The 142,825-nt window shown below is 34.1% G+C and overlaps 14 protein-coding genes and 2 pseudogenes across 27 annotated transcripts in view; 5 read left to right on the top strand and 11 right to left on the bottom strand.

The window, feature by feature from the left end:
• The window catches only part of LOC130945905 (uncharacterized), a 1,122-nt gene extending 869 nt beyond the window's left edge, over window positions 1–253 (top strand). Inside the window, exon 2 of the mRNA XM_057874596.1 lies at window positions 1–253. This exon is cut by the window's left edge and continues 155 nt beyond it. Within this exon, the coding sequence (XP_057730579.1) occupies window positions 1–253 (253 nt within the window).
• Window positions 254–6,585: 6,332 nt separating this feature from the next.
• On the top strand, window positions 6,586–7,293 carry LOC130945904 (protein C2-DOMAIN ABA-RELATED 7-like). Its single transcript, XM_057874595.1, has 3 exons — window positions 6,586–6,696; window positions 6,798–6,893; window positions 6,985–7,293. The coding sequence occupies exons 1-3, from the start codon at window positions 6,586–6,588 to the stop codon at window positions 7,291–7,293; spliced, it is 516 nt and encodes a 171-aa protein (XP_057730578.1).
• Window positions 7,294–16,135: 8,842 nt separating this feature from the next.
• Window positions 16,136–17,698, bottom strand: LOC130944861 (cyanidin 3-O-galactoside 2''-O-xylosyltransferase FGGT1-like). Its single transcript, XM_057873433.1, has one exon. The coding sequence runs from the start codon at window positions 17,582–17,584 to the stop codon at window positions 16,211–16,213; it is 1,374 nt and encodes a 457-aa protein (XP_057729416.1). The 5' UTR covers window positions 17,585–17,698; the 3' UTR covers window positions 16,136–16,210.
• A 5,683-nt stretch (window positions 17,699–23,381) lies between these two features.
• LOC130944967 (cyanidin 3-O-galactoside 2''-O-xylosyltransferase FGGT1-like) lies at window positions 23,382–24,933 on the bottom strand. The gene has a single exon (XM_057873585.1). The coding sequence runs from the start codon at window positions 24,873–24,875 to the stop codon at window positions 23,469–23,471; it is 1,407 nt and encodes a 468-aa protein (XP_057729568.1). The 5' UTR covers window positions 24,876–24,933; the 3' UTR covers window positions 23,382–23,468.
• A 2,914-nt stretch (window positions 24,934–27,847) lies between these two features.
• On the bottom strand, window positions 27,848–29,422 carry LOC130943752 (cyanidin 3-O-galactoside 2''-O-xylosyltransferase FGGT1-like). Its single transcript, XM_057871762.1, has one exon. The coding sequence runs from the start codon at window positions 29,378–29,380 to the stop codon at window positions 27,959–27,961; it is 1,422 nt and encodes a 473-aa protein (XP_057727745.1). The 5' UTR covers window positions 29,381–29,422; the 3' UTR covers window positions 27,848–27,958.
• Window positions 29,423–34,770: 5,348 nt separating this feature from the next.
• LOC130944388 (disease resistance protein RUN1-like) lies at window positions 34,771–41,285 on the bottom strand (annotated as a pseudogene).
• A 3,456-nt stretch (window positions 41,286–44,741) lies between these two features.
• LOC130944267 (disease resistance protein RPV1-like) lies at window positions 44,742–51,934 on the bottom strand. 2 transcript variants are annotated; one of them, XM_057872518.1, is made up of 6 exons: window positions 51,384–51,934; window positions 49,944–51,048; window positions 49,212–49,499; window positions 47,034–47,951; window positions 46,209–46,942; window positions 44,742–46,088 (listed from the first exon to the last, which is right to left on the bottom strand). In XM_057872518.1, the coding sequence occupies exons 1-5, from the start codon at window positions 51,884–51,886 to the stop codon at window positions 46,250–46,252; spliced, it is 3,507 nt and encodes a 1,168-aa protein (XP_057728501.1). In that variant the 5' UTR covers window positions 51,887–51,934; the 3' UTR covers window positions 44,742–46,088; window positions 46,209–46,249. The 2 variants fall into 2 exon arrangements, with proteins under 2 accessions (XP_057728501.1, XP_057728500.1); XM_057872517.1 differs by having other exon boundaries at window positions 44,743–46,099.
• Window positions 51,935–52,506: 572 nt separating this feature from the next.
• On the bottom strand, window positions 52,507–58,642 carry LOC130944607 (disease resistance protein RPV1-like). Of its 5 annotated transcripts, none has more exons than XM_057873000.1 (5): window positions 57,955–58,640; window positions 56,518–57,622; window positions 55,593–55,874; window positions 53,436–55,086; window positions 52,507–53,039 (listed from the first exon to the last, which is right to left on the bottom strand). In XM_057873000.1, exons 1-4 carry the CDS (start codon window positions 58,563–58,565, stop codon window positions 53,482–53,484), a joined length of 3,603 nt encoding a protein of 1,200 aa, XP_057728983.1. In that variant the 5' UTR covers window positions 58,566–58,640; the 3' UTR covers window positions 52,507–53,039; window positions 53,436–53,481. The 5 variants fall into 5 exon arrangements, with proteins under 5 accessions (XP_057728983.1, XP_057728984.1, XP_057728985.1 ...); XM_057873001.1 differs by having other exon boundaries at window positions 52,507–53,029; XM_057873002.1 differs by lacking the exon at window positions 52,507–53,039 and having other exon boundaries at window positions 53,183–54,141; window positions 54,217–55,086.
• Window positions 58,643–72,425: 13,783 nt separating this feature from the next.
• Window positions 72,426–79,688, bottom strand: LOC130946485 (disease resistance protein Roq1-like; annotated as a pseudogene).
• A 1,947-nt stretch (window positions 79,689–81,635) lies between these two features.
• On the bottom strand, window positions 81,636–85,934 carry LOC130943978 (disease resistance protein Roq1-like). Of its 5 annotated transcripts, none has more exons than XM_057872088.1 (5): window positions 85,181–85,934; window positions 83,976–85,101; window positions 83,564–83,833; window positions 82,330–83,233; window positions 81,636–82,056 (listed from the first exon to the last, which is right to left on the bottom strand). In XM_057872088.1, exons 1-4 carry the CDS (start codon window positions 85,810–85,812, stop codon window positions 82,418–82,420), a joined length of 2,844 nt encoding a protein of 947 aa, XP_057728071.1. In that variant the 5' UTR covers window positions 85,813–85,934; the 3' UTR covers window positions 81,636–82,056; window positions 82,330–82,417. The 5 variants fall into 5 exon arrangements, with proteins under 5 accessions (XP_057728071.1, XP_057728072.1, XP_057728073.1 ...); XM_057872089.1 differs by having other exon boundaries at window positions 81,636–82,048; XM_057872090.1 differs by having other exon boundaries at window positions 81,636–82,027.
• Window positions 85,935–86,277: 343 nt separating this feature from the next.
• On the top strand, window positions 86,278–91,308 carry LOC130946349 (disease resistance protein Roq1-like). Its single transcript, XM_057875061.1, has 5 exons — window positions 86,278–87,224; window positions 87,320–87,898; window positions 88,157–89,237; window positions 89,383–89,664; window positions 90,868–91,308. The coding sequence occupies exons 1-5, from the start codon at window positions 86,449–86,451 to the stop codon at window positions 91,306–91,308; spliced, it is 3,159 nt and encodes a 1,052-aa protein (XP_057731044.1). The 5' UTR covers window positions 86,278–86,448.
• A 1,961-nt stretch (window positions 91,309–93,269) lies between these two features.
• On the bottom strand, window positions 93,270–97,181 carry LOC130946350 (disease resistance protein RPV1-like). Of its 2 annotated transcripts, none has more exons than XM_057875062.1 (4): window positions 96,109–97,181; window positions 94,881–96,006; window positions 94,524–94,796; window positions 93,270–94,109 (listed from the first exon to the last, which is right to left on the bottom strand). In XM_057875062.1, the coding sequence occupies exons 1-4, from the start codon at window positions 96,954–96,956 to the stop codon at window positions 93,270–93,272; spliced, it is 3,087 nt and encodes a 1,028-aa protein (XP_057731045.1). In that variant the 5' UTR covers window positions 96,957–97,181. The 2 variants fall into 2 exon arrangements, with proteins under 2 accessions (XP_057731045.1, XP_057731047.1); XM_057875064.1 differs by having other exon boundaries at window positions 93,270–94,091.
• Window positions 97,182–117,885: 20,704 nt separating this feature from the next.
• LOC130944147 (disease resistance protein Roq1-like) lies at window positions 117,886–123,491 on the top strand. Of its 4 annotated transcripts, none has more exons than XR_009071976.1 (6): window positions 117,886–119,206; window positions 119,303–119,881; window positions 120,079–121,168; window positions 121,302–121,583; window positions 122,006–122,649; window positions 123,081–123,491. XR_009071976.1 is itself a non-coding variant. In XM_057872328.1 (6 exons), exons 2-6 carry the CDS (start codon window positions 118,395–118,397, stop codon window positions 122,447–122,449), a joined length of 3,207 nt encoding a protein of 1,068 aa, XP_057728311.1. In that variant the 5' UTR covers window positions 117,886–118,190; window positions 118,369–118,394; the 3' UTR covers window positions 122,450–123,491. The 4 variants fall into 4 exon arrangements, 3 of the variants coding, with proteins under 3 accessions (XP_057728311.1, XP_057728310.1, XP_057728309.1); XM_057872328.1 differs by having other exon boundaries at window positions 117,886–118,190; window positions 118,369–119,206; window positions 122,006–123,491; XM_057872327.1 differs by having other exon boundaries at window positions 117,886–118,190; window positions 118,365–119,206; window positions 122,006–123,491.
• Window positions 123,492–123,911: 420 nt separating this feature from the next.
• LOC130946887 (disease resistance protein RUN1-like) lies at window positions 123,912–128,819 on the bottom strand. The gene is made up of 5 exons (XM_057875780.1): window positions 127,984–128,819; window positions 126,712–127,813; window positions 126,333–126,614; window positions 125,299–126,171; window positions 123,912–125,205 (listed from the first exon to the last, which is right to left on the bottom strand). The coding sequence occupies exons 1-5, from the start codon at window positions 128,628–128,630 to the stop codon at window positions 124,348–124,350; spliced, it is 3,762 nt and encodes a 1,253-aa protein (XP_057731763.1). The 5' UTR covers window positions 128,631–128,819; the 3' UTR covers window positions 123,912–124,347.
• A 3,336-nt stretch (window positions 128,820–132,155) lies between these two features.
• LOC130944902 (ras-related protein Rab11D) lies at window positions 132,156–134,730 on the top strand. The gene is made up of 2 exons (XM_057873488.1): window positions 132,156–132,645; window positions 134,059–134,730. The coding sequence occupies exons 1-2, from the start codon at window positions 132,425–132,427 to the stop codon at window positions 134,492–134,494; spliced, it is 657 nt and encodes a 218-aa protein (XP_057729471.1). The 5' UTR covers window positions 132,156–132,424; the 3' UTR covers window positions 134,495–134,730.
• A 497-nt stretch (window positions 134,731–135,227) lies between these two features.
• Window positions 135,228–138,346, bottom strand: LOC130944900 (probable WRKY transcription factor 69). Its single transcript, XM_057873487.1, has 3 exons — window positions 137,937–138,346; window positions 137,673–137,816; window positions 135,228–136,089 (listed from the first exon to the last, which is right to left on the bottom strand). Exons 1-3 carry the CDS (start codon window positions 138,080–138,082, stop codon window positions 135,546–135,548), a joined length of 834 nt encoding a protein of 277 aa, XP_057729470.1. The 5' UTR covers window positions 138,083–138,346; the 3' UTR covers window positions 135,228–135,545.
• Between the last annotated feature and the right edge of the window lie 4,479 nt (window positions 138,347–142,825).

The raw sequence follows: 142,825 nt of genomic DNA, 5'->3' as shown, positions 1-142,825 counted from the left end.
TCATATTGGAGCACAAGACAAGTACTTGGAGCTCCCTTCAGTAATCAATAGATCAAAACGAGCCACCTTTAGTGCCATTAAAGACAGGGTATTCAAGAAGGTGCAAGGCTGGAAAAAAAGTTTACTGTCAAGTGGAGGCCGTCAGATTTTGATTCGGGCAGTAGGGGAAGCAGTACCCATCTATACCTTATCTTGTTTTAGGCTCCCAGATACTTTGCTGAAGGACATTCATAGTATCTTGACTCAATTTTAGTGGGGACAGCACGGAGAGGAAAGACGCATGGTCTGGATTAGCTGGGATAAGATGACAAGGCCGAAGAGCGAGGGAGGTCTGGGAGTAAAAGACCTGCAAGCACATAATCTAGCTTTGCTAGGCAAGCAATGTTGGAGACTCTTAACCCATCCTAATTCTCTCCTAGCTAGAATTTTAAAGGGCAGGTATTACAGGTATGGGGATTTACTAAGTGCAGATAAAAGAGTATTACCTTCCTGGGAATGGCAGAGTCTTCTCCACGGACGGAGTGTGGCAGAAAAAGGCACAATCTAAAAAGTGGGGGATGGCGAGTCCATTCGGATCTTTAGAGACCCCTGGCTTCCTTTAACCTTCCCATATAGAATTTTCTGCGACATTAATTCCAGCCAAACATCAAATCCAATGATGCTAGTCAAAGACCTTTTCTCTGAAAATAAACAATGGAACCAAAGGCTTGTCTCCGAGGTCTTTCCCACGGAGGTAGCACAGCAAATTCTAACAATATCCCCAGGAGAAGGACCAGACAAAGTTTTGTGGCTATTTAATAACTCCAAATGCTATGACGTTGCATCCGGATACCGAATTTCTTACATGTTCTTTCATGAACCAATTGATCTATGCCCATCTTATATGCAACAAAGAGAAATTTGGTCCCAGCTATGGAACCTGCTCACACCCCCAGAAGATTACAATTTTTCTTTGGAAATGTCTCCATGGAAGAATCCCAGTCATGCAACTCATCCATCAGAGATTCTCTAGTACGCCTCCAACATGTCCACTGTGTCAAGAAGATAGTGAAACAATAACTCACTGCCTATTTCTATGTCAAAATGCAAAATTAACATGGAAGAAGATAGAAATGGAAGCATGTGTACATTTCTCTACTTCAACCACCTTCTTCGATTGGTGGAGTTCAACAACGAGCCTCCTGGATAAGCAACCAAATGGGAGTAGCAAGGTTCTTCTTGTAGCAATTTTATTGTGGCATATATGGAAAGACCGAAACCGAAGAGTGTTTGAGCAAGGTGACGTTAGGATTTTTGCTAGTAAAGAATTTTATAAAAATAGTCGCGTTGTAGATATAGATTCTAAACCAACAGAAATCCCTTCGTACAAACGTTTTGGTTGTCACAAGTAACAAACCCCTTTTAAAATTGATAACCGAGTATTTAAACCTCGGGTCGTCTTCTCAAGGAATTGCAGGGAGGTATGTTCTTATTATTGGCTATGAAAAAGGTAAAATTTGGGTTTTGAGAATGAGGAATAAATATGGCAAATAATTTAAATGACAATTAAAATAAATAAATACTGTAAAGCAAACTTTTAGTAAGGTATGAGAAATTGGAAGTCCAGACTTTGTTATTCTTAGCAATAATAATGAAAGTTGAATCTTAATTCCACTTAGTCAACCTTTGCTAAAGCAAAGGAAAGTCAAGGGACTAATTAGTTGACCTTCGAATCCTATTTATTTCCTAAGAAAAGGTTGGGATTATTGAAGTTCAGTTCAATTAGCAAAGATAACAGTTATCAATTATGTTGAGCTAAGATAACTCCTGAGTTACTGATTTCTTAACCAAGACCAAAAGGAAGGAAATTAAATTTAATGGAATAACAATATCTTCGGATTGGGGATAATAAAAAGGGACAATCATAAACTGAAATACCTCAAATATCATTAAATAATAAAATGTCAATTCTAACATGGACAATATCAACAGCCAATTGGGCAACATCAATCAAACACAATAAAAGCTTCAGAGTAAATAAAAATAGAAGAGAAATTAAATAGTAAAAGTAATATTGAACCTGGGATTGAGAGTCACTCCTAAAACTAAGAGAAGTCCTAAATCCTAAATCATAATCCTAAAGAGAGAGAGGAGAGAACCTCTCTCAAAACTAAATCTAAATCATGGAAAGTGAATTATGAAAAGCATGATTATGAATGGATGGATTCTCCCACTTTATAGTCTCTAATCTGTGTTCTCTGGGTCAGAAATAGTCCAGAAGTCACTTCCAGCGCTTTCTGGTCCGTACAGGTCGCGACCAAGTGACGCGGAGGCGTCGCCCACGCGGCCGCGCGGATTCAAGTTCGCAGATGCGACGCATCCGCGTGGATCACACGTTCGCGTCGGCTAGCGTCAGGGAAACTATGGCATATTATCTATCAAATCAAAGCCCCGGACGTTAGCTTTCCAACGCAACTGGAACCGCGTCATTTGGATCTCTGTAGCTAAAGTTATAGCCGTTTGAGTGCGAAGAGGTCAGGCTGGACAGCTTAGTAGTTTCTCCAACTTCTTGTATTCCTTCCACTTTTGCATGCTTCCTTTCCATCCTCCAAGCCATTCCTGCACTATAATATCTGAAAACACTTAACACACATATCAAGGCATCTAATGGTAATAAGAGAGGATTAATAATAAGCAAATATAAGATCAAAGAAGCATGTTTTCAATCATAGCACAAAATCAGGAAGGAAGATGTAAAACATGCGAATTGTATGAATAAGTGAGTAAAAAGTTGATAAAAACTACTTAATTGAGCACAAGATAAACCATAAAATAATGGTTTATCACAAGGTGCTGGTGTTACCCCTCTGGAAGAGATTGCCACTAGCGTTATTAGAGCTCACCAAGAAATTTTTGTCCGCCCCCTGCGCCCCTCAAGAATAGATTAGTTTTTTCCCTTTTCCTTTTCCATTTAATGGCTTAGTGTTTGTTTACTCACCTACGTGTGAAGTGAAACTATTGAAAGAACCCTTTTCTTTTGCTTTTACGGTTATGTCCTTCAATTGAGATAATATCTTCCTTTTCTTTTTATTGGTGAATAAAAGTAAATGACTGCCTTTGAAGAAAAAAAAAAAAACATATCCTGAAGTCGGAGGATAAAATCATCAAGACAAGAAGACTCAAAATTGTGAGCTAACAAGAGGTTCCTAACTTTGGTATGATTATCTATAATTTCTCTTCGAGCATCATTCCCATCATCCATTACAATCTTAACAGCCTTGCACACACTCTCTTTGCTAAACAACCCATCTTCTTTGCCTTTTTCCACTTCCACCCCAATCTTCAATTTCCTTCCCAGAATTCTTGCATTTATCACATGGTCGCTGTACGGCGCCGACAACAACACAATCTGGCACTCATTCACAAGTGCCTCTGTCACATAACCCGCTCCAAAAATGGGAATACAAAAAATGTTCCAAGCAACAAATATAATGGAATTAAATAGACAATACCAAAGATGTTTCAAGTAGTAAATACAATGGTAGAAATTAAATAGTCAGATACCAGAATTTTAACGTGGAAAAACCTCTAAAAGAAGGAAAAAAATCCATGGGACCTAGTCCAAAAAATCTTTCACTATCAAAATAATGAGTACACAATTAGTCTTCCTAGTAGCACTAGGATATCTCAACAATCAATAAAATACATCATCAAAATTGATGGAATCAACATAAACCCTCCACAAAATAGGTATTTCAAATCAGACAAAAAAAAAAAGCAATACAACTAATAAGTTATATCCTAATGTTCATCTCTACACCAGAAATAACATACTAAAATTTCATAAGAAATGAAACAAATTTACCTGTTTAATTAGATAAAAAATAACTTACCTTTTTTCCCCAAAATTTTCTTTTTCTCCCGTCAACAATCTCTCACTCTTTTTCTGTTTTGTTTTTGTTTAAAAATAAAAGACTTATTTCTCATTCACTCTCTCTCTCTCTCCATGACTATTTGGCCACTTCTTTTTTTTTTTTTTTTAAGTTGTGTGAACTCGACTTAATATTGGAGACTTACACAATTTAAAAGAGTTAAATATTGTTTTTGTTCCTAAGGTTTGGGGTAAAAATCAAATTCGTCCCCAATTTTTTTTTTTTGTTATTAAAATCATCCCTAACATTATAAAATGTTATAAAATCGTCCTTTTGTCTATAAATAAAATTTTTCAGACAATTTTACCCTTAAACAAAAATAAAAAAAATCCTCCCCATTATCATCACTATCCCATACACCATCAATCATTACTACTACCACCACCACACCATTCTTCATCCATCCATTAACCCTAAACCCATCACAACACCAACAATAACAATAGCATCTCAATTTTAAAGTGAAAAAAGAGAAAAAAATTTGGCAGCAACAACTCAATTCTTGATCCACTTCCTCGTGAACTTCCACCTTCACGGCCACCAACCTGGCTATGGCGCTTCGACAGAAGTGACAAACTGGCGGCGTAAGGGCAGCCGTGGCAGGGTTTGGTTTGTTGTGGCAACATAGGGCTAATGTGCATAGTGCATACATCTAGTGCCTACAGTTCTGGACTTCAATTGTACATTCTTGCTCAAAGCAAATGCAGCATAATGCTGATTCGCTAACCTGAAACAAATAATATCTTGTTAAATCCAATTTGAGAGATAGATGCAGAGTGGGTGGAATTGAGTTGAATTGACTTTTTGATTAAATTCGTTGATGAACTTCAATGGAGAGGGCCGCACAAGGGGCTCTGCAGACGAGGGATTCAGCAGTGATGCACATGCCCCATGCTTGTGCTTCATAGCTACCACATACGGTATTTTCCTGCATGCATAAACAATCAACATAAATTCATGAATATGTCAATGGTTCATTATTCTGAAATAGAACAAGAGAATACCCAAATGTGTCGCGCTGAAGACGATCAACGCTCCAAGCTAATTTTTTTTATCATACCGAATAAGTTTTTTTAATTGAAGGGAATGGGGAATTGTAAGGAAAAAAATTGAAGGAGATGGGGTGAGAGGGGATACGAGGAAGGGGATGGGATGGGGGTGGAGGGAGGAGGGGTTACGAGAAAGGGGTGTGGGGGCTATTTTGTTTTTATTTTTTAATATTGTTTTTATTATTTATATTAATTATTAAGGATAATTTAGTAAAAAATGACGATTTTATAACGTTTTATAATATTAAAGATGATTTTAATAATAGAAAAAGGTCGAAGATGAATTTAATTTTCATCCCAAATCTTAGAACGATTTTAGTACTTAACCCCAACTTAAAAAGTTAAACTAAGAGTAGCAAACCAAGCACCTGCTTCAATCGTAAAAGGCTCTATCTGATTTGCACATAAGACTGGGATAATTGCTTGTAAATCTAGGAGGTTGATTGTTGAATCATGTACACAGATTCAGTTAATTGGTCATTCAAAAACACACTATTAAAGTTGAATTGGCGAAGAGGCCAAGTCTTATATATATTTATTATGTCTATTTTAAATGGTATTTCTAAGAGATAATAAAATAGGTATGTTTTTTAGAATTTTTTTTAATAGATTTATACGTCTATAAATAAATAAAGAGGAGTGTTAGGGGGTCAGCAGATTTTGTGAGTTATAGTCATCAATTAGCCATCAATAGTGTATTTAATAGTATGAGATTTCATCTAATGATGAAAAATTACTCATTTTTATTTTGCTGGCTAAATGCTGGCTAGATTTTAACAAATCTGCTGGCTCCTAGATTTTCCCATAAATAAAAAATAAAAAATACCGAATACATTTTTTTTGGCTATATATAATTAACGAAGACCATGGCTATAATTATATTATGCTAACAAATTTAGCTAACACCCTAATAAAAAAAACAAAATTTTTGGCGCAATATTTAATGAACTTAAAGTGCAAGCATCCCTATTGGATAACAAATTAACAATAAGCCAATAACAAGTGTACATTTGGTTGAGGTAAAAAATGCTTACCCTTGGTAGATAAAATTATTTTAATGAAATATATTTCAAGGTTATTAACTTATGAAAAAATGTTTCACAAATTAAATGAATAGCCAAAATATACATTACAAATACCAAACAACAATAAAGCCCATTTTTGCATAAGCTAACAAGGACCAGTATTCCATTGTGGGAAAGCCACGACCAGAAAAATAACCATTTGTGGAACGACGGACCCATTTTGGCTCACCTCTATAACGGAACTTTTAAAGTTAATGTTTTACATCGTTAAAAATCGAACAACCAACAACATTGTATGCACATTATGTTACACATTCTTTTAGTTAGGTTCAGTTGTTGAACTGGTGGTAATTCTGTTTAATAGATTGTAATTTATAACCGTACAACATATTCTTGTTTAGTTTTAGGTTATCACTTTCTTCTTGATTTTAATTAATAATGTTAATATATATTAGAGATAGATATACGTCAAATTCTCAAATTCAAATCATCTCTTGGTAGATAACAAGAGGAACACCATCAACATCATCATCAAGATCTTAATTATTGTCCCTCTGGTGATTTTAAGTGTCGGTGTCTACAACAACAAGGAGTATTTCAATGGAAGATATACTTGGTCTTATCAAACTTAGGATTAAAAGAGGCATTAATCTCGCAAAACGCGATACTTTTTCTAGTGACCCTTATGTTGTTGTCAAAATGGAAGAACAGGTCAAAATCTAATTATTTTTTTATCATTAAATATACATTCTTAAATAATACAATATTATTGCAATGCAATAAATTGATTATTTAATTTGATACATATGCAGAAGTTGAAAACTGCGTTCATACGTAAAAATATTAATCCAGAATGGAATGAAGAATTGACTCTTTATGTTAAGGATGTTGCAACTCCAATAACTGTGGTATGTGTTACATTCAAGAAAATTATATATATATATGATGAGACTAGTATAATGATGAATGATCCCTGTTTATATATGTTTGGCTTTGCAGCAAGTTTATGACAAAGACACATTCACTGCAGACGATGAAATGGGAGATGCATTTATAGACTTAAGGCCGTATATTGGGTGCTATTATTTGATGGGGTTAGAGAGATTGCCAGATGGATGTGTGGTAAAGAAAATTCAACCAAATAAGACTAACTGTCTTGCTGAAGAGAGCACATGCTTTTGGCGCAATGGCTGTATAGTCCAAAATATGATACTAAGATTGAAAAATGTTGAGTGCGGCGAAATAGAGTGTGAGATTGAGTGGCGTGATATTCCTGGTTGTAAAGGTTTATCTGGACTAAGATCTTGAATCAGCTCATTATTATAAAAGATTGTATTGTATATACAAAACAATTATGTTAGGTATACACCAAAATTAATAACTAAAATTAATCAGTAATATAAAATATATATTAAAAATAAATTAAATTATATATATTTATATATAAATATATAATAATTAATTTTGGTATAGTTATTTTGGTGTATAAATAGTATTTTAATATGCAATCAAGATTTACAATAGTAGTGATGTTTGTCTATTTGAATAAATATAATGTTACCAGTCCACTTTTTTATTTGGACAAAAGTATTCTTCATATTTGTTTTTTAATAAAGTTTTTGATATGTCTACCGAAGAGAATAAAGAATTTTTTTATAAATAATTAGATAATTATTTAATAATAAAATATGTTATTTAATTTTTATTAATTTTTTAAATAAATTATTATACATTTTTTTCATGTTATACGGAAATGTTTTTTCATTATAAAATTAACTACAAAACAAATAATAAGACTGGTGTGTCATGAAATCACTCATCCCAAAAGTAAGAATTTCTCTTTTGAGTTTATTGCTTGATTTCTTATTTTTTTTTTCAACTTTTGGGGTTGAATTCTTGACCTTTTAAAAATAAAATTTTGATATCATATCATAAAATTATGTATCTCAAAAACTTAAGCTGATAAAAGAAAATAATACTAATAGTTATATATATGTCTAACACGGTGAATTTTGAGAAAATTTTCGATCTATAAATCTATAAAAAATAAAAAATACAAAATAACTTTTTGAGAAAATTTTACAGTTGATTTATATGTTTCCACAAGAAGGAAAGAAAATATTAAAGAAGACCTTGAACAATTGTAGTGATAGATTTTTAGGTCCCTGACAAAATAGCGAATTACAATTTTTCAAGAATCCACAAATCCAACATTTCAATTTTCCATAAACTTATTTGATGCTTTCATCATTTTTCTCATTGACCTATAGATTTATCTTAAAATTTTTGTGAGCTTACTTATTTTATTAATAAAAAAATAAAGTATTATTTTAGTCTAAACGTTCGAATTAAATACTAATATAATTTTTTAACATTTTAAATATTTTATTTTAGTGTTAAAAAATTTTAAATAAATTTATTGTTGTTTTGCTTTTAAATTTGACACGAACAATTAGAATATTAAAGAATTAATAATATTTAATTTCTATACAGAAGTAAAATTATTTCACTAACAATCTCTAATATAAAAAGTTTTCTTTAATTCTGGAAGGTTGATGATTGATAGCTAAAATTTGAAATTTTGTGCATAGAAAAAATAAAAAAAATATTATAAAAATTTTTTGGTTGTTTTCTTTTATATAAAGAAATAAGAAAAATTGACTTAATTAATACTATTGTTAAATAAGAAGAAATTTTTTGTTGTTGTTAATGTTGTCTACGCCATTCAATTTGTTAGCTATATATTCATATTAAATTTAATGGAAAGACAAAATTAAATCCTTTTAAAATATTTTAAAATTTAAATAAAATGTTAAAGATGTTAAAAATAAAATTAAAATTGAATCCAAATGATAAGACCAAAATAATACCTTATTAAAAAAATCTTAATCAACATTGAATTTTTTCTTTAATTTTTGGTATTTAAATTAACCAAAAGACCAATTGAATATGTATTTAAGCATCTCATCCTTAATTTGTTTTAATTAATTTTTTTGGTTGTTCACGGTATTTTTTAGTCTAAAATGTTAAGAATTAATTCATCGCAAATTTAAATTTTAGAGTAAAAGACAAATAGGTCCCTGATCTTTTAAAACGGGACATTTTCGTCCCTCAAGATTGGAAAATAAATTTCGATCCCCCATATTCTAAAACGGCCGACAATTAAACCCCTCCATCCGTTTTGGGCCAAAAAGGGCAACGGAGCCAGCTGACATGTAGGGGCAGTGAATGACGTGGCTGTTACACTTGCTGAGGTGGATTGGGAGGAAATCTTAGTGGACAAATTCGTCCCTTAAGTGACAAACGACGCCGTTTTCACCAGTGAGCCCTATTTCATCCAAATGCAAGGGGGAAGTCATGGCCGCTGCTTGTGCGATCGTCCATGATAAGTGAGGGGGGGTTCTTCATGCACAAGAGTTGGACGGGGATCTTCAGGCGATGTTGCAGGAGGTTGTGATCGAGATGGGGTTGCGCCGAAGTGCTTCTGCGGCGTTTATGCCATTCTTTACAAGTCAAGAACAGCATCTAATCCCAAAAGAATATTTTTCGGGTGTCCATTCTTCAAGGTGAGCGATTATTTTGATAGTAGTTGGATGAGAGTGTTCTGTGTCTAATTATGGCGTTATTTGAAAAATTGCTCTAGGTTAAAGAACGGTGTTGCCGATACTTTGTCTGACTTGATGAACACCTGAAAAAAATTAGGGCCATGGAATATGAAGCATTGGGTGTTATGGATGATGTTGGAGGTGTAGACGTTGAAGATCATGTGGTGCGAAGTCAGGAATTGGAAAAAAAATTTAACTGGTGCGATGTCAGAAACTGGAGAAAAAAATGAAAGAGTTGGAGAAGAAATTGTTATGTATGGAGAAGGAGAAAAAAATGAGTATGTGGCATATTGCTTTGATTAGTGTAGTTTTTGTTGTTGCTGTATGTTTCTTAAAGTGGTGAGGATGATGAATTGATGTACAATATTAACGATGTAATGAAAATTGTCATTGTTGGCTATTCAATGAAAATTGCCATTGTTGAACAAGAAAAAAATTTACTGTGAATCAGCTATTATATAAGCTAGTAATTCTGCATAGATTATGACCAAAATATAAACAACAATGTATCTGTCTTAATCCAAAACATAACAGCATAGGTTTGCCACAAAATAACAAAATATGTGGTTGGCATATAAACAAGTTTGCTAAACTACGATAAGTAGACAGTGTTGTTTAATTCATACTAAAGACTAGGACAAAAAACATAAATTCATTCAGTAGTGTTCAGTTTTTCTGATTGTTGGATCCAGGAGTTGGGATTAAATTCATTCCTATGGCCTCACTGCCAGCGGCTTTCAAGGTCTCCTCTGATGTAGCGACACTGGCACTGGTGTTTTGAGTTTGGGTTGTATCTGGGGGTGGAGTTGGTGGTAGATTTGAAGGTGGATTTGCACTTGCTCGGGGCCTTCTGATTGTCTGCTTGGGTCTGAATGTAGAGGCAGCAGCTGGGGTTTTGGGTTGCATTCACTAATATGCAATAACTTCAATTGCAGACACATATATACAGTATTCAAAATTTCATTCACTACTATGCAGTAATATCCATTGCAAATACATATATGCACTAAATTCCATTTCAAACACATACATGCAGTGGTTTAATATGCTACACTAATATGCAGAAATTTAATTTTTAACACATACATGCATTATATTAATATCCTACACTAATATGCAGTAACTTAACATGCTAAACTAATATGCAGTAATTTAGAAGTCTAACCTTTTGTTGGTCGGACATAAAGTTCCAACCAAATTGATGTGCATCACTCAGATCTTCCTGAAGCAAGGTGAGGAACCATTTCCATGATTCCTTCATCTCTGATCTTGCAACTCCATATGCCACTACGTAGAATTGGTTATTCGCATCCTGTGCCACTGCTGATAGTAGTTGGCCTCTATGGTATGTCTTCAAAAACGCTCCATCTTGATGTATGAAAGGCCTACACCCAGCCTTAAAAGCCTTACTTACAACCCTCAAAGCAGATATATATTTTGTCAAAGAAGGTAGGGATTGAGGGATTGGTATCACATCTACTCTTGCAGTCGAGCCCGGATTACTCTTAATGATCTCCATGCCATAGTCCCTAAGCTTTCCATACTGTTCCTTTTCATTTCCCATAATCCTCTCTTGGGCCTCTTTCACTGCCCTGTAAACCATCTTCGGATGCAACACTAGATTGAACTCTTCTCTAAGAAAGTCAATTGCCTCATTAGTTGTCATATGAGGTTGACTTGTCATCCTTTTCTCCACTTTCTTGCTGACCCAGTGTTGATAAGCAGCATTACTGCCCAGGTCTCTAGCACATGTATGCTCTGCCTTGTATGTCTTTACTTGATAACATAACAATGTTTTGTTGTAGGATAGATGTGCTAGCCATGGACAGTCTTCACCCCTGCAGCCAACCCTCACCTTTTCTTTATCATTTTTTTATCCACATCAGTTTCCTCCCTTCAGAAATGAACATATCTTTTACCACTTCTTTGAACCCATCAATTGTTGCAAATTTGGTTCCAATCTCGAACCTACCCTCCCCGAACCCATACTCTTCATTAAAAACTGGAAACTCATGCTTCTCTCCCTCATCCTCTGAAGACACTGGTGTGTGAAGTTCCTCTGATGCATACTCATAAATCGGATCATCATCATCTGAAATTTCCTCACTCACATAGAGTCCAATTAGAGGCATATCCCTGAGTTGCACAGTAGGCACAGCTTCTTCAGCATGTGCAGTAGGCCTACTTCTTTGTTGATTTGCATTAGGCCCATTCCTTTTGGGCTTCGCAGCAGGCCTGGTCTTTTTGGGCTTTTCTCTTGGCCCAGTTTTTTTGGACATGACAGTTCCTCTGGTCCTCACAGTAGGCCCATCACCTTTGGCAGCACTACCACTTGCACTCCTTACTCCACCTCTGTTTTTAACTCCACTTGACTCTGCCCCTGTCCCTTCTTTCACACTGCTATTTTTCTTTGGCAGAACCTTGTCATTTCCTTTCAGGCTTCTTTTTTTCCTCATCCTTTCATCTTTTTCATCAACACTGGAACAGTCTTCATCTAAAACAGTCTCCGAGTCAGTCGTAGGAGGTTTATACATTTCATCCTCCTCACTTTCTTGCCCATCGACTTCTTTGGATGGTGATGATTGGAGCTTTCTCATGATACTGTCCACATCAATAGGGTCATCAAACTCTTCCACCCCTGCTTCTGCCGCAGCCCCTTCTTCCACTATCTGTGACTCATCAACGGGATGGTCAAAGTATATGTAGAGTTCATTCGTGGTTGAATTCTTCATCTTGTTCTCTCGAAGTTCATTGATGCCTGCATCTCCTCTCAAAATGTGCAGTCTAGCCTCAAGATCACTGCTAGTTGGGTCAAACCAATAGACAGCCCTATATGATGCATACCCCAAACCCTTGAACAATGTCACCAAATCCCCAAAATTCACAAAGTCTAAGTCCATCTTCGGAAATTTATCAACTTTTCCACCTATATACTCAAGAGTTTTACTGGATTTTCTACCAAAACAGCCTCCGTGGTGAAAAACGGTACCACAAACATATCATCTATCTGCATTGTGCACAAGTACATAAATCAGAGATTAAACCCTACCTAATCAGAATTTCGAAATCATTTAACTTCACATAGCTTTCCTCATTCTTTTACAAAAAAAAAAGCATGCAGTCACCCCATATCCCAACCCCATGCATTCTCAGTTAAACAACATACATACTATTCATTATCACCCTTACCTCTGTAGATGATGACAGCTTCCTCTCCACGCAAAGCTTGCCGTAACCTTCAACAACAACCACGTTCACTGACCACACCACTCCTTTCAACTGGAAGTCATTCTTTCTTTGGAGGGAAAAGGGCGTTTGTGTTTTGATAAGGTTTTCGGTAATATGTGGAGTCACTCTTGGGTGTTATGGACATTGCGAAGCTTCAAATTTGGGGGATGGTGGAAACGGCGTCGTTTTGCAGTTAAGGGACTAATTTGTCCACAAAAAATCGTCCCAATCCACCTCAACAAGTGTAACAGACATGTCAGATGCTACCCCTACATGTCAGCTGGTTCCGTTGCCCTTTTTGTCCCAAAATGGACGGAAGGGTCTAATTGTCGGCCATTTTAGAACGTGGGGGAGTGAAATGTATTTTTCAATCTTGAGGGACGAAAATGTCCCTGTTTTAAAAGGTCAGGGACCTATTTGTCTTTTACTCTAAATTTTATTTAAAAATTTGTCATTAGTCAATGTGTTATTGTATGCACAAAGCGTTATTCGAACCCTAACACTTATTTTGCGGATACATTATACATATTACAAAAACTCAACAGGGTAACAATCGCAAGCCCAGTCGAGGTAAGAGTTATACAAGATTGGAGTTTATAAAGAGAGAGAAATTTTCGTGAAAAAAAAAAGAAAGTAAGATGACAATGGGTCGAATAGAAGTGAGTTTTTGTATTATCAGATCTTATTATGTTCTATTTTATTTTATTTAGAATCTATTTTGATATTATTTTTAGGTAGTAAAATCTACACCTTAATCATAATTTTAAAAATTTATTGTATAAAATTAAATTTTAAAATCTATAAAATCATAAATAGCATTCAAACATAAATTAAACTAAAACCAAGAGATGAATCACACTACTAAAAAATTATTTTTGATGGTTATTTATTTGTTTGTAATTGGAATAAAAATAGATACTAATATATTTATCAAAAATTAATTATTTTATATTATATCACTCAAAATTTTAGCAAAAATTATATAATTGCAATTATAATATATGATAATAATGATAAATATATAAATGCTGTAAAAATATAAATTAAATAAAATATGTAATAATTTTTATGTTATGATCACTAAAAATATTTTTTATTGTAGTGCCAACAAATCTTCAAATTTTGTTTGAAAGATCTAAAAAAATAAAAAAGAAATTACTAATATATATAAATATATATATATATGAAAATTAATTATTAAATTAATTATTATATATTTATATATAAATATATATTATTTTACTTATTGTATTATGAAACAGATGTATCTAGATAACACCTTAATAAAAGAAATTAAATTTTTTTGGCTCAATATTTAATAATGAACTAAAAGTACAAGCATCCCTATCGGATAACAATAAGTCAATAACAATAAATTTGCACTTGGTTGACCTAAAAAAGATAATATTACAGAGGTAATATCTAAATTTATTTGATATAATATAATATTTATAATTTAATATAATTTTATATATTTAATATTTGTAATTATATTTTTATTATACTTATTATATAATTTAAGATCATTTTAAATTGATCGAACTAATTATCTGAATAAGTAATATTACACGACAAAAAAATATTATATTTTTGGTCAACATTCATATTTTTAAATGTTTTACATATAAAAAATATATAATTTATATTTATATTTATTAAAATTTTATACACATAAATTAATATAGAATTATTCTTCATATTCAAGCATTTTTTTTACAAGTCTTTATAAGTTATTTATATTCACGTGTTTCGTGCTATTACGTACGTTCTTCTTCTTTTTTTTTTCTTTTTCATTATCGTTATGGTTGTTATTATCTACACCACCTCTTCCTCCTCCTCTTCTTCCTTTTTTTTTTTTTTATTGGAATTTATTATTCTTCCTTTATTGTTTTGAATCCAATCAAGTGGTTAAAGTGTGGTTCAATTTAGAAGAAAAAATGTAGCATTAAAGGAAATATTTTTCTATATTTGTAGTAAATTTAGGTGTAACACGGAGATATTTGGGTGTAACACGAAGATATTTGGGTGTATTTTAATAATTTTGGGTGTATTTTTATTCTGATAAGCTCTGCATAATTCAAAACTTTTCCTCTTCCTCCTCCTCATCTTCTACTGCTTCTTTTTTTATCATCATCACCATCTTCTTCTTTTTTTTTTCTTATTCATCTTTTATTTTTTATTTTACCTTCTCAAGTTTTCTCTTATTTTACTCTCTTAATAAGAATAAAAACAAAAAAATCAAACAAAGAAGAAGAAAAAACACCTAATGCTGCAAAATTACTTGGAAAAGGATAAACTTACATTCATTTAACTAAAAGAAATAAAGAAATAAGGAAAAAAGAAGAAGAAAAAAAATGCAACATTAGAGAAAATATTTTTCTGTATTTGCAACAAATTTGGGTGTAACACAAAGATATTTAAGTGTATTTTTATTCTGATAAATTCTGCATAATTCAAAATTATTCCTCTTTCTCGCCTCCTCCTCATTTTTTACTGCTTCTTTATTTTTCTTTATCATCATCACCATCTTCTTTTTTTTTCTTATTCATATTTTTTTTTGTTTTATCTTCTCAAGTTTCTTTTTATTTTACTCTTTTAACAAGAATAAAAACTAAAAAATCAAACAAAGAAGAAGAAGAAATACATAATGATGTAAAATTATTTGGAAGAGGATGAATTTACATTCATTTAACTAAAAGAAAGAAAGAAATAAGGAAAAAAAGAAGAAGAAAAATACAGTGTTAGAGAAAATATTTTTCTATATTTGCAGCAAATTTAGGTGTAAAACGAAGATATTTAGATGTATTATTATTCTAATAAGTTTTGTATAATTCAAAACTCTTTCTCTTCCTTCTTCTCATTTTCTACTGCTTCTTCTTCCTCATCTTCTTATTTTATTTTTTTATAATTTTTTTTGGGAAGAAAGTCAAACAAAAAAAGAAAAAATATATAATATTGCAAAATCAATAGAAAGAAGAGGAGGAAAAAAATGTAGCAACAATAACAACAATAAGAAGAAGAAAGAGCAAGAAGAAGAATGTAGAATATAAATGTTGAAGAAGGCTCGTTTTTCATTCTGCGCTATTCAAAATTGAAGAAGCGCGTATTTACACGCTCTTTAAATTGAGAATTATTTTTATTGAGTTTAAACTGACTTGTATAAATTTGTATACTAAAAAAATTTGTATGTATAACAAATTTCATTAATATAATTTATATATATTTTTTAAAATTTATATATAAATTAATAAAATCATAATTTAATATTTATGTTAATCAAATAATAACTAAAAATACTAAAAATGATTTGTGCTGAGAGTTCTTTATCTAAACATTATTGACGTAAAAAGTTGCTTACATCTTTATGGACAAGCATACTTCCTTACATAATTTTAAAGCATATCATGAAGCCGAAGGATGAAATCATCAACACAAGAAGATTCAAAATGTGGAGCTAACAAGAGATTCCTAATTTTGCTATGATTTTCTCTCACATCTCTTCCAACTTGATTCTCATCGTCCATGACAGTTTTAACAGCTTTGCATACACTTTCTTTGCTAAAGAAGCCATCTTCTTGGCCTTTTTCGACTTCAACCCCAACCCTCAACTTCCTTCCCAGAATTCTTGCATTTATCACATGATCTCCGTACGGCCCTGGCAACAACACAAGCTGGCACTTATTCACAAGTGCCTCCGTCACAGAACCCGCCCCGCAGTGTGTTATGAAGCATCCAACATTAGAGTGCCCCAATATCAATTGTTGCGGCACCCATCCTCCGTATACAACACTTCTTTCCTTTGTCCTTTCTTTGAATCCTTCTGGTAACACTTCTTCAATGGAATCATATCCCATAGGGGGTTTAATTACCGCAAGAAACGGAAAACCTGTTAGTTCAAGTCCAAGTAACAATTCTTGCACTTGGTTTTTCTCCATAGGGCTTTCAGTTCCAAGTGCACAGTAAATAACTGAACCGGATTTGAATTTACTAAGCCATGATTCCCATTTTTCATCCAAGGCAGTGTTTGGTTGTTCAGGTAAAAGAGGACCCGATAGAATAACGGGTTTTTTGTATTGCGATTTAAGATAATCCACGTAAGGACCTTCAATTTCTCTGCAACATTTGAACGCAACCGCATCTGATAAAGCCGAACCAGTGCCGAGCCTATCGTAAAAGAGAACGCCGCTTCCGAATTCCAGTTTTCTAAATGCAGCCGATCTTCGAAGTTCGTGAGCACGAAGCTCGATTGAAGAAGTATCAGGGAAATCTGGAGATGGCGGTTTCTTGAGATCTGATTCGGTTCCTTGGCCCAATCTTGCTGGGGATGCAAAGTAAGCTACAGTAGCTGGGTTAACTATGATGTATTGGATACACTTGATGCCATGGTTTCTTGCAATGCTTGGAAGCCAGTGTTGGAAATCAAAGAGAACGATTTGTGGTTTTAGATCCTTGAGGAGAAGGTCTATGTCATTGTGTGTGAGGTCCATGGCGGTGGCCAAGTGTGTGATTGAGGAGGGGGGAACATCTGCAGTGGTTTCAGCTTCATGTGGAAGGCCATGGACGTGAGGAACAGTGATAGGGATGAAGGTGATGAGGTGTGGGTGGAGGTTTAGGTGTTGAAGCTTTGAGATCGTTCTTTTTGGAATGAAGAAAGAGATTGTGTGTCCTCTGTTTGCAAGCTTGTTGGAGAGGTGAAGAAATGGGGTGAGGTGCCCCATGGCAAGCCATGGACACATTGCTATGTGCAGGAAAGAAGCTTCAGCCATGGCAGACGAGAAGTTAAGCAATAACGCTGCCTGATTATTTGTTTCAGTTTGAAGTCTTACACTCTCTCAGATTTGAGCGAGCGAGCGAAGTCTTACACTCTCTGTATAAAAAAGAATTTTAAATGTATAAAAATGGTTTCTAATATTCACGCGGGACTGATGTTAATTATAAAAAGAATTTTTGAAAACAAAAAAGTTTTTTTTTATCTGGTTTTAAAAAACGAAGAATGTGACTTTATTATATAGTATTACATTAGACATCGAGCCCCTCCCTAATCCTTATCAAGTAGCAACCAATAACCTCCATATTTGCGGGCTCTTTCCCCACCAAACACTAAACATGAACAAAACTCCTGCCCGTTGAATAAAGAAGAATTATTATTAGAAAAAAGTATAGATAGATAATAAAAATATTAAATAATGTGAATAATAGATATATTGGATGTTCATTTATTAGGTGTACGAATGATTATTTTAATATTAAAATTTAAATAATTAATTTAAAAATATAATGTATTTTTATTTAATTAGTGGTTATTTATGTTGTTTAAGATAATCATTATTTATCTAATATTTTTTTATTATTATTGTTGTTATTATTATTTTCGTTGTCGTTATTGTTTCTTATTCTTTAAGCAACAAGGTGAAAAAACAAAAAGGAAAAGGTATTGAACAATAATAATGAAAAATAATTGAAAATTTAATTTATTCTACTAATTATTTTTTTAATTTTTAAATATAATTTATAAAATTTTTTATTTTTAAATATTTTTAAAAAATAATATATATTTACACTTTTATTTAAATATTAAAAATAATTAAAAGAATAAATTAGAATTTCCAATCTTTACAAAAAAATTGTTATAGAAGTGGCAAAGTCATCGGATTATGGATATCGTTCTTGATGTAATGATGTTAACAAATCTTCTAACCTCCAAATAACTCGCCTCTTTTTTTTCTTCCCCGTATTATTATAAGCATAAATGCAAAACGTCTGAAGGATATTAAAAAGAACAATGCTAGGGCCAATAATTTTTATGATTGTTAGCCATCAATTAGCTATTAATAATGATTTGATAGTGTGAGAATGGTGTAAGATTTCATTCAATAACTCACATTTTTCTGCTGATTATATGTTGATCAAAATTCAATAAAATTACTGGCCCTAGATTTTTTCTATTAAAAATAATTTATTTTTCAGAAAGGAAGGTTATACCTACTTTTACATTTTTATTTGTCTATACATATAAATAAGAGAAAATTTAGGAGTTAGTATTTTTATTACAATTTAATTAATACTTAATCAATAAAAAAATAAATAATTTTATATTATTAAATATAATTTTATTTTATTAAAAATATTAATAATACTTAATTAATATCTACAAATTATAAAATCTGCTTGTCTAACACTCTTCTATAAATAAACTATTAAATGAATAGGTGTCTGATTATTTTATTTTATATTTTCTTTTATCTTATGTTAGCCATCCCATCTAGTGAGAGTGTGAGTCAGACATTATTGTTGTTATTGTATAATTTCTTATTTTAAAAGTAATGCTTTTGTCATAAGTACTGTACGTGTTTATTATACTAAACTTAGTTGTTTACCTACTTTATAAATTATTTTATAAATTCTCTTTTGGTCAGTAATTACTCTCTTTTTTCTGTCATTGGTCAGGATTTTTTTTTTGAAGAAATACTTTTTTTTTTCCCGACAATAAGCGCAGACAATAAGCAACAATAATGCAACACGGTAGTACACTAACAATATCTAACGAAGAAAACCAATTTAGATTGGCATATTGGTTAGAGAAAGTATGGAAAACGAACGAGGGAGGTAAACAATGTAAATGATGGAATAAAAAAAATGGAATAAATTTTTTTATTAATTAATTATTAATTATTTTAGATTTTTAAATTTAAAAAATAAAAATTTTAAATTAAACTAAATCAGTTATATTCATTATCACGCTAATTTTTTTTTATTCGTAAATTCTGGTATACAGAGTAATCTAATCGTTGTTTTACTTTTTTTTATTTCCGGTCAGATACCGTTCAGATTCTAGCCGACGCTGCCCAGCCCTCAGCCGACGCCGCCCAACCTCTTTACGAATGTCTGATCGCTCCATACAAGCCCCGGACATCCTTCTTCGTGCTGTCCAACCGCCACTGGCCGTGCATCCTCCCTCGTAGTCCACTGCCGCCTAGACACCAGCCGTAGCTGCCCATCCTTCAGCCGACAGTGTCACTTTCTGCGACAAATTTGAACAACATATGTTGTCATACACGGCTGCATTTTGGTACGTTCATCACCCCTTACGTGGAGTAAAGGAAACTTGATCCTGGTTGCTGGTTTTGTTCATTCATCTCTTTCTTCTTTTACTTCAATTGCGAGTTTAAGATGGTCATTTTAGTAGGTATGTGGATAGTTATTTTAATTCTTATGTGGATAATTATTTTGATTGGATTGGGTTTAGTTATCTATAATTAAAATATGTTGGATGCTCATTAGGTATGCGGATGATTATTTTTATCCTTAAATGGATGGTTATTTTTACTATGGGTGTGGAGCGCCAGTAGTGGCATATGGCAAGCCAAGCAGTGATAGTTAAGTGGGATGATTATTGATGAAGATGGAGGTGGCAGTCGGTTGGAAAAAAAAGAGGATATTGGAATGAAATGTTTTGGTAAATTAAGGTTTGGGATGGTTATTTTTTTTAGAATAACTAATTGGATTTGTTTATTTTAGGTAATTTGTAGAGTATTTTTTATTTTTTACATGTATTGTATTAAATCTGCAGCCTATTATTTACATTGTTTAAATTTCTTATTGTCTCTTAGCGGAATTTAGTGGTTAATTTACTAATCTATTTAAATAAATGTTAAGAATTTAAATTTCGTTTTGAATATATAGCAACCCACTAGTCAATAATAAATTTTTAAATAAAATTTTAATTTACAATAAATTAATCTTTAACCCAACAAATAACTGAAACAAAAAAAAAAATATCTAATGGAGTAAAATCCACTTTAGCCCTTATTAATATTAACTAGTGTTTTCTAATAAAAAAAAATATTTTTCAACTTTTGTCTATTTACTATTCTGGTAGACAACTAAGATCCTCTATGAGAATCACCATCAACTCTTATACGTGCAGGATTGTGTTATTAAGTGTTGAAAGTAATTCTTAGTTCTTACTGAAAGTCTTAATTATCTAATGGAATGAATATATAAACGTCAGAGAATCATTTTATGTTCATTTGAAAACGCTAAGTTCTTTAGACACATAATTAGAAACTGGGATGGAGTTTTTCTCATATATCTAATGCATTCTCTAGCTCTTGTCAAGCATGCACAATGCATTGGAGAGCCACATCCCCAATTTCACGTCCAGAGCTCTACAGGGAATAAACCACCGTTTTCAAAAAAAGTGGGAGTGTAGTTAAAATTAAAGAGCAGTTATTGAGATTGGAATTATATGGATACAGATGATGACTGCATTGAGTGTGTTGTTGATGTATTACTGGTTAGTCCTAATGTTGGAATAGAAGCTACAGAAAAATCCAAATTGGAAGCTAAGTGGCTCTTTTTTAAATAATAAAAAAAAAAGGTTAGGGAGAAATTTGGTTAAAAATTATTTGTACATCTAGCATTTCTAATAAATTAAAATCACATTAAGTTCATGCTTACAACATAAATTAGTTATCTTATTTTATATAATTCCTAAAATACTTAGAATCTAAGATGACAAAAACTTCAGTGTGTTAATAAAAAGTAAAAAAGAGTGTAAATTTTTCTTTTTTACTATTTTGCACGGCTTTTTTAGCGAATAATTATGTCCATGAAGCAAATATTTATGGCACGGTAGAGAAATTGTTAGTCTCTTAGAAAGTTGCATAGAAGGTGAAAATAGATGGTGGACATTTTTCAGGAATGTTTAAATTGATTATTAACTATTTTTATTTAGAATTAATTAGCAAAAGTTCTACCAAGTGGCAAGTGTTCTTATTTTTTAAAAATATGAAAAGTAATACGTTTTAATATATGTAAAATGTATTTAAAGTACAACAAAAAAAAAGTAAATTTTGAATAATAATTTTTTTAACAAATATTATTTTTTTTGTGTTTCTGAAACTTATCCAGGGAGATTCAATTTTTTATTCAATGGGAAAAGTTTTGCATTCATGCAAACTGGAAATGTGTGCCAACCCGGAATTATGCCACGTTGAAAAACAACTTAATGTACCTTTTGACTTCAACATTTGGGTTGGGGCTATAAGTCCACAATATTGTTGTCAAAAACTGCAATGATAATAACTTTATTTGTTTACAAAATGATTTTAGTCCAAATATTATTCAGTATACTACCTACCTTTGGTGACTTGGTGCCTTGCCCCTTCATATTTTCAAATGGAATAAAGTATGGTTTTTGTTGTTAAGATTTGGAATAAGTTTTATTGTGTTTTTAATATTTAAATTATTTTATTTATATTTTTAATGTTTAAAAAAAGTGATTTAATATTATTTTATTATTAAATATATTAATAAATTAGATTGTATTTTTTAATTTATTTGATGTATTTATTTTTAATTAGTCTCATTTGAATGTGTTTGATTTTAATATTATACTTATTATTTGTGTTTAGTTTCAATTATTTTTCAGAATAAATCATTAATTTTGTCTCAAAAATTTGTATCCTAACTTTAAAAAAAGATTTTTAAAACTTAAACTAAAGTTCATGATATTTAATTGATGGTAGAATAATATTGAACCACTTTTATAAATATTAGAGATACAAATAAGATAATTTAAATGTTAGAGACACAAATAAAATCTATCCCAAACATTAAGTACCAAAACGATACTTTACTTTTTTAAATATTATTTTAACTAATCTACAGTTAATATATAACGTAACTTTTCTTTCACTCCTTTCCTTCATTAAAAAAAAAATAGAAACTACAAATTGTATGCTTTTTTTTTTTATCAAGGTCAAATTAGGAGATCAATACAAGGGTAAAAATATAATTTTTCAATAATGTAAGAAAATTAACTTAAATAGAGAATTGGAATAAACAGATAAGAAAAAAAGGGTGGGGTTATATTAATAGTGCTCTCAACATTTTTTCCATGACCACCGAAGCTGTTTTCAAGATTTGCTCCCAGGTGATTGTTCTGTTTTCGAAAATCTTCAAGTTGCACGCTTTCTAGATCTGGGAGAGGACTATGGCTACATAGATGACATCGGAGGCGGAGTCTGCCTCTCATATCCAAAGGGACGATGGCTCCCTAAATTTTAATTTTTTTTAGTAAATTAAAAATAAATTTTGGTTTAGCTTTTTAAATATTTTATTTTAATTTTCTTATATTAGAAAATTAAATTTTAAACTCTCTCAAAATTTTATGTTAGCTTCACTCCTGGTCCTGGGTGACATCCGATAAAAACTGGAAAATATATGCTTGTGTTAGTTAGATTTTTATTTGTTTATATTAATCATATAAACTGCATTTATTTATAAACACAAAACATATAAAAACATAAAATTGTATTTGATAAATAAAATATAAATAATAATATTATATTTAAAAATATTAAATTAATATATTTTATATTTATTTTAACAAAAAAAATTATTTTTATTTTTTTATATTTTATTTTTAATGTATTATCTTATTTTATTGTTAGAAACAAACGCAATCATAATTACTATAAAATTATTGATAGGTAATATAACTTTTTTTATCCACCAAAAGAAATTAAAAAAAATTATAATTTTATTGTTTGTTGTCTTTTTATTTTTTTTTCCATTTTCACTCCTTTTTTTTTCATTTCTTTTACACTCAACTTATTGCTCCCACTAGAAGAAAAACACAGAAAATCACAAAAGATCTTGAAGCTTGCGACAGAAACTATCAAGGCAAGAAGTCTCAAAATCTTTGCTTAATAAGAAATTCTTAAGCTTGCTATGATTTTCTCTCAACTCTCTTCCAACTTCACTCTCATCATCCATCACAATCTTAACAGCTTTGAACACACTCTCTTTTGTAAACAACCCATCTTCCTCACCTTTCTCAACTTCAATTCCAACCTTCAACTTCATGCTCATCATTCTTGCATTCATAACATGATCAGCTCCCAAACGTGGCAGCAGCACAATCTGACACGTGTTCACAAGAGCCTCCGTTATGGAAGCTGAACCACAGTGTGTTATGAAGCACCCAACAGAAGGGTGCTCCAAAACCAACTGTTGCTGCACCCATCCACCGTACACAACTCCTCTTTCCTCAACTCTTTCTTTAAATCCTTCTGGTAACGCTTCTTCAATGGAATCAAACCCAACCGGTGGCTTAGATGCTGCAAGAAACGGAAAACCGGTTAGTTCAAGACCAAGCAACAGTTCTTGAAACTGGTCTTGTTGCAACGGGTTTTCGCTTCCAAAAGCACAATAAACCACTGAACCGGGTTTGAATCGATCAAGCCATGATTTCCATTTCTCTTCTAAAGCAATGTTTGACGGCTCTGGCAAGAGAGGCCCGGAAAGTAAGCATGGCTTCTTGTAAAAATTCTCGAAGAAATCAGTGTACCGACCATCAATTTCTCTGCAACCTTTGAACCCAATTGCATCTGCTAACTCTCTTCCAATTCTGAACCGATCATATATCGGAACACCGCTTCCGAATTCCCATTTCATTGTGGAAGCTACGAAGCGAAGCTCGTGTGCGTGAAGCTTCACCGATGAATCGGGAAACCCTGGTGGAGGTTTCATGAGATCAGATTCCGTTAAATCATTCCCTTGACTCTGTCTCTGTCTTGGTCCTTTATCAAAGTAGGCCAATGAAAACGGATAGACGATCCAGTATTGCATGGATTTGATGCCGAGTTTTCGAGTTATGTTGGGTAGCCAGTGTTGGAAATCGAAGAACACGATCTGCGGGTTTAGCTCTTGAAGGAGAAGCTCGATGTCGTTCTCTGTTTGATCCATGGCTGTGGCGATCAGAGGAAAAAGAGAGAAGGGAACGTCAGAAGTGGTTTCAGCATCACGGGGAAGGCCATGGACGTGAGGAACAGTGATGGGGATGAAGGTGATGAGGTGTGTGTGAAGGTTTAGGTGTTGAAGCTTTGAGATTGTTGTTCTCGGGACGAAGAAGGAGATTCTGTGGCCTCTCTTTGCAAGTTTGTTTGAGAAGTGAAGAAATGGGGTGTAGTGTCCCATGGCAAACCATGGAAATATGGCTATGTGTATTGGAGGAGGAGGAGGAGGAGATGCTTGTTCCATGGCTGCCATTGACGTGTGTGTGGACTGCAGAGAAGTATATAAAACAAAATTTGGTTTTTGAGTTTCGAGGTGCTTCAACTTTCTCCAAAAATATTTAAAAGTTGAGTAAAATGATAAAATATTAAAATCCCACACCAACCCCCAACAATGGCTCAAAATAATAATCTATCTTTTATTAATTGAAAAATGATATTGTAACTTTTAATGATTAATTTTAGAGTAATTCTTCGCATACAAGCGATTAAGGCTTGTAAGCCTTACAAGTTCAATTAAAACTAACGTTCAAGATACGCTTCCAACCATTCTTCTTCCTCTTCGTCTTCTCCTTCTTCTTTTCTTTCGTTTCTTGCCTTCTCTTTCTCCTTTTTCTTTTTCTTCTTGCTGCACGTTCTTCTTCCTCTTACTCTTCTTCTCATTTTCTTTCGTTTCTGCACGTTCTTCTTCTTCATTTACGTTCTTTTCTCTCTGTTTTATCTTTTTTTTTTTCGATTTGGTGAAATCATTTTTGAAGAAGAAGAAGCAGTAAAAGATGAGGAGGAGAAAGAGAAAGAGTTATGAATTTATGCATAAGATGTATTTTAACGAATTTTGGGTGTATTTCTTTAAATCTTTTGGGTGTATTTTCTGTAATCCTTTGGGTGTATTTTCTATAATCGTTTGGGTGAATTCCTGTAACCGTTTGGGTGTATTTCTGTAATCCTTTGGGTGTATTTCTGTAATCATTTTGGGTGTACTTCGGTAATCGTTTGTGTGTATTTTTGAAGTTTCATTATCTTCAAAAGGATTACGAAAAATACACCCAAAGTATTTAAGAAATACACCCAAAATTCGTTGCATAATTCAGAACTCTTTCTCTTTCTCCTCATCTTCTGCTGCTTCTTCTTCTTCAAAACGATTTCAAAGCTTAATTTCAGAAACCATGAAAATCGAAAAAAAACGAAGAAGATGAAGAGGAAGAGGAAGAGGAAGAGAAAGAGGAAGAACCGTTTTGAGTGTAGCGCTTTGAAAACACGAAACGTTGAATAACGCATTAAAAGGCATAGTAATTTGTAAGACTTGTAAGTCAAAAAGACTTGTTTGTGTAGCACTCCTCTTAATTTTATTAAATATTTTATTCTATTTCATTTTAAAAAAAACATTGAATATTATTGAATTTATTATCATAATTAATATTTGATGTTAGCGATAGATTTATCAACAAATTTATTGATAAATATAGCAATAAATTCATTGAGTAAAAAAATTATTATTAGATTAAATTTTTTAACAATAAATCTACCGATAATATTTAAAAAAAATTAGCGCAGACATTATATACATGTATATTTTGTAAAAACATCAACAAAGCTAATAAAATATCGGTAATATTAAAAAAAACCAGTCAAAATTTATTTTATCTAACATTTATTAATTATCGCAACAATTAATAAACGCTAAATAAAATATGTTACCATTATTTTTGGCTAATTTATTGAAATTTACATGCTGATCACAATTGTATATAGCTTCGGAATTACGAGAATTAAATTTAGATTTGCAATGATTTAAAGAATGAGTACTAGAGTCAGATTCTAAACATGATGGAGTAATATGATTGTATTTAGAAATAGCAGAATCAGAATTAAGACACAATGGGTGCTTATCAGTTAAATTCACAAATTGAACACAATTATAAATACGTTTGGAATTTAGAGAATTCAAGTTAGATTTGCAAGAAATTAAAGAAATAGTGTTCTTGTCAGAATTGCTATTATTGCATTTCACAATTTGGTCTTTATTACAAGAGGCTGCTAAAATAGTTTATTGTCATTTTGTTGTGCACAAGTACTTTAATTCACAAAAGAAAATGAAGAATTACAATTATTAAAATTTACAGAAAACAACAAACATTTCTTTATCATCATTTTTATAGAAACAGATTTTGGTATAGTAAGCTAATCAAAGACATAAATTTCATTGTTAGATTTGCCTTGTAGGAGAATGTCCCTGGAATCTTGATCACGAACAATATAGTGTTTAGGCCAAAACTCAAAAGACAGGATTATCTTCGGCAAATCTTGAAACGCTTAAAAGATTTTGAATTATTTCAGACACATGTAGAAGATTCAACAATTTAAAAGAAACAAGATTATTTTTGTCAACTAAAATAGAAAAGCCTTGATTTTGAATAGAGATATCTTTACCATTACATACAAATTACTTTATCTGAATCCGAGTTGCTTTGTAAGGAGAATAGCAAATTTGAGGCATCATTAGTAAAATGGAAAGATTCTGCTTCACCAACCGAAAAAGTACCCATTCAAAACATAACAAATCTGATATAACCAGTTAACCACTGTAATTTTCAGGCAATTCATCAATAATTGTTTAAATATGATCATTTAATTTTTATATAACTCATAACCAATTGCAAAAAGTGAGTCAACTAGATTTCTAAGTTTTACCAAATAATGGGTAATAGTACTATACTACTATTCATACCCTTAATAAAATCATTGGCTTAGATTGTTACCAACCCTCTTGCATTACTTCACACATGGCACTTACTACTGTTCATTTCTCTTATGTTTGCTAATTCCATCATTCATTTCTATATATACTCATTTATAAATAATATTTTTCAATTAAGAATTAGCGAAACAAAGTTAAGAATTTAAATTATTATTACAGAGAGAAAAAGAAACTACAATCATCTCACTTTTTAAAGTATATATTATTTTTACTTCATTAAATCTTTATGATAAAAATACTTTGTTATTAAAAAGAAAAGCCTAGAGGCCAGCAATTTTATTGCATTTTGGCCAGCATATAACCAGCAGAAAAAAGTGAGTCATTGGATGAAATCTCACACCAATCTCACACCATCAAATCATTATTAATGGCTAGTTGATAGCTATCAATCACAAATATTGCTGACTTCCTAGCATTGCTCTTATTAAAATGTAATCATTTTATTCTCTTAAGTTCTTAACAAAAGTCTACATATTTTTTTATTATAAAACAAAAAAGAACTACATCACAATAGAATTAGAATTAAGTATGAAGACAATAGAATTCACAAACTAAAATTATTTAAGTTAATTTGTGAGATCTTAAAGTAAATCTCTAAGCCTGTGACAGAAACTATCAACACAAGAGGACTCTAAATTTTCACTTAGTAAAAAGTTTCTAACTTTGGTATGATTTTCCCTTACCCTTCTTCCAACTTCACTCTCATCATCCATCACTGTCTTAACAGCTTTGTACACACTCTCTCGGCTAAAAAACCCATCATCTTCACCTTTTTCCACTTCAACCCCAACCTTTAATTTTCCACTCATCATCCTTGCATTCATAATATGATCAGATCCCAAACGTGGCAACAGCACAATCTGACACGTGTTCACAAGAGCCTCCGCTATGGAAGCTGAACCACAGTGTGTTATGAAGCATCCAACAGAAGGGTGCTCCAAAACCAATTGTTGCTGAACCCATCCACCGTACACAACTCCTCTTTCTTCCACTCTTTCTTTAAACCCTTCTGGTAACGCTTCTTCAATGGAATCAAACCCAACCGGTGGCTTAAGTGCTGCAAGAAACGGCAAACCGGTTTGTTCAAGACCAAGTAACAGTTCTTGAAACTGGTTTTGTTGCAACGGGGCTTCACTTCCGTAAGCGCAATAAACAACGGAACCAGGTTTGAATCCATTAAGCCATGATTCCCATTTTTTGTCCAAATCTATGTCAGATGGCTCTGGCAAAAGAGGCCCTGAGAGCAAACATGGCTTCCCAAAAACAGTTTCAATGTAATCAGCATAAAGCCCATCGATTTGTCTGCAACCTTTGAATCCTACTGCATCCGCCAGCTTTGTACCGATGTAGAACCGATCGTATAAACGAACACCGCTTCCAAACTCGATGTTTTTCCTTGATTCAACTAAGAACCGGAGTTCATGTGTATAAAACTTGAAGGAATAATCATCATCATAAGGAAACCCTGGTGGCGGTTTCTTGAGATCTTCCTCCGTTAATTCTAATCTCTTTCTTGGTCCTTCTCCGAGGTAAGCAGTCGAAATTGGATGAATTATCATGTATTGGACACTCTTGATGCCTAAGCTTCGAGCCAAATTTGGTAGCCAATGCTGGAAATCAAAGAGAATGATTTGTGGGTTTAGTTCCTTGAGGAGAAGCTCTGTGTCCTTCTCAGTGAGGTCCATGGCGGTGGCGATATGCGTGAATAGAGCAAAGGGAACGTCTGATGTGGTTTCTGCATTAAGAGGAAGGCCGTGAACGTGAGGAACGTTGATGGGGATGAAGGTGATGAGGTGTGGGTGAAGGTTTAGGTGTTGAAGCTTTGAGATTGTTCTTCTTGGGATGAAGAAGGAGATTCTGTGGCCTCTCTTTGCTAGCTTGTTGGAGAGGTTGAGACATGGAGTGAGGTGTCCCATGGCGAACCATGGATACATGGCTATGTGCAAAGATGGCGGTGAAGGAGAAGAAGGAGGACGCGAGGTGCATCCATGGCTTTCCTTCATTTTTTTTTTTTTGGTGTTTGTAATCACAATTCACAAGGGTTCTTGTTCTGTACTTCTTTGTTTAAGTCAACAAGTTTTTTTATTTTTAAAATTAATATTGAAATTATTCGCATAACGAAAAATGATGGTTCTGTTTTTCTACCTATATCATTTTCATTTCTTAATATGAGTTATTTTTCAGACTCTTCCAGAAATTAAATGGTTGACTATGATACAAATATTTCAGCCACATGTAATTGATGTGTCTCTTTATATTTGTACTTATTTATACTAAAACTTAATTAGGATAAGATAGACTAGCTACTAATTGAATTACAAGTTTACAATGCTAAATAAGTGTGTCTTAAACTTATTTTAGAACATTGACTCCCTATACTTTTCTTATTTCCCTATACTTTTCTTATTGAGTATTAGGATATCACCTACTTACGGAAAATATTATATGTTTAGTTGAGTAGAGAAGCTTTATACAAACTAACATTATCAAATTGGAAGAGAGGATATTCCTTTTCAGATATAAAGAATAGTTTCAAGGCAAATTCTCTGGTATGGATATTGAGAAACATCTATACCTATGGATTCTGATGTGTATGGAGAAGAGAGTGACGCGTAGAACAAATGCTCCTGCACTTCTGCTCTGTACGAGGGCCCGCATTCCGAAAAGCCTGGCAGCACAATGACCCAAACAGAAAAGATTACGTGTTGTCGGAGGTTTATGTTAAAGATCAATGTTTGGTTAATGTGAATTTGGTGATTAAGATTTGAGAATGATTTTTGATAAATGGGCTGAAGTTATTTGGGCTCATTTAGGGTTGTTTATTTTTTATGCTGCATACTAATTGGACGAAAGAAAAAAACTATATTGTATGAAGACATAAGCCATTACAAAATAAAGGAGAAGGAAATGATACACTGACACAGTATTGTAACTAAGAAGTTACAGTCTCCTCCACCATAAGGACTAAAATGTTTCATTAATTTATATTGTAATAATATTTTTTATTTTTAAATTGATGACAGTTATTTTATTGTTCTAAAAAAAGAAATAATAATTAACACGGTACAAAAAAATGTAATTTTTTATTTAGCATATATTATGTGATTAGTAAAAAATATAAAAAATAATTAAAATTTAAGATATTAATAAAAAAATATTTGATGTTACTAATAATATTATTATAATAATAAAAATAATAATAAAATGAGGTGTATGTATTATTATAATATATTTAAGTTACTTTATTTGTTATGGAAACATGAGGAATGTTAAATTTTTTACTAAATACTTTTGGAGAAATTTAAATTTTTTTGTATTATGTAAGTTTAATCATCGTAATATATTTATAGCTAACGTAACCAATTTTATTTATGAATAATTTGACTATATTAATAATAAATACATATTTTATGTTATGTAACTTTAATCATTGTAATATATTTATTGTTAACATAATAAATTTTATTTAGTAATAATTTGACTATATTAATAAATATATGTTTTATATTATTGTTACTAACATACATAAAGATAACAATGATCGTGATATATTTTTTTAATTAAATAGATTAAAGTATATGTTATTTAATTACTGTTTTTCTTGTGGTGGGGATTTATTAGAATAAGAATTTAGGAAACTTTAATTTTTTGGTGTAATTTAAGAAGCTTTTTGAATATGCATACTAGGTTTTTGAACACCACTAAGCTCACTCTCCCACCAGCCCATTACAACAAAGAAAAAACACAAAATGTCACATTTTTCACCCAAAAATTACAATAAGAGCAGTTGGCCCTATAAACCCATTCAACAAAAAAATTAGAACAAATACATTTCATAAGCTCAACACGGTTAGCATTATCACACATTTCATAGAATTTGGATTTTCTAAATTTTAAATTTGTATTTTAGAGGGATAATAAAGTGTGATTTTTTATTTTTGAATGATTTTTCTCTCATATTTATTTTTAGTCCTACCTATAAATTAAATAGAAAAAAATTATATTTTATTTTCTAAAATAAAATTCAAACTTTAGAGAATCCAAATTTTATTTTATAAGTCCATTTCATACTTAATAAAGTAACTTAAATATATTATAATAATATATACACCTCATATTATTATTATTTTTACTATTATAATAATATTATTAGTAACATCAAATATTTTTTTATTAATATCTTAAATTTTAATTATTATTTATATTTTTTACTAATCATATAATATATGCTAAATAAAAAATTACATATTTTTGTATCATGTTAATTATTATTTCTTTTTTAGAATAATAAAATAACTGTCACCGATTCAAAAATAAAAAATATTATTACAATATAAATTAGTGAAACATTTTAGTCCTTATGGTGGAGGAGTAACTTCTTAGTTACAATACTGTATTAGTGTGTCATTTCTTTTTTTTTTTTTTTTGGTCGGTGTGTGTCATTTCCTTCTCCTTTATTTTGTAATGGCTTATGTCTTCATACAATATTATTTTTTTCTTTCGTCCAATTAGTATGCAGCATAAAAAATAAACAACCCTAAATGAGCCCAAATAACTTCAGTCCATTTATCAAAAATCATTCTCAAATCTTAATCACCAAATTCACATTAACCAAACATTGATCTTTAACATAAACCTCCGACAACACGTGATCTTTTCTGTTTGGGTCACTGTGCTGTCAGGTTTTTTGGAATGCGGGCCCTCGTACAGAGCAGAAGTGCAGGAGCATTTATTCTACGCGTCACTCTCTTCTCCATACACATCAGAATTCATAGGTATAGATGTTTCTCAATATTCATACCAGAGAATTTGCCTAGTTTCAATAGGTATGCACTGAAGTATGTAGAATAATGCTACGAATTCAAATTTTTTTTGCTAACTAATTTTATTAAATTGGTTTAATATTAACAAAAATTATTTATCGATAGCATTATTTTAAGTTTTATTGTTTAATTTAGTTAAATTTAGTTCATAAAAAAATTTAAACGTGTAATATTATTCATTAATTTATACAAAAATATTTAATAAAAAAATTAATAAAAAACAGATATAATTTACTTTAATTTATTTAGAAATATTAATTTTGACTTTTTTTATTTTTCTAATATTATCGTAATTTATGTACTGAACTAAGAGGTAGATTATTCATCACCTAAATGTTCTCCAAATCTTTATACATGTTTTGATATAAAGTAAGAGTGGTACTCACCTAATTAACCTAAATTTTCTCCCATTCTTCATGCATGTTTTGATTAACTTAGGTTGATTATCTGAAAATTTAGGTTAATTATATAATATTTTATTATATAATATATTTTTTATCAAAATATTTATAAAAATAAAATTTATTTAAAAAATTATATATAATACATGAAAATATTTTTTTTAAATTTTTTTGAAAAAACTAAATAAATAATATAATTTATTTTTTCTATTTTTTTTGGACAAATTCATATATATATATGTGTAATTATATATAATAACTGATCTGTATTTTAATTCAGATAGTATAATATATATATATATATATATATTACTTTGGAAAAAGTATAAAAAAACAGTGTATTTATGTGATAATATTTTTGCCTTTATATACAATTTTAATATTTTTAATTGTGTAAGTTTGATTAATTTAAATCTTACTAATAAATAAATATATAATGTGATAAGCATGTATTTAAAATTATATTATTTATTCTATTTTTCTAAAATAAATTAAAAAGATGAAAAAATTAATATTTTCATGTATTATATATATATTTTTAATAAAATAGTTAGTTAATAAATTTTGAATATAATAATCTAATTATTTGTCAATTAATATAAAATAAAATTTTAATTATTTTATATTTTTATTACAATTTAAAATATTATTTTAATATAATTTTTTAATATTATAACATTTTTTTGCATAATAACTAATTTTAATGAATAAAGAATACTCATATTTTTTGTATTTATATATTTTATATTTAATTATTTAAGAATAAAAAATTCTATTACTATTTAAAGTATTGTCATTTAAAATATTTATTTATATACTAAGATATTTTATATTTATTAAAATTTATTTATACTCTTTTTTTATATTAACCTTTAATTTTTATCTAATAAAATTTAATAGTCTGTATAAATATAATATATTCAATAAATACAATTTTTAGACCTACTCTATATGTAACATAATTGATTTCAAATTAGCCGTGCACCCTGAATTATTGATTCTTTTTGGGCAAGGATGTGTGCCGGCCAGGTTTTTACCAGTTATTTTTTCATAAAATAGATTCATTTGGTTGTGATGTATATGCTTTGCTGTATTTTCTCCTCCTTGTTTTGTTTTTTATACATTAAAAGTTCATATCAAACATATACATATAGTAATTATCCAACATTAATATTTAATATATTTATTCCATCGACACACAATCAAATTAATAGTTTAATACACGTTGTAAGTTATACAACGATTTTTTAAAACAAAACATTTTCTTTAATGTAAGTATTCTGGATTTAACTGAAATAGATCCTCTCAATTTTTTTTTAACAATTGAGTAAGTAACGTATGATTTCTCACCATTAATTTTATAAGTAGAACTAAGAATAAATATGAGAGAGAACGCAATGAAGGATTAAAGATACCAACGCCATATCACCTGAGTTTTTAGTAAAAATACCAAAACTCAATTGTTTTTTTTTTTTCCAAAGTTACGTTATTTTATTTCACAAAACGAAAATAAACAAAGTTCAAAGAGAGACAAAAATATAAACAAAAAAGGAGTTCTCCCATAAACAATATATACTATTGCTCTAATGTCTAAACCAAATAAAGAAAAACTAAAGAACTCGTAGGAAAAGGAAAAAACAGCACCGCTGATATCCTAATCAGCTATTCATCTCCATGGTGAGCTTCCTTGCTATATGCTCTGAAATTGATCCTTCCTCCCTTCAAAAATTTCTTTTGTCTCGTGCCCTCCAAAAGCCCAACAAATAGCCGCAAAAAAGCTCAACTTCCAACTATGTATATATGTATATCACTTCACACGTTTTTAATGTGTATTATGCTATATCAGAAATTGATTTAGTGAATAATTTATGCATCTATTTATCGTAGTTTTTTTATTTTATTTTATTTTATTTTTCTTTTTTACTCTTAGCTTATTAGAAACTCTTGTTCACTAGAGCATTGAAGAGATTTTGCAAATTGCAAGGTATCGTCAGCGCCAAAATTCGTAGGTAACGAGTAGCAACTCACAGAACGACAAATCTCCCAATTGGAAGAGAAAGAACTACGGTTAATTTAGAATTTCTTTGCATCTACGCAACACTGTTTGACTGATCTTTCCAATGGCTGGGAAATAATGTAATAGAGTAATTAAAGTTGATGATGCGATGAACTAATGAGATGAAGAAGTTATTGTCGTAAATGGGCCTGTAAACTTATTAACTACTGTATCATTATTTGTAGTTAGAGCATTGAACTTAATGAGGACATTGGTTGCACTGCGGGTACTATTCATTATTCAACAATGTGTGTGCAGTGTATTTGTATATATATATTATCAAAATGTTACAATACATTATAGACCTCTACTGCTTTTGCCAAGGCATTGTTTTTCTGAATATACTTTCAATTCAGTAAAAAGGGCTACAAGATCTTAGCTGCCAAACGTAACACAAATATGAAGAAATGGAAGGACAGAATATCAGCCCAAATCAAACAATACATCAGAAGCCATGTATATACAATAACCACAGGTCATGCAGAAGACAGAGATCTCAACTCCTTGTGATAATTAGGCAGATCAGAAGACGGAAGCAGCAAGCTAAGCAATCTGCAATGGCAGATCCTATTTTATCTCTCCATCTGAGCAAAGCTTTGGTAGAAAAAGAACAAAATTCAAATAATTGAAGGAATAATTACCTTGGGGAAGAAGATGATGTATATTTTTAAGAGTGCCTCTGTGTAGTATCTATATAAGGCCCAAATTAGAGAGATCGTCTTCTTTGGCCTTTGCCTCCATCTTCTCATTTTCTTCTTCGTCGGTAACCAACCAATTATAAGGAAGCATGATCTTGGACTCCGAACTGCTACTTGGGTCTTCATCAACATACTCAGTCTCAATGACCAATCTGGAAGAATCAAAGATAGGACTGTGCTTTTTAATATCCTTACTTTTTAACCTCCTCTTCAGTTCCTCTATATCTTGTTTGAACACCATGCGAAACCCCCATTTCTGCAACTTCAATCCCTTGCAGGCTTTAAATCTTATACGGGCTCCAGTTTTCACAAAATGGCAATGCACCCGAGAGATATAGATTATCCAAGCATGTGTTACCCCAGAATACCAACCGCCTTCGGCTGCAGAAGGCAAATCAAAATATTCTTCCGTGTGCTCACTTTCAAAAGAAAGATACAAATGACGCAGCAGCCGTCCATGTGGATCACAATCATATAGAACATGCTGAGATGTAACACAAAATGAAAAGCCAAGCCAGTTGTCATCTGCATCATCGTAATCCACTACCCTTACAGCTGACCCAGCTTTAAACTGATGATTGAAATACCATCCTAGAATTCTACCACTCTTATTTCCAGGAATAACGATGTCAAACCCACATCGGAAATGACAAGGTTGCTGCTTCCAAATAAAACAGAAGGAAACTTAGATGTGTAAGAGAAAATGCAAACAGGGAGAGTGATATGGAAAGCATGGATGTGAGTACGCACCTCAATAAGTCTTGCAAACCATGAGAACGCAGCCAGCATGCAATCAAAGAATTTCATCCTATAACCGTAGTCCGCTACAATATACAAACCTGACCTATGGTTACGAGATGCAGATACCGTTTGAAAATACCGTCCCCCTGATGGTGCACTATCAAATGGGAGCTCATGTAATCCTTGAAGATAACGGCAACATGCCAAATTCAAGTATGCCAGCCTCGAAAGCTTCTTGATGGTACCAGGTAGACGTGTTAAGGCAGTTCCACCCAAGTGTAATCTTTCTAAACAACTCATATCACCAATAGAATCAGGAATAGTTTCTATTAATTTGCAATAGGCAAGGTCCAGAGATATCAAACATCCTAGATAAGAGGAAGGCATAGAAATCTGTCCAAGGGGAGACATCAGTAGTTTACAATCTCTTAAATCTAGAGTCTGAAGAGATATCATATTGTTCACTTCATTGGGGATATCAACAATATTTGTGCAGCTCCTCAAACTCAAGAACTTCAACATTGCAAGAGCACCAATAGATTCAGGAACTGTGGATAAATTTGTACAATATCCAAGATCGAGGTACTCAAGATTCGAAAGCCCTGTGAAATCTGGGGTCTTCCCAAGTTTCGTGCAGCCAGAAAGGCGTAGAACTCTCAGAGAACTTAAATTACAATCATTGCCAAGATTGAGGTTCAACAAACTGCTACAGTTTTGCAAACTCAAGTATCCAAGCTGCTTAAGAAGTCCAATTGAGGGATGGACATGCGTCAAGTTTGTGCATCCTGTAAAATCTAGTCGCTTAAGGTTTGGGTTCCATTCAAAATTTGGTGTCTCTATGAGGTCCTTTGAGTAGCTCAAGTCCATCTTTTCCAAGTGTGGGATATTCTTAGAAGGATAATATATATCAATATCAATACATGTTTGCTTGCTATAACAACAAGTTTATATAATTTTCACACATGATCATTGTAAACATATTTTACATAAACATATATAAGTAAAATTAATTATTTTCCACACCTACCATGCAAATGATTATTCAAAAGAACAAATATTTGTATTAAATTTTTTGACTTTTTAAAACATTTTAAGCATAATAAGATCTTTTCTAGTATCGATTGATTTGATTTTAATATTTATGTTTCCTATAATAATATCATAAGACTAAAAAAAGATTCTTCTAAATTCCAAAAACTTCAAAAGCAGACCCACATTTTTTAAACATATTCAATAGGGTACTTTACTGCCTTTTCTTTTCTTTTTTTTTTTTTAAACAAAATAAAACTTATAACTAGAGGTTGACTTTTTGCAGGACAATATTTTAGGAGAAAGAATTGGGATCATTAATAATCAAATTGTTTCCTTAAACCAAACACTAAATCAGATGAAAAAGTCATAACTACCTTGTTGCCTTCCCAGAGTCGTTTGACGTTGCTATAAGGTAGGTTCAGTTCAACAAGCCTACTATAAGGTTGAAACGATGGCAAAGAAGCGAAAGGATAGCCATGCCAAGCAAGATACTGTAGATTAGGGGAAAGAAAATCAAGGCTTCCTAAAAAGTTCTTATGGTATAATATAAGCAATTTAAGATCCCTCAATTTTGACAATCCTTCTATCCTCAACTGCCTGGACTCGGGCATCTCCTTTTTCTGATCCAAGACTATGGCTTTAACATTGTTTGTCCCCTGAAAAGATACAAAGGAAAGTATTATGAAGAAAAATATTGTGTTTTAGAAGTACTTAGTTATTTAGATATGACAAATATATACATATTTTTTTATAAATGAAGGGAAAAAAAACATTTAAATAACAGTATTTTTTGAAAAGAGGAGTGCTAGCAGACCAGTAGGTTTTGTAATTTGTCATTTGTAGCCATCAATTAGTCATTATTAGTGTTTTTAATAGTGTGAGATTATATCTAATGGTGTAAGATTACTTACTTTTCTTTTATTGATTAAGTGCTGACTAGATTTTAATAAAAATGCTGATCTTTTAAACTTTCTCTTTTGGAATAAATTTTGAATAGAATATACTAATTATTTATCTTTTTAATGATATTTTCATTTTAATAATATATATAATACGAATGTTTTATATATACACATATAGTGTTTACATACTAGTACATTTTTTTATTTTAAAAGGAAATTAAATTTTTAGATCTAAAAAATAATAACCATGATATAATTTAATCTCATTTTTAGGATAGTGGAATAAAAAAATCCCATAAGGATTCGTATAGTGGTTATGAACTTATGATTTTATATATTAATGACTATATTTGTCTTTTTAAAAATATAAAAAAATAAATTTGTATCTACTTCTGGCTTCCGCTTTTGCTTGGCTGCTTCTTGAAAAACGTTGAAAAACTGCTGCTGTTTTTACTCCTTTTTTTCCCCTAAGAAGCACAAATAAACATATCTAGTGGAAGTATTTGAATTGCTAGACTTGATAGTTAAATATTTAATATTTAAAATACTAAAATTTTGGGTAATATTTCAAGCAGGTCCCAGAAAAATTTTTATTTAACGTTTTAGTCCTGAAAGGTGAGATGAAAACATTACATGGAGTCATGGACTATTAAGTTGACAATATGACAGTTATCCTCCCCCTAGTGTCCTAGACCTCCTCCCTAAACACTTATGGGGCTGTAAAAAATAGAAAAGAGATTTCGAATAGGAGGAGGAAATAACGCTGTTTTTTGTGGTCTGCATAGCAACTGACCCATCCTAAAACATCAGCTTCAGGACGGAGATGAATAAAGAAAGGATTTATTTGTCTCAATAAATGGAGATCTTTGACCTAATAAAAGTTCTTGGCAAACTAAAATATCTTACCAAAACTTCTTTAGAGACCAACACAAGATATTATTATAAAATGCTCTAATTGAAAATAAGAAAAATCACAATATTTAATTTGAGAAGATTACCGTCTCAGCTGACATCAAAGCACTTTCAAAATCGCTATAAAGCCATACTCTGCTCCACAATGCTGGCTCTTCAGGATATCTTTCTCGAACAAGTTTCTTCCCCAATTCTTGAAACATGTCATGCATATGAAACTCTTGGTTCTTAATAGTTATGAGTGATCTCTCCTTTAGAACTTGAATTCCAATGTGAGGGTGTAGTCCACAAACATCTAGAATTCGCTTTACATACTCTTCCCTCTCCCCTATGAAAAAGCAAGCAATGTGCAAAAATATTTCTTTGTCTTCTGTTTGCAGAGTGTCAAAACTTATTTGAAGCACATCAGTAACTTTTTTGTCGGGATGTTTCTTCAATCTTTCTAAATAATCTCACCATTGGTAAGCATTCCGATTGTATAAGAAAGAACCCACTACTTTGATTGCTAATGGAAGACCTTGAGCATATTCCAGTATGCTAGGAGTCAACTCCATACAAGTGCTGCTACTAGGACGGTCACTTTTGAAGGCCTTTCTTAAAAAAAGATCCGATGCATCACGGGAATTCAATAAAGAAACCTTGTGAATTGCATCTACTCCATAACTTTTAAGAATATGTTCATCCCTAGTGGTTATGATCATTCTGCTTCCTCTTCCAAGTAATTTAGGATTAATAGCCAATTGTTCTAATTGTTCCATTTCATCAACATTATCAAGAACTATAAGGACCTCTTTGAAATATAGCCTATATCTGATTATGCCAGCTATTTCAGAAGGACTATATTTTTCCAGATCTTGTTCATCTAGAGTTTGACGAAGAATCTGTCTTTGAACGGCAATAGCACTACCATCTCTATAACTTCTGTTCACATCCTCGATAAAGCAATGTTCATCAAACATATAAGAGATTTTGTCATACAAGACACTGGCAAGAGTTGTCTTTCCTACTCCGCCCATTCCCCATATTCCAAGAACTCTAACATCTTCATCCTTTGGGTTTATCTTTAGAACTTGTTCTAATTCTTTTACACATGGTTGTATCCCTACAAGATCATCAGCAGACCCAGAAAATCTATGATCCAATTTTTTTATTACCTTTTGAATGATTTTATCAATCTCTGTGAATTCTGGCCTGAAAGAGGGGAAAAAAGAAAAAAAAATCCCTAAATCATCAAATGTACTATGGTATGTAATTCATTCAAGATTCAGGACTTCAATTCTTTTATGAGAAATCAGAACAAAATATGTATGATTTTCAAACTAATTCAACTTAAAAAATAAAATATAAAAAATGCTCACTCAAATCAATTCTGAACCACTACCAAAAGGATTCCCAATTAATTTTCAATTCATGATTTAGTCAAATTACTTGTTCTCGGCATGCAGTCAAATTTACCAATTTAGTATCTAAAGCATCTATAATGAATTAAAGCATTACACATACTTATCTCTAACATCCCATCCAGCAGAATTGGCCAAATCCGTCATAGCTCTCTTCCAGCGTTCAACCTTGCCAAGATCTTGTTGAAACCGCTCCGTATGCAAAGCAAAAGCATCCTCATACACCCCACTCTGCTTTCGAACATCGGAAGGATCAACGTCATAGAAAACGGAGAAAACCGTCTGTCCGAACTCTTTCTTGCATTGAGCTATGGTAGCCATTTCATCGAGGCACCATGTGGAGGCAGCATAATCACGTGAGAAGACAATGATAGAAACGCGGGAATCTCTGATGGCTTGCAGAAGCTGAGAAGAGATAGGTTCCCCTTTCTGAAGCCTCTCGTTGTCCTTGAAGGCGAAAACTCCTTTCCTGATGAGATTATGATAGAGATGATCGGTGAAATTGTTGCGGGTGTCGGTGCCCCTGAAACTCAGAAACACATCATGCTTGTATACCCGGCTGTTCCTGTTGGGATCCGTTGACTGATGAGTGGAACTGCATGCTGAATCTTGCGGCGGAGGAGGAGGTGTTGCTGTAGCTGATGAACTTCTTGTTCTTGGGCAACAGAGTAGGGCCTTAAACTTAAACTTGGATCTCCAAACCCGCGCCTTCTCGCTTGGATCGTTTGATCCCATTTCCTTACTCTCTTGCAAGATTGCAAATGTTGTCAGCTCCAGAGAGAAAGAGTTCAGAGCATAAGAGATGACCGATCGAAATTGAAACCCACACTAGTTGACTCATAGGTCAACGATCTTGGTAGGCGCAATAACTTTATAATATTCAAGTAGTATTACTGTATTTGTTTCTTTTAATTTTTGTCTCTAAATTTAACGAAACATAATAATAATAGTATTAATCGTATTAATAGTAGTAATTTTAACAGTATTAGCCGTATGAAAATAATTATAATTATATCTAATTTTTTTAATTTGGTATTATTAGTAATATTTTTATTCTGAGACAGTAATTAATATACAATAGGAGTCTCAGTTTAGCTAAATATAAAACTATTAAAAAATTAAAATTAAAATGAATTTAAAAACGATATTACTTAATTAAAAGGGATTAACAAATTATTTTTTTAACATTTTTATAAATTAAGAATATAAACTGTGTGTAAAAAAGTGACAGGAGCAAATATTTGATACAAAAATGGTACCAAAGAAATCACTTTGCAGCTTCTCTTGAAATGTGGAATCTTCCAGTAACTATGAAATAACGAAAACGGAGCATTAAGATCAAACGGATAAATGAGGTTAATGTTGCTCAATGTTTGATCCAACCAAAATTATATAGAGAGCAGGATGAAAATGACGAGAGTCGTGGTGCACTGGGATAAAAAAATGACTCATCAAATTTACAATTGATTGTGTACTAAAAATATAAATTTTTTTGTATATAATTAATCTTTATAATGACCTATAAATATGATTAAAAAAAAGTTAAGTTTCTTTTAAATGTATTGGACTAAAAGGATGGAATCTAAAAGAACACTTCGAAGAGTTAAATTTCTCTTCGGTGGGAACTATATTGGTGGAAGTGGATTGGTTGGATTTAGAATGTAAAGGTGTCATCTAGTTAAAAGAAAACCAAACTAGATGACCCTTCACTAATGTCACATGTCAGGAGCTTTAGTTTAACGTGCGAGAATCAACTTCCTACCTTTTCAGTTGACAAGACTTGAGATGACACGAATACCTAAAGATATTTTAGAAAAAGTAATAAATAAAATGTCAGATTAAAACTATTGGACAATAGATTTCCTCTTCATCATAGTTTTACACTATAAAAAGGACCTCAAGTCACTTTTGTAAAGCACCTTCAACCAGACTTCACCTTTACTTTCATCATCATCTTCTTCTGCACAGACCTTTTACCTTCTTTTTTCAAAAAGCTTTACCTTTCTTCTTCTAAAACAAAGAAGCTAAAAAATCCATCTTTTCCTCCACCCAAATTTTCTTTCATTATTTTTCATTTTTGTTCTTGCTGAGTTTGGCCGGTGTATAGCTCGTCCGTCGATGAATGTCTTCAAACTTCTCGTCAGGATGAGTTATATGTCGGCAAGGAGAGAACAAGAAGGTGTGTGGAGTATAGATCCGTATGTTAGTCTACTTTCCCATCTCTCACTTTAATTTAGTGGCAATAACGTATGTTGTTAGATTGCTAGATAGATGCTTATGGCATCTATGAAGAAGAGATAAATTATTCGTTATAATTGGTTGAAAGTGGACCAAGGGGAACAAAACAGAATTACGGGTCTATATATGTAACTGCGAAAAGTGTTTTTTATTTTTGTGGATCAAACTTTTTTTCGAATATTTTTCATAAAGAGCTAGATTATATTTTCGAATAATTGCTCATTTATATTTGATTATTGATTCTATCGTCAAGTTGAAGTCTTGTTTTCATAATTCCCATATATATTATTTTATTTTAGCCAATCAAACTTTAATACTCCAGTACTCAGTACTCTGTACATATTTATTCTTATTCTTTGGTGAGAGGAGAATATATGCGGTAATATTTGGAGAGAAAAGAACATTTATTCCTTGCTTAAGCATGCTTGCAAGTTACAGCAACCCTTCTTTAGGAATAACCGAATAAATTTTCACTTGCACAGCAAAAATCCAAAAGATTAATTGAATTGAATATATAGTGTTCTCGTGTACCTCAACTTATTATATGTAACTCTATTGTACTAATTAGACATATCACTTATTTAATAACATTACTTAACAATTTAATTACTGCATATATGTTTTGTGATTTGTATTTCCCGCTAATTGTATTCTAATAATATAATTTTATTGTGTGGAAAATAATAATTATATGTGACTTAAAATATGATAGGAAAAGAAAGAATAAATTTTTTATAAAATATTAAGTTTAAAAGATGAAAATCCAAAAGTATACTTTAGGTTTAGAAAGTTGAGTGTATTGTTTATGATCCGTTACCTTATAACTAAGTCTTTATTATGCATTATGAGTTAACTATTATTTATTCTTTTGCTTGTAACTGACACCTTCATTACTGACTTAATGACCATCATTTCTATCTTAATGACCAAACGGTCATAACATCAATTTTATTCATCAATTCTATGCCTATAAAAGAAATCTTTTATATCTAATCTCAGGGAGTAACATGATAAGTTCTATATCATGTAATACATTCTATATTCATAGAATTATTATAAACACAACATAACACATGATAACTTTCATTTCATGTCTTACATTCTATATTCATAGAATTATTATATACCTCTTAAACACTTACTGAGCGTCGGAGTGTCTTTTGCAGGTACCCACCCCCTTGTTCTCTCCTTGCCGACGTATAACTCATCCTGACGAGAAGCTTGAAGACATTCATCGACGGACGAGCTATACACCGGCCAAACTCAGCAAGAACAATTGGTGCCGTCTGTGGGGACGAGTAAAATCATTCCCACTCTCCTTAGGTTCATAAAACTTGTTTTACATTCAAATTTTTTAACCAATCTCAACAATCTTGTTTAAGATTTTAATACCTCTTATCAAATTTTAATCTATCGTAACTTTTTATAAAGTATATACTTTATACATTCAAATTGCTTCATTTTTACGTATCATAATATTCCACATCTCATAATTGATTAATGAATCAATCCGAGAATAAACTCGGCTTTCAATCAATCCAAAACGAACTCGGTTTTCAATCAATCCGAGCATAAATTCACTTATCAAATTTGCTTATTTTTTTCAAAGTTTTCTATTTACACAAGTAAAATTATATATTTTATTCAACATACTTTTACATTTATATTTTGAGTAACTAATACTTACTGATTTATTAGTTATATTCAAACCTCAATATATGTTCTATACAATAATGACATATAATAACCATGTCAATTGCATTTTTATTTCATTATGTATTATATTTCTATTGCTTAATAATTTCATTTATACAATTAAATGACAATAATGATGAGTTTAAATCTTAAAATTGGATTCTATCAAAAAATTAATTATATATCAATTGTATATAACTGTTACACTATTCACTTTATGCTATTAAATTTTATGTTACTATTTGTTTAATGTAAAAAATTAAACAGGCAATTTATTATTATTGCACGAAGAATATCCCTCGTCATACTGTAACTACTAGAAATATTATACTAAATGTATAATTCAATAACTGTTATCTTATTGTTTTATTATCAAATTAAAGCATGTCCTACAAAACAAAATTCAGATATTCACATTTGGCATGTATGACATTCATATATATCGTCTTCTTCTCTACAATTATCAACTTTCAAGGTATATTTTTTTTTTTTACTTTGAACTATTTTACTTTTACAATATATATTATTCAATATATGTTGCGACTTTATACCTATTCATTTTCTTAATTTATCTTATTCATGTCAAACCTTCACTATAAATTGTAAATATTCAATAACTAATTGCTTTGAGCGAGAAATTTATCAATAAGTTGTTGTGGGCTGGAAAAATTCCCAAGACAACTAACCATTATATCCTCGGATCATACAATCGATTCCGTCAATGGATATCTATCTCTGAACTTTTCAGTTCATATACAATCAAATGCTAAAATTGTTCTTAAGCGGAAAAGTATCCCCACACAACTATCTTGATTGAACGACTCTTATCACTCAATTATTTTTTGAATAAATACCGACATAATAACCCGACTAAGCTTGGGGGCTCACCATATCATTATTCACTCATCTTTTAACCGAGTTATAACTCATTTTATTTTCTAAGCTTAGCCTGGATCATATGATCGGCGGACAAAGCTTGGGGGCTGTGATCCGTCACCTTATAACTCAGTCTTTATTATACATTATGAGTTATAACTCGGCGTTAACTATCATTCATTCTTTTTCTTGTAACTGACACCTTCATTACCGACTTAATGACCATCATTTCTATCTTAATGACCAAACGGTCATAACATCAATTTTATTCATCAATTCTATGCCTATAAAAGAAATCTTCTATATCTAATCTCAGGGAGTAACATGATAAGTTCTATATCATGTAATACATTCTATATTCATAGAATTATTATAAACACAACATAACACATGATAACTTTCATTTCATGTCTTACATTCTATATTCATAGAATTATTATATACCTCTTAAACACTTACTGACTTGAGCGTCGGAGTGTCTTTTGCAGGTACCCACCCCCTTGTTCTCTCCTTGCCGACGTATAACTCATCCCGACGAGAAGCTTGAAGACATTCATCGACGGACGAGCTATACACCGGCCAAACTCAGCAAGAACAATTTCATTCACCACATTCACGAGTATAAACTGGCGTTCTGGTGTTCCACCAAAACACTCAACAACCATTAACCAATCCCTGACCACTTTAAACAAAGCTCATTCATCCTCTTGTGACATTAGTGGAGGTCTCAACACTTGTTTTCCACCTCTATTTCTCATCATTAGATCGTATTGTTTATTTGCTATTAATAGAAGTGTTTTTTCTCACAAGTTTACTTACCTCGAATTTCTCGTCTTAACTATTATTTTTCACTTAATCTATTTTTCACAAAACTCAACCGAATCAACAATAAAACAACAGAGTTTCCATTTTGCCCGCCTTGTTTTGCTTCTTCAACCTTCATATGTGCTTGGAGAGTGGCAAAGCAAAAGAATAAGTGATTGTTGAAGAATCCTCTTTCTGTTAAAGAATAAAAAATAACAAACATATGAAAAATGAGTAAAAGAAGGATAATTACCTCAAGGAAGATGGTCCTGTGGTGTGTGTGGTTGGCCTCACTTAAAGGCCAATATTTGCGAGATTAATTTCTTTGCTTTTGGCTTCCAGACTCTCCTTTTCCTCCTCATCAGTTACATACCAATTGTAAGGAAGCTGGATTTTAGGCCCAATGCTACTGTTGTTGCTTTCAGGCACTTCCTCAATAACCAACCCATGATCTGGAAGTAGGATTTCAGACGAATAGAAAAACACGGAGGTTTCCAGCTGATGTTGTGATTTTCTTTGAATTATTTCTATATCTTGCTTGAATACCATGTGCAGTCCCCATTTCCCCATCTCAATGCCTGGGCAGGCTTTAAATGTGATATTGGCTCCTGTTTTCACAAAATGGCAGTGTGGCCGAGAAATATAGATAATCCAGACATGTTTTCGGGTCTTAGGAGGTTGGGACCGACCTTTGAAGTCTAAACGGCATGGCATACAGAAGGTTTCTTCTGCCTGTTCGCTTTCAAAAGAAAGATAAAATGGATTCGGGAGTGATGTGGACAACCGGTCATGAGAAGAACCAAAAATCGCTGAAGGATCGGTTACACAAAATGCTACACAAAAGGTAAAGCCTATCCAATTGTCATCCATATTATTAGAGTCCACTATCCTTATTGTTGATCCACCCATAAATGAACGATTGAACCACGATGGAATACTACTCCCAGGAATAACAATGTCAAAGCCACACCTGAAATGACAAGGTTGCTGGTACCAAAGAAAACACACAAAGATATATCAGTGAGATAGAGATTGTTTGGAAGTATCGATAGACTTAGCATAGCATATAATTTCGCACCTTAATTAATCTTGTTAGCCAGATAATTGTCCAGTTTTGACGACACCATTTATCAACTTTGGAACAGTAAAGCATATATAGTCCTGAACCCTGATTCCTTGATCCAGATATTGTTTTAAAATATTGTCCTCCTGATGAGTTATTGACAAATGGGAGTGTAGGCAATGAAGAAAGATTAAAGCAATGCCCCAAGTTCAAATATGCTAGGCTGGAAAGACTCTCAATGGTACTGGGTAAACTATTGAATTTGTTACCCTGTAAATTCAGTCTTTCTAACCCTTTTAATACTCCGATATCATCAGGGACTTTTCCTAGGTTGCAAAAGCCAAGATCTAAAAATGTCAAAGCTTTCGAAATCCGAGGAGAAATGATGGACCTGCCAAGAGTTTGGTGAAGTTTGGATCTTTCATATTTGTTCAAAATAAACTGAAGTTTCCAAAGGTTTGAGCACCCTTGAAAATCTAGAGTTTGAAGAGATGTCATCCAACTGATATCATTGGGTCCCTCCTTCAGCCCTAGACAACCCCTCAAACTCAAAGATCTAAGTTTTCCAAGGGCCCAGAGAGATTCATGCACCTTAGCCAAACTTGTACATTGTTCAAGATCAAGATATTCTAGATTTAAGAGCCCTGAAAAATCTTGCGTAGTTTCCAATTTTGTACAGCCTGAAAGATGTAGAACTATGAGAGAACTTAACTTGCATTCATCACTGCCAAAGTAGAGGGTAACCAAACTACTACAATCCCGCAAATTCAAGTAGACAAGTCGTGCAAGAAGGTCAATTGAAGGGTGAACATGTTGTAGGTTTGTGCATCCTGAAAGATCTAATCGCTTAAGACTTGTGCACCATTCAAAATTTGGAGTTTCTATAAGCTTTTTCGAGTTGCTCAAATCTAATATTGTCAGGCGAAAAAATGTCTGTGAAATAGAACAACGATCACCAAGTCAATTTGTTAAATCAAAGCTTTAAAATCTCCACCAGCGAGTCAGTTTTCTACCAAAACTTTTATTTTTCTAAGGGAGAAAGAAAAACTTTCGACCATCAATATATAAATATAAGGCTTAAAATACTATACTATTTTCTTGTCATAATCGCATTAGTTTAAATGAAACTTTGGTGGGTGATTAGAAAAAAATGCTTATAATGTAAAGGAAGTATTTTTTACAAATTAAAATATATTTTGAAAATAAAATTTGGTTACATTTACTCATGTAGGACAATGAAATTTGGTTACATTTACCCATTTAGGACAATGAAATTTGAACTTCTAAAAACATTGTTATTTCATAATTTGAACCATTAATTTTATTAAAAAATATATATATAATTATTTAACGACTAAAATTATTAAAACATTAATATTTTTAGAATACTTGATAACTTTTCTATAAGTTTAAATATTAGGAGAGCGATATTATCAATTTTTTAGAATTCTTTAAATTATTCTTTATATTTATTATTTTATTTTTTATGGTGATAAAAAAAAGTTTATGATGAGAATATCATATGAGTTTATTTGGGTGAATTTCTATGAAAATATTTTTTTTAATTTTTCAAATGATCCTTTTTAAAAAAAGGATTATGGGTGAATTTTATATTTGGATATCTTATGTAAAGGTATCTTTATATCTGATAATTATATTTGGATACAATAATATAAAAATATTTTTTATTTATTTATTATGTTAAAATATTTTTTAAGTAAAAATTATTTTAAAAATAAATATAAATTGTAACTTATAAAAAAATATTTTTTTATTCTTTTAGTATTTTTTTTACTATTAAAATATTGTCAAATATAAAATAAAAAATATTTTTTATAATAATTTAATAGTATTCAAACAAACTCATAATATAGAAGTGACATTATCAATTAGAAAATAACAATATATTTATTTCCTAAATCCTACTAAATTAAATAATTGCCTAATATAAAATTATAAATAATTTGCATTGTACATGTTTAGGGACTGACATATAAAATTGAATTTTTAAAATTCGAAAAATAAATTTTGAATCTACGGTTTATTTTTTTTTTTTCGTTAATTTTTGTGTGACTATTTTCTTTCGTTAATTAATAATACTTTACTTCTGTAATTGTGTCTTATGCAGGAAAAAAAAAAAAAAAAAAGAAAAAGACAAGAAAAGTATTGTAGTAACTAAAAGTCTAATAATACCTTGCGGCCTTCCCATAGGCTTTTGATACTGCTACCAGACAAATTCATTTCAACGAGACATTCTGAAGGGTGAAACACTGATGGCAAAGAAGGAAAAGGGTAACCATGCCATGAAAGATACTTCAGACAACTAGAAAGACATTTGAGTCTACTTTCTGAATGGTAGTTCTTTTGATGTACAATGAGCAGCTTGAGATCCTTCATTTTGGACAACCCTTCAACCATCTCATTGCAATCGCTGATATCCTCTTTTATATCAACAACTATGGCTTTAATCTCATTTGTTCCCTGACAAACATGAATTTTTAGTAAACAAGAATGGAAGTACTTTAAAAATGTTAAATTTTGTAGTTTTGTCAAATTTGCACACAAGTATCTCTGTAATTTAAAATTTGAAATGGCATTTCTATATTTAATAAAAAAATTTAATTTGGTTCCTCTTTACTGTTGGGTTATGAACTTATGATAATAAATATCTTTAGAATATTTCATTTCAGATTCAAAAAATAAATATTCTAAGAATATTAATTTTTTAAACAGTCCGGATATGTAATCAACAAATATTTTTGAACTGCACTCCATACTAATTAATTATTATTAATTAATAATTATTTAAAAATTTCAAAGTAATTAAACATAAAAAAAAAAACGGGATCATCGGCATATATATGTTCAATCACTTAGAAACGTGAAAATTAAAATTTTCCTATGAAACTAAGGGTGACTCATTACCGTTTCTGACATCAAGACATGATGGAAATCCTTGTAACTCCATATCCTACTCCATGATCCAGGTTCTTGAGGATATTTCTCCCGAACAATTTTCTTTCCCAACTCTTGCAGCATTTCGTGCATATGAATTTCTTGGTTTCTAATGGTTATGAGTGATTTCTCCGCAATAACTGAAATTCCAATATGAGGATATAATCCAAGAGAATCTAGTATTCGCTTTACATAGTCCTCCCTCTCCCCTCTGAAAAAACAAGCAATGTGTAGAAATATTTCTTGCTCCTCATATTTTAGCCCGTCATAACTTATCCGAAGCACGTTTGTAATTTCGTCTTCTTGATTATTCCTTAATCTATCCAAGGCATCTCTCCATTGGGCAGCATTGCGGGAACACAAGAAAGAACCCACCACTTTAATTGTTAGTGGATGCCTTTGAGCGTACTTAAGTACCTCAGGAATCAGCTCCTCAAAATTGTTGCTTGAATCCTCTCTCTTGAAGGCTTTTCTACTAAACAACTCTCGGGCTTCTCTATCACTCAACAGGGGAACATTGTGAATGTGAACTTCATCGTCTTCATACACTTTGAAAATATGCTCATCCCTGGTGGTTATGATTATTCTACTCCCTTCACAAAGTAATTTAGGTTTGATAGCCAATTCTTCTAATTGCTTTGAGTGATCAACATTGTCCAACACAACCAGGACCTTTATACTGTGTAGCCTATTTGTTATAATCCCAGATATCTCGGAAGGACTGTATGTATCTAAATTTTGTTCGTCCAGAGCTTGACGAAGAATTTGTTTTTGTATGGCCATAGCACCACCATCATTGTAAATTTTGCTCACGTTCTCAACAAAACAAGAAGCATCAAATTGATAAGAGATTCTATCATATAAGGCAGTAGCATGAGTTGTCTTTCCTATACCGCCCATCCCCCATAATCCTAAAACTCGAAAGCCATCATCCTCTGATCTTAACTTGAGAAGCTTTTCCAATCCTTCCACACGAGGTTGCATCCCAATTAAGTCATCAACAAACCCAGAGAATTTATGATTCAATGTTTTCACTATTTTCTGAACAATTTTTTCAATCTCTCCAAACTCTGGCCTGAAAGAAAGACAAACATATGATACTAAAATGTAAGAACATATCGGAGCTAAACTTTTGTTGACAAAGTAAGGTGCTTTTGGTTTATGTTTTTATTTTCTGTTTTTACTGTTTTCGCTTTTTCCTTCACAAAATTCAGAAAATAAAAAACACTAAAAATAAAAACACTAAATGAAAACGCAAACGCACCTTTAGATTTCTAGCAATCTGTCCTAATCAAATTTTATTGATGGATAATTCCTATGCCCAAGCATGGAAAACACCCGATGTTGATGTGAATATAAATACAAAAACAACGTGAGCGAAGAATTAATAATGGTTAGTGTTGTACGTACTTATTTGTAACATCCCAGCCAACAGAATTGGCCAAAGTGGTCATAGCACTCTTCCAGCGTTGGACCTTTGCTGGGTCTTGTGTGAATTTCTGTGAATGGGAGATAAAAGCTTCCTGGTACACACCGTTCTGTTTGCGCACATGAGAGGGATCCACATCATAGAAAACCGGGAAGACAGCTTGATTGAACTCTCTTTGGCAGTCAACAATAGCAGCCATTTCATCTAAACACCAAGTGGAGGCTGCATAATCTGGTGAGAAGACAACAATGGAAATCCTTGAATCCCTAATTGCTTGCAGGAGCTGAGATGAAATGGGTTGACCTTGCTCCAGCGTCTTGTCATCCTTGAAGGTGAAGATGCCTTTTCGGATGAGGTGATTGTAGAGATGATCAACCAAAGTGTTGCGAGTGTCGGGACCCCTGAAACTGATGAACACGTCGCATTTGCAGATCCGCCGAGGTGCGGTGGCGCTGCTGCTTTCGATGCGGTTGCTGGAATCCATCGGGCGAGAGGTAATGTGAGGTTGACTTGACTTGGCTGGTTGGCTTGGCTTTTTAGTCAATCAATGATGCAGTAAGCAGGCGGATATATACAAATAGAAAAAGTTTCACATGTGAAGTTTATTCAAAAAACGTGAGATGATTTGATAAAAATTTAGTTTAATTTACATAAAAATAACTATATGTGAATTTTCACCTTATTTCATTTATCCACAAACCACAATTATATTAATATACGTTATAAGTTATACACGATTTTTTTTAAAACAAACTTTTTCTTTAATGTAAGGGCTTGTTTGGGTGAATTTTTAAGAAAAGATCTTTTTTCGAGTTATCTTTTTTTAAAAGATCTTATAGAGAAGTAAAAGTAATTTTATGTTTGGATATTTCATGTAAAAAGGTCTTTTTATCTATCAATTATGTTTGGGTATAACAATATAAAAGTACTTTTTTGTTTATTTATTACATGAAAAACATCTTTTTTTTAAGAAAAAAAGATCTTTTAAAAAAAGATGTAAATTACCGCTTCTCAAAAAATATCTTTTTTTTATTTTACTAGTGTTTTTACTTTTACTACTAGAAATTTGCCAAACACGTTAAAAAACTAAAAAAGATCTTTTTTCATTGAAAAAAGATCTTTTTTTAATAAAATAATAGCGTCCAAACATGCACTAAGTAATCTGGATTCAATAAACTAATTAAAGTGGCATGAATAGCAGTCACAAACCCACGCCTTGCCACCTGGATTTTTTTAGTAATAATGTAGGCCCCGATGTTATCTACAGCAATAACTTTGGTGATCTCTCTAGGAGGGTCATTCCAGAATTGTAATCATTGATGAAGAGTTGCGTCCATTTTTGCCATTAAATCAGCACTTCTGTTGGCTTCCTGGTAGATATGTAACACTTCCAGTCTCCAAGACTTTCTTTTCCAGTAATATATCTGCTTGATGGGTGAATTAGAGTGGTTTTTAAACTCGTTTCTTTTTCTAAGGATTGCGAAAACAGCCAGAGAATCACACTCCAGTTAACTTGGAATTCCATAAATACAAGAACCAGATTACATCAGATCAGAGGCATCATGTCCACTCAAGTTAAAATTTCTTTTGGATCGGTAAAATTCGAGACACACGATAAAGATTGTACCTACGCAACACTGTTTAAATGTGATCATTTCCAATGGCTGTAAAATAATGTAAATTGAGTAATAAGGGTTGATGAAGTGATGAACAAATTAAGTAACTGTTGTAAATGGGCCTGACAACATATTTGTTTGCTACTGTAGTTAGAGGGTCGAGCTTAATGAGGACATTGGTTGCATTGGGGGTACTATTTAACAAACAATGTGTATGCACTATGCAGTGTATATATTACATCAAAATGTCACAATACATTATAGACATCTATTACTTTTGCCAATACATTTGGCAGATCAGAAGATGGAAGCAGCAAGCTAAGCAATCGGTAATGTCAGATCCTATTTTATCTCTCCATATGAGCAAAGCTTTGGTATCAAAAGAACAAAATTTGAATGATTGAAGGCATAATTTACCTTGGGGAAGCTGAAGATGTATATTTTTAAGATTGCCTGTGTGTATCTATATAAAGCCCAAATTTGAGAGATTATCTTCTTTGGCCTTTGCCTCCATCTTCTCATTTTCTTCTTCGTCGGTAACTAACCAATTATAAGGAAGCATGATCTTGGACTCCGAGCTGCTATTTCCGCCTTCATCAACACATTCAGTGACGACCAGTCTGGAAGAATCAGAGATAGGACTCTGCTTTTTATTATCCACTCTTTGTAACCTCCTCTTCAGTTTCTCTATATCTTGTTTGAACACCATGCGCAACCCCCATTTGTGCAACTTCATTCCCTTGCAGGATTTAAATCTTATACGGGCTCCTGTTTTCACAAAATGGCAATGCACCCGAGAGATATAGATTATCCAAGCATGTGTTCCATCAATATCCCGATCAGTTTCAACTGAAGAAGGCATATCAAAATATTCTTCCGTGTGCTCACTTTCAAAGGAAAGATAAAAATGACGCAGCAGCTCAGATGAATCACAATCATTTTTAACATGCTCAAATGTAACACAAAATGAAAATCCAAGCCAGTTGTCATCCGCATCAGCATAGTCCGCTACCCTTACAGTTGATCCACCTTGAAACTGATGATTAAAATACCATCCTGGAATGCCACTACTCTCATTTTCAGGAATTATGATGTCAAACCCACATCGGAAATGACAGGATTGCTGCTTCCACATAAAACAAAGGAAATTGAGATATATTAGTGAAAAAGCGAATAGGAAAGCATGGAGAATACTTACCTCAACAAGTCTAGCAAACCATGAAAGCGCAGCCGGCATATAGTTAAAGGTTTTTTTCATAACCTTATTGTAGGTTGTAACATACAATCCCGACCTATGGTTACGAGATGCAGATACTGTTTGAAAATACCTTCCCCCTGACGGTGCACTATCAAATGGGAGCTCAGGCAATCTTTCAAGATATGAGCAATCCGCCAAATTCAAATATGCCAGTCTGGAAAGCTTCTTGATGGTATCAGGTAAATGACTACACTGACATTCCTCCAAGTTTAATCTTTCTAAACAAGTCAACACTCCAATGGAATCAGGAATATTGTCTATAAAATGGCATGTGCCAAGGTCCAGAGATATCAAAGATTCTAGGTAAGATGAATAAATCTGTCCGAGGGGATACCTCAGTCGTAGACAGCGGCTTAAATCTAGGGTTTGAAGAGATATCATATTGTTGACTTCTTTGGGCATAGAAATAATTATACAGCCTCTCAAACTCAAGAACTTTAACATTACAAGAGCACCAATAGATTCATGAACTGTGGATAAACTTGTACAATTTTCAAGATCGAGGTACTCAAGATTTGAAAGCCCTGTGAAATCTGGACTCTTATTAAGGTTTGTGCAGCCAGAAAGGCATAGAACTCTAAGAGAACTTAAATTACAATCATCGCCAAGATTGAGGTTGGACAAACTGCTACAGTTTTGCAAACACAAGTATGCAAGCTGGTTAAGAAGTCCAATTGAGGGATGAATGTGGATCAGGTTTGTGCACCCTGTAAAATCTAGTCGCTTAAGTTTTGCGTTCCATTCAAAATTTGATGTCTCTATGAGATCCACTGAGTAGCTCAAGTCCACCTTTTCCAAGTGTGGGATATTCTGTGAAGGATAATATATCAATAAATGGAGGTTAGCTTGCTATAAAAGAAAAGTTTTGGATATAATTTCTACATCATCGTAAACATGTTTTACATATACATATATAAGTAAAATTAATGCCCACCGCATGAACCATTATTTACAAGAACAAATATTCTACACTATCAACCTATCATTATATCAAATTCTTTTTAAGAGTTTCTTAACATTTTAAGCATAATAAGATCTTTTCTAGTAGATTGATTTGATTTTAATATTTATGTTTCCTATGACATCATAGAGTAAAAAAAAAATCTCTTAAATTATAAAAAATTTCAAAACAGAGCCACATTTTTTAAACATATTTAAGAGGTACCTTTTTTTCTTTTTCTTTTTCTATTTTTTAAGAAAGAAGTTTGATTTCTTGCAGAACAATATTTTCTGAGAAAGAATTGAGATCATTATTAGTTAATCAAAATGTTTCCTTAAACCAAAAACTAAAAATCAGATGAAAAAGTCATAACTACCTTGTTGCCTTCCCATAGTCGTTTAACATTGCTATAAGGCAGGTTCAGTTCAACAAGCCTACTATAAGGCTGAAACGATGGTAAAGAAGGGAAAGGATAGCCATGCCAAGCAAGATACTGCAGATTAGGAGAAAGAAAATCAAGGCTTCCTAAAAAGTTTTTATGGTATAATATAAGCAATTTAAGATCCCTCAATTTTGACAATCCTCTGATCCTCAACTGACTGCACTCGGGCATCTCCTCTCTCTGATCTAAGACTATGGCTTTGACATGATTTGTTCCCTGAAAAATAACAATGGAACTTTCAGTTGATTATTAAGTTGATAATATGATGAATATCCTCCATTAGACCTCCCCTAAACACATATGGGGCGATAAGAAATAGAAAAGAGATTTCGAATAGAAGGAGGAAAGCATGTCGCTTTTGCGGCATGGATAGCAACCGATGGATTGATATTACCTGACCCACTAGACCAGTACCATATTTTTATTCATGTCCTACTTAATAAAAATTAAACACTTGTTAACTAAATTAATAATGAGTAAAATTTAGATAGAGACATGTTTAATTTTTATTGGGGGGACATGAATAAAAACATGGTAGTGGAACAGGTGATCTCAATCCACAACGGACCTATCCTACAACATCACCAACTTAATTAAGAACAGAGATTAAAGGTGCAGATGGACCAGATCCAATCGGTTTGGGTCCAGACGAAATTTAGGATCACTCTTGTGCAACCCTCACGGAGAAGAATAAGAAAAAGAGTCAGTTGTCTTACAAATGTGAGACCTAAAGTCTAACAAAAATTCTATGGAGACTAAAATATCTTAGCAAAAATTCTTTAGAAAAAAATATGGGTATTATTCTAAAATTTCTAACGGAAATGGGAAAAATTCACAATATTAAATTTGAGAACATTACCGCCTCAGCTGACATCAGAGCATTTTCAAAATTGCTACAACGCCATAATCTGCTCCATAATGCTGGCTCTTCTGGATATCTTTCCCGAACAAGTTTCTTCCCCAATTCTTGTAACATGTCATGCATATGAATCTCTTGGTTCTTAATGGTTATGAGTGATCTCTCCTCTAGAACTGGAATTCCAATGTTAGGTTGTAGTCCACAAGTAGCTAGAATTCGCTTTACATAATCTTCCTTGTCTCCTCTAAAAAAGCAAGCAATGTGCAAAAATATTTCTTTATCATCATTTTGCAGGTCTTCAAAACTTACTTGAAGCACATCTGTAAGTTTTTTGTCCGGATATTTCTTCAATCTTTCTAAATAAGCCCTCCATTGGGAAGCATTCCGTTTGTCCAAGAAAGAACCCACTACTTTGATTGCTAATGGAAGACCTTGAGCATATTCCAGTATGATGGGAGTTAGCTCCATACAAGTGCTGCTACTAGGATGATCACTTTTGAAGGCCTTTCTAAAAAAAAGTTCTGAAGCATCTTGAGAATTCAATAAGGAAACGTTGTGAATTGCATCTATTCCATAACTTTCAAGAATATGTTTATCCCTGGACGTTATGATTATTCTGCTTCCTCTTCCAAGTAATTTAGTATTTATAGCCAATTGATCTAATTGTTCTCTTTCATCAACATTATCAAGAACTATAAGGAGCTTTCTGGAAGATAGCCTATTTCTGATTATCCCAGCTATTTCAGAAGGACTATATTTATCTAGATCTTGTTCCTCTAGAGTTCGACGAAGAATTTGTCTTTGAACGGAAATAGCACTGCCCTCTCTATAACTTTTGCTCACATTCTCGATAAAGCAATGTGCGTCAAACATATAAGAGATTTTGTCATACAAGACACTGGCAAGAGTTGTCTTTCCTATTCCACCCATTCCCCAGATTCCAAGAACTCGAACATCTTCGTCCTTTGGGTTTATCTTTAGAACTTGTTCTAATTCTTTTACACATGGTTGTATCCCTACTAGATCATCAGCAAACCCAGAAAATCTATGATCCAATTCTTTTATTACCTTTTGAATGATTTTATCAATCTCTGTGAATTCTGGCCTGAAAGAGAAAAGAAAAATAAAATCCCTAAAGCATCACATGTACTACGGTATGTTATTCATTCAAGAATTAGACTTCAATTCTTTGATTTCAAGCGACTTAATAGTATAAAATCCAATTCTTTCCAGAAAAATCAGAACAAAATATTAATTCTTGACGGACTTCAACTCAAATCAACTATCAACCACTACAACAAAAAGAAATCAAGTCCCAATTAATTTTCAATTCATGATTTGGTCAATTTACTTGTTCTATGCAGTAACTGAGTTCAATTATCTAATTTACCAATGTAGTATTCAAACATCTATAATAAGTTAAAGCATGATACATACTTATCTCTAACATCCCATCCAGCAGAATTGGCCAAATCCGTCATAGCTCTCTTCCAGCGTTTAATCTTGCTAAGATCCTTTTGGAACCTCTTTGTATGTGAAGCAAAAGCATCCCCGTACACCCCACTCTGCTTTCGAACATCAGAAGGATCCACATCATAGAAAACGGAGAAAACCTTCTGTCCGAACTCTTTCTTGCATTGAGCTATGGTAGCCATTTCATCGAGGCACCATGTGGAGGCAGCATAATCACGTGAGAAGACAATGATAGAAACGCGGGAATCTCTGATGGCTTGCAGAAGCTGAGAAGAGATAGATTCCCCTTTCTGAAGCCTCTCGTTGTCCTTGAAGGCAAAAACTCCTTTCCTGATGAGATTATGATAAAGATGATCGATGAAATTGTTGCGGGAGTCGGTGCCTCTGAAACTCAGAAACACATCGTGCTTATATAACCGCGTGTTCCTGTTGGGATCCGTTGACTGATGAGTGGAACTGCAAGCTGAATCTTGCAGCTTGGAATCCATGGGAGAAGGAGATTGCAAGCAACATAGTAGGGCCTTAAACTTGGGTCTCCAAACCCGCGCCTTCTCGCTTGGATCTTTCGACCCCATTCTTTACTGCTCTATTGTAAATTGCAAATGTTGTCAGCTCCAACTTTCCAAAGAAAAACAGTTGACAGCATAAGAGCTCGACTGGAAATTATTTGAAGGTTATGAAAAAATTCTATTTTTTTAAAATTAGAATTTATTTTTATTTGAGATTTAATTCTATAATTTACAATAATTCTATTATATTAATAGAATATAATTTAATTTTTTAATTTAGAATATTTTTATAAGAGTTATTTTTTTATAATTTTGTTCTTTGACAAAATTATTTTATTAAATATTTACTTATTATTAAAATATATAAATAGAAATATTTTTTATATTTGACATATTAAATTTATTTAGTGTGAGAATTAATTTTAAAATCAGATTATTTTTAGTTTGATTTGTAAATGAAAAAAAAAAGTGAGAATTAAAATTTTCAAACGAATTTAAGTTATGTTTTTATTTGTTTCAAAATGAAAAAAAAAATTGAATGAATTTTAATTTGTAGGTTGTCAAATAAGTTCTAAGGGAAGAAGAATCAAATTGAAAACTCACACTAATTGACTCAGTCTTAGACGCAATGACTGTCGGGGAGTTAATATTTGAATTCCAACTCAAATTCCAAATTTTAATTGACCCGAATTTAATTTTTAAATAAGTATATATTTAAATATATTTTTTAAAAAATTTGTGTCAATATTTTAGTCTCAAAAGAAAAGTATTACATTAAAATTTTTAAAAAATAAATTATTTTATTACACTTTTAAAATTTTATTAATCTAAATAAAATTTATAGAATCTTACTAAAGTAGGAATTTATATGTCCTATTTTTATAAAATTTAGAAAATTTTGATACAATAAAATTTTCTTAAAAACAAAAATGTGTGACGCAAAATTTTTTAGAAATGTATTTAAATATATGCTCTTTTTAAATTTATAATCTTAAGTTGCGTTATTGACTTATTTATCAGTTTTTCTCAGTAAAGGATGTGCACATTTACACATTTATTTGTCACATTAGATAAAATAAAATGACCTCTTTTATATTAGAGGTAAATACTAAATCAGTATCTGAAAGATTTTGACACTGATAAAATGGTATTTGATCTTTGTTATTGACAAAATGATCCTTGAAAAATTTTAAAATTTGATAAAAGTGACCAATTGTTAATTGAGTGACCTGGAATTCGGGTCAACTCCAAGTATAAAGGTGAGGTGCCAGTTAAAATTTACCCACTTTTAATTTTTATAATTTAAAAAAGCTCCGATTTTAATTTTAAAAAAAACCCTAATCCTCTTTTTTTTTTCTAAAACTCTGTCTCTTTTACTAAATCATTATCATTTTCTAAAATGCTAATATCTTTTTTTCTTCTTTTTTTTCCTCTCAACAATGTCATTTTTAGAAATTAGCTGGTGGTTAACGAGGTTCTGTGGTTGTAGTTGTGGTGGCGGTGGTGCTAGTGGTAGCGGTAGAGAGAGTGGAATCTGCTGCAAAAGCATCTAATGGAAGACCATTTGTTCTTGAGATAATGGTTCAGTTTGCGATTGGGAAGGATGTGAAGAGGAAAAATAGACTCAACACCACCAAAGAAGCCGCCAGGGCCTATGACAGAGATAGAAGGTCGTAAGATTCACGGAAAGAAAGTTAAAGTGAACTTCTCCAACGAGGATGACAAACACTATATTCAACAATCTCACAACATTATTCCAAACCTTCCTCCTCTTCCCATTTGAAGATTGAGTAATCATCTTCCTCTGTATCAATATGGTGATGCCAACAACAACAACAATATGAACAACCAGGCAAGGACTCTGAACCTCAACTTGGAGTTTGGTTACGATCTGAATCATGGAAGAACCATTGGTGTTGGTGGTACCATCAACGCAGACCCATTTGTGAGTTGTGTTGATGAGAATTTTGAGTATCGGTCTGGTTGCTACGAGGTGGAGAAAAAAATGAGAAATGAAAAAGGGGTGAAGTCTTGAGAAGAAGGGGTTGAGTAAAAGAAGAATTTTATTAGGAAAGAAGAAGAAAATTGGTGGATGATGATGAAAAAGGGGAAGAGATGAGGGTTCAGAAGAAAGGGGATTAGGGTTTTTAAAAAATTGAAATTGAAATGTTTTAAAATTATAAAAATTAAAAGTGAGTAAAATTTGTAATTATTATAATTGTTAACTGACACATCATTTTTAAATTTTGACTCCAGATAACTCTACTTACGGTTGGTCACTTTTGTCAAAATCTTTCGAGTACCAATTTGATATTTATCTCTTTATATTAACACTCAATTTTCAGATAAATGGTGTCATTTTACAGTAATTTAGAATAAAATATACATATTACTTTATTATCATCACTAGTGAAAATGAGATACATTTTAATTACATTTATGTGAAATGACGTCATTTCATTAAGTGCTTGTTTGGGCGCCATTATTTTGATAAAAAAAAATCGTTTTTCAATGAAAAAAGATCTTTTTTATTTTTTAATGTATTTAGCAAATTTTTAGTAGTAAAAGTAAAAGTACTAAAACAATAAAAAATATCTTTATTGAGAAGCTGTAATTTACATATTTTTTAAAAGATTTAAAAAAAAAAAGATGTTTTTCATGTAATAAATAAACAAAAAGTACTTTTATATTATTATACCCAAACATAATTGATAAATAAAAAGATCTTTTTACATGAGATATTTAAACATAAAATTACTTCTATTTTTCCATAAGATCTTTTAAAAAAAGATAACTAAAAAAAATATTTTTCTAAAAACTTACCCAAACAAATCCTAAAAAACAAAGATTAGATGTCAATATAAAATGACTTCATTTTGTTTTATCTAACATAACAAATTAACTTGCCATAAATTTAGGGACTTATTTGAATTACGATTTGTAGGCTGACTTCAAATTTTAGAAGCTAAACTCATCCTAACCTCTTTTTTATATTTTTTAAATTTAAATTGATCCCAAAATTTTGATAGGATATTTTACTTTTTAATAAAATTTTGTTTTCTAAAGTTTTTGAGAATGAATGCTTCTATAGGATATATTGGTTTTATTATTATCTTATACTAAAATTTATTAAAAATTTGGTTTAAAAAAATCAGTTTCTTTATTTTCTGTACGAAGTAAAATGTTTCATTTGAATTTTTTTGAGATCAAAATTAAGTGATTACTACTTTTATAATAGGAGTATTTTTTATTATTCAAGATATCTCTAATTTAATAGGTTAAAAATTAATTTATTATGAATTTAAACTTTATTTAAAAATTTACAATTGGTCTAAATTATTATATACACAAGATATCTATTTAAGTAGATGAGTAAATTAATCAACTTGACCAACTTAAATTAATTTATAGTAATAGTATTTGTTTCTTTCTTTCTTATTTATCAAATATTTAAGCAACAGTATTAGTTCCTATTACTTTTTGTCTCAACATAGAAACATAATAATAATTATTAATCGTATTAATTAAGTTTTCATACGAAAATAATTACAGTTTATCTCTTTATATAATCTTTTATTATTAATATGACTTTTTTTATTATGAGATAGAAATTAATATAAAATAGGAGTATCACTTTTAAAATTTAAAATTAATCTAAAGACAATATTCTTAAATTAAAAACAAAAAATAATAAATAATTTTTTTAACATTTTTGTAAATTAAGAGTATAAATTTGTGTCAAAAAGTGAGAGATGTAATGTGCAAATGAGAAATATTAGTGTTCATACCCTGGCCCAATGATAAGGGCCCAGATCCAACCAAAAGGCCTAATCCAATAGGATAAGCCTTACAAAATACTGACTTTCACATAAGAAGTTGGTGTCAACCACGACTTGGTATAAAGAGGTCGGATGTGAGATTAGCTGGCAGATAAATACTCATTCAAATGAGTAACCGCCCCTAAAATCTCTCTAACCGCCTCATGAAGCCATATCTTAACCTCCCCAAGATAATGGGGACGGTTACCACCCTAAAGATACGGCACTACACCAACGGTGGTTATTGGCTCACCTCTATAAATACACTGACACCCCTCAGGTATCTCTAAGTCCAATACTCTCTAAGACCTGCTTACACTCTTGCTAACTTAGGCATCGGAGTGTCTTTGCAGGTACCACCCCCCATTCTCACGCGAGCACAAGTCGGACGGAGCCCCCCTGAGTTGCGGACCTACCCGGAGTCCTCCTCCCTCATACACTTAGGGCCGCCGAACGCCATCCATTGGACTAATCTCCGGTTACCTACCGTAACATTGGCGCCGTTGCCGGGGACCCGAGAGATCATTCAACGATGGCGGATAGATCCCACGAAGAAGGCCATGTGGAAACAGATTCTGAACAAGAGAATCTGGACATGGGTAATGACAACGAAGACATGGCCCAACAACAAGATAACGACCAACACAGAGAGGGTACCTCTGGAATGAAGAATCCAAAGGTAAACTCCTCAGATGGACGGGAATCAGAAAAGGGCGGACCATCACACGTAACTGAACTGATGGGACTAGTCCATAGCCGCCTGGAGCAATTGGAACAAGAACGGGAGAGGCAAAAGGAAACCGAAAGGTACCTTAAAGAGGAGATGGAACGGCGAAAAGAGTTAGAAAGAAAACTCTTGCAGCTAGAATCCTCCCTCAAGAACTCCCGCGATGAAGGAGAAGATCAACCCCCGGGCGGAGAAGATCCGTTCAGTGAGGACATAATGAGGGCAAAAGTTCCAAGGAACTTCAAAAGCCCCGATATGGACCTCTATGATGGGACCACGGACCCAAAGCACCATCTTAGCAACTTCAAAAGTCGGATGTATCTAGCTGATGCCTCCGACGCTACGAGATGCAAGGCTTTCCCGACCACTTTATCGAAAGCAGCGATGAAGTGGTTCGATAGCCTCCCCCCAAGATCCATCACTAGTTTTGAAGACCTCTCAAGGAAATTCTTGATGAGGTTCTCAATCCAAAAAGACAAAGTAAAACATGCACCGAGCCTCCTGGGAATAAAACAGGAGGTCGGAGAGTCTTTACGAGCCTATATGGAAAGGTTCAATAAGGCATGTTTGGAGATCCAAGACCTGCCCACAGAGGCAGTGATAATGGGGTTAGTCAATGGACTTAGAGAAGGCCCCTTCTCACAGTCCATATCTAAAAGACACCCCGTTTCCCTGAGTGATGTACAAGAAAGGGCCGAGAAGTACATCAACATGGAAGAGAATGCCAAACTAAGGGACCTGAGTTCGCGACCTGGACCTACTTCCTCCTCTAGGGAGAGGGAAAGGGAAGTCAGGAAGAAGGAAGAACCCGGTCTCGAGAGGCCCAGAAAATATCACTCTTATACTCCTCTGAAGACTTCTATAGTGGATGTATACAGAGAGATCTGCAACACTGAAAGGCTGCCACCCCCAAGGCCTATTAAAAATAAAAAAGGGGGAAGCCGCAGCGAGTATTGCGAGTACCATAAAATATATGGTCACTCCACCAACGATTGTTACGACTTCAAAAATGTGATAGAAAAGTTGGCTAGAGAAGGTCGGCTTGACAGATATCTCATGGAGAGGTCGGACAACCATGGAAAGAGAAAGCGAGACGATATGGACAGGAGAGATCCTCCACCACAGACCCCTGAGAGACATATCCATATGATCTCAGGAGGATTTGCGGGAGGTGGAATCACCAAATCTTCTCGCAAAAGACATCTAAAAAGAGTCTATCAGGTCGGGGATGAGACCCCCGACCTCCCCACTATCTCATTCACAAAAGAAGATGGGCAAGGGATAATCCCCGGGCATGATGATCCCGTGGTAATAACCATGATCCTAGCTAACGCCCATCTCCACAGAACCCTAGTAGACCAGGGAAGCTCGGCGGACATCCTTTTCAAGCCCGCCTTCGACAAACTAGGGTTAGATGAAAAAGAGTTGAAAGCCTACCCCGACACCCTATACGGGTTAGGGGATACGCCAATAAAACCACTGGGATTTCTGCCCCTTCACACAACTTTCGGAAAAGGGGAAAAATCGAGGACTTTGAGCATAGATTTCATAGTCATCGATGAAGGGTCAGCCTACAATGCCTTAATTGGCAGGACTACCCTTAATCGACTCGGGGCAGTGGTATCAACCCCTCACCTCTGCATGAAATTCCCAACTCCAGGAGGAATAGCAACGGTGAGAGGAGATCAAAAATTGGCAAGGAAGTGCTATAACGAAAGCCTAAATCTGAGAGGAAAGGGCAAAGAAGTCCACACCATAGAGTTGGGTGGAGCAAGAACCAGAGAAGAGCTACGACCCCAGCCGGGTGGAAAAACCGAGGAGATACAAGTCGGTGAGGAGGAAGGGAAAAACACTTACATAGGAGCCAACCTAGGGGAAACCCTGAAACAAAGGTTGGGTGAACTCCTAAGAGCCAATTCCGACCTCTTCGCCTGGAAGGCTTCCAACATGCCCGGGATCGATCCCGAGCTCATGTCTCACAGGCTCTCGGTTTACCCAGGGTCCCGACCAATACAGCAAAGAAGACGTAAGCTCGGCCCAGAGAGGACCTCCATAGTAGAAGAGCAAGTACAGGCGCACCTAGAAGCCGGCTTCATCAGAGAGGTCAAATACCCAACATGGCTAGCCAATGTAGTGCTAGTCAAAAAACAAAATGGTAAATGGAGGATGTGCGTCGACTATACCGACCTAAATAGGGCCTGTCCTAAGGACCCTTATCCCTTACCAAGTATTGATACCCTGGTGGACTCCAGCTCAGGGTACCGATACCTATCATTCATGGACGCCTACTCGGGATACAACCAAATCCCGATGCATGAACCCGACCAAGAGAAAACATCGTTCATCACGCCAAAAGCCAACTACTGCTACGTGGTCATGCCATTCGGACTGAAGAATGTAGGAGCCACGTACCAAAGGCTGATGAACAAAGTGTTTTCCCCCCATTTAGGGAGCTTAATGGAGGTATACGTCGACGACATGTTAGTAAAAACCAAGCAAGAAGTCGACCTCTTAACCGACCTCTCACAAGTCTTCGACACTATAAGGTCGCATGGGATGAGGCTAAATCCCGCAAAATGCGCCTTTGCAGTAGAAGCAGGGAAATTTCTAGGCTTCATGCTAACACAAAGAGGGATTGAGGCTAATCCCGACAAGTGCAGAGCCATCCTAGAAATGAAGAGCCCGACTTGTTTAAGAGAGGTTCAACAGCTCAATGGCCGACTTGCAGCCCTCTCCAGATTTATGGCAGGATCGGCACTAAAATCCCTTCCATTATTCTCCCTGTTAAGGAAGGGATGCCAGTTTGAATGGACTCCGGAATGTGAGGAGGCGTTCCAAGAGTTCAAAAATTTCTTAAGCCAACCTCCTATCCTGACCCGACCAATACCGGGAAAAGACCTCATCCTGTACCTATCCGTCGCAAACAGGGCTGTCTCATCAGCCCTGATCACAGAAGACGAGGTCGGTCAACACCCGGTCTACTTTACCAGTAAGGTTCTACAAGGCCCTGAGCTAAGGTACCACAAACTAGAGAAGTTTGCCTACTCCTTAGTGATAGCCTCGCGAAGGCTACGGCCTTACCTTCAGGCTCATACAATAAGAGTCCGTACAAACCAACCCATGAAGCAAATCCTCCAAAAGACGGATGTTGCAGGGAGAATGGTTCAATGGGCGATAGAACTCTCCGAGTTCGATTTAAGATACGAAACTCGGATTGCAATTAAAGCCCAATGCCTCGCCGACTTCATTGCGGAATACGCAGGTGAACAAGAGGAAAAGCCGACTACATGGAAACTCTACGTAGACGGATCCTCCAACAAGACAGGGAGCGGCGCAGGCATAATATTGGTAGATGGAAAAGGAACCCAGATAGAGGTCTCCTTAAAATTTGAAAAAGTACTTAGGAAAAACCTTGGAACACCTCGGGCGCTTTGCGGAAACCGAGGTTAAGCACATAACTCGGGACCTAAATAGCAGAGCTGACGCCCTATCCAAGTTAGCAAGCACCAAACCCGGAGGGAACAATAGAAGCCTGATCCAGGAAACCCTCCAAGAGCCCGCGGTATCAAAAACAGAAGATCAACAAAAGGTACTTGAGGTGGTCGGTCTAAACCTCGGATGGATGAACCCCTTAGTCGAATACCTGAAGTTCGACATCCTCCCCAAAGAGGAGAAAGAGGCTAAAAAGATCCGAAGGGAAGCACAACATTATACTTTGGTGAGAAATGTCCTTTATAGAAGAGGGATATCAACGCCATTACTAAAGTGCGTACCGACCTCAAGAACCACCGAGGTGTTAGAGGAAGTACATAGTGGAATCTGCGGAAACCATCTCGGAGCAAGATCATTGGCCAGGAAAGTAATCCGAGCAGGATTCTATTGGCCGACCTTGCAGAAAGATGCTACAGACTTTGTGAAAAAATGCCAGCCATGTCAGATGCATGCAAATTTCCACGTGGCTCCACCAGAAGAGCTCATCAGTATAACTTCCCCCTGGCCTTTTGCAAAATGGGGAATGGATTTGTTAGGTCCTTTTCCCCAAGCACCAGGGCAAGTCAAATACCTGATCGTGGGAATAGATTACTTCACAAAGTGGATAGAAGCAGAACCACTAGCTACTATCACCGCTCAAAGAAGTCGCAGGTTCCTCTACAAAAACATTATCATAAGGTATGGAATACCTTATTCCATCACCACAGATAATGGGACTCAGTTCACCGACGCCTCCTTCAGAAGTTTGGTTGCCAGTATGAAAATCAAACATCAATTCACCTCGGTAGAACACCCACAAGCCAATGGGCAAGCCGAAGCAGCTAACAAAGTCATACTGGCAGGACTGAAGAAGAGATTACAGGAAGCAAAGGGAGCTTGGGCTGACGAACTCCCCCAAGTGCTATGGGCTTATAGGACGACCCCCCAATCCGCCACCGGAGAAACACCCTTCCGACTAGTCTACGGCGTAGAAGCCATGATTCCTATAGAAATCAGTGAGCAAAGCCCAAGGGTAATCCTCCATGATGAGATCGGAAATGTACAGGGGCACAAAGAGGAGCTCGACCTGCTCCCCGAAGTCCGAGAGAACGCCCAGATAAGAGAAGCGGCATTAAAGCAAAGGATGACTACCAGATACAACAAGAAAGTCATTCGAAGAACATTCGCCGTAGATGACCTGGTCCTAATTAGAAACGACATTGGGGTCAACAAATCGGGAGATGGAAAGCTCGCCGCAAATTGGAAAGGGCCATACAAAATCAAAGAAGTATTAGGGAAAGGTTATTATAAAGTAACCGACCTGGATGGCACTGAGTTACCAAGGTCGTGGCATGCTTGTAATATGAAAAGGTACTACAGTTAAAAGCGAACTCTACTCCCTGATGTACTCTTTTCCCAACTTCATGATTTTTTCCCAAAAGGGTTTTTTCTGGAGAAGGGTTTTTAACGAGGCATCACAGTAGAGGCTAGGGGGAAATATACTAACCCTTAGTAGCAAAAAGGTACCTTCCCAATTAATAAAGATCTTTTTCATTACTATGTCTCTATTAAATATCCTCCCTTATTTTTTAAGTCTTTCTACGAAACGCGCCGACTTAAGCTCGACAAAACGTGAAAATCCCATGAACCGACCTAGATGGTCGTCAGGATAAAACGACGAGGTACAAGTCGGTGTAAAGAGGTTATATAAGTCGATCGTAAAAACTCGGGAACCAACCCGACTCATAAGTCGGAAAGTAATCCCGAGTAGGAAAAACTTGGAAAACTTTGATCCACAGATCGGAGTGCAACACCAAGTAGAAGAAAAACGCATCGCAAAAATAACCTAAGTCATAAAAACTCACTAAAGCAAAGTCGAGTATAAAGGATAACAAAAGAGATATGACAACCTGAAAAAACTAAAGCTTGCATGCAAGCCTTTCCACGAAAAAGGCTCGATAAAATAATGCAAACTAGCAGAAGGTTTCTCGAAAAGATCAAACATATTTCAAAATAGAAAAGCATGTGCACGCACAAAGTAACTTAAACCCTTATCCAAAAAAGGGCACCTACTACGATTAGAAAACCCTTATCCAAAAAGGGCATTTATTTTGTTTAAAACCCTTATCCAAAAAAGGGCAACAAACAGAATATTTTGTTTACGGCCTTGAAAGGCCAGAAGCAAATTGTCCACAACTACCAGCAAATAAATAGAAGTTTAAAAAAGGGGGGGACCCACAGGCCGGGCCCCCATATAGCCATAAAATTAAAAAAAAGTTATTTTTTGGAATCACCACCACCATGAGGAACATCACCAGGGCTGGAAAGAGGAGCCAAAGAGGAAGTCGGAGCAGGAGTTGAGGAACTCGGTGCATCTTTAGAATGAGGAGGAGACTCTATAATCCTCTGCCCCCGAGTCTTTAGGTCTGACTCGGAAAGGACCTCGGGAGCAGGAGGATCAACAATGGCGCCATCAATCACCACTTTGTCAGGATGTAATGGAGAAAGATCCAAGTCGGGGGCTATAACCCTGACCTGCTCTAGGAAAATTCTCCAAGACTCCTCGGCGCCATCGGCGATAGAGTCCTCCAAGTCAGCATAAGCATTCCGAGAGTTCAGCAAATCCTTCTTCACCTCCACCATATCTTTAAATAGGCTTTGGTAACTCTCCTGGGCTGCCTTCCTTAAATTTACCTCCATAGTACATTGGGCTCGCAGCTCGCTCTCCTTCTTCCGGAGGTCGTCTCTCTCCTTCCTCAACTTATCCCTCTCCTCCTTTAACTCCTTCTGATGTTTTTCAAACATAAGAAGCCTCTCCTCCAGCTCCCCAACCTTTGGGGAAGTACCCAAGGAGCTGAGGGGAGTCTTCTCAAACATGTCCAAAAGTTTGCCACAAACTCCCGCCGCCCTAAAACTTTCTTCGGCCAGAGTGGCAAGGTGTTTCCGAACAGAAACATCATCCATATTAATAAGTGGATAGATGTTCTTTCGGACGAAGGCAAGAGCCTCCGCCCTAACACCACCTTCCCAAGAAGGGCCAGACTCTGAAGTCTTGCGCTTCTTATTCTCTGGCTCGGAGAACGGTTGGGCAGAAGGGAGTGGTCGAGCCAAACTTGAGGAGGAAGAGATGGTAAGAGGTTGAGAGGGAGTACCCACATTTCTAGGAGGAGGAGGAGGAGGAGGAGGAGAGACGACCGCCTTACCCCCGGACCTAGCCCGGGACTTCGCCTTGGCTTCCTGCACCCGCTGGTAGGACTCTTGAGCATTTTTCTTTGCCATATCTACAAAAGTAACAACCAAGTTACAAGTCGGTAAAATACAAGTCGGCAAAATGCAACTCGGAAACAAGAAATGCATGCACTACCTATGCAAGATTGAACAAAAACCGACGTCCCCTGGAGGACTTTCCTCGTATCCAAGTATGGGGCCCTCCCCCATGCTTCTCGGAAAAACCCCACAATGGCCGCCTCCACCTCGTCTAGGTCATCTAGACCAATTTTTTCACAAGGGGTGGCCGGCAGCCAATAAAGGGGAAAGCGAGGGGAGGAATGCTCGTCTAGGAAAAAGGGGTGGTGACCCTCTACGGCTTGAACCTTGAAGAAGAAATTTTTGAAGTCGTGGAAAGATTCGTCAAAAAGAGTGAAAATCCTCCGACCTTGAATGGCTCGGAAGGATACCCATTGTTGTTTGTTGTTTAGCCCACTAAAGGGCTTAGTCATATGAAAAAGGTAAAAGAAGATTCTCAAGGAAGTCGGGAAGTCAAGAGCGTGGCTTATAAACTGGTAAATCTTCAAAAAACCCCATGAATTGGGGTGGAGTTGAGTAGGGGCAACCTTACAGTGGTGCAAAACGGATATCTCGAAATCAGATAAAGGAAGAAAAACACCCAAACGGGTGATCATACATTCATACATAAAGAAAAAATGAGGGGCCGCCTCATTAGCTCTCCCAAAACAGACCCGGTCTTCAGGACCCGGGATTATCAGTTCATATTTGGGCTCGTTCTCGTCCGAAGTACAGAGCCTATGATGAGTACGAAGGTGGGTGATGAACTCAGCGTCAACCAACGGTTCCTCCCCAAGAACCGTATCGTCAACCCACTGAGAAAGAATGTCTACAGAAGCCATTTTTTATATAAAGAAGAAAGTGGCAGAAAACCTACAAAAAGGAAAAAGAAAAAGAAAATAAAAAAATACGGCCACTAAAGAAGAGAGATTCGAAACTAGAATCTACGGGTCAACCCAGCTACTCGCAAAACATGCAAACATAAAGCATGGCATGAATAAAACAGAACTAACCTTTATCCGAAAATGGAGGTTGGAGAAGAACAGAAGTCTTCGAACGCAAGGATGCGGTACGAACAAGGTAAAGAGAAAGTTTGAAAGATTGCAGAAACGGAAAATGGAAAGAGAGGGAAAGAATTTATAGAAGGCTAAGGGGCATAATGGTAAAAAGCGAGGCAGTCATTAATGAGATTGCACCGTTACCAAAGCCCTCAAATCCCTAAATGATCCCTCAACGGACACGACGCTTGAATTGACGTAACTGTCAGAAATCAAAGGTCGCGAAAATCACGTCGGTTTCCAAGATCCGTATTTTCTCAAACAAGTCGACTACGCACCCGAGTTGAATACTTGAACCCAAACTTTAAAGAAAATTTGGGCTCAAGTAGGGGCACTGTTCATACCCTGACCCAATGATAAGGGCCCAGGTCCAACCAAAAGGCCTAATCCAATAGGATAAGCCTTACAAAATACTAACTTTCACATAAGAAGTCGGTGTCAACCACGACTTGGTATAAAGAGGTCGGATGTGAGATTAGCTGGCAGATAAATACTCATTCAAATGAGTAACCGCCCCTAAAATCTCTCTAACCGCCTCATGAAGCCATATCTTAACCTCCCCAAGATAATGGGGACGGTTACCACCCTAAAGATACGGCACTACACCAACGGTGGTTATTGGCTCACCTCTATAAATACACTGACACCCCTCAGGTATCTCTAAGTCCAATACTCTCTAAGACCTGCTTACACTCTTGCTAACTTAGGCATCGGAGTGTCTTTGCAGGTACCACCCCCCATTCTCACGCGAGCACAAGTCGGACGGAGCCCCCCTGAGTTGCGGACCTACCCGGAGTCCTCCTCCCTCATACACTTAGGGCCGCCGAACGCCATCCATTGGACTAATCTCCGGTTACCTACCGTAACAATTAGGATTATCAAAATTTATTATTTGAATAATACTACATATCTAAATTTTTTTATGAATAAAGTCTAATCAAGTTAAATAATAAGACTTAAAATAATACTAGTTATAATTATTTTTTATTATGTTAAACCAATTTAATTGGACTTAATTAATAAAAAAACTTAAATGTGTAATATTATTTTTATTATTTTTGACTATCATTTAACCATTAACTTAATTCTTTTTAGTCTAAATTTTTTTATCTAATAATCTAATAGCATATTTTATCACATATTTTTAAACATGAATTGTTAATTAATAACACAATAAAAAATTCTGATTGTTCTTTAGCATTTTTTGTTGCAAATATGTAATACAAAAATAGCAACAAAGAAAATACTTTTGCAGGTACACTTTCTCTCAAAATGTGGCTACTTCTAGTAGCTATGAAATAACGAAAACAGAGTACATAAGGTCGAACCAAAAAGAGGTTAATTTTGCTCAGTATTTGATCCAACCATCAATATATATAGCAAGATGAATATGACGAGAGTCATGGTTGCATTGGGATATAAGTTAATAACAAATCGGTAATTTTCACAATCAAAATATACAATAAGAAGAACACTCAAGTTTTCAGAGTTCTCAACTTCTCATACAATTTTTTTTATGATTGGACTAGCTAGGGTTAGCCACAAACCTAACAGTAATACGAAGAACGACTCATCAAATTTACAATAAAACAACAGAGTTTCCATTTTTACCGCCTTGTTTTGCTTCTTCAACCTTCATATGTGTTTGGAGAGTGGCAAAGCAAAAGAATAAGTGATTGTTGAAGAATCCTCTTTCTATTAAAGAATAAAAAATAACAAACATATGAAAAATGAGTAAAAGAAGGATAATTACCTCAAGGAAGTTGGCCTCACTTAAAGGCCAATATTAGCGAGATTAATTTCTTTGCGTTTGGCTTCCAGATTCTCCTTTTCCTCCTCATTAGTTACATACCAATTGTAAGGAAGCTGGATTTTAGGCCCAATGCTACTGTTGTTGCTTTTAGGCACTTCCTCAATAACCAACCATTGATCTTGAAGTTGGTTTTCAGACGAATGACATTGTGATTGTCTTTCAATTATTTCTATATCTTGCTTGAATATCATGCGCAATCCCCATTTCCCCATCTTAATACCTCGGCAGGCTTTAAATGTGATATTGGCTCCTGTTTCCACAAAATGGCAGTGTGGCCGAGAAATATAGATAATCCAGACATGTTCTAAGTTTTGGATCTTAGGAGGTTGGGACCCACCTTTGAAGTCTAAACGGCATCGCATACAGAAGGTTTCTTCTGCCTATTCACTTTCAAAAGAATGATAAAATGGACTCGGCAATGACGTGGACAACCGGTTATGAGAAGAACCAGTAATCGCTGAAGGATCGGTTACACAAAATGCTACACAAAAGGTAAAGCCTATCCAATTGTCATCCATATTATTAGAGTCCACTATCCTTATTGTTGATCCACCCACAAATAAACGATTGAACCACGATGGAATACTACTCCCAGGAATAACAATGTCAAAGCCACACCTGAAATGACAAGGTTGCTGGTAGCAGAGGAAACACACACAGATATATCAGTGAGATAGAGATTGTTTGGAAGTAGTGATATACTTAGCATAGCACATAATTTCGCACCTTAATTAATCTTGTTAGCCAGACAAATGCCCAATTTAGACAACGCTGTATATCAACTATGGGACAGTAAAGCATATATAGTCCTGAACCGTGATTCCTTGATCCAGATATTGTTTTAAAATATCGTCCTCCTGATGAGTTATTGACAAATGGGAGTGTAGGCAATGAAGAAAGATTAAAGCAATGCTCCAAGTTCAAATATGCTAGGCTGGAAAGACTCTCAATGGTACTGGGTAAACTATTGAATTTGTTACCCTGTAAATTCAGTCTTTCTAACCCCTTTAATTCCCCGATAGTATCAGAAACTTTCCCTAGATTGCAAAAGCCAAGATCTAGAAATGTCAAAGCTTTCGAAATCCGTGGAGAAATGATGGACTTGCCAAGAGTTTGGTGAAGTTTGGATCTTTCATATTTGTTCAAAATAAGCTGAAGTTTCAAAAGGCTTGAGCACCCCTGAAAATCTATAGTTTGAAGAGATGTCATCCAACTGATATCGTTGGGTCCCTCCTTCAGCCCTAGACAACTTCTCAAATTCAAAGATCTAAGTTTTCCAAGGGCCCAAAGAGATTCATGCAGCTTAGCCAAACTTGTACATTGTTCAAGATCAAGATATTCTAGATTTAAGAGCCCTGAAAAATCTGGCGTAGTTTCCAATTTTGTACAGCCTGAAAGATGTAGAACTATGAGAGAACTTAACTTGCATTCATCACCGCCAAAGTAGAGGGTAACCAAACTATTACAATTTCGCAAATTCAAGTAGACAAGTCGTGCAAGAAGGCCAATTGAAGGGTGAACATGTTGTAGGATTGTGCATCCTGAAAGATCTAGTCGCTTAAGACTTGTGCACCATTCAAAATTTGGAGTTTCCATAAGCTTTTTCGAGTTGCTCAAATCTAATATTGTTAGGCGAAAAAATGTCTGTGAAATAAAACAACAATCAGCGAGTCAGTTTGTTAAATCAAAGCTTTAAAATCTTCATCAGCAAGTCAGTTTTCTGCCGAAATTTTCGATTCTTCTAAGGGAGAAAGAAAAAATTTCGACCATCAATATATAATAAGGCTTAAAATACTATACTATTTTCTTGCCATAATCACATTAGTTTAAATAAAACTTTAGTGGGTGGTTAGAAAAAATTGCTTATAATGTAAAGGAAATATTTTTTACAAATTAAATTATATTTTGAAAATAAAATTTGGTTACATTTACCCATATAGGATAAAGAAATTTAATTACATTTACTCATTTAGGAGAATGAAATTTGAACTTCTAAAAATATTAATAATAAATTTCCATATTTGTCTCTTATATTCATGACTCTTATTAATTTAATTTTTCAAATTCCAATTATACTATAGTGGTTATTATAATTGAATTCAAAATACTATAGTGGTGCATAAACTCATTTTTAACATTGAATAAGCAAATTCAGTAATAATCTCGTATTCTTTTTATCACAATAAACTAACGTAAAACGACTAACGTTTTAATTTGGGGCTAGTGAAAGCCCAAACAACGGTAGAAATTGTTTATAGATATCTATAGAGTCAACACAACTATTATTAGATGCCAAATAAAAATGTTGTAGTTTTACACTGATTATTTACTCTAGTACTAAAGTTTAATTATTCTGCTGTAAAAAATTTAATTATTTTGTAGTTTATTATTCAACTAAACATGTGAAAAACATATATAAATATAAACAACTGTGGATTTTTAGTATTCAAAAGATATTTTTGAAAAACAAAACGTTAAAAAATGTTTTTGACATTGTTCATAAACCTGATTTGAATAAAAAATATTCTTACGTTCCAAATATAACGATTTACTACAATTTTAAAAGAAAGGATTAGTTTTAAACTGAAAAATAGATCACACACGGACACGGGTTTTTTAATCTATAACAAATACTTCGTTTTATATTTAGTAAATAAAACATATTATGTACTTATATTCATAATTTTTTTAAAAATTGAGTACTTTTAAAGACACTTAAAAAATATTTTTTAAAATTAATTTTCTTATTAAAATTAAAAAATATAGTATAATCTTATATATTAATAAATATTTAAATTTATTTTAATATTTATATCTATTATGTTTTTTAATTTTAATAATTATTTTACTAAATTTAATTGTTATTATTTATACTTATTAAAAATATTTTTAATTTAATTTATTAAACATATAATAAATTACAATTTTTAAAAAATTATCTTTTAAAATTTAACTTTAATAAACTACCTTCAAAAAATAATACTTTTATCAATTCTACCTTAACGTAAGAAAATAGAACCATAAGTTTTTTTCCTCACAACCAAGGTATTAACCATTAAATATGGTATTTAATTTGTCATTGACTTGTAAAGGAGCAATAACTGGGCCAAAATTTAAAATTTCTTCCCGTCTAAAATAAAATTCAAAAGTTTAAATCTTGATTAAGGAAAGATGAATCCTTTTGGCAATTAAATCCCACCTATAAAAAGCCTATTCCATTTTGTTTGGTTAGCATTTTATAATCATGCCACCTCATGACTTATAAGTAAATTTTGTTATAAGTTTTAGAGGTTATTAGATATTTTAGAAATATTATTATTTCATAATTTTAACCATTAATTTTATTATAAAATATATATAATTATTTAACGATTAAAATTATTAAAACATTAATATTTCTAGAATACTTGATAATTTTTCTATAAGGTTAAATATTAGGAGAGTGATATTATCAATTTTTTAGAATTCTTTAATTATTCTTTATATTTATTATTTTATTTTTTAGGGTAATAAAAAAAAGTTTATTATGAGAATATCATATGAGTTTGTTTGGGTGACTTTTTCATAAAAAGGTCTTTTTTAATTGTTCAAATGGTTCTTTTTAAAAAAAAAATTTAAAAGAGTAAAAGTAATTTTATGTTTAGATATCTCATGTAAAAGTATTTTTTTATTTGATAAATTTATTTAAGTATAATAATATAAAAGTATTATTTATTTATTTATTATGTTAAAAATATTTTTAAGTAAAAATTATTTTAAAAATAAATATAAATTATAACTTTTAAAAATATATATTTTTAATTTTTTAGTATTTTTACTTTTATTATTAAAATATTGTCAAACATAAAATAAAAAAGATCTTTTTTATTAAAAAATTATTTTTCTAACAATTTAATAGTATTCAAACAAACTCATAATATAGAAGTGACATTATCAATTAGAAAATAACAATATATTTATTTCCTAAATCCTATTAAATTAAGTAATTGCCTAATGTAAATAATTTGCATTGTATATGTTTAGGGACTTACATATAAAATTGAATTTTTAAAATTCAAAAAATAAAATTTGAATCTACGTTTGATTATTATTTTCTTTCGTTAATTTTTTGGTGACTATTTTCTTTCGTTAATTAATAATACTTTACTTCTGCAATTGTGTCTTATGCAGGAAAAAAGAGAAAGAAAAAGACAACAAAATCATTGTAGTAACTAATAGTCTAATACCTTGCGGCCTTCCCATAGGCTTTTGATACTGCTACCAGACAAATTCATTTCAACGAGACATTCTGAAGGGTGAAACACTGATGGCAAAGAAGGAAAAGGGTAACCATGCCATGAAAGATACTTCAGACAACTAGAAAGACATTTGAGTCTACTTTCTGAATGGTAGTTCTTTTGATGTACAATGAGCAGCTTGAGATCCTTCATTTTGGACAACCCTTCAACCATCTCATTGCAATCGCTGATATCCTCTTTTATATCAACAACTATGGCTTTAATCTCATTTGTTCCCTGACAAACATGAATTTTTAGTAAACAAGAATGGAAGTACTTTAAAAATGTTTAATTTTGTAGTTTTGACAAATTTGCACACAAGTATCTCTGTAATTTAAAATTTGAAATGGCATTTCTATATTTAATAAAAAAAATTTAATTTGGTTCCTCTTTACAATTGTGTTCTGATAATAAATATCTTTAGAATATTTTATTTTAGATTAAAAAAATTAATATTCTAAGAATATTTATTAATTTTTTAAACAATTTCGTTAGATGTCACAAAAAAAAAAAAAATTTCGTTAGATAACCAACAAGATCTAACTAAAAACAAATTAACAAGTATTATCGAACTACACTCCATAATAATTAATTGTCATTAATTAGTGATTACTTAAATTTTATTTATAAAAAAATATAAAATTAATAATTATTAACTACTGTTGTTTAAATTTGATTGATTTAAGAGTTATTTACCTATATTTTCTTTTTTTCAAATAACAAGTAAGAACTTAATTAAAAATAAATTTATGTTATAAAAGTCTAATTGCAAAACTGCAATAATTTAATTGAAAATTTAACAAAAACATAAAAAGTTTCAAAGTAATTAAACAGAAAAAAAGAAAACCGGATCATCGGCATATATATGTTCAATCACTTAGAAACGTGAAAAATTAAAATTTTCTCATGAAACTAAGGGTGACGCATTACCGTTTCTGACATCAAGACATGATGGAAATCCTTGTAACTCCATATCCTACTCCATGATCCAGGTTCTTGAGGATATTTCTCCCGAACAATTTTCTTTCCCAACTCTTGCAGCATTTCGTGCATACGAATTTCTTGGTTTCTAATGGTTATGAGTGATTTTTCCGCAATAACTGAAATTCCAATATGAGGATATAATCCAAGAGAATCTAGTATTCGCTTTACATAATCCTCCCTCTCCCCTCTGAAAAAACAAGCAATGTGTAGAAATATTTCTTTCTCCTCAAATTTTAACCCCTCATAACTTATCCGAAGCACATTTACAATTTCGTCTTCTAGATTATTCCTTAATCTAACCAAAGCATCTTTCCATTGGGTAGCATTGCGGGAACACAAGAAAGAACCCACCACTGAAATTGTCAGTGGATGTCTTTGAGTGTATTTAAGTACTTCAGGAATCAGCTCCTCACAATTGTTGCTTGGACCCTCTCTCTTGAAGGCTTTTCTACTAAACAGTTCATGAGCTTCTTTATCACTCAATAGGGGAACATTGTGAACTTCATCCGCTCCATACGCTTTTAAAATATGCTCATCCCTGGTGGTTATTATTATTCTACTCCCTTCACAAAGTAATTTAGGATTGATGGCCAACTCTTCTAATTGCTTTAGGTGATCAACATTGTCCAACACAACAAGGACCTTTATACTGTGTACCCTATTTATTATAATCCCAGATATCTCAGAAGGACTTTTAGTATCTAATCTTTTTACCTCCAAAGCTTGGCGAAGAATTTGTTTTTGTATGGCCATAGCACCACCATCCTTGTAAAGTTTGCTCACATTCTCCACAAAACAAGAAGCATCAAATTGATAAGAGATTCTATCAAATAAGGCAGTAGCATGAGTTGTCTTTCCTATACCGCCCATCCCCCATAATCCTAAAACTCGAAAGCCATCATCCTCTGATCTTAACTTGAGAAGCTTTTCCAATTCTTCCACACGAGGTTGCATCCCAATCAAGTCATCAGCAAACCCAGAGAATTTATGATTCAATGTTTTCACTATTTTCTGAACAATATTTTCAACCTCTTTGAACTCTGGCCTGAAAGAGAAACAAAAATATAATACTGATGAGAAGTAAGAACATAACGGAACTAATTTAAATTTAGTGGAACTTTTATTGGCAAATTAGATTTCTAGCCTATCCAAACTTGATCGATTGATAAGTACATGAACAACGATGGAAAAGAAAATTAATAAGAATGGTTTGTGTGATAGTATACGTACTTATTTCTAACATCCCAACCAACAGAATTTGCCAAAGTCGTCATAGCACTCTTCCAGCGACGGACCTTATTTAGCTGTTGTGTCTGTGAATGGGAAATAAAAGCATCGTGGTACACACCGTTCTGTTTGCGCACATGAGAAGGATCCACATCATAGAAAATTGGCAAGATAGGTTGATTGAACTCTCTCTGGTAGTCAACAATAGCAGCCATTTCGTCTAAACACCAAGTGGAGGTGGGGTACTCCTTTGAGAAGACAACAATGGAAACCCGTGAATCCCTAATTGCCTGCATCAGCTGAGATGAAATGGGTTGACCTTGCTCCAGCGTCTTGTCATCCTTGAAGGTGAAGATGCCTTTTCGGATGAGGTGATTGTAGAGATGATCAACGAAGGTGTTGCGGGTGTCGGCACCTCTGAAACTGATGAACACGTCGTATTTGCAAATTCGCTGAGGTGGTGTGGTGCTGATTCTTTCCATCGGATGAGAGGTGATGTGAGGTTCACTTGGCAATGAAGCAGCCATTAATGGAGATATAATAGCTCTTTAGTTTAGAGCAAGGGATGTGAAAACCAACGCAATGAAAAGGAGAAAAATGAATGGAAAAAGGCAGAGGTTACTTTTCGAGTTTCGTGGAGACGTGGACAGAGCAAGTCAAATGGGTTGACTTTGTGCATGTCGCCTGAACATTGAAATGTGGACAACACCTTGGCCAGCTCTTGCCTTCTTGGATTGAAAATTGGAACGCATGCATGTATTAAGCGTTCTTAATGATCACTCCTTGAAAAAATCGAATATGCAAATCGATCAAAACAAAACAAGACAGTGTACGAACAGAATTTTATAGGGGAAAAAATATTGTCATTGTTTTTTTTCTCTCTGTTATAGATAAATGAGTATTATTACTTTTTGTTGTATTTCTATTATTAATTTTATTTCATTTAAGTTTAACTCTCAAAAGTTAAATTTAGGATATCAAAAGTTGACTTGAATTCATTTTGTTGGCAAATTTCATTTCTATTATTAACCGTTGGACCAAATAATCTTATTTGTAGTTCTATTCACATTAATGAATACTCCTTTGTTTTTTTCTTTTTCAGTGCTCTAGAATCTATTTTGGCACCATCACTTGAATAAAATTATAGCAAATTTGTAATTTCTATTCGTGTGGATATTTTTTAATCTTTAATTTGAATTGGATTTTTTTTTTTCACTAGTCTATGATTTGGCTATACTCACATACAATGTCACATTGGACGAAACAAATACAACTCAAAGAACCTACCAGACTCCAGAGGCACTATGCCATCCAAATCAAAGCACCTATCATAGAACAAAATAATTAATCCAATTTTTATGTACACCCGAATTACATAAAACTCAAATAATCTTCATTAGCTCAAGTTGATAATTTCTTTCCTTCTATATTCATTTCTCATAGATGTTCCACACTTCCACTTCTCATTTCTTTCTTCAAATTTTCCTATTTTAGTGTCAGTTCATAATAATAGCAAATAATTCTTCCTTCGTTCTATACCTGTTCCATCCAGTAACTTCAGCCACTTGTTCCATAAAGTGTACCAGTTCTTCGATTCTTGGGACATATCTATCTCTCTAAACCACTCCTTCTTGGCCATGACTTTTGTCCTCTCTCCTCTGTTCCCAAACACCTTCTCCTTCACCTTTTATCCAATGAAATCCCTTTAGTTTGAATTGAATTTTCTAAGAAAGGAAGGATATTCTAAGAAAAATATTCCTTGGTAAAGGAAGGATATTTTGTGTGTCATTTCTCTTCCTCTTGTCCGTTTCTGGTTCTGCACTATAGCAGACAAAACAAAATAATCTCATGTACATCATATCCAACATTACTTCACTGTAACTTACTTGTAATTTTGTTTTGGCTTCTACCTCGTCAAAAGACAAAACTAAAGTATCTCCTATTTTTTACTCATAGTATCTCAATAAAATCTCAGTTTAAAAGCAAAATAAAAAGAGGTCAAGATTCAACCCCCTTTTCTTAGCCACTGATGTCCATCAAACACATTTTGAAGAATTGAATTGTCACTTTATAATGAGAAATTAGTTACTTCCGAGATAAGTCACTCATAGAGGCAATCATTCACTTCCCTCATCATTCATGCCTTCCTGTTCTTCCTCATGGCCAAGATTAAAAAGATAAATATCAGTATTATGAGAAATGCATGTGGCCTCCTTGCGCTGCTGAGAACTGCATTCTCAGTAGTCAGTACTATGAGATCTCATGAAAACCGTGAATTTTGAACGACAGAAGAATTGGTATAAAGCCACTTGATTCTTGCCTTCTTGGAACATGTCTGTCACTGTGTATCAAGCGTTCTTAATTATCGCTGTTTTTCGCTTGAAGGAAAGTCTTCTTGTTTGTTCTTTTTTTGTACTCTAGAATCTATTTTGCCACCATCACTTAAATGAAATTATAGCGAATTTGTAGTGTCTATTTTAAGCTATTTTAATTTTTTTTCAAATCTAAACTGAATTGGATTATTCAGACAGTTCAAAGATATAGTTATGAACATTCCTTTACAATCAAACAAAAACAAATCAGAAGAACCACCAAGGGCATTATGGATTATGCCTTCATAATCAAAGCCCCTGTCATAAGAACAAAATAATTATTATCCCCCGAATTACATAAATCATCTTCAGTAGCTCAACTTGAGGCTTCTAATAATTCTTCCTTCATCCCATACATGTACCAGTAGTTGCAGCCATTGTCTCCATAAAAGTGTACTAGATCTTCATTGGGACATCTCCATCTCTTTGAACCACTCCTTCTTGGCCATGATTTTGTTCCGCTCAAACCTGTGTTCCCAAACAGCTTTCCCTTCACCTTTTATCCAATAAGAGATCCCTATGAATCTAATTGGATGTCTATTAGACTTAGATATACAAATAGTAATGCTACTTTAATATATATGAAAGATTTAGTTATAACAAAGAATTATTTCCCTTTTGTTTGTGAATGTATTAAATCTTTTTTATTTTAATATTATTTAAAAAGAAATTATTTAACTAAAGTTAAAGATGACATAGGATGGGAATGTATCTTTGTTGCTGAAATAAGATTCTGAATGCTTGCTTCACGAGGAATTCTCTTATTGGAGAGAGAGCAAGTTAAAGAAGGATAATTACCTGAGACGTGTGAGTCCATAGACAGCCGTTATTTTCTTCCGCCTTGGCCTCCTTTATATTCTGTTTTACCTCTTCCATCAAGTGCCATTCACACAGTAGAAACTGAAAATAGATAATCTTGAATCATTGAGAGTTGCTGATGCCGTTGATGAAGACCACGAGATGAAACCTCGGGAAATCTTGTAAGCTCATGACAGTGTGCCAAGTTTAAATATGTTAGCTTAGAACAAAGCCACTTCATATCTAAGACAGAATTAAAATTCTGTTTCTCGGGATTTAGCCCTTCGAAAAACATCAACTCTCCAAAAAAATTTGGAGTTCTTGGCTCAAGGAAGTCAGGACTCAGAAATATCAAAGATTCTAAACAAGAGGAATGCAAAAATTTTCTTTTGCGGCCGGGAAGGTTGGTTATCATCATGCAACCGCTCAAATCAAGAATTAGGAGGGACGAGCTGCCATTGAGAATGTAAGGTGCATGAACAAGATTTTTGCAGCCTCTCAGGCTCAAGTACTTAAGCCTCGCAAGAGCAGCAATAGACTCGTGTACTTTGGACAAACTTGTACATCGCTCAAGATCAAGGAACCTAAGATTTGAAAGCACTGTGAAATCTGGTGTTTGCTTAAGGTTGGTGCAGCCAGAGAGCAGTAGAGTTCTTAGAGAACTTAACTGGCAATTAGTGCCGAAATCAAGAAAGGCTAGACTGCTACATTCTCGCAAACTCAAGTAATCAAGTTTTCTCAGAAGTCCAATTGAGTCATGGACTTCAGTTAGGTTTGTGCATCTTGTAAGATCCAGCCGCACAAGTCCTCGGCAGCATGCAAAATTAGGAGTGATTATAAGATTTCTCGAGTTCCTCAGATTTATCCTTTTTAGAGTTGGAATTGCCTGTGAAGAAAGAATGGACTACAAACAATCAGATTTAGTTGTGAATTCTAGCTGGAAATTCAGTAAAATTATGAAACTTTTGAAACAAGCAAAAAGATATTTTAACATTCAACAGTGAAGGTGGCCATGCAAAATGAAGCAGTTAAAATTTTCATTTTGTTAATAATCTCCCAAAGTAGAGTCAAACACCCGGGTAAGTTTACTTAATTCTCAAATCAAAAGACCGTATGCTTAACAAACTCAAGGCCCTTCAGCACGGGCCAACACCATGGTTTGCTTTCTAAAGTTTGGAAATGCAGAAGCAGAGTAATTAAACAAAATAATAATAATAATAATACGTTATATTACCTGGCTGCCATCCCATAGTCGTTGGATGCTGCTACTAGGTAAATTCAATTCAGCAAGATTAGACCATATGTATAGTGACAAAGAAGTGTAAGAGAAACCATGCCATGAAAGATAGCATAACTTATTGAAACGAAAAGTGAGGTTTTCTGAGGAGCTCTTATGATGACGTAATATCAACAGTCTAAGATCCCTCAGATATGACAATCCGCCAATTTTCTTGCATTTGGAGACATCTTCATCCAAAACTATGGCCTGAACTTTGTTTCCTTCCTGAAAATATCATAATTTTTTTTATCATAAAAATACAAAAATGTTACGTGTACATTGAAAATCAACCACATGTATTTAATACACTTAGCATGGTTGATAAAAATAACATTGTGGAAAAATGAATTTCGCGATGACTTGTTACCGTATCTATCAAGACTTCTTGGAAATCCTCCGCATTCCACAATCTAGACCAGCATTTTGGCTCATCTTTATTATTGCCCCGAACAATTTTCTTGCCCAAATCTTGTAATATTTGATGCATATGAATTTCGCTGTTCCTAATTTTTATGAGTGATTTCTTCCGGATCCCTTGAATTGCGAGGTAAGGATCTGATATTCTACTCGCTAGAATGTGCTCCACATACTTCTTCCTTTTTCCCGCAAGGAAACAGGCTATATCTAGAAAGATCATCTTCTCATCTTCATTCAGAAATTGGTAATTTTTTTCCTGCAGAGAATTCATATAGTTTTCTTCCGGATATTCTCTCCATCTCTGGAAGCATCTTTCCCAAAGCTCTTCAGCATTTTGATTGAAGTAGTTACCCAGTTTTACAATTGCTGAAGGAAGATACTGAGCATATTCTATTATCTTACCAGATACATCACTGATAGCGGGACTATGACAATCAATTTTGAAGGCTGTTCTTTGAAAAAGTTCAAGAGCTTCATCATCATTCAATAGTTGAACCTCGTGAATTTCATACGGTGCATTCACATTAAGAATATGCTCAAATCTAGTAGTTATGACAACTCTGCTTCCCGCACCAAGTAAGTTAGGAACTATACCCAAATCATCCCATTGCTTTGAATCACCGACATCATCAAGCACTATAAGAACCCTTTTTGGAAGATTTGGGTTACATATTCCGTTTTGTAGCATCTTGGCTATTTCGGCAGGATCGTCAGAATGTACTTGTTCCTGAAACATTTGATGAAGAATTCGTTTTTGAACCATTGTAATAGCAGTCTGGCTGGCATTGGCATGACTTTTATGAATATGGTTTACGTCCTGGATAAAACAGCAAGCATCAAATTGATAAGAGATTCTGTCGTACAAGATCTTGGCAAGAACTGTCTTTCCTATACCGCTCATGCCCCAAATTTCAAGAATTTGAAAAGTAACATCCTTTGATGTTAACTTGAGTCGTCTTTCGAGCTCTGCTACTCGGGGTTGTATCCCAATTAGATCACTGGTAATTAATGTGAAACTATGATTCAATTTCTTTGCCACGTCACCAATAATCCGTTCCAGGTGGTTAGGCTCTTGTCTGAACGAGGAGAGAAGAAATCAGGTCCATGAAACAGACAACGAAAGATAACAATTTTCAGCTAGTTTTATTTACGTACCCGTTTGAGTCTACTATATCGAAGCCATACACGTTGGACAAATACGTCATATCAGTCTTCCATTTGTTAATTGTTTCTTCGGGATACCTGGATTGCTGTAAATTGAAGTGGTCAAGGTACGGGCCCGCTTGTCTTCTAACATTCGAAGAAGGAACGTGATAGAAAACTGGGACAACAATTTGTTTCTTTTTTCGGTGGAGATCAGCTATAGTGGACATTTCTTGGAGACACCACCATGATTTGGGGTAGTTGCTAGAGAAGACAAGAATAGCAAGGCGTGAATCTCTAATTGCATCCCTTAGCTCTGTAGAAACTTCATTTCCTCTCTGGAGCCTTACATTATCCTTGAATGTGAAAATGCCTCTTCTTTCGAGACGTTCGAAAAGATGAGCAACGAAATTGTTGCGGACGTCAGGACCACGGAAGCTTAGGAACACATCGTATCTATAGACCTGCGAATGATAGGAAGATGAATCTTCGTCGTTGCTCAGGGCGCTGCTGCAAGTTATAACTTGCTGATCAGCTTGATAGGATTTCCAAATGGGTAATCTGCCTGATATTATCGGACTCAAAATCACACCTGCTATGAAAGCGCTAAGTAACCATAACCAACTGGCCAAATCCGACGACATGTCACCTGAATATTTTGAGATGGGAGATGAGTGGCATTTCTTCCAGTTAAGGGAGGAACAATCACCGGCCTAAAAGTCATTAATTACAAGGTCAACGTCAATGCTCTTGCAGGGCCGGCTGGTGCTCTTGGTCGGTGGGACTTGGGAGTGGGAGACCATATTTTATTTTTATTATATTATAGAATTTATTATCATAAAATATTTTGTTTTAAGAGTCAAAAATTTTGCTCAATATATATTATTATCATTGTATTATACTATAATTTTTTGTTTTAAGAATTATATAAATTGTCTTATAATTATCTATAAAATCCAAAATTTCTGTATTATATTTTTGATATTTAAAAGAAATTTATAAAAAATTTACTAAATCTTTTATTTTAATGATTAAGGAACATGAATAATCGAACTTGACTAGTGACTACTCAGAGCTTCTATTGTGTATTAACTATTTATAAACTATAAACAAAAAATAACGGGTAAAGATTCACTAGTTGTATAGACGGAAAACGTATTCAAATACGGTAGTAATAGAACTCTAGTGCTAATTAAGCTCCCGTATCTGTGTGCAGTTTGACAGCATCAATTGAATTGGTTTATATGATATTTGAGGCGATGCAGAGTGTCTTGTAAGAAATGGACCCAGGTGAGACGGCAACAGCTTTTGCTTATGCGAGTTGGTCATGGACGGTGGTGTGCCTTTTCCTATCAGGTATTTTTTTTGGTTCATTCATATCAGGCATGTTACTCAGTTGGAAAGCCTTACTCAGCAGCAAGTTCCGGGCTCTGCTGGGTTACCAAGATTCAGATTCGGGCGAGGAAGTTTCGGCTTCTCTTCATTCTCTGGGTTCAAATATCAGCAAAGACAGCTCTCTTATCCAGCAGGCAGATTCAGCTTGCTATCATCTTCCTCCGGAGTCAAAGTCAATTATCAGTGAGAGGAGTACGTTTTATAAGCGGGGTTATAAATATGATGTGTATCTGAGTTTCGCAGGTGATAAAAAATGCATTAGTTTTATTAATTATCTTAAGTATCATCTCTTGAAAGAAGATATTTTGGTCTATAGAGACGAGGTGGATTTACAGAAAGTAGATATAATCACAGCACGGTTCCGCCAAGGAATTAAAGATTCACGGATTTCTATCGTTGTCTTCTCAAGACATTTTGCTAGCTCAATTTTGTGTTTGGAAGAACTGGTTGCTATAGTTGATTGTCACAAAAATAAGAAGCAGGAACTTGTCCCAATTTTCTCTGATGTGGATCCACGTGATGTTCGACATCAAAGTGGGGCATGCAAGTTTGCCTTTGATTCTCTAAGGAAGAGAGCTAAAGATTATCCTGACAAGATCTACAAATGGAAGGGAGCAATGACGTATTTGGCAAAATTAAGTGGTTTTCATTTAACACATCAGTATGTATACAAACTAACCATTGCTTTCCCTTTGGCTTTTGCGAGGTAATGTTGCTTTGGTATGACAGATTATTGCTGTTCCTCTCCTCTTTCAGGGCAAAAGCCGAATGGATTGAAAGAATCGTTGAGGAGGTGTCGGACATACTGGTTTATAAATTCCAAAGGACAAGGTCCACTGATAAAACTCCAGGATTCACTCAAAGAAGACCATCATTGCAGGAAGTCAACAAATATGACGTGTTTCTCAGTCTCAGACGCACCCACACTAGCTACACACTTATTGACAATCTTTACCATTGTCTCACCAAGGAAGGATTTTCCACCTTCAAGAGTGACGACAAGATTCAAAGAAAAGAATCCATTCCGTCACAGGTCCTCCAAGCAATCAAAGATTCGCAGATTCTTATTGTTGTCTTCACAAGAGATTATGCTGACTCAACAAGCTCCTTGGAAGAAATAGCTACCATAGTTGAATGTCACCGGGAACCAAAACAAACTATCATCCCAGTTTTCTTTGATGTGGATTCTATGGATGTTCGAAGACAAACTGGCCCTTACGAGAAAGCCTTCGCTTCGTACACAAAGGAATTCAAACAAGATCCTTTCAAGGTTCAACGGTGGAGGTCAGCTTTGAAGCGAATGGCCAATTTGAGTGGTGTGGTTCTAAGAGATGAGTACGTATATAAACCATATTTTACACAATCTGTACTCTGTTGAGTATCTCCAGGTCATAACTTATCTTGTGTAAACCACTAATCATTCCACGTTTAATCAGGCAAACTCTGCATTCTTACCATAATAAGTTAATCTATTACAAATCATCTTCAAAAGTATCTATGTTTGGTTTCTTTTTTCTCCCCTTGATTTCATATATATGTGATTGATTAGTGACTTTATTTGAAAATTTTTTATTTTTTAATCTTTTCTTTCAGACCAGAGATTCAAGCGATTGGAAAGATCATTCAGATAGTAGAACTATGCAGTACGCTTAGTAGCCATAATCAAGTTGGAATACAATCCAATTTAAACATGCTAGAGAAGCTTTTGAAATTAGAGGATGAGTGTGTATTAGTTCTTGGAATTTGGGGAATGGTTGGATCTGGAAAGACAACTCATGCTTTAGCTTTGTATGACAGAATCTCTGAGCAATTTGAGGCTGCTTGTTTTATTAAGGAGGTAAGCCAGGTTTACAGAATCGGTGGTGCTACTGCTGTTCAGAAACAAATCCTCCATGGAACATTAAACGAAAAACTTTCAGATGTTTACAGTCCTTTCGAAATATCTGGATTGGCAAGGAAAAGGTTATCTTGGAAACGGATCCTTATAGTCTTTGACAATGTTGATGAACTAATGCACTTGAAGGAATTGGCTATAAATCCTATAGTGCTTGGGATGGGAAGTAGGATTATCATAACCACTAGGAATAGGCAAATTTTGAATGCATATGGAGTAGATGAAATTTACCGCATTCCACTATTGAATAAAGATGAAGCTCGTGATCTGTTCCTGAATGCTTGTCGAGGTGGTATTGTTAATGATCAGAGCTGTTCTGAGTTCATTCCTAGAGTACTAGAATATGCTCATGATCTTCCGTTGGCAATCAAAGTACTGGCTTCTCTTTTGCAATACCGTGATGTAACCTTCTGGCAACATACCTTGAATAGACTGAGAAGAGGGCCATTTTTTGAAATCATGGAGCCTCTTCAAACAAGTTTTGAGAGTTTAGACCAGGAAGAGAAACAAATCTTTTTGCACATTGCTTGTTTCTTTCATGGGAAGAGAGGGGATTATGTAATCCAAGTTCTAAATTCTTGTGGATTTTTTGCTGAAATTGGGATTCAAGCTTTGTTGGACAAATCACTCATCACTATCCAAAATGAGGAAATTCATATGCACGGTCTGTTGCAAGATTTGGGAAAGAAAATTGTCCGTGAAGAAGATCCAAAAAATCCAGCATTGCGTAGTAGATTGTGGCTTAGCGAGGATTTTATCGTTGCCTTGAACTCAACAACGGTAAGGATTCCTCTCTGCAAGAGAAATACTTGCACAATTACATTTATTTGTTATGTGTTTATGTATAATTTTTATGATTTTGTCGAAAGAAGTCCTTCTAATTAAAGTTCTTCCATTTAGTAATATGTTTGTGCTCGTTTTTCAGAAGGGAAGCAAAGTTAAATCCATAGTTCTATATGAGGGTAACTCTGCCTCCCAACATGAATATTTGAACATTGAAGGATTGTCAAAAATGAGAAATCTTGTACTGCTGATATTATATGATCAAGACTTTGGGGGAAGTCTACCTTCTCTTCCCCACAGATTACGGTATCTTTGGTGGCAGGGATATTCTTTCTCTTCTTTGCCTTCATTTGAACCGTATAACCGTCTTGTTGAATTGAATTTGCCTAACAGCCGCATCGAACACCTATGGAATGGCTGCAAGGTAGTTTAACATCTTCCTCATCTTGTGTTTTTCTTTTTTTTTTTCCCCTTTAATTATAAAAACAGTGAAAAGAATAATCATCTCAATTATTTTTTCAAAGAGGTAGAAAAAATTTTAAATAAAATAAACAAAAATAAAATATTTTAGAAGATGTTATTTGGAATAACTATATTAGATTAACACCAAAATCAACTATTAGTCCATAGTATACATTGAAATATATAAAATATATAGTAACTGATTTTGTAAAAAAATACATAGTGACTGATTATTTTTTTTTTTTTTTGTGTCCAAATTTAAGAGTGAGACTCGAATCAAAGATTTCTAGATGAGAATGGAGAGATTATGCCATTTGAATTATAACTCGTTGGCAACATAGGTTGTATTGTTGATGACATAAATCTGTTCATTTTTATATACGCATCATATCATAGGATATTTTTAAACAAAAGGCTTGAATAAAATTACTAAAAAATCTAACCCAAAACTGAGAACATTCAGATTAAGGCCAAAAAAAAAAGATTCACTTGTTAGTTTTAACTCTCATAATTTGTGTTAAATGTTACCACTCAAACTTGAAGATCATTTTTACGGCATAATTAGGCAAGCAATATTTTATAAGACTGAATATTAGACAATAAAAAAGTAACAAGAAAATAAGCTCAATATCAAGAGACGATGATGTTGAGATGGATAAGAGAATATATCACTATATTAGGCCAGATAAAGATAAAGATAAAGATAAAGATATATTTGGAGAAGGGCTAAAGGCTTCAATTAGGAGAGATGATCAAATGGAAAGTAAGTTTACAATTAGCAAAGGGTAGAGAACTATCCAAGAAAACTATGGATAAAATTGTTAAAGTGAATTAAAATATAAATGATTTTAAATTGGATATCAGATACATAATATATAGAGCATTGTGGCATCATTTGATCATGTTGTCATACTACACCAAATCAACAATGATATTGTTCATTAATGCTTTAGTGATAATATAAAACAATATTGATAATGTATCAGAATTAAACTATTTTGTCATAATATTGTTTCCAATTATATAATGAAAGTGTTTTTATATCTTTTGCACCGACATGTACTATTTCTCATTTTATAATTATAATCTTTTTCTGCTTGGTATCAAAGTTAAGCGATTTAATATAACAAAATGACATGTTGGTAACTAATGATTCTTTGCACAGAACTTCCCACGTTTGGAAAGGGTGGATTTGAGTTACTCAGAAGAGCTCATAGAGACGCCAAATTTTGAAGGGAGCTCAAGTCTTAAGCGGCTAGATCTCACGGGATGCACAAACCTAGTGCAAGTCCATCCATCTATCGGATATCTTAAAGAACTTGCTTACTTGAGTTTCCGTGACTGTTATAAGTTGGTCACCCTCAATCTTGATCATGAAAGCAAATTAAGTTCTTTGAGGGTTCTTGACCTCTATAATTGCAAAAATCTTAAGAACATACCAGATTTTACAGGACTACCCAATCTTGAGCACATTGATCTTGGAGATTGTACAAGTTTATCTACTATTCATCATTCTATTGTGAATCTTAAAAAGCTTAAGTTCTTAAAGGTGCCAGCCACCATAAATCTTGAGTTAAGTGATGTCACAATTATTCAAACTCCATAAGGAGAAAAAGATAGTGATACCATTGAGGCTTGCCAGGCAAACATATCAAAACTTGATGTGTTATTGTGTGCTTACAAGATTGCATAAGCTCTCATTTGGTCTTAATTTGATTGCTACTGTACCATGACAAGGCAATTGACTGCATGGTTAGCAAGAAAAGTTGAGGTGCATACTCTCTCTCTCTGCCTTTCTTCTCTCAATCTTATCAGAGTTTCTTTATTATATTTTGTCTGTTTATTATACCTTTGCAAACCGCAGTTCTTTCACTTGCATTGTGGTTTTGCATTGCATTTCCTTTTATGGAGTGAATTTCCAGCTCGGTGTTTCAATTTGAGTTGACCTCTCATTTATGGAAGTGAATCTGTAGAAACAGTTAAAATGCTTCAGTGCTCTACCTTGCTTGGTGTTTAGTGTTTTATCTTTCCCAGTCAAGTTCTTTAGCGAGAGTACTTCAGAACCATGAGTAGTTTCAAATTGTAGAATATATTAAATTTGTTCATATACGGTTCAAAGTTGCATGATGAAATTATCATATCCTATCAAAGATTTCCTCTGTTAAGTGTTAAGATATCACAATCATATTTCAGAGTAATAGCTGAATAATCGTATGTCAACATCCACACAGAAATTTGGAGAGGAAGAGCTTGACGAGTAACTTGCAATTGTTGACAACAAATCCACTGTGGAGTTTTATAGAGGTCAGTCAAAAATCGTAATGATAATTGATAAAACCTGTTCGAAGTCACAGATTATGATGCAAGAGGAGAAAAGAACAAGAATTAGAGAACCAGAATTCTTATTAGATGAAAAAAAGATCACGCACGTTTATAATGACTAAAACTCCTATTTTATAGCTTCAACTGAATCAAGTGATTATAGCAAAACTAAAACCAACAGCACTAACTAGCCAATAGTAATTAGCCAGCTACCAAATTAAATTAATAGACTTCTTTTTTACTAATCAAACTCTTAGGAACTAATAATATATTATAGATATTTCACGCACCAACAATAATTATTTTTTATTCCCTCCATTTCAAAGTATAACTGACTTTGGCTTCTCAACAGGTTCATCAAATGTTTAGAAAAGCGCTCTCAAAACACTACGCACATTCAAGTTCTAAATCGCGTGAAGAGTGCTTTACCTCTCTTTGAGCTTCCAAGAGATGTGAAAACCAATGCAAAAGGAAAAGAGGGAAATGTTAGGTACGAGAGTTAACAGACAAAATAAGGTAACTAAAGTTTGTGGATGAGAAATACATGAAACTGAAGAAGAATTTAGATAATAATAAAAATAATATGATAAAGGGGTGAAATTATAATCTTTCGTGATATATAGAAAAGTTTATAATACTCTTTTTCATATTATAGAAATTCATGCAAAGGAATTATACATATGAAAAATTTTATTATTTTTTTTTTAAATTTCATTCACTAATTCTATGTAAAATACGACATACATTAACAAATGTCTTAATTCTTTATATATATATTAGGACAATTTACTTGATTAAAATGATTGTGAAGATCCTTTACTCAAATGCAACAATTCCAAATCGTTTACGTATGTGTCTTTTTTCATACAATAACAGCTTTATAAATTTAATTGGATGTCTATTAGATTTACTTACATATACAAATATCATCACTTTAATGTCTATAAAATATTTAGTAACAAGAAAGAATTATCTGCCTTTCTTTAGTGAATATGTTACATCTTTTTAATTTTGATATTATTTAAAAAGAAATTATTTAACTAAAATTAAAGATGACATAGGATGAGAATGTTTCTTTGTTGCTGAAATAAGATTCTGAATTTTGCCTTGCTTCACGAGGAATTCTCTTTTATAAGTAGGTGAAGAAGGATGATTACCTGAGAGGTTTGAGTCCACAGACCAATGTTCTTTTCCTCCGCCTTGGCCTCCTTCATATTCTGTTTTACCTCTTCCATCAAGTACCATTCATACAGTAGAAGCTGAAAATATATAATCCTGACCTATGATGGAGAGTTGTGGATACCGTTCTAAAGTTCCTTTCATCTCATGAAGGCCATGAAATGATAGCTCAGGAAATCTTCTAAGCTCATGACAGTATGCCAGGTTTAAATATGTCAGCTTAGAACAAAGCCAGTCCCTGTCAAATACAGAACTGAAACCCTGTTTCTTCGGGTTTGGTCTTTCTAAACACCTCATCTTTGCAACAAAATCAAGAGTTCTTGTTGGCTCAAGGAAGTCAGAACTCAGAAATATCAAAGATTCCAGGCAGGAGGAAGGTGCAAATTTTCGTCTGCGGCAGAGAAGGTTGGTTATCCTCATGCAACCGCTCAAATCTAGAATTAGGAGGGATGAGTTGCCATTGACAATGTCAGGTGGATGAACAAGATTTATGCAGCCTCTCAGACTCAAGTACTTGAGTGTTGCGTGCTCCCCAATAGACCTATGAACTGTGGACAAATTTGTACATCGCTCAAGATCCAGGTACCTAAGATTTGAAAGCCCAGACAAATCTGGCGTGTGCTCGAGCTTGGTGCAGCCAGAGAGAAGTAGAGTTCTCAGAGAACGTAACTGACAATTAGTGCCAAAATCAAGAAGGGCTAGACTGGTACAGTCTTGCAAACTCAAACAATCAAGTTCTTTAAGAAGCCCAATTGATTCATGCACTTTCGTTAGGTTTGTGCATCCTGAAAGATCTAGTCTCACAAGTCCTCGGCAACCTTCAAAACTTGGCATCTCTTTAAGATTTTTCGAGTTGCTCAAATCCACCTTTTTTAGATTTGGAATTGCCTGCCAAGAAAGAATTGGCTACAAGCATATTAGACTACAACTCTACAAGCAAACAGTAGTAATTAGAAAATGTAAAGCAGAAAAAAGATCTAACAGGTATTCTTAATGATGGAAACCCAGTTGAAGTTGGTATTCTTAACATATTTGACCAAATTTTCATCTAACGGTCTTTAACTATCAATTTGAAATGAAGACAACGACATGCGAGTTCACCGTTCTTAATAGTAAATATTTGCTGAAAAGAAAAATGAACAAATAACTTTTTACAATTATTTTAAATTTCAAGTGTCAACAAAAGTATCGTAAAACAAAAACTCTTTTAACACGAAGTAAAGTAACAGATGAAAAGAATTGTGAACTTCTTCTTTTTTAGTATTATTGATAGTAAAACAAACTTGTAAACTCATCCTTTTTAGATGATAGAAATATTACCTGGCTGCCTTCCCATAGTTGTTGGATTCTGCTATTAATTAGATTTAATTCAACAAGATTATACCATATGGATAGTGAGAGAGAAGTGGACGAGTAACCATGCCATAAAAGATAGTATAGCTCATTGAAACGAAAAGTGAGGTTTTCTGAGGAGCTCTTATGATGTAATATAAGCAGTCTAAGATCCCTCATATTTGATAATCCTTCAATCTTCATGTCCTCGTGTTTGGAGACATCATCATCCAAAACTATGGTTTGAACTTTGTTTGCTTCCTGAAAAATATCCCAAAAACACGTTACAAAATGGAAACACAAAAATCATAGAATTAATTTGGTGAGGATAACTCAGCTTGTTACCATATCGGACATCAAGACTTTTTGGAAATCCTCAACATCCCACAATCTAGACCAATATTTTGGCTCTTCTGGATATTTGTCCCGAACAATGTTCTTTCCCAATTCTCGTAACATTTGATGCATATGAATTTCATGGTTCCTAATTGTTATGAGTGACTTCCTCCGAATCTCTTGAATCGCAAGGTAGGGATCTGACATTTTAGTCCCCAAAATATGCTCCACATATTTCTTCCTTTTCCCCCCAAAGAAACAGGCTATATCTAGAAATATCACCTTCTCATCTCTATTCAGTTCGTCATAACTTGTCTCCTGAAGAGACTTCATAAACCTTTCATTCGGATATTTTCTCCATTTCACCAATTCTCTTTCCCAGAGCTCTTCACCTATTGGATGGAAGGAGGAAGCCAGTTTTTCAATTGCTGAAGGAAGGCGTTGAGCATATTCTATTATCTTATGAGATACACCGCTGACAGTAGTGCTAGGATAGTCACTCTTGGAGACTTTTGTTAGAAAGAGTTTCAGTGCATCATCATCATTCAACAGTGGAGCCTCGTAAATTTCATATGCTGTAGTATTCACATTAAGAATATGCTCAAATCTAGTAGTTATGACAACTCTGCTTCCTGCACCAAGAAAGTTAGGCAATATTCCCAATTTATGCCATTGGTTTGGATCATCAACATCGTCAAGAACTATAAGAGCCCTTTTGGGGAGATTTGGGTTACATAACCTATTTTGTAGCATCTTGACTATTTCAGGAGAACTTAGAAATTGTAGATCTTCTTCCTGGAAAAGCTGATGAATAATCTGTTTTTGAATCTTAGTAGTAGCCCCTCTGCCATGCATTTTATGAATGTGGTTGACGTCCTGAATAAAACAGCAAGCATCAAATTGATAAGAGATTCTGTCGAACAAGATCTTAGCAAGAACTGTCTTTCCTATCCCGCTCATGCCCAAAATTTCGAGAATTTGAAAGGGAACATCCTCTGATGTCAACTTGAGTCGTCTTTCTAGATCTGCCACACGGGGCTGTATCCCAATCAGATCACTGATGTCTATTGTGAATTTATGATTCAATTCCTTTGTAACAAAAGCAATAATCTCTTCCAGCTGTTTAGTCTCTGGTCTGAAAGAAAAATTACCAAACGATCACCCATCAAACAGATCAAGAGCGACAAGCAAACACTAAAATATTTGGAAATAAGAGAAGAACGTTTCTTATACATACCTCTCAGGGTTTATAGGGAAACCATTCACTTTGGCTAAATATTTGGCATCAAACTTCCATCGGTCAACCCTATTGGGAATTTTGCTGTATTGCTCTGAATTGAAGTGGACATCGTATGGGCCTCCTCGTCTTCCAACATCAGAAGAAGTAATGCCGCAGAAAACTGGGACAACAATTTGTTTCTTTTGTCGATGGAGATCAGCTATAGCGGACATTTCATCGAGACACCACGTTGAGGTCGGGTATGTGCTAGAGAAGACAACGATAGCAAGGCGTGAATCTCTAATTGCATCCATTAGCTCGGGTTTAACGCGTTTTCCTCTCTTGAGCCTTACATTATCCTTGAATGTGAAAATGCCTTTTTTAGTGAGTCGTTCGAAAAGATGATCAACGAAATTGTTGCGGACGTCAGGACCACGGAAGCTTAGGAACACATCGTATCTATAGACCTGCTTATGGGAATCCACGCATTCTTCGCTGTTGTTTGAATCCTGAAACTGAACGGGAGCAATATCTTCCTCGCATAGCGAACTGACTTCGCTGATGTTTGAATCCACAGAATGATAGGAAGATGAAGATGAATCTTCGTCCTCGATCAGGCAGAAGCCTTCTCTGATGTTTGAATCCAGAAAATGAGCGGAAGCTGAATCGTTGACCATGCTTGAAGGTCTTTCTCGATGGCCCAGCTGATCCAGCAGAGTCTCAAACATGCTCTTGAGTGAGGATTTCCAAGTGGGTAAGCAGCTTGATATTAACGGACTCAAAATCATGCCTGCTATCAGACCGGCAACTAACCAGAACCAGCTGTCCACATCCGAAGCTTTGTCACCTGAATATTTTGAGCTCATTTTCTCTACAACTCCGCACACCACACAACCTTAGTGAATAGGCTTTAGCAAACTGTGATTATAATTTATGGAAGATGAGTAGCATTTGGTTCAATTAGGGGAGGAACAATCACTGAGCTAAAAAGGTCAGAGATCTTTTCTTGTTCACCCTTTTTCAGGTCAACGTCAATGGTCTAGTAGGAGTAAATAGCAACGAGGTGCTAATTTTTCGTTTGGAGTGGGTTTGTTGTTCTTTTGCGTGTATATAGGGCTCGTGGAAGTGAGTAGAGTTAGATTTTAAACTCGACTCACGAAAATTAAGCTTGATTCACGGCTCAATTTATTAACAATTGAACTTTTTATTCCTGAGCTCAATTTTGATTCAACTAAAATTCACGAGTTGACTCAAATAATAAGGATATAATCTATAATTTTATATCAATAAATTATAACTTATATATATTAAAAAAGATAAATTTTATATATTATCTCTCTTTCAATTATAAGTTTTCTATTTATATCTTATATTAAAATTATATATACAAAATGACTATAAAATTTTAAATAATTGAAAATATTAATCATATGTAAAACTATATATTACTATTATATATATATTAAATTATTAATATGCATATCTTATATGCATTTAATCTATACTTTTAATATTATATATAATCGAGTCTGCTCACGAGTTAATGAGCTAAGCTTATCCAAGCTCAAGCTCGGCTCATTTAATTTATTAGCTCAATTTCAAGCTTAAGCTCGGCTCATAGAGGTGTTATCAGTTCGGTTTGGTTCAGTTTTCACAGAATACCAACCAATTGGTTTGTTGTCTGTGCAACAACCAAACCGAACCGAACCGAATCGAACTAAAAGCGGTTTGATTCGGTCAGTTTTTTTGGTTTTTAAATCCTAACTAATAGAAAATTAATTTCAGTAAAATGATATTCAAAACAATCAATAAATTGAAATAATATTACATTACATTACATTCAAATTCAACAGAATTTCAACTCATTCCAACAACTAAACATAAAACAAACACATTTGTTAAGTCTAAAATTTCCATTTCAATGCATTACTAAGCCACTTCTTCGGTTCGGTTTGGTTTCTGTCGAGCCAACCGAACCGAACTGATCGGTTTAATTCAGAAAAAAACCAAAAAAATCAATTTTTTTATCTATTCGGTTGTTGTAAATTTCGGCTCAGTTTTGCGGTAAATTTCAGTTCGGTTCGGTAACTTACACCCCTATCGGCTCACCAGCTCACCTATTCAGCTTATCGAGCTATTAACGAGTCGAGCTCGAGCTGACTCATGAGCAGATTTGACTCACTTCCAGCCCTAATCAAGTCTCACTAACAAATAGGGTTCAGAATAAGTGGGACGTCAATTATAATGATTTAGAGTTGCCATATGTCGGAAACTGGAAGAGGACAAAGTAGTGAACAAACTCTTTACGCAATTTCATATATGCTGCAATGACAAGTACCTTTCTTCAAGTCATTGTTCTTAAAGTATTTTATGAAGTTAGCCGCAATATGTCATGTGTAAAAGGTCTCGAAGGCATGAGGTTCTTGCCAGCCACTTCTATCAACATTCAGTGCAGAATCAATTGACTTGTGCTTGTTAGAAATCACCAATATGCTAGGCTGAGGTGTGACTTGTTGTCTGAGGTAAGACAGAAAAAATGACCAAATCTTATTCATCTATCTTTCAACTACCGTAAATACAATAGGCAATATATTTAAATTACCATCTTGGACAATAGCCATAAGCAAGTGCTTCCATATTGACCATACAAGTAAATTTTATTAATACAGATGAGTGATTTGTAGTGTTTAAAAATTTTAACACAAGGTAAAAATGTCCAAAACACTTGATGAAACCTAACACTGTCTTAATTACTACAATATGATTGAGTTACAAATTAAACCTAAGCACCTAATTCATGATAACTAGTAGAACATAATATCATTTAAAATTACGTATGTAACTAAAATCAATGTAATGATACATATCGGGTAAGTGCATCTACATTACAAATAACCACGTGAAAAGTTCGTTGTATGGTTATCTCTCAATTTTCGTATCTTTTATCGATTACTCTCTTCTTTGCAAGTCAAACATTTTTATAGGATTCTTTGTAATTGAAGTTGTTTTCAATAGATCCTTAAAGAACTCTTATGCTAATGGTTGGATCTGTTTTTACCATTGTAAAGATCATTTAAATCATTACTTTTAAATCTAATCTTTGATGGTCTTTTCACATTGATATTTGCATACAAGAATGACGACTGTTGTATTTTGTCACTATCTATTTCTCCCGATGTTATATGTCTTATCTGCCATAAAAACTTCATCTTTATTTTTAAATTGTTGTTCAATTTCAAACTCATTGGTGAATTATCATTGGAATTTTTTTAATCAAAAGAACACTCTTAATTCATTACTTTAAGATTCAACGTAAAAAAATAAGTGTAATCATCGTACCATTAAAAAATAATAGACTATATCAATATGAATTGTGAGTCTGTAAAGTAATTTATCTTTTTATTCTCTTTAATCATGTATATTTATAGATTTAATCTCTACCTTCTTATTATCAGATACAGAATTAATTTGATATGATTAATTTGAATTTGACCCCTTAATAATATTTTAAAATGACATTTAAGTTAACGGGAATAGATCTTCTCCAGTAAAAAAAATTGAATGGTGTCAATTGTAATCTTTCACCCTTTATTGTTTTCTCTCTCATATTTAATTTTAGTTCTACTTATAAAATTAACTATGAGAAATCACATTGCATTTTTTTAAGTGTTAAAAAAATTGAAAAAAATCCATTTCCTTAAGTTAAATCTCATGTACAGTTCTGTAAAATAACAGTAAAGATGACTTATTTGTCAATTTTTCCACTATCATCCCCAAAAAATCAAACTCTGCCTTACGTAAAGTTGCCATCAACTTTTTAATATTTATTTTAAAGGTTCTTTTTGAATGGATGTCATCACCAACACCTGAAAACTTTCCTCACTCAAATTTATCAACAAAATAAATAACTCCAACATATGAATTGTTGGATAATAAATGTGCTAACCTCTTATTAGTGCTACGTCCTCATCATTACATAACCGGTATTTATGCCAAACAAGATAGAACAATTCTATTAAATAGTCTAACACAATAAAATTGCAAATCAATTCTTACTTCTTAAAGTGTGACCCACAAGAATAAATAATAAAATAATATATTTTGTAATAAAAAAATATCTACTTTTATCGGATATTTATAATAATTTTTTTTTATTTATTTTATGCGTTGTTTATTACTTTAAAAAGAATCAAATCGTAAGACGCAGATCACTAAAATCCACAACGAACTGTATATCCAAGAGCCAGATCGCTCTCCTCCTAGACAATTTGCAATCAAACCCCAAAAGAAAAAATTGGATTTAACCGTAACTATTTTTTCTTAAATATTTTTTATTTCATATAATAAAAAAATCTTATATTTTATCTGGTATGATTTTTTTTTATTCGGTATAATTTTTAGATTAAATTTAAGTTATATTTTGGATAGATTTTGTCTCGTCCAAAATCTTATTTTACAAATAAAATATATTTTTTAAGATTGAATTATTAATAAAATATTATAATGTTTTTGTTTTAAAATAATTTATGTTAATATAAATATAATATAATATTTATTAAATTTAATATTTAAAAATAAAAATTTATTATTTTATCATATAAAATTTACAAAATTATATAATCTAATCTATCAGGTTTAATCTAATTATTATCGAGTTAATTTAATGTTAGATAATTAGATTCAATCTTTATAATAATTTGATGAAATATTAAAATTGTGTCAAAATTTAATTAAATTTGGTCTGACCTATATACACCTAATGATATGGGAGAGTTTAATTTTGAGATAAAACGAAGAAAAAATGTTTTTCAACGGGAATATAATATGTGATATGATTTATAATTTGTCAGATTCATTTTTTTTTTTACTAAACAAAAGACGACCAAATCAATTGAATGGATTTTTTAATAAAAAGTTAGTTAAGTCATTATTGATTCTCCTAGTTTTAGTTTAACAAAAAAAAAATGACGAACAGTAAAATTATGTCATATATCATATTTTTATTATTCGACGATAATAATTCATTTGAAAAGTATTTTAAAAATATTTTTTATCTTTGAATAAGTACTAAGGTTTAATTTAGTTTAATATTATTTTTAATGTTTCAAATAAGTTAAACTTTATTATATTATTAAAGTTTTAATTAATAATTAACGATGAATTTTTTGTATGTCCAAACCATATCATTATTATAACCACCATTAAAAATAATAAAATGAGTTAAATTTTAACCGATTCGCCAAGAAAAAATAGAAGAGATCGGTCTTACTAATTTTAAATTTAGCTCATCATGACGTCAATGAGCTAAAATTTAAACAAATAGCATAATTTTTCTATATTCATCTAAATATCACAAATTCAAATCTCACTCCTAACTTAAAAAAGAAATTGGCTCATGACCGAACTCAATAAAACCAGTTTAATTTTAAAATTCAAACTCAATTCATCAATCGACTAATGAAAAAAATAATAAGAGATAATAATGTTATTTTTATTTTAAAAATATTTTTTTCTTTGACAAATTTATATAAAATATAATACAAAAAAATTATGTGAGTAGTATTATAAAAATTAAGAGTGATATTATATTTTTCCATAATAATTTATGTGACTAATAATATATACATAAAAGAAAATTATAAATGATATATTTCATTTGTTAGCATACATTTTTTTGTTATAATTTATTCTTAAACACTCTTTATCAAGTAAAAAATGTTGAATTCTTTGTTAATTAAATAAATTTTAATTTTAATTTTAATTTATTATATTTTATATCAATATTTAAATTTAAAATTTAGAATTAGGAAGAATTTTTTTCTTCTTCTTTTATCTTTAATAACAAGTTAATATTTAGTGAGTTTTAACCTTGACTAAAATTTTTATATATGAATAATTTTAATGTGAAATATAAAAATATCTAATTATTTTAGTGTATATTTTACACTGTTGTAGTGATAGTATAAAACGTTATTTATAATAAAAAAATTTAATTATAAAAAAATAAAATGTCATTAACGTTTTATAATAAAAAATATTATTTTAATTATTAAAATACAAAACGTTATTGATGTTTTATAAAAAAATATTATTTTAATTATAAAAACACAAAACGTCAGTAACGTTTACGTTTTGTAAGTGACCATAACTGTGTTTAGCACATAATTTACTTTATCATAGAAGATTTCACACCTACTAATACAATATAAAAAAAAGTTTCATATTTCTTTAAAACACATTAATATTTGTAAAATATGAGATCTTTCTAATAGATTAATATATATTTTTAAAGATAAAACAATTCTAGATGATCAATGTTTTTTTTATTTTGTTGTGTATTTGAATCAATACTAACTTTTCTTTTATTTTACATTAAAAATATTAATTCTTTGATATTTTGAAAGATATATTTTAAAACTATTATTAAAAATATTTTATTAAAAATTATTTAAATAATAATATTTTTCAATAAATTAAATATATCAATCAATTATTTCAGGAGGCAATGAAACTAATATGTCTAAAGTCAAGTTTGACTCACTTTATGAGATTGTTTTATTGAAGTTTTAAATTGCGTTTAATTGTGTTTAGAAGAGAAAAAAAAAGTTAGACCAAGCTAAATTTATATACCGTGTTAAATATAAAGTTAATTATGTTTAATTTTTTATTTAAAAAAAATAAAAATAATAAAATAAATAAAATTATTTAAAAAATAAAATTATATGACTAATAAATATTATTATTTTAAATCAGTAATAATTTTTATTCATATTTAAACAAATTTTATATACAAAAATTATATAGTTTATATTTATATTTAATTATTTATTAAAATTTTATACACATAAATTAATATAATTTATATTTTTTAAAAAATTTGTATATATAAATTTATAAAATTTATTTATTAAAAATGATTTGATATATATTAATTAAATAATGATTAAAAATATAAAAATTTCTTCTGGTCCAAGAGTTTCTCTTAGAGTTTGTTTAAAAATTATTTGAATGCTACAAAAGAATTTTATTTTTTTATAAAATTTATTTCTACTTAAGACTCAATTCTATAATTTGAAATAACTTTAATATATTAATAGAATAGAATTTAATTCTTTAATTTGGTATATTTCTTATATAAATTAAATTTTTTCTTTTATAATTTTTTAATAAAAAAAAAGATGACTAAATAAGTATTAACTAAAATCGAAATAATTAATTATAAATACAAATACTTGTTGTTTATACCCTGACCCAACGCTAAGGTCCAGGTCCAAACGACAGGCCCAACCCACAGGGTTGAGCCTCACAGTACACCGACCTTCCCCTAAGAAGTCGGTGCTCCCCACGAATTGCTCTAAGGAAGTCGGAAGTGAAGATTAGCTGGCAGATAATAACTGCCCCTAAAATCTCTCAACCCACTTCCAGGAGCCATATCGCAACCTCCCTAAGATAAAGGGACGGTTATCCACCTTAAAAGGTGGAACTACTCCAACAGTGGTTATTGGTTCACCACTATAAATACACTGACACCCCTCAGGTATCTCTAAGTCCCAATACTCTTTAGACCTGCTCACACCCTTGCTGACTTAGGCATCGGAGTGTCTTTGCAGGTACCACCCCCCATTCTCTCACACTCACAAGTCGGACGGAGGCCCCATAGACGCGAACCCGCTGACAAACCCCATTTTGAGGGTTTATCTTGTGCTGATTTCAGGGGTTTTATCAATGATTCCACACACTTTCTATATGAGAATACAAGAGTTTGCATTCTTTTCCTAGTTTTGCCTCATAAATGAAAACATGCTTATTTTGCACTAAAATAGATACATTTCTAATCTTCTCTTGATGCCATTCGATGCCGTGACTTGTGTGTTAAGTGGTTTCAGGATACAGAGTAGGAATGGACAGGAAAAGGGAAGGAAGACGGGTGCAAAGGAAGGAAGCATGAAAATTGAGCTTTGGAAATCTCCGCATGGGCGCGTGCGCGGATAAGAGCAACGTGAAGCCGAGACTAAGAGCCAAGCCACGAGCCGGCTTGAGTGGCGGCTAAGCCAGGATCCTCATTGACGCGCACGCGTACATCACGCCTCCGCGCACATTACAAGAAGCCTCAACAGCGCGTGCGCGTACCCTGCGCGTGCGCGCCGATTTGCGAATGTGTTTTTTTAAGAAGTCACGTGACTTAGGCGTGGAGGTAGTTAAGGATCCCCCTTTTGGGGAAATGCCTTGGCGAGAAAAGGCTTAAAAGACTAAGGGAGCAAGGGTAAAAGACACTTAGTTCATTTTTGCTAGATTTTAGATATTTTTGGGAGGAGAGTTAGTTTTTCACTTTTGGGGGAGAGAAGAAGAGGAAAAGGTCACAAGCTTCTCACTAGGGTTCATCTTCACCCAATTTCTGAATTTTCAATCATTTTGGTGAGATCCATTACAATTCTCACTCCATTTTATTCATATCATAGATTTTTCTTCTCCAAATTCAAGTAGTTGTAATTGATCAACTCTCATAGATCTAGAATTCAATGTTGTAATTTTGAATTTTGTTAACTCTTTGAGAATTTGCTTTCTATTGCTACTCCTTGAGGCTTGTTGTTAGATTCTTATGTTGCAATACTTTCACTTCTATTTTTCTTCTCATTTTACTATGACTTTCCTTTTTGCTCATCACATGTTTGATAAAATGTCAACACTAGCTATGGAGTAGAATTTTTACACTTGGCATAGGGTTTGGTCATTGGAAGAAGTTGAATAGTTATATCAATAGTTGATTTGGAATTAGGGATTGCTAGTTGGCTTGGAGTGCACTAAAGCTAGATTCCCATGAGGTGAAGCTAGGACTTGTGACTCAAGTTGATTGTTTTCATTTGATTTTCTTCTAAACTTAGGGGATAACTAAATGAAGCAAGGCCTAATTGTTGTCAACATTGAATGGACTATAAGGATAGAATTTCTAATGCCAACCCTAAGCCAAGTCTTTTGATAATTGATTGTTTGTTTCTCATTACTTTGCTAAACTTTCAAAGAATTCCAACAAGGCTTACTAAATCAATAAGATGCACATTTTGGCAATTCCAAGGGAGAACGACTCGGGAGACTAGTACTCTCGGATATAGATTGTAGATTTGTTTGATGATGGATTTTGCGTTGGTTTAGACTATACTACGATTGATCACTTGATAAATTCTATACCGGCAAAAATTCATTCGTCACCCGCTCGAAGGCTTCCTTCTCAGACGATTGGGCCAACCTAACGAGTCCAGCTCATTAATCTCCGGTTATCCAACGTAACATTGGCGCCGTTGTCGGGGACCCGAGAGATCAACCAGTAATGGCGGACAACTCACCAGAAGATGGTCATACAACGTCTGATTCCGAACAAGAAAATTCAGATACCGAAAACAATGACGCGGATCTGACCCTTCACCAAGGAACCAACGACCAGCACAGAGAAGGTACCTCTAGGCTTAAGAACCCAAAGGTAAATTCCTCGGAAGGACGAGAGTCCGGAAAGGAAGGGCCGCCCCATGCAACTGAGCTAATGGGGCTGGTCCACGGCCGCCAAGGTCGTTTGGAACAACTGGAACAAGAATTAGAACGACAACGAGAGGCAGAGCAAAATCTCAGGAAAGAGATAGAGCGACGAAAAGAGTTGGAAGAAAAACTCTTGAAGCTCGAATCTTCCCTTAGAAGTTGGAACTCCCGTGGCGACAGAGAAGAGTCGCCCCTAGAGGGAGAAGACCCGTTCAGTGAGGATATAATGAGGGCAAAAGTTCCAAGGAACTTTAAAAGCCCTGATATGAACCTCTATGATGGAACCACAGATCCGAAGCATCATTTAAGCAATTTCAAAAGTCGGATGTATCTGGCTGATGCTTCTGATGTGACTCGCTGCAAACTTTTCCGACCACCTTATCGAAAGCAGCGATGAAATGGTTCGATAGCCTCCCCCTAAGATCGGTTACCAGCTTTGAGGACCTCTCGAGAAAGTTCTTAATGAGGTTCTCCATCCAGAAGGATAAAGTAAAGCACGCACCGAGTCTCCTGGGAGTTAAACAGGAGGTCGAAAAATCTCTACGAGACTACATGGAAAGGTTCAACAAAGCGTGCTTGGAGATTCAAGACCTGCCCACAGAGGCAGTTATCATGGGGCTAGTAAATGGACTTAGAGAGGGCCCCTTCTCCCAGTCCATATCAAAAAGGCACCCTACCTCTTTGAGTGATGTACAAGAGAGAGCAGAAAAGTACATCAACATGGAGGAAAATGCCAGATTACGGGAGCCAAACTGGCGACAGGGACCTCCGCACTCAGCAAAAGAGAAAGAAAGGGAGCCCAAGAAAAAAGAGGAGGTCGGTCCCGACAGACCGAGGAGATATCACTCCTATACTCCTCTAAAAGTCTCCCTAGTAGACGTATACAGAGAAATCTGTAATACGGAAAGGTTACCGCCCCTAGACCCATCAAAAACAAAAAGGGAGGAGGCCGCGGTGACTACTGTGAGTACCATAAGATGTATGGCCACTCAACAAATGATTCCTACGACCTTAAAATTGTGATAGAAAGGTTGGCCAGGGAAGGCCGACTTGATAGATATCTCATGGAAAGGTCAGACAATCATGGGAAAAGAAAGCGAGATGATGAGGATAGAAGAGACCCACCACCACAAACCCCCGAGAGACACATACATATGATATCTGGAGGATTTGCGGGAGGGGGACTCACTAAATCATCTCGCAAAAGACACATAAAGCGAGTTTATCAAGTCGGAAACGAGTCTCCTGATCTCCCGACCATCTCGTTCACCAAAGAGGATGTGCAGGAGATCATGCCTGGGCATGACGACCCGGTGGTGATAACCATGATCTTGGCAAATGCCAACCTCCACAGGACTTTGGTGGACCAAGGGAGTTCGGCTGATATACTCTTCAAGCCCGCATTCGACAAATTAGGGTTGGATGAAAGGGAGCTAAAAGCTTACCTGGACACCCTGTATGGGCTAGGAGATATGCCAATTAGGCCACTGGAATACATCCCCCTCAACACGACCTTCGAAAAGGGGAAAAATTCCAAAACTCTGAGCATCGATTTTATCGTCATCGATGTCGGATCGGCATATAACGACTTAATTGATAGGACTATACTAAATCGGCTCGGAGCGGTGGTGTCAACCCCTCACCTTTGCATGAAGTTCCCAACACCTAAGGAAATAGCAACAATACAGAGAGACAAGTTGGCAAGGAAATGCTACAATGAAAGCTTGAACCTCCGATGAAAGAGCAAGAAAATTCATACTATAGAGCTCGGAGGAATAAAAGCTAAAGAAGAGCTGCGGCCACAGCCGGGGGGAAGGATTGAAGAGGTTCAAATCGGAAAAGAGGAAGGAAAAAATACCAACATAGGGGCCAGTCTAGACGGAGACTTGAGACAGAAGCTGATAAAGCTCCTGCAAGATAATTCTGACCTCTTCGCTTGGAAAGCTTCTGACATGCCAGGGATATCCCCTCAGCTCATGTCCCACAAGCTTTCAGTACATCCCGGATCGCGACCCGTACAGCAGCGTAGGCGCAAGCTCGGAACAGAAAGAGCTCAAGTGGTGGAGGAACAAGTGCAAGCCCTCTTGGAGGCCGACTTCATCCGAGAGATCAAGTATCCGGCATGGCTAGCAAACGTAGTGCTAGTCAAAAAGCAAAATGGCAAGTGGAAGATGTGTGTCGACTACACCGACCTGAATAAAGCGTGTCCTAAAGACCCATATCCACTTCCCAGTATTGACACCCCAGTAGATGCAAGCTCAGGGTATCAGTACTTGTTGTTTATGGATGCTTACTCAAGATACAACCAAATCCCGATGTACAAGCCGGATGAGGAAAAAACTTCATTCATCACACCTAGGGCAAACTACTGCTATGTGGTAATGCCTTTTAGACTGAAAAATGCTGGGGCCACATATCAAAGGTTGATGAACAAAGTTTTCGCTCCGCACCTCGGAAACTTAATGGAGGTCTACGTAGACGATATGCTGGTGAAATCCGAAGAAACCGACCTCCTGATAGACCTCTCACAAGTTTTCAACACCATAAGATTGGATGGGATGAGACTAAATCCCACAAAATGTACCTTCGCAGTGGAGGCGGGAAAGTTTCTAGGGTTCATGCTAACACAAAGGGGAATCGAAGCAAACCCCGATAAGTGCAAAGTTATCTTGGAAATGAAAAGTCCGACTTGTCTAAAGGAGGTCCAACAATTAAATAGAAGGCTCGCCGCCCTTTCCAGATTCCTGGCGGGATCGACACTAAGATCCCTTCAACTGTTCTCCCTACTAAGAAAAAGATGCCAGTTCGAATGGACTCCAGAATGCGAAGAAGCTTTACAAGAGTTCAAAAAGTTCTTAAGCCAGCCTCCAATCCTGACCTGACCCATAGTCGAAGAAGAGCTCGTCCTATACCTGTCGGTAGCAGACAGAGCTATAGCATCAGCTCTAATACGAGAGGATGAAGTCGGATAGCATCCTGTGTACTTCACTAGCAAAGTTCTACAAGGCCCAAAACTAAAGTATCAAAAACTTAAAAAGTTTGCATACTCCTTAGTAGTAGCCTCACGCCGATTACGGCTGTATTTCCAAGCGCACACGATAAAAGTCCGAACGAACCAGCCCATGAAGCAGGTCCTCCAGAAGACGGACATTGTGGGCAGAATGGTTCAATGGGCAATAGAACTCTCCAAGTTCGACTTGAAATACGAAGCCCGAACGACAATAAAAGCTCAATGCCTCACCGACTTCCTAGCAGAATACGCGAGAGATCAAGAGGAGAAATCCACTACATGGGAGTTGTATGTAGATGGGTCCTCCAATAAAGTTGGAAGCGGGGCAGGCATAATACTGGTCAGCGAAGGGGGAACGCAAATTGAAGTTTCCCTCAAGTTCGAGTTCCCAGCTTCCAACAATCTGGCAGAATATGAAGCCTTGATTGCAGGGTTAAAGCTGGCAGAAGAAGTCGGTGCAACCAAAGTAATGATATTCAGCGACTCTCAGGTGGTGACCTCCCAAATAAATGGAGATTATCAGGCCAAAGATCCCAACATGAAAAAGTACTTGGACAAAACCTTGGAACACCTTAGGCGCTTTGAAGAGACCGAGGTAAAGCATATAACTCGGGACCTCAACAGCAAGGCAGATGCCCTCTCCAAGCTAGCAAGTGCCAAACCAAGAGGGAACAACAGAAGCCTGATCCAAGAAACTCTCTCTGAACCCTCTGTGGCCAAAACAGAGGCTGTTCAAAACATCTTTGAAGTCACCGGGTTGGACCTCGGGTGGATGAAGCCCTTAATCGAATACCTGAAATTCGACATCCTCCCCAAAGAGGAAAAAGAAGCTAAGAAAATTCGGAGGAAAGCACAAAACTACATGCTGGTGAAAAATATCCTCTATAAAATGGGGATATCAACACCACTACTAAAGTGCGTCCCGACCTCAAAGACAACCGAGGTGCTAGAGGAAGTGCACAATAGAATCTGCAGGAATCATCTTGGAGCAAGGTCGTTAGCTAGAAAGGTAATCCGAGCCGGATTCTACTGGCCGACCTTACAAAAAGATTCCACGGAATTTGTGAAAAAGTGCCAACCTTGCCAAATGCATGCAAACTTTCATGTAGCCCCTCCCGAGGAACTCATTAGTATAACTTCCCCATGGCCTTTCACAAAGTGGGGATTGGACTTGCTAGGACCATTCCCACAAGCGCCGGGGCAAGTAAAATATCTAATAGTGGGAGTGGATTACTTCACAAAGTGGATAGAAGCAGAATCATTGGCCACCATCACCGCTCAGAGAAGTCGGAAGTTTCTCTACAAGAACGTTATCACCAGGTATGGGGTACCCCACTCCATCACCACCGATAATGGCACTCAGTTCACCAACTCAACCTTCAAAAACCTGGTAGCCAGCATGAAAATCAAACATCAGTTTACATCGGTGGAACATCCACAAGCAAATAGACAAGTCGAGGCAGCAAACAAGGTCATACTAGCAGGGTTGAAGAAGAGGTTACAGGACGCAAAGGGAGCCTGGGCCGAGGAACTCCCACGAGTACTTTGGGCTTATCGGACCACACCTCAGTCTGCCATAGGAGAAACACCCTTCCGACTTGCTTATGGCATAGAAGCCATGATACCGGTTGAAATCAACGAGCAAAGTCCAAGGGTGAACTTCTACGACGAGGTTGGAAACATAAAGGGACACAAAGAAGAACTTGAGCTACTCCTTGAAGTCCGAGAACGAACCCATATTAGAGAAGCAGCATTGAAACAAAGGATGACGAACAGATACAACCAAAAAGTCATTCGAAGGAGTTTCGCCCCAGACGACTTGGTTTTAATCAGGAACGACATAGGAGTCAACAAGTCTGGGGAAGGAAAGCTCGCTGCTAATTGGAAGGGACCATACAAGATTAGTGAGGTCTTAGAAAAAGGTTATTACAAGGTGACCAACTTAAACGGCACCGAGCTACCTAGGTCGTGGCATGCTTGTAATATGAAAATGTACTACAGTTAAAAGCGAACTCTACTCCCTGATGTACTCTTTTCCCAACTTCATGATTTTTCCCAAAATAAAAGGATTTTTTCTGAAGAAGGGTTTTTAACGAGGCATCACAGTAGAGACTAAGGGGTCATAGATAGCCCAAAACCCTTGGTAGCGATAAAGTACCTTTGCAAATAAATAAAGATCTTTTACAAATATCTCTTATAAATTCTTTCTCGCTTTTCTTTCTTTCTACGAAACGCGCCGACTTAAGCTCGACAAAGCATGGAAATCCCATGAACCGACCTAGATGGTCGTTAGGATAAAACGACGAGGTACAAGTCGGTGTAAAGAGGTTATAAAAGTCGATCGTGAATAAACTCGGAAATTAACTGACTAACAAGTCGGAAATTCCGAGAAACAAAGAAATGCATCGCAAAAATAACCTAAGTTATAAAAACTCAATATATAAAAAAAATTGAGTATAAGAAATACCGAAAAGAGATCAGAAAACCTATAGAAAGCACTAAAGACTGTCCTAAGCCTTCAAGAAAAATTTGAGAAAAACTTAGAAGAAGGGACAGCCATCCAAGAAAAGGTTTTTCAAAACAAAAGATCAAAAAAGGGTTTTTCGAAACCTAAAGCAGAAAAAGTATGCACACAACCAACAAAAATAACTTAAACCCTTGTAAAAAAAAAAGGGTATTTTTAAAAATTTTGTTTACGGCCATAAAAGGCCAAGAAAGTGTTAGCAACATACCACCACAACATTAAAATAAATAGTTTAAAAAAGGGAGAACCCACAAGCCGGGCCCCCATATAGCCAAAGATAATTTTTTCAATTTGGAAGGACGTCACCACCAGAACCCAGAAGAGTAGTCGGAGCACCACCAGAGTCAGGGAGAGAAACATCCATAGGAGATGGAGGGGAAGTATCAGGAGCCTTCGAAGAACTCGGAGCATCATCTGGTCAGGGAGGGGACTCTATGATTCTTTGGCCCCGAGTCTTGAACTCAGATTCAGACACAGGTCGGGGAAGAGATACAATAGCCCCATCGATTACGACCTTATCAGGATCCAAAGGGGAGAGATCCAGGTCGGGAGCAATAACCCCGACTTGCTCCTTAAAGACCCTCAACGCCTCCTCGGATCACTCAGCAATAGAGTCCTCCAAATCTGCATAAGCGTCCCGATTTCTTACCAGATCCTTTTTTACCTCCACAAGGTACTGGAACAAGCTCGAGTAGCTCTACTCCGCCTTCTCCCGTAGACCCTCCGCCATAGAGCACCGGCCCCCTCAACTTCTCCTCCTCCTTCTGGAGATTATCCCTCTCCTCCCTCAACTTGGCGACCTCCTCCTTCAGGCTCTTCTCAGCCTCCTGATACAAGAGAATCCTCCCCTCTAGCTCTTCAACCCTCAAGGATGAACCCAAAGAGCTGAGGGGAGTCTTCTAAAAAATATCAAGAAACTTGGTGCACACCCCTGCCACCCTGATACTCTCTTGAGCCAGAATAGTAAGGTGGTTTCGAAGAGAAGCATCATCCATACCTATACGAGTATAAGGATAGATATGCTCCCAGATAAATTGAGGCGCATCCACCTTGGCCTCACCTTCAAAGGGAGACTCTAAAGTCTTGCGCTTCTTCTTTTCTGGCTCAGGAGAAGGTTGGGAAGGAGGGGGCTGCAGAGAAGAGGCTGAGGAAGAAATAACAATAGGTCGAGCAGGGGTCCCCAAGTTGTGAGAAAAAGGGGGAGGGGAAGGAAGAGAGGGACCAGCTGCCCTTGCACCGCCGACTCTGGCGCGGGATCTCGCTTTGGCCTCCTGAACCCTCTGGTAAGACTCCCTCGAATTCTTCTTCGCCATTTCTGCAAAAGCAAGCTAAAATCAGCAAACAAGTCGGAAAAAACAAGTCGTGCAAGTATCAAGTCAGAAAATATGATAAAATAAACAAAAGCTACCTAGTTGAGCCTGGATAAAGGTCGGAGACCCCTGGAGAAACTTTTTTGTATCCAGGTAGGGGACTCTCCCCCATACTTCTCGGAGAAACCCCACAACGGCCGTCTCCACCTCATCTAAATCATCCAGACCGTATTTTTCACAAGGAGAGGCCTCCAACCAATACAGGGGAAAGCGAGGAGAAGAATTTTGATCAAGGAAAAAGGGGTGGTGACCCTCTACAGATTGAACTTTGAAAAAGAAGTTTTTAAAGTCATGGAAGGATTCATCAAAAAGGGTAAAAACTCTCCGATCTTGTATGGCCCGGAAAGATACCCACTACTGTTTATTATTTTGCCCACTGAAGGGCTTGGTCATATGAAAGAGATAAAAGAAAATCTTCAAAGAAGTCGGAAAGTCCAAAACATGGCTGATAAATTGGTAAATTTTCAAAAAATCCCAAGAGTTGGGGTGGAGCTGGGTAGGAGCAACACGACAGTGACCTAAAACATCTATCTCAAAGTCGGAAAAAGGGAGGAAAATGCCTAGGCGGGTAATCATACTCTCATACATATAGAAAAAATGAGGGGTTGCCTCAGAAGCCCTCCCAAAACAAACCCGGTCTTCCGGACCCGGGGCAATCAGTTCATATTTCGGCTCGTCCTCATCGGAAGTACAAAGCTTATGATGAGTACGGAAGTTGGTGATGAAGTCAGTGTCAACAAGGGGTTCTTCCCCCAAAACCGTAACATCCACCCATTGAGCAAGAGTTTCAACAGAAGACATTTTGTTTTTCTAGGAAAACCTATAAAGGAAAAAGAAAGGGATCAAAAATAGGGTCTTTAAGGGTCCGAAGCAAGTCTCTCAAAACTAAATAGAAAAACACCAAGACTACCATCCACACTCTACAGAACAAAACATGCAACTCTATAAAGAAAGAGTAAGAAAAGAAACTGACCTTTTTCCTCGCAGAAAGATGGAAGCAACATCACTCGAAAAGGAAGGAACTTTCTTCTTTCGATCAACAAAGGGTGCAGGTGGAAAAGTTTTCAGAAACGAAACAAGCGAGGAGAGGGAAAAGTATTTATAAACACGTTAGGGGCATAAAGGTAAAACGACGCAGGCCATTTAAGAGTTGCACCGTTACCAATGTAACCGCCCCCGCGTATGAATGCTCAAACCTCTAAGAGACGCGACGTTTGATTAGACGCGACTGTTGAAAGCTTTTAAACAAAAAACACGTTGGTTCCGAAAAATCACGTCGGTTCCTTATCAGGTCGGCTACGGTTCCGAGTTATAGTACTCGACCCCAACTCTTAAAAGAAATTGGGCTCGAGTAGGGGCACTGTTCATACCCTGGCTCAACGCTAAGGCCCAGGTCCAAACAACAGTGGGTTGGGCCTCACAGTACACCGACATTCTCCTAAGACGTCGGTGCTCCCCACGACTTGCTCTAAGGAAGTCGGAAGCGAAGATTAGCTGGCAGATAATAACTGCCCCTAAAATTTCTTAACCCACTTCCAGGAGCCATATCGCAACCTCCCTAAGATAAAGGGACGGTTATCCACCTTAAAAGGTAGAACTACTCCAACAGTGGTTATTGGTTCACCACTATAAATACACTGACAGCCATCAGGTATCTCTAAGTCCCAATACTCTTTAGACCTGCTCACACCTTGCTGACTTAGGCATCGGAGTGTCTTTGCAGGTATCACCCCTCATTCTCTCACACTCACAAGTTGGACGGAGGCCTCATAGACGCGAACCTGCTCAAATGCTTCCTTCCTCAGACGATTGGACCAACCTAACGAGTCCAGTCCATTAATCTCTGGTTACCCAACGTAACACTTGTTATATTTGATATATTGAATTTATTTAATATGAGAATTAATTTTAAAATCAATTTTTTATTTGATTTATAAATAAAAGAAAATGAGATCAAAATTCTCAAAATAATTCAAATTGCTTTTTTATTTGTTTTAATAAAAAAATTTAATTCTTTTAAGTGAATTGAGGTTCATAAGTTTACGAATAATCTCTCAATGTGCTTATTTGATGTTATTAAATCAATACAAAAAGATTCTTTTTAATTAAAAAAGATTTTTTTTTAATTTTTAATGTATTTAACAAATTTTTAATGATAAAAATAAAAATACTAATCAAATAAAAAATATTTTTTTTAAAAAAAATTATAATTTATATTTTTTTAAAAGATTTTTTTTTAAAATATATTTTTTATATAATAAATAAATAAAAAATATTTTTATGTTATTTTATCTAAATATAATTAATAAATAAATTTTTTTTAAAAAAAAATCATTAAAAAATCTTTTGTTAAAGGCAGCCACTCACATACACACGCTATAAACATCTTTTTTTACGGATGATGAGGTGGATAGACTAATTGACCGGCATGTGTCCATTATTCATTAATTAATTAATATAGTAACTAAGTTATTTTAGAAAAATTAATTAATAAAAAATATACGATTTTAAGTGAACCAAAAAATGAACCGTAATTTAGTAAATCGGTTAATTTTTGTGGGCTTCTTTTTTTTTTATTTACTTTTGAATTTTGGACTTTATAATATCCAAACAATAAATTTAAATTGAAAATGGACTAGACCAATATGTTAGAGTTAGACTCTTATAATTTGAGTTCTTCTATTGCTTTAGTATTTTTAATTTATTTTTAAATGTAATTAAAAGTTTTAAAATAGTAAATTAACTAATTAAGTATCATATTAATAGAAAAAATGAAAGTAAAAAATAAATTAATTCAACAAAAAAAAAATGCTAAATTTATTATGTTCTAGTCTATTATATCCATTTAACTTCTAATAAAATAAATAAAGTTATTGTTATTTGGGGAAAAAATTTAAATATAATGCAGTTTATTTTAAAAAATTAGAGAGATAAAAATCTTAATCAGAACCAAGTCTAAATTAAAAGCATATAATTGTGGACGAAGTTAGATTCGATAGTGTTCATATTTATAAAATATTTTATTGTTTTTGTAATTAATTATTGTTATATATATATATATATATATATACCTTTATAATATTTTTTTTTATAGAAACATGTATTTTTTTAATTTGATATGCACGACGAGATGTAAATTTGGATGATCTTGAATAAGAAATGAAATAAGAATTAAGCTGAATTTTTAATCTTTAATATGTTAGCAATATTTATGTTTTAGTCTATTTTATTTTATATTTAAATACAATTATATATTTATTTAATTTTTTAGTTGATTAAAAAGATAATCGTACAAGTGTATTTTTTATCTAGAAATTATATTAAGAATCAAATACTATTAAGCAAATCAATTATATAATTAGTTTTTTGAAGTATCAGATTGAATTGAACATCTAATTTATGCACAATAGTTTATAGAACTTAATTAAGAGTCAAATCTGTCTTTTCTCTAATATTAGCTTCCAGACCTTTATAGAGAGCCATAAAAATATCTCTAGAACCATTTTTTTAAGTTATTGACTTCATTCCACACTCCTAATCCAAAATAAGCAAGCTCCCTTCATGTGACAAACAATTAGCAATGATTGACGGAACTAGGGAGGAATCACTACAACAACACACCCCTATATTTAAAATAAGAGCGACGACACACTAGTTGTCCACCAGCAGAAGCAGCGTATCTTCCACGGTTAACGGTGCACCAGAGAGTGCCTGTCGTGATTACGCCACACGCGATCTTCTCCTCTTTTTCTTACCCAATGACTATCACTGTTGCCGTTCACCTCTTCTCAGACCTACTCTTACTTGTGTCTGTTTCAATTTTTCTTCTACTTGTCTACTTTAATTATGTGTATTTTCTTCTATTGCTTTTTTAGGATTGATGCTTTGACAAGGAATATTACTTTTAAAAAATTATTCCTACATTAAAAAAGAATAAATTCTTTTGTTCAATTTTTTTGTTTGTTTTAAATTATTAAACTAAAATATATCTCTTCTAAATTTTTAAATTTAAAATATTATAATTTAATAATGTTATAATTTAAGATAAAATATATTTATTATTCTTAACGTTTTTTAAATTTTTTTAAATTACTCTTAATATTTTATTTAATTTAATTTTATCCTTAAAATTTAAGATCATTTTAATTTTATCCCAAAAATTAATATCATGACCGTCAACATATAGTAAAAAATTATAATTCTTTATAAAAAAATTATCTCTAATTTTTAATTCATATAATAATATCAACACCATCAAAAATACAAGGCCACCCAATTTTCACTGTAATAATCCATTCTCATCCCCTTTCTTCTCACCCATTATTACTGTAATCTCCCCACCACCACCTCCTACACCCTCGTCCTCATCACTATTTCCTAAAAAAATAAATAAATATATAATTGTATCTAAATATAAGATAGAATAGACTAAAACATAAATATTGTTAACATATTAAAGATTAAAAATTCAGCTTAATTCTTATTTTATTTCTTATTCAAGGTCATCCAAATTTACATCTCATCTCATGCATACCAAATTAAAAAAATTACATTTTTTTATAAAAAGAATTTTATAAAGGTATGTGCATATATATATATAACAATAATTAATTACAAAAATAGTCAAATATTTTATAAATATAAACACTATCAAAGTAACTTCGTCCACAATTATATATTTTTAATTTAGACTTGATTTTGATTAAGATTTTTATCTCTCTATTTTTTTTAAATAAATTGCATTGTATTTTAAATTTCTTTCCCCAAATAACAATAAATTTATTTATTTTATTAGAAGTTGAATGGATAATAAACTAGAACATAATAAATTTAGCATATTTTTTTCTTTTGGTTGAATTAATTTATTTGTTATTTTCATTTTATCTATTAATCTGTGATATTTAATTAGTTAATTTACTATTTTAAAACTTCTAATTACATTTAAAAATAAATTAAAAATACTAAAGTAACATAAGAACTCAAATTATAAGAGTGTAATGTATTAGTCCAGTCCATTTTCAATTTAAATTTATTGTTTGGATATTATAAAGTCCAAAATTCAAAAGTAAATAAAAAAACAAAGAAACCCACAAAAATTAACCAGTTTACTAAATTGCGGTTCATTTTTTGGTTAAACAAAAAAAAATCTTTGGTTCACTTAAAACCGTATATTTTTTATTAACCGATTTTCCTAAAATAACTTAGCTGCTGTATTAATTAATTAATAAACAATGGACACATGTCGATCAACTAGTCTATCCACCTCATCGTCTGTAAAACAAGACGTTTATAGCGTGTGTATGGGAGTGGCCGCCTTTGTTAAAATGGCCTCTAAAGTCTAAACAAGTCTAATATTTCTTTTCCCGTTTCTCTTTTCCTTCTCAAATTTCTTCTTCAGTCAACACTGTCTCACCTCTTCAGTCCTCTCCCACCCTCTTCTTTAATCTCTCTACTCGCTGCTCCAATGTAAGTCTGCGACGCTGCCTCTCTCTGTCCGAAGCTTGTGCTGCGCTTGATGTCGGCGATGGTTTGTGGTGGTGGTCGTGGAGACGAAGCTGAGTGACTCGAAATCATCGGCAAAATCGTCTTGCCACGACGACGTGCTGGTGGTGGCGGTGGAGATAGAAGTTGCGGGAGAGGGAGTCATAATTTGAGAGTAAAAGAAAAGGTGGAGTTATTAGACTTAGAATTTAAAAAGTTAGAGGAGAATATTTTTGAAAATAAATATTATTGAAGTTTCAATTTTGTCGCCAAGAATTTCAGTCTTGAAATCAATGTCGATATCTGTTTTTTCTGTGTGAGATAATCAATTGAGTAGATTTATGTGAATTTTGAGGTGAAGATAGGTGCAAAGTGTGTTGAAAGAGAAAGAATGGAGCCAGGCGAGACGCCATCAGTTTCTACTAATGCTAGTTGGTCATGGACGGTGTGCCTTTTCATATCAGGTATAGTTTTTGGTTCATTCATATCAGGCATCTTACTCAATTTGAGACCCTTACTCAGCAGCAAGTTCCGGGCTCTGCTGGGTTACCAAGATTCAGATTCCAACAACATCAAAGATGAACCGTTGGGCGAGAAAGGCAGCTGGTTGAGCCAGGAAGATTCAGCTTCTCTTCATTCTCTGGAGTCAATTTTCAACGTAGGCAGCTTCCTGAGCCAGCAGGAAGATTCAACTTGCGATCATCCTCCCTACACATTTGATATAACCGAGGGGAGTTCGTCTTCTCTGCGAGGTTATAAATATGATGTGTATCTGAGTTTCAGAGGTGCTGATACCTGCAGAACTTTCATTGATTATCTTTACCATCGTCTCATGGAAGAAGGTATCTTGGCCTTCAAAGACGATGTGAATTTAAACAGAGGAGAAAGCATTTCATCACAGCTCCTGCAAGCAATTAAAGATTCACGGATTTCTATCGTTGTGTTCTCAAGAGGTTACGCTAGCTCAACTTGGTGTTTGGACGATCTGGCCGCTATAGTTGACTGTCACAAAGAGATGAAGCAGGAACTTCTCCCAGTTTTCTATGATGTAGATCCACGTGATGTTCGATATCAAAGTGGGGCATACGAGGATGCGTTTGATTCGCATAGGGAGAGATTCAAAGAAGAGCCTGACAAGATCTACAAATGGAAGAGTGCTATGACGTATTTGGCCAATTTAAGTGGTTTTGCTTTAAGAGATCCGTATGTATATAAACTAACCATTGTTTTTCTCTTTGCAAGAGATTAGTGATCTTATTGCTGTTTTGGTATGACAGATTATTTCTGTTCCTCTTTCAGCGCTGAAGCCGAAGGGATTGAAAGAATAGTTGAGGCCGTGCGGGACACACTGGTTTATAAATTCCAAATTTCAAGATCTACTCATAAAAATCCAGAATCCACTGAAAGAAGACCATCATTGCAGGAATCCAACAAATATGACGTGTTTCTCAGTCTCAGACGCACTCACACTCCCTACACATTTATTTACTACCTTTTCCATTATCTCACCAAGAAAGGATTTTCCACCTTCAAGAGTGAAGAGGAGACTGAGAGAGGAGACTCCATTCCTTCACAGGACCTCCAAGTAATTAAAGATTCCAGGATTCTTATAGTTGTCTTCACAAGAGATTATGCTGACTCAACTTGCTCTTTGGAGGAAGTGGCTACCATAGTTGATTGTCACCGGGAACTAAATCAAACTGTCATCCCAGTTTTCTGTGATGTGCATCCTAGGGATGTTCAAAGACAAACCGGCCCTTATGAGAAAGCGTTTGTTTCATATACGAAGGAATTCAAACAAGATCCCCTTAAGGTTCAAAAGTGGAGGGAAGCTTTGAAGTACATGACTAATCTACAAGGTGTGAGTCTAAAAGATGGGTAAGTATCTAAACCATACTTTACAGGAGCTTGATCATTTCTAGGCAAGTCATAACTTATTTTGTGCAAACCACTAAGCATTCCATGCTTAATCAGGCTGAATCTGCATCTTAGTTTATCATAGTAAGTTAAGCTATTACAAATCATCTTGAAAAGATATATGTTTGGTTTCTTATTTTTTAATCTTTCCCTTTTAGGTCAGAGATTGAAGCGATTGGAAATATCATTCAGATAGTGGAACGATTATGCCCTAAATTCTCGAGGCTTAGTAGCCACAGTCCAGTTGGTATACAATCCAGTTTAGCCATGCTAGAAAAGCTTTTGAAATTAGAGGATGATTGTGTTTTAGTGCTCGGAATATGGGGCATGGGTGGATCTGGAAAGACAACCCATGCTTTAGCTTTGTATGACAGAATCGTTCAGGAATTTGAGGGTGCTTGTTTTATCGAGGACGTAAGCCAGATTTACAGTTTTGGTGGTGCAACTGCTTTGCAGAAACAAATCCTCTCTCAATTTTTAAATGAAGAACTTTCAGATATGTACAGTCCTTTTGAAATGTCTGGCTTCTTAAGAAGAAGGCTTTATGGAAAAAAGATCCTTATAGTCCTTGACGATGTTGATGTGCCAAGGCTGTTGGAGTTATTGGCTATAAATCGTAACATGCTTGGGAACGGAAGTAGGATTATCATAACCACCAGGGATAGACATATTTTGACTGCATACGGAGTAGATGAAATTTACGAGATTCCATTATTGAAAAAAGATGAAGCTCGTGAACTGTTCCTGAGTGCTTGTCCTGCTGTTACCAATTATGAGGGCTATGCTGAGTTGATTCCCAGAGTACTGGAATATGCTGGTGGTCTTCCGTTGGCAATCAGAGTACTAGCTTCTTTTTTGCGATCCCGTGATGTAACCTTCTGGGAAGATACCTTGGATAGATTGACAACAGTGCCATCTTTTGAAATTATAAAGATTCTTCAAATAAGTTTTGATGGATTAGACCAAGAAGAGAAAGAAATATTTTTGCACATTGCTTGTTTCTTTCATGGGAAGAAACTAGATTTTGTAATGGAAGTTCTAAATTGTTGTGGATTTTTTGCTGGAATTGGGATTCAAGCTTTGATGGACAAATCACTCATTATAAAAAATGAGGAGGAAATTCATATGCATGATCTATTGCAAGAAATGGGAAAGGAAATTGTTCGTCAAGAATGTCCAGAAAATCCAGCATCGCGGAGTAGATTGTGGCGTTACGAGGACTTTAGCTCTACCTTGGAGTCAAAGAATGTAACCATTCCACTCTGGCAAATTTAATTGTATCATTAGAAAATTACATTTGTTTCGTATTTGCGATCATTTTTTGAGTCTGTCAAAAATATGCTTTTGTTTTTTTGGTAATATGTTCATGCTCGTTTTTCAGGAAGCAAGCAAAGTTAAAGCCATAGTTCTATATGAGGATACCTCCATCTCCAAACATGAAGATCTGAACATCGAAGGATTGTCAAAAATGACAAATCTTGAACTGCTCATATTATATAATCAGCATTTTTCGGGAAAGCTTACTTCTCTTCCCAACAAATTACGGTATCTTTTGTGGGACGGATATCCTTTCTCTTCTTTGCCTTCATTAGAACCATATAACCGTCTTGTTCAATTGAATTTGCCTAACAGCCGCATCAAACGGCTATGGAATGGCAGTCAGGTAGTTTAATATCTTCCTCATCCTTTTATTTTTATTTTTATCTGTTTTCCTTTATTAAAGAAACAGTGGAAAGAAGTAAGCAATTGTCACAATTTTGTTTTAAAATGGCATAATGGGAAAATGTTTTTACATCTTTCAACATAAAAAAAATATTTTAGAAACAATAAAAATTTGTCCAAAATAGTCCAAACTTTCTTTATTTTGTATTTGTTAATTATTGCTGAAATAATGATCATTTTTAGGTGTAATAAATATATAATTATAGATATTACATATAAAAAATTGTAGATGTTAAATTAAATATAGTAACTTTATGTTATTGTCTTCCTAGTATTTCTCTTCAGGATTCTACACCAACATTTAATGTCTTACATTTTAATATAACAAAATGACATGTTGGTAGCTAATGATTCTATTTCCAGGTATTTCGAAGTTTAGAAAGGGTGGATTTGAGTTACTCAAAAGAGCTCAAGGAGACGCCAAATTTTGAAGGGTGCCCAAGTCTTAAGCGGCTAGATCTCACAGGATGCACAAACCTAGTGCAAGTCCATCCATCTATCGGACATCTTAAAGAACTTGCTTACTTGAGTTTCCGTGACTGTGATAAGTTGGTCACCCTCAATCTTGATCATAAATGCAAATTAAGTTCTTTGAAGGTTCTTGACCTCTATAGTTGCAAAAATCTTAAGAACACACCAGATTTTACAGGACTACCCAATCTTGAGCACATTGATCTTGGAGAATGTACAAGTTTATCCACTGTTCATGATTCTATTGGGACTCTTGTAAACCTTACGTTCTTAAATGTGCCAGCCGACATAGCTCTTCCTGAGTTAGGTGATGTCAGAATTATTCGAACTCCATAAGTTCCTAGTCGCGGAGAAAGAGTACTGTCTTCCTGGTAGATATACCATTGAGAGGCTTTCCAGGCTAACGTATCAAAACTTGATGTGTTATTGTGTGCTTACAAGATTGCATAAGCCCTCATTTGGTCTTAATTTGATTGCAACTGGATCATGACAAGGCACTTGAATCATCGAATGCATGGTGAGCAAGAATAGTTGAGGTGCATACTGTCTGCCTTTCTCCTCTTATCACAATTTCTTTATTATATTGTCTGTTTATACCTTTGCAAGTCGCAGGTATATCACTTCCATTGTGTTTGTGGTTGAGTTTTGACATTGCAGTTCCTTTTTTGAGTGAAATTCCAGCTCAGTGTTTCAAATTGAGTTGAACTCTCATTTCTGGAAGTAGTGGATATGTAGAAATAGAAAAAATGTTTCGATATTCCACCTTGATTAGTGTTTTAGTGTTTTATCTTTCCCGGTCAATTTCTTTTGCGAGAGTACTTCAGAACCATGAGTAGTTTCAAACTCTAGACTCCAAAGTTTGATGGTGAAATTATTATGTCCTATCAAAGATTTTCCTCCGTTAAGATAACATATTCCAAGAGTAATAGCCTAATAACCATTTGTCTGCGTCCACACAAATTTGAAGAGGAAGAGCTTAATGAGTATCTGATGGCGGAACTTGGGATTCAATAGAGAGAGAAACAGATGAAGAACCAAGAGATGTGAAAGGGAAAGAGGGAACAGAGGAGTGAAGTGTGGTGCTTTACTTGCACACAACTCACACACAATCATGCTACACTGCGCTATGAATTAAGGCTCTTTTAACCATACAGGGAATCCAGTTGAGTCTGGTGTGGCTGCTTCAGGGGTGCTTGCCTTCTTGGGAGTTCTTATTATAGCTGTTCTTCTTGAAGGCCCTTGTTTGTGTTTTGTACTCTCTAGAATCTCTTTTGGCACCATGACTAGAAAGAATGGAATTTTAGGGACAGGAATTTGTTTTGAGAACACTTTTTGTATACATACTAGATTATTTCTGAATTTGTAATTTCTATTTAAATATCTTTTTTTAACCTTTAAATTAAATTGATGTCTGTTAAACTTACCTAGATATACAAGTAACATCACTTTAATATTAAAAAAAAAATATATATATATAAAAGAAATTTTAGTGGATATGTTTACTCTTTTTATTTTAGGATTTAGCTAGGATATATGATAAGGTTACTAATTAGAAAAGTTTTTGTAAAAAATTGATAAATAATCCTTTAATCTCATCTTTGAATTATGATAGTGAATCTTACAATAAAAAATAAAAGTTATGAATTCAAAAGTGATTAAATTACTTTATGAATCTGTTCACTTTAAAAAAAAAATCTCGACTATTTTTATCAATGACGATCAAGTCCTGTGAGAAAATAAGTGGTTAATCAATTTTAAATTAAGATAATGTGGTTCACATAAAAGTTAGAAATTTAGTTATGATTAATCATTCACTTTATTACTTTATTAATCTTGTCACTTTAGATGATGTTTTTCCTATCAATGAAATATCGAATAAATGAAAATGATACATATCAAACGTAGCACAGACAAGAAGAAAAAAATCACAATAAATTAGTAATGCTAAATTGCCAATGAAATCCTAATTGTTGGCCCAAAAAAAATGGAATTCCCGATCCTTTTGATAAGGCAGAAGGTAGAACATATTCAAGCTACCCAAATCTGCAACAGTGAAGCATTGTTTTCCAAGTTTTACTTCTTCACATGTGCAAGGGGTAGCAGATCTGTAAAACGATGCAACTATTGAAGTGACCTTAAATTATGTACCAAACAACCATAAGCATCTGGGTAAAAGAAGAATAATTAAGTAGAAGAGAATTTACTTATTTACCTGTAATCCTTTTAAGGATAGTTTACCTCGGAGATAAATCACTCATGTAAGAGCAATCACTTTCCTCATCAAAGGCTACCTGCAATGCTTTGCCTTTCATTTTCATGCTTTCCTCTTCCTCCGAGGAAGAATGGCCGTTCACAACTTGCTCTTCCTCTATGGAAGAATGGCCAAGATTGTAAAGATTAATTTCCTTGGCCTTAGCATCCATATTCTCCTTTTCCTCTTCATCAGTTACATTCCAATTGTAGGGTAGCTGGATTTTAGGCCCAAATCTATTATAGCCCTCATTCTCATGCTCATCCATAGTATAGAAACAATTATGGGGAAGACAGATTATCGGATCAGAGATATCTTGTATACCACGACGAAACCAAGGATCATAACCTTCACAATCCATTTTACGGAATTCTCTCCTTATCAACACTATATCTTCCATGCATACCATGCGTAGGCCCCATTCCTTCACCTGTAAGCCCGGGCATGCTTTAAACGTGATACAGGTTCCTGTTTTCACAAAATGGCAGTGTGCACGAGAGATATAGATTATCCAGCAATATTTTGGTATTGGACCAACATGCTCCTTCTCCATCTCTAAACAAGCCGGCAAGTCAAAGCATTCTTCTGTGTTTTCACTTTCAAATGAAAGATACAAAGGGCGTGGCAGCTTTGATGAGGAGCCAGGATTTGCTCGACTATTTTTGTTCACCTCAAATGTTACACAAAAGGCAAAACCAAGCCAATCATTTACATCAGTGTCAATGCTTAGTATCCTTATTATTGAGCCACCTACAAATCGATGATGGAAAAACCATTTTGGAATTTCAATACCCATAAAAGGTACTATAATGTCAAAACCACATCGAAAATGACCGGGTTCCTGCAATTGAAAGAAAGAAATTCAAGCATAGATGTGTAAACTAAGAGATTGTAGTAGGATAATAAAAAGTAAGACATTTAGAGTAGTGCTCACCTTAACAAGTCTTGCTAACCAGGAAATTGCAACTAACATCCAGTGGCATTTCATAACCCTACTGCAGTTGAAAATATATAATCCCGATCTATGATTACGGGCTTCTGATACTTTCTTAAAATACCTTCCCCCTGATGAAGCACTCTTAAATGGAAGATCATGCAATTCAACAAGCTCATGGCAACCTGACAAGTTTAAATATGCCAGGCAGGAAAGGCTCTTGATGGTTTCGGGTAAAGATTGAATTCTGCTTCCTTGAAGATTTAGTCTTTCTAAGCACTTTAGCGCTCCAATAGCATCGGGAATTACTTTTATTTTGCTGGATCCAAGATCCAAAAATATCAAATATCTTAGATAGGGGGATAACATGCTTATTTGTCTTAGCGGAAGATTCATCAGTTCGAAGCAGTCATGTAAATCTAGATTTTGAAGACATGTCAAATTGTTGACACTGGCAGGTAGCTGGACAAGATTTATGCACCCTCTCAAACTGAAGAACTTCAGCATTACAAGAGCCCCAATAGATTCATGAACTGCGGATAAACTTACACATTTTTCAAGGTCAAGGTACTCCAGATTTGACAGCCCTGTAAAATCTGGGGTGTTCTCTAGTTTTGTGCAGCCAGAGAGGTGTAGAACTTTCAAAGAATATAACTTATATTCAGTGTTGAGATCAATGCTTACCAAATTGCTACAATTACGCAAACTGAGGTAAGCAAGTTGAGTAAGAAGTCCAATTGAGGGGTGAACCTGTGATAGATTTGTGCATCCTGAAAGATCCAGCCACTTAAGATTTGGGATCCATTCAAAATTTGGCGTCTTCACGAGATCTTTCGAGTTGCTCAAATCCATCTTTTTCAAACATGGGAAACTCTGTGAACAGAGATTTTCTACCAACATGTCAGCTTGTACTAAAGGTTGCATTCCTTTGAAAGTAACCATAACAAATTAAGTATAAAAAAAAGAGAAAAAGAGGAACAAAATTATTATTTTTTATTTCTTTAACCAAATGGGGATATTTATAATTCAAATACCTTCGGGCTTTCCCATAGTAGTTTGATGTTGCTATCACGCAAATTTAGTTCAACAAGACTATGTGGATCAAAATTTACTGGTAGAGAAGAGAAAGGGTAGCCATGCCATGAAATATATTGCAAGTTGTCAGAAAGAAAATAAAGACTTCCTGAAAAATTCTTGTGATGTAATATGAGTAACTTAAGACCCATCATTTTTGATAATCCTTCAATCCTCAGCTGACTATATTTGGAAACATCCTCTTTCTGATCCAAAACTATGGCTTTAACACTATAAGATCCCTGGAAAATACAAGGTATCCATGTGTTCAATAATAAAGGAAACAAGATAATCATGGAATGATGGAATGTTATTCTGAAAGAAGGTATAATTCATTACCGTTGCTGAAGTCAATACACGGTAGAAATCGTGATAAAGCCACAACCTACTCCATAATCCTGGTTCTTCTGGAGATTTTTCCCGAACAATTTTCTTCCCCAATTCTTGTAACATTTCATGCATATGAATCTCTTGATTTCTAATGGTTATGAGTGATTTCTCCATAATAGTTGGAATTCCAATATGAGGATGTAATCCACAACTATCTAGAATTTGTTTTACATAATCTTCTCTCTCTCCATGAAAGAAACAAGCAATGTGTAGAAATATTTCTTTCTCATATAATTCCAATCCTTCAAAGCTTATCTGAAGCACGTCCATAATATTTTTGTTTGGAATTTTCCTCATTCTTTTCAAGGCATCAGTCCACTGGGTAACATCTCGGGAATGCAACAACGAACCCACTACTTTGACAGCTAATGGAAGATTCTGAGCATATTCCAGTATTTTAGGAATTAGATGCATGTATTTGCTACTGCTAGAACCATCATCACCCAATGCTTTTCTTAAAAGAAGTTCACGAGCTTCATCATCATCCAACAGTGCAACCTTATCAACTTCATCTGCTCCATAAACTTTTAGAATATGCTCATTCCTAGTGACGATGATAATTCTACTTCCTCTCCCAAGTAATTTAGGACTTATAGCCAATTCCTCCAATTGCTGCAGTTCATCAACATTGTCAAGAACTATAACAACCTTTATGCAAGACAGCCTATCTCTTAAAATGCCAGATATCTCAAAGTGACCAAACATCTCTAGATTTTGTTCATCTAGAGCTTGATTAAGAATTTGCTTTTGAATAATAACAGCACCTCCATTTCTATAACTTTGGCTTACATTCTCAATAAAACAGCAACCATCGAATTGGTGAGAGATTTTGTCATATAAGACCTTGGCATGAGTTGTTTTTCCTATACCACCCATGCCACAAATTCCAATAACCCGTGGATTATCATCTTTTGAGCTTAATTTTAAAAGCGCTTCTAATCTTTCTACCCGGGGTTGTATCCCGACCAGATCATCATCAAACCCTGAGAATCTGTGGTTCAATGTTTTCACTACCTTTTGAATAATTTCTTTAATTTCTGTATACTCTGGCCTGATACAATGAACAACAGGAAAGCAAGATTATATCATATATAAATTTTGATCAGGTTGTGCAGCTAATCTAAGTTTAAATTGTTGATTAGCATGAATCATGACTAGAACTATTGAACAGGACTCCCCAAATTTTATAGAAAACAAGAGAAGAAGTTTATATGTAAGTACTTGTTTCTGACATCCCAACCAACCGAATTGGCCAAGCTCGTCATAGCGCTTTTCCACCTCGCAACCCGGTCAAGATTGTATTTCAATGCATGCAAAAATGCAGATTCATACGCTCCTCTCTGATTTCGAACATGAGAAGGATCCACATCATAGAAAATGGAGAAAACTTTCTGTCCCAATTCCTTCTTGCATTCGGCTATTGTAGCCATTTCCTCCAAACACCATGCAGAACCAGCATAATCTTTCGAGAACACGACGATTGAAACCCTTGAATCTCGAATTGCTTGAATGAGCTGCGACGAAATTGGCTCTCCCTTGTGGAGCCTCTTGTCATCCATAAAGGTGAAGATACCTTTCCTGATGAGATTATTGTAAAGATGATCAACGAAAGTGTTGCGAGTATCAGTGCCTCTGAAACTGAGAAACACGTCATACTTGAAGACAGGACGAGATGAAGGTGCTGCAGTTTCGAAGACGTTAGCAGAAGTAGAAGCGAGGTGTGGATGGCCCAACGGGCTTGAATCTGAAGGTTTAGGAAAGCCCAGTAGGGCCCTGAATTTCCGCCTAAGTGAGGATTTCTTAGACTTATTGCCAGATTTGTCTGAAGAACTGGCAGAGAGTAGCGTGCTGTCATTCTTTGAACTCATTTTGCTTTTTGGTTTTTGCTGAACTCACTCGTCACAGAATAGCAACTTCGAATACTGGCTCTCACTCAAGAACTAGAACATTTGGAAGCAAAGCGGAATAACCGCCTTGTCTATCTCCGTTCAGAAGCAGCTTTAGTTGACTTTTTGACCTGACTTGGGGGTCAACTAAACGCGTACTGCAAGAACCAAGAAGCTTATGAGAGTGAACAAACAGGGAAAGTATACGGGTTTGAGAAATGCTAGTGAAATTCGGGTAATAAATTACAACCATTTACAAAAGAAAAAATCCTAGAGAACAATTTGTTCTTTTTAACCGTTACTAGTAGAATTCTTTTTGGTGTATGTCTAGTTACTAGTAGTATTTGTTGTTTGTTTTGATAGTTGTAAATTGTAATAGAATACAATCGAACTAAGTAAAATAGGTAAACTAAAAACAAAAGTAAATAACAATAACATTTAAAATAAAAATGTAGCATAAAATACAATTTAAATATATAAATATAAATGATGGCATACACGTACCTTGTTACAAAAACTCATTGATGATCAGACTATGGAATTACAGAGTTTTGGAAGATGACCATGAAAATATTTATACAAAGAATGCCACCCAACATGAAATTAAGATAGTGGAAGATCACACATAATGTAAGATACAAAATCAATAAAAATTAAATCTCACCTTTTTTACTTTACCAACTTTCTCAATTTAGAGAATATTTTTCATCGGGTTCAATCATCGACGTGCAAACCCATGCACCATGCCAGCTGAAAAGCTGAGATCGTTCTTTTTCTAACAGATGAAATTTCAGCCTTATGCATAAATCATAATAAAAAGTTTTCGTGAAATGCAAGTGTGAACGAAACAACCACAGACAACAAAAGTATGTTTTGAAACTGCTACATTTTTAGTCAAAGGTTCCAAAAGTTCGTGGGAGACAGATAATTTTCTTTGGCCTTGGCCTGTATATCCTCATACTCCTCTTGATCAGTAATCAACCAATAATAGGGAAGTTGGATGTTGGGTCCTGATTCCTACTCTTTGATGCACGTAGATAAACGAAAGAGATGATCTGAGGTGTCAATCTTGTCCATGTCCATGTCCAAACCAAGTGGCAGGTTGAAGGTTTCTTCTGCCTCTTCAGTTTCAAAGGAAAGATAGAAGGGATGCTGCAAAGTTAATGGAGCTTTTGCCTTTGCCTTAAAGGATGCGCAAAAGGCAAAGCCAATCCAGTTGCCATTCACATTGGACTCTGCTACCCTTATTATAGAGTCACCTTTAAATTGATGACTGAACCATTCTGGAAAGACACTAACTGGAACAACAATGTCAAAGCCGCATCCGAAGTGACTGGAATCCTAGTACAATAGGGAGAGGGACAAGTATATAAATGTATGTTAGAGGTAGAGAAAAATGTCGGAAAATATCAGAGAACCAAAATTTCTGCTAGAATTTTATTATGAAAATGAAATGCCATTGTCCCTATTCATTATGTTGTATTGGTTAGTGTGTTAGAAATTAGAACTTAGAACAAAAACGTCAGGGATTTCATGTAAGCTGCAAAAGCCTAGGTCCAAAAACATCAAAGATTTAGATAGTATCTTATTCATATACTTTTGTATTCTTGGCAACAAGTTCAACTTCATGAGTTTTATGCTCCCGCTTAACTACAGAGTACAGAGTTGCAAGAGATCCCTTATCATTAATGCTTTTGGGCGTCTCAACAAGATTCGTACAGCCTCTCAAACTCAAGAACCTAAGCCTTGGAAGATCTCCAATAGACTCAGAACCGTTGATGAACTTGTGCACTGTTTAAGATCAAGGTATTGAAGATTTGATAGCCCTGTTATGATTACTCTACTTCTTGCACAAAGTGACTTTATAACCAACTCCTCTAGTTCTTCTAATTGATTGACATTGTCAAAAATCACAAGAACCTTTAAATTATTCAGCCTATTTGTTACAATCCCGGATATCTCAAAAGAACTGTACATCTCTAGTTTCCTCTACTAGAGTTTGGTAAAGAATTTGCTTTTGAACTGCCATAGCACCACCATCTTAATATAATTTGCTCATGTTTTCAATAAAATAATAACGTTCAAACTGATAAGAAATTCTGTCATAAAAGACAGAAGCAAGAGTTGTTTCTCCTATTCCACCCATCCCCCAAATTCCTAGAACTCGGAAACCACCATCCATGTCGGTGCTTAACTCTACAAGTTCTTCTTATTCTTCTACACGTCTTTGTATCCCGATTAAGTCATCTGCAGACCCTGAGAACTTATGAGTTATGATGCAATTCTATATTACCGTTGGAACAATATCTTTAATTCACCAAATTCTTTCCTGAAATAGAGTGGGAAAACATTATGACTAAATTATCACCCAAGCAAATGAGAAAAAGAAAATAGACGAGTAATGATTGCAACTTTTGTTAACTCAAGGTTTTGATTACTTAATTGTCAAGACATGTTGATGCCTGTATGCATTTTTTTTCTTTATAAGGGAAAGTTTAGGTAGGTCTAGTATTGTTTTGTCCACCAAGGCCATTAGATTAGCACATTCTTTCCAGAGAGTCCTTATAATATTAGTGACAAGTCACAAATTCATGTCTTTCTAGAATATGTTTCGAATTTTTACTAGAATAAGAAGAAAAAGTGGCTTATGTACTTGTTTCACTTCTTTCTTGCATTCAGCTAGGACGGCCATTTCATCCAAACACCACCTAGAGTAGAGTCAGCAAATGTAACATTTTGAGAAGACAACGAGAAACCCGTGAGTTTTGACTTTTGAATTGCATGGACTAGCTCTGAGGAAATGGATTCTCCTTTCTGGAGACTCTAGTCATATTTGAAAGATGGTTCTAAAGATGACCACAAAACCTTTGCGAGTATTAGTACCTCTGAAACTGATAAACACATCGTATTTGCATTTATGACGAAGCGCTGAAATGCTTTGATTGTTTTCAGCATCCATTGCAGTCACGAAGAGAAAGAAATGAGAGGATATCAGTGAAATAAATCTGACTTGCAATATAATGCGTAGTCAATGAACTGGATAAGAAAGACTGAATTAACTCGACTTGGATAAGCGTAAATTCTAGATACAACACTTGATTCCATTCTTTATTTAGTAGTCAACCAAACTTTGAATTCAATTTCCTCTGTCTTTATTATGCTTTACCAACAAAAAGTGTTTATTTGGCCTCTTTAAGTGTGTTTTTTTTTCTTTGTTATATTATAATTCATATAGGCTTAAAACATTTAGTGGTAAGTTTGATCCGTCCCATACGTTATTCCTATTCCAACTTTGGCTTAAAACTAACCATTGAAGTACACAGTCTAGAATTCTACAAAGCATGCATATTTAAATATTAAGAGTTTATTAAAAAAAAAAAAGAAAGATAGAAATTAGCATCTTCATGACACGCAAGTTAACGTTATTTATATTTTATAATTAAAAGATTATGTTAATTTGTTTAAATTGGTGATTTAAGTGTATACGTGTGGATAAATAAATGTTAAGAAAAAAGGGATTAGGGGGAAAAAGTTAGAGGTGCTAACAGAGGAGCATAAGAGAGTAGTGAGTAGTACGCAAGAGAGGAAAACCACAATCGGGGGATCCCTAATTTCTAGTGTAGTGTACAGTAGGTGATCCTGATCCCACCTTAACAATCCTTCCCGAAATTCCCTCCCTTCTTTTTTCTCTCTTTCCGTAACAAAGCGTCAAATCAACAAAGAAAACAGAGAGAGTAAAACCCCTTTTGAAAGTGGTGAGTGGTGTGAAAGAGAAGATGGCCGCGTACAGAGGCGAGGAAGAGTACGATTACCTGTTCAAGCTGGTTCTGATCGGCGATTCGGGTGTTGGCAAGTCTAATCTCCTTTCCAGGTTCACCAGGAACGAGTTCAACTTGGAGTCAAAGTCCACCATAGGTGTTGAGTTCGCTACTAAGACCTTGAATATTGATTCCAAGGTCGTCAAGGCCCAGATTTGGGACACCGCTGGACAAGAAAGGTCTCTCTCTCTCTCTCTCTCTCTCTCTCTCTAAATTAAAGCTTTTTATTTTTTGTTGGAGCTGTGATTGTGATCATGATTGTTACTAAGTTCCCGTTGTTGTTTTGATTCTGTAAAGTATGGTTATTTATCTAGAGGTAAATCATATTGATTTGATTTGATCTCTAGGTTAAGCGATATTATTGTTTCATGCCATTTCCTTAGCTTATGCTTGCCCTCGACATGTTTGTGAAAGAAAATTCAGATAATTTGAACTGCTTTTCCGAATTATGCAAACACTACCCTGCTATGATAGGCAACAAGATGGAATGGATCTCATCCTTTTTGGGGCGTTAGTTGCGTGTATAACATGCTTCTGAAGCTAAAAGTACCTCCCAGCAATTCCTTTGTACTGATTTCTTCGTAAACTTAAGATGCTTGGTTCTTGCAAAGTAGTTGATGCTCATGTTAATTTTGAGCTACCTGCTGTCCCTTTACCATAGGGCAACTCCCACAAAGCACAGTGGAATGTCAGCTTTGTCAGCTTCTAACTCTAATTGAGTGAATTACACATATGCTAAAGCTTATACGATACTTGTTAGAGTTTGGGCGGATGACATCTAAGATATATTGGATGAGGGTTTCTTCTTTGTTCCATTTGATTTATGTGTAAACTAGTCAGAGCGTTCTTTTTGTTGTCTATACCTTTTTATTTGAAATATATAAGTGTTATAGTCTTTGAAATGATTTTGATATCTCAACCACTTGAAATTATTCACAAACTATTAGAAAAGTAGATACTAGATACTTGTCAATAAATTGATGGTACTTAAGAAGTTGTAAATTGACACTTCTTTCTGGTATTCTTATTTGCATAGTTGAGAACAGGGCCTTATCATTCTAAGTTTACTTCATTAACACCATACAAGACTACAATAATATTATGGAATAAAATGCAATTGCAACTTCATTCATGGCCTTAGCAAATGCAATTACTTGGTCAACATGTATCCTACTGATAGCAGGTTTCTACTTGGAATCCTCCCTCCTTTACTGATATTGATCGTTACTTAAGAAGGAACAAAGAATGAAGATATTATGATATTATGAGTTATGAGTTATGATATTATGCCACATGTACTCATTGGTATTCTTTCTATGAAATGTCGTCACAAGTTAAATATGTTCTGCCAAGGTGTTTCTAATCTTTTATGATGTTTTGAATCATGTTTTCTAACTTTGGAGACTAGAGAACATAAGAATTTTTCTAGTGGAATATCTAGTGAGAATATATCGATCCATAAATTTCTTTTGCAATTTATTAGAGAACACAAAGTTCCATTGCAAATCAGGTTGGAGAAGTGATGTTTGTTGTGCTAAACCTAACAAAAACTATCGATTCCACTCAATTGAATTGTGAATTTTCTATGATAGGTACCGAGCCATTACCAGTGCGTACTACCGTGGAGCTGTTGGTGCCTTACTTGTATATGATGTCACACGGCATTCTACATTTGAGAATGCTTCAAGGTGGTTGAAAGAGTTGAGGGATCACACAGACCCTAACATTGTGGTCATGCTAATTGGAAACAAATCGGATCTCCGACACCTCATTGCCGTCCCAACAGATGATGGAAAATCTTTCGCAGAGAGGGAATCTCTCTACTTCATGGAGACTTCTGCTTTGGAGGCAACCAATGTTGAGAATGCATTCACTGAGGTTCTTACTCAGATATACCGCATAGTAAGCAAGAGAGCTGTCGAGGCCGGGGACAACAGTGATACTTCAGCCGTTCCCTCTAAAGGACAGACAATAAATGTGAAAGAGGATTCTTCGGTTTTGAAGAGATTTGGATGCTGCTCAAACTAAATGGTTGTGCCATCTTGTAAATGCTTTCACGTGAATCCTTATAGGTTCTTGTAGAATAATGCTAGTTTTTACATATTGTTTTTGGATATTGTTGTTAACAAACCATGCACATGCAGCATTTATATTTTGCAAAACGATTATTCTAAAAACGTGCTTGAAACAAATTGATCCACCCAAGTTGGTAGAGGTCAAGTTTTATTTGCAATATTCAATTCTAGTGCAGTTGGAAGTTTGAATCTTACTGTTTTAGATTTAGTTTTCAGAACAATGGAGACAGTGTTTGGCAGCAACTTAGGAAAACGATAAGAAATCTCATTAGAACTTTTGTGCTTGCAAGTTGCAATGCAGAACAGAAAATCCATCTAATTTTGTTATTGAGAGTTAAATAAAATGAAATTTTATGGATAATATAATTATATGCCACTAGACATGTCTGCTAATGTGGTGCATGTGCATCGATTCAAATGTACAAAACACTAAAAGGAATGGAGGGATCAAATATACGCAAGTGGTAGCCTGCCAATAATTAATTATGCATCTGATTGATTCCTGTTTACACAATATAGATCCCTTTCTGGCGATAAATCCACAAATGAATATTCTCAAAGCAATTTTTCGTCAATTTAATTGATATTCAATTTAGTATTATTTCGTGGATAAAGGTAATCTAAGGTTATATAACATGAAAAATCGCAATTCGTGAGTTGTTTTTCGCCAGTCTGGGAAATGAATGTGTGATACAAGATCCATTTCTTTTCTTTCTCTTTTTTTTTTATGATTATTTCTCATTGTTCAATTGTACAAACCAAGAAAAATAACTCCGAATCAATCCTGCACAAGTGTTGGCCGGCTAAACAATTTTTTATTTATTTATTCAAATGTACAAAACAAGGGGTAAAAAAGAAAAGAAATCCCATGAATCGTAAGATAGTTTATTTCTATTATATTCTCATTTTTTTCCTTTTTAAATGCGCACGATTTTCAGGCCATGAATATTATAATATGTATCGCTGGACAAAAACCGAAAAAGGTTCCCAGCACAGTCTCACTGTTATCCTGTGATGCCACCGCACTGGATCGCGCTGGCGCTTGGAATATTCCTCCTCCGGAAAACAGCCGAGCACTCCGGCAGCTCGCCGAGGCCGGCGAAAAGCGACTCTTCCCCGTCCTCTTCCTCCGCCGTCAGCGCCATGTCATCAACGCCGCCGCAGATCGGACTCTCCAGGACGCCGCCGGCGGAGGCCACGTCGTCGAACCACCCGAATCCGTGGTGGTTGTGGTGGCTGAGAAGTACTGCGGAGTCGCCGGAGAGGTCGAGATCAACGTGGCTCGAGAATACCGTCAGATCCTCCGGCGGGAAGCCAACGGCGGACTCGGAGGGAGAGGTGGCCACAGCGACTTCGGTGACGGCGGTAGTGGTGGCGTTAATGGTGGCGGAAGAGGAGGAAGAGGAGGAGGAGTGGGATTTGGTTACCGGAAGAGAGTGGTTGTGTTCGTAGTTGTAGGTGACGATGAGCTTTGTGGGATCCACACGGCTTCGTTCAACTTGCTTCCTCGCCGGGCACCCTTTTGAGCTGCTGCATCGGTAATATCCTCTGCAATTTGTACATCATTCAAATTAACTAATTAATTAATTATTAATGATTGATGATTAATCGATAAATTAATTTTAAGATAAGGTTTTTTTTTTATACTACCGTTTAATTGTTTATTAGGGTTTGATTAAGGTTTTTAATGTACTACTACCGTATATAAGAAAAAACAAAAGAAACAAAAGTTATTAATAGATTTTGGATTTAACTCATCTAAAGACTAAAATAAAAAAATTGTTAAATAAAAAAAATATAGTAACCACTCTATCTACTATTACATAGATTTAATAAATAAGACACCAAAAAATATATTTAATAAATAAAATAATCAACACGTAAAAGTAATTATAATTGATAAATGTCTTTGCCGTCAATAAATATAAGACTGAAGGACTAACATAAAATAAACATAAAAGACTTATAAACTATACATATTTTTTGGTAGAATTTTCTCCCCTTTTGTATGGTAGAGTTACAAATTAACATATTTGATTAGATAAAAAAAAATGGGTGAATAATTTTTTAATTCAGCGAAATAATTCATGTAAAATATTAATGGCATAATTAAAAAACGTTTGTGAAGTCACCAAAAAAAATGAAAAAAGAAAAAACGTTTGTGGAAAAGCATAAGAACAATGGAGTGATGTGGACTGGATGACAAACGGACAATCCAATAGACTAGAAAATGGCACTTTCATGGATCGGTTTCTTCTTTCAAGTTTCAACATATCCGAAGCTTGCGCGTGTTTCTCAAACACAGCACCTCAGCGCTAGCTTGTGCATCCTTCATTTCCTAAAATAATATGCTTATAGTCTTATACCTATTGTTAAAAAAGTCATCTATTTAATACCGTTTACACAAACTTTAATTAAAGTTCAGAGTCAAATTTTCCAAATTATATTGTTTCCCTAAAAAATTAAATGCAATTCTGCAGGAGGAAAAAAAACTTTTCAAGTACATAATACATGCAGAAGCACATATGACATATGCCCTTAGCCACACACAAAAACTCATAACTTCCAACAACCTACTTGGTTAAAGTTGAAACTTCCAAGTTGAAACGTTCATATTCGTGGAAACGCAAATCACTTTCTATTAAAAAAATGAACTCTTCTTCGAAAAACCAAAATATCAAACTTAGATAATGACGGCTTCCAATCGGTCATATTTTAATACTTAAATTATTATTGCGTGACGGAAACGCGGTTCAGAGCCCGCGCGTGCTGCAGCACCACAACAACCCAAGTTTCTAAGTTCTAAGTTCTAACTACCCACCACCACACCACACATGGCGCATTTTAGCTCAGCCGCCTGCACAAAATGTTTCTCTTCGCCGGCACCACCGACAACCGCCGCAACACTCCAGCATACACATCAAGTTCCTAATTACCACCCTTAATTCTTTAATTAACATCCAAATTCCCGATTCTTAATTACTCCAAAAACAATCTGCATTAGCCTTTAGTAGTTTAATTATGTTGATAGCTTAAACATGGCTAATTACTTAATTAAGCTGAGAAATTTATGATTAAGGAAGGTAATTAAGGGTAGCATGATATTAGTAATAATTAGTAGTATGTAGTACCTTGGGTACGGTGAGCCTTTGATGGGCTTCTGGCCGTACTTCCTCCAGGCCCATGAATCGGACGGTGGATATGATTCTCCTTTGCTCTTAGATCCGTCCACGTCACCGATCGGTATTGTGACCACTCTCTTCTTCATCTCCCTCCTACGTACCGTATCATGAAACCCCCTTCAACGGTTATTAACTTCCCAATTCAACAGAAAACTAAAAATATAATAATAATAATAATAATACATAAAATTAAGGAAAAGAATAAAGTGAAACCTTTTCTTAGGTGATGGTGCTTCAAATTTTGTGTCATCACCTGAGGAAGGAGAAGCAGGCCCGGCTTCTGATGCGGGCTCGGGCTCGTTCTCCTGGTCCTCTATGTCAGCCACGTATAATGGTCGGGTGTTGATTCTACGGTACATGATGGGCTTCGAATTATTGTGAATCTTGTTGTATGGGTTTGATATATATATTTATATTTTATTTTATGTATAATACACAAACTCTTACATATGCATCTTCTCTGCTATATATGAGTTGGTGTTGTTGGGTGCTAGAAGTGATGGGCTCGCCGGAAAAAGAGGTGGTGGTTGGCCGGAGAAGCGGTGGTGGTGAGGGAATTGTTATTAGTGGGAAGAGGGTGAGAGTGAGAGAGGAGAAACGGGTGGGGGTGGGGTTGCTGTTTAATATATGAGCCGCCATGGTGACAGATTGGCACAATAAGAGTTTTAATTTGTTTATTGTGGACGTGCAAGCAAAATACCAATTAAAACATTATTTATTTGATTGGGGTGTGGGTTAATGCTAATTGGTTAAACAAGAGTTTTTCATTCATTTCATTGGTTGATGAATCTCTCATTACATATTATTACTACCCTATATGTGTTTGCGTGTGTATATTATTATATGTATGTATTTAATTGCTATAATAATATTAGGGTTAGTAATTCTTAGTAGAAAATGTGTTAATTAATGCGTGTAGTAGTGTTGCACATTTGCATCTTTTTTTGTCGTGTTTTCACATTGTGTATGTTGTGTTTGGTGGCAGGGCGTCCAAATTCAGAGGGTTAAAGCGAGGCCAAAATATTATATACGTTAATAATTATGTATATAGTCACTACTCACTAGTAGTGTATGTGCCTATAGCTTTTACATTGTCTTTTCAAAAAAAAATGTATAATTAAGAAGATAAAGTGCGCCTTTTAACCTCGGTGATTGAAGCTAACAATGAGTGTTTATATATAATCGGCTTCCTTAAAAGATTTGAGAATAAAATTAAAGCTTTCACCTTTTCTTTTTTGTATCCTTTAGTAGTTCACATACATTTTGTTTTCATCCGACACTTTGTGTTTGTGAGAGGAACAAACAAAATAAATCGTGTGGGAGTTAGCACTTGTTCGCTCTTACGCGTGTGGACAAATTAATTATGTTTATATGATCAATCATTAATTTGACCAAAAAAAAAGTGGTACCAAATTTCATACGTATGTCTATAAGAAAATTTAATCAATAAAGCCATAAAAAGGAACTAATAATATATATATTTAATCAAGTTATTCACAGTTTCACATCTTATACAGAATTTCTTTTAAAACTATATATGTTCCTATATAAGTAAAAATATTTAACTAGATAATATAAAAATTTTTACATTGTGTTCTTGCTAAGTTTGGCCGGTGTATAGCTCGTCCGTCGATGAATGTCTTCAAGCTTCTCGTCGGGATGAGTTATACGTCGGCAAGGAGAGAACAAGGGGGTGGGTACCTGCAAAAGATACTCCGACGCTCAAGTCAGTAAGTGTTTAAGAGGTATAAGAATAATTCTATGAATATAGAATATAAGACATGAAATAAAAGTTATCATGTGTTATGTTGTGTTTATAATAATTCTATGAATAATTGAATATAGAATGTATATTTTATAATAATTCTATGAATATAGAATGTATTCTTGAGATTAGATATAGAAGGTTCTTTTTATAGGCATAAAATTGATGAATAGAATTGATGTTATGACCGTTTGGTCATTAAGATAGAAATGATGGTCATTAAGTCGGTAATGAAGGTGTCAGTTACAAGCAAAAGAATGAATGATAGTTAACACCGAGTTATAACTCATAATGCATAATAAAGACTGAGTTATAAGGTGACGGATCACAGCCCCCAAGCTTTGTCCGCTGATCATATGATCCAGGCTAAGCTTAGAAAATAAAATGAGTTATAACTCGATTAAAAGATGAGTGAATAATGATATGGTGAGCCCCCAAGCTTAGTCGGGTTATTATGTCGGCACTTATTCAAAAAATAATTGAATGATAAGAGTCATTCAATCAAGATAGTTGTGTGGGGGATACTTTTCCGCTTAAGAACAATTTTAGCATTTGATTGTATATGAACTGAAAAGTTCAGAGATAGATATCCATTGACGGAATCGATTGTATGATCCGAGGATATAATGGTTAATTGTCTTGGGAATTTTTCCGACCCACAACAACTTATTGATAAATTTCTCTTTCAAAGCAATTAGTTATTGAATATTTACAATTTACAGTGAAGGTTTGACATGAATAACATAAATTGAGAAAATGAATAGGTATAAAGTCGTAACATATATTGAGTAATATATATTGTAAAAGTAAAATAGTTCAAAGTAAAAAAAAAATACCTTAAAGTTGATAATTATAGAGAATAAGACGACATATATGAATGTCATACATGCCAAATATGAATATCTGAATTTTGTTTTGTAGGACATGCTTTAATTTGATAATAAAGCAGTAAGATAACAGTTATTGATGAATTATACATTTAGTATAATGTTTCTAGCAGTTACAGTATGACGAGGGATATTCCTCGTGTAATAATAGTAAATTGCCTGTTTAATTTTCTACATTAAACAAATAGCAACATAAAATTTAATAGCATAAAGTGAATAGTGTAACAGTTATATACAATTGATATATAATTAATTTTTTGATAGAATCCAATTTTAAGATTTAAACTCATCATTATTGTCATTTAATTGTATAAATGAAATTATTAAGCAATAGAATATAATACATAATGAAATAAAAATGCAATTGACATGGTTGTAATATGTCATTATTGTGTAGAACATATATTGAGGTTTGAACATAACTAATAAATCAGTAAGTATTAGTTACTCAAAATATAAATGTAAAAGTATGTTGAATAAAATATATAATTTTACTTGTGTAAATAGAGAACTTTGAAAAAAATAAGCAAATTTGATAAGTGAATTTGTGCTCGGATTGATTGAAAACCGAGTTTTTTTCGGATTGATTGAAAGCTGAGTTTATTCTCGGATTGGTTCATTAATCGATTATGAGATGTGGAATATTATGATACGTAAAAATGAAGCAATTTGAATGTATAAAGTATATACTTTATAAAAAGTTACGATAGATTAAAATTTGATAAGAGGTATTAAAAATCTTAAACAAGATTGTTGAGATTGGTTCAAAAATTTGAATGTAAATCAAGTTTTATGAACCTAAGGGGAGTGGGAATGATTTTACTCGTCCCCACAGACGGCGCCAATTGTTCTTGCTAAGTTTGGCCGGTGTATAGCTCGTCCGTCGATGAATGTCTTCAAGCTTCTCGTCGGGATGAGTTATACGTCGGGAAGGAGAGAACAAGGGGGTGGGTACCTGCAAAAGACACTCCGACGCTCAAGTCAGTAAGTGTTTAAGAGGTATAAGAATAATTCTATGAATATAGAATGTAAGACATGAAATAAAAGTTATCATGTGTTATGTTGTGTTTATAATAATTTTATGAATAATTGAATATAGAATGTATATTTTATAATAATTCTATGAATATAGAATGTATTCTTGAGATTAGATATAGAAGGTTCTTTTTATAGGCATAAAATTGATGAATAGAATTGATGTTATGACCGTTTGGTCATTAAGATAGAAATGATGGTCATTAAGTCGGTAATGAAGGTGTCAGTTACAAACAAAAGAATGAATGATAGTTAACACCGAATTATAACTCATAATGCATAATAAAGATTGAGTTATAAGGTGACAGATCACATTGTAAAATCGTATAAATTAAACTCAAAAAGTACAGACATGCATGTTAACGTACAAAAATTACTACAGTATAATGAGAAAAAAAATACCCTATAAGGTAGTATGGCTATCACATTTTCTTGTTTAACATATTGTGTTTTTTTCTTCCATTTTATATGTCTGCATCGGGTTTAGAGGGAAAAAAATATAAGATTTATTTAGAAGTGTACGTGTGTGTGTGGAGTTAAAGGTTTTTGTTTTTGTTTTTGGTGTCCGAGTTAAAGGGTTTTAGTTGAATTGATTTAATTTGTTGGATATGCTTAATTATTAAAGTCATTTTGTCTCATAACCATAACTAGAAATCTTAATTATGATGTGTTAGACTCTCATGTATCATGGTCACACTATAATTTAAGAAAAAGTTGTATTAAAACATGGTTGAGTTTACTAAACTGTGTGCCACTACAGTTAATTTTATAACCAGGTGTTGTTGTTACATATATACTTCATTTGTATTTTTTGGTTTCTCGTCCAATAATACACGGAAAAGAAAATAGTAAAAATAGAATAAAATGGGAAGGAAATGAATGGAACAAGGTTGTATTGTGATGGAGTATCATAATCTAGCTAACAAGATGAAATTTGAGTTTTGTTTCAAAGTTAAATAAAAAGATATAGTCTCTCTAGAGATTTTATATTTGAGTCTCACTCTAATTTAAAATAAAAAATGAGAAAGAACTAAATAATTACACTATATAGAATTTAGAATTATTAATTGCTCACTTTCTTGCTTATTGATTCCGCTCCATTTTACACTTAACATACCATGTATTTAATTTATAGATAAATTATGTTATTAGTACGTTAAAAATTATCTATCAAATTAGTTACTAGTATAAAATATAATAATATATGTTAAAATATAAAATATATTAAAAATAAATTAAACATAGTATATATATTATCTAATTTTTAATGTGCATATAATATTTTTATTTATAGATATAGTGTAAAAGTAAAACTTTGTTCTATATTAGCATTTTGTTTTTAATTAAAATCACATGTATCTTCTTATTATCAAAAGTAATAATCATGGTCAGATAATTAATTCAAATTTTATAAA

The sequence above is a fragment of the Arachis stenosperma genome, chromosome 8 (assembly GCF_014773155.1).
Source record: "Arachis stenosperma cultivar V10309 chromosome 8, arast.V10309.gnm1.PFL2, whole genome shotgun sequence".
NCBI lineage: Eukaryota > Viridiplantae > Streptophyta > Magnoliopsida > Fabales > Fabaceae > Arachis > Arachis stenosperma.
The sequence above is the reverse complement of the archived record's forward strand: the minus strand, read 5'-3'. Positions and strand labels throughout refer to the sequence as shown.

Excerpts from the sequence above, each read along its gene's own strand:
- LOC130945904 (XM_057874595.1), top strand. The coding sequence starts at position 6,586 with ATGGAAGATATACTTGGTCTTATCAAACTTAGGATTAAAAGAGGCATT. Across the intron at positions 6,697-6,797 it reads TTGTCAAAATGGAAGAACAG|AAGTTGAAAACTGCGTTCAT; the intron begins GTCAAAATCTAA and ends ATACATATGCAG. Across the intron at positions 6,894-6,984 it reads TTGCAACTCCAATAACTGTG|CAAGTTTATGACAAAGACAC; the intron begins GTATGTGTTACA and ends TTGGCTTTGCAG.
- LOC130944861 (XM_057873433.1), bottom strand. The coding sequence starts at position 17,584 with ATGGCTGAAGCTTCTTTCCTGCACATAGCAATGTGTCCATGGCTTGCC.
- LOC130944967 (XM_057873585.1), bottom strand. The coding sequence starts at position 24,875 with ATGGCAGCCATGGAACAAGCATCTCCTCCTCCTCCTCCTCCAATACAC.
- LOC130943752 (XM_057871762.1), bottom strand. The coding sequence starts at position 29,380 with ATGAAGGAAAGCCATGGATGCACCTCGCGTCCTCCTTCTTCTCCTTCA.
- LOC130944267 (XM_057872518.1), bottom strand. The coding sequence starts at position 51,886 with ATGGATTCCAGCAACCGCATCGAAAGCAGCAGCGCCACCGCACCTCGG. Across the intron at positions 49,500-49,943 it reads ATGTCTTGATGTCAGAAACG|GGAACAAATGAGATTAAAGC; the intron begins GTAATGAGTCAC and ends CATGTTTGTCAG. Across the intron at positions 46,943-47,033 it reads GGCTAACAAGATTAATTAAG|CAACCTTGTCATTTCAGGTG; the intron begins GTGCGAAATTAT and ends CTTTGGTACCAG.
- LOC130944607 (XM_057873000.1), bottom strand. The coding sequence starts at position 58,565 with ATGGGGTCGAAAGATCCAAGCGAGAAGGCGCGGGTTTGGAGACCCAAG. Across the intron at positions 57,623-57,954 it reads GGATGGGATGTTAGAGATAA|GCCAGAATTCACAGAGATTG; the intron begins GTATGTATCATG and ends TTTCTCTTTCAG. Across the intron at positions 55,087-55,592 it reads GACTATGGGAAGGCAACAAG|AATATCCCACACTTGGAAAA; the intron begins GTAGTTATGACT and ends TATCCTTCACAG.
- LOC130943978 (XM_057872088.1), bottom strand. The coding sequence starts at position 85,812 with ATGTCGTCGGATTTGGCCAGTTGGTTATGGTTACTTAGCGCTTTCATA. Across the intron at positions 85,102-85,180 it reads GATATAGTAGACTCAAACGG|ACAAGAGCCTAACCACCTGG; the intron begins GTACGTAAATAA and ends CTCCTCGTTCAG. Across the intron at positions 83,834-83,975 it reads AAGAAGTCTTGATAGATACG|GAAGGAAACAAAGTTCAGGC; the intron begins GTAACAAGTCAT and ends TGATATTTTCAG.
- LOC130946349 (XM_057875061.1), top strand. The coding sequence starts at position 86,449 with ATGGACCCAGGTGAGACGGCAACAGCTTTTGCTTATGCGAGTTGGTCA. Across the intron at positions 87,899-88,156 it reads GGTGTGGTTCTAAGAGATGA|ACCAGAGATTCAAGCGATTG; the intron begins GTACGTATATAA and ends CTTTTCTTTCAG. Across the intron at positions 89,238-89,382 it reads TTGCCTTGAACTCAACAACG|AAGGGAAGCAAAGTTAAATC; the intron begins GTAAGGATTCCT and ends CTCGTTTTTCAG.
- LOC130946350 (XM_057875062.1), bottom strand. The coding sequence starts at position 96,956 with ATGAGCTCAAAATATTCAGGTGACAAAGCTTCGGATGTGGACAGCTGG. Across the intron at positions 94,797-94,880 it reads AAGTCTTGATGTCCGATATG|GAAGCAAACAAAGTTCAAAC; the intron begins GTAACAAGCTGA and ends GATATTTTTCAG. Across the intron at positions 94,110-94,523 it reads AACTATGGGAAGGCAGCCAG|CCAATTCTTTCTTGGCAGGC; the intron begins GTAATATTTCTA and ends ATATGCTTGTAG.
- LOC130944147 (XM_057872328.1), top strand. The coding sequence starts at position 118,395 with ATGGAGCCAGGCGAGACGCCATCAGTTTCTACTAATGCTAGTTGGTCA. Across the intron at positions 119,882-120,078 it reads GGTGTGAGTCTAAAAGATGG|GTCAGAGATTGAAGCGATTG; the intron begins GTAAGTATCTAA and ends TTTCCCTTTTAG. Across the intron at positions 121,169-121,301 it reads CTACCTTGGAGTCAAAGAAT|GAAGCAAGCAAAGTTAAAGC; the intron begins GTAACCATTCCA and ends CTCGTTTTTCAG.
- LOC130946887 (XM_057875780.1), bottom strand. The coding sequence starts at position 128,630 with ATGAGTTCAAAGAATGACAGCACGCTACTCTCTGCCAGTTCTTCAGAC. Across the intron at positions 126,615-126,711 it reads GTGTATTGACTTCAGCAACG|GGATCTTATAGTGTTAAAGC; the intron begins GTAATGAATTAT and ends TGTATTTTCCAG. Across the intron at positions 125,206-125,298 it reads GGTTAGCAAGACTTGTTAAG|GAACCCGGTCATTTTCGATG; the intron begins GTGAGCACTACT and ends TTTCAATTGCAG.
- LOC130944902 (XM_057873488.1), top strand. The coding sequence starts at position 132,425 with ATGGCCGCGTACAGAGGCGAGGAAGAGTACGATTACCTGTTCAAGCTG. Across the intron at positions 132,646-134,058 it reads GACACCGCTGGACAAGAAAG|GTACCGAGCCATTACCAGTG; the intron begins GTCTCTCTCTCT and ends TTTCTATGATAG.
- LOC130944900 (XM_057873487.1), bottom strand. The coding sequence starts at position 138,082 with ATGTACCGTAGAATCAACACCCGACCATTATACGTGGCTGACATAGAG. Across the intron at positions 137,817-137,936 it reads GCACCATCACCTAAGAAAAG|GAGGGAGATGAAGAAGAGAG; the intron begins GTTTCACTTTAT and ends TACGGTACGTAG. Across the intron at positions 136,090-137,672 it reads AAAGGCTCACCGTACCCAAG|AGGATATTACCGATGCAGCA; the intron begins GTACTACATACT and ends TACAAATTGCAG.